The sequence below is a fragment of the Palaemon carinicauda genome, chromosome 20 (genome assembly GCF_036898095.1).
Source record: "Palaemon carinicauda isolate YSFRI2023 chromosome 20, ASM3689809v2, whole genome shotgun sequence".
NCBI classification, from domain to species: domain Eukaryota; kingdom Metazoa; phylum Arthropoda; class Malacostraca; order Decapoda; family Palaemonidae; genus Palaemon; species Palaemon carinicauda.
The window spans coordinates 24,031,895-24,161,658 of NC_090744.1; the positions used below are offsets into that span (position 1 = coordinate 24,031,895).

Sequence of the window (129,764 nt, forward strand, 5' to 3'; positions counted from 1 at the left end):
CGTTACTTTTCAGTTCGTTATTCCAGTTTATCATCTACAATATATATTCACGGCATTTCAACGTATTTGCTGAAACAGTTATTTATCACTTTTCCTTAACATTCAACCGAACTTCACTTCACTTGCGTATAAGTAAAACTGGCTTATCAAGTCTCCCATACTTACAACTTCAACAATGCACGTACTCCCTCATTCTATTATTCACTTCTTAACACAGGTGATTCATTTTATTTTTTAATCCATTCATCACCCGAAATGCCATTTAAAGTTGGAGTTATTTGTGGCTTTACCGCGTTATAGAAACGGTTGATTTTATGGCTCGATTTTTTTTTTTTTTACGGTAACTTTAACTACCCAATTTCCAAAACTCCCATATATATAAAGTTTCTGAGCGCCTTTTGGCAGAAAGGCTGAATATGTTGTTGAAGATAATTATCCGTTCCCTAGTTTGCAGTTTGGCTTTCGCAAAGGCCTTGGACCTGTACTGAAATCAGTTGACTTTGTCAGGAAGTTCGTAAAATTAGCCTTAATATTAGTGGTGCTTTTGACTGTTAAACATGATTATGAGGCTCTTGTTTTCAAGCTTAAAAAATATGAGGGTAAATTGGTTATTAACATTATTAATGAACTTTCAAGTGATAGATTGAAAAAGGTGTTGATGATCACCATAGTGAGTGTATAGGAATGTGCTATCTGGTGTTCCTCGGGGTAGTGTTCTTGGCACATTACTTTTCATATCGTGTGCTCATAACATGTGGTTTGGTATAGAAAACAAGTTCGTTGCATATACAGTACAAATTATGTTAAATTATTTGCATCAGTTCAGCCTCGTAAATGCAGTCCTGTAGCTACTGAGTCCCAAATTAGAGATCTAGTGAAAATTAGTGCATTGTGCAAGTCATTAAAAGAAAAAAAAACCTCCAAGTATGATTATAATTAGGTCGATGACAGTGGCTTCTAAACATACAGATTTTTAGCATTGACAATGTCACTTTAACTATATGCAAATTCAAAATTCCAAGTGTGATCGTTGATTATAAATTTACATTACTTTTGAGAAGAACGAATGTATTAATTCTTTCATTCTACCTTGTTTTGAGTCCTTTTCCTCTGTTTGGTCTACCACTGCTAACTCTCATTCTTTACGGGCTGCCAACACATGAGCCCGTGTCTTGCATAAGGCTATGTGATCGACTGGGGTTCGAGTCCCGCTCAAACTCATTGTCGCTGCAACCTCACCATCCTTGTGAGCTAATGATAAAGGGGTTTGGGGGAGCCTATATGTCTATCTGCTGAATCATCAGCAGCCATTGCCTGACCCTCCTTGGTCCTAGCTTGGGTGGAGAGGGGGCTTGGGAGCTGACCATATGTATATATGGTCAGTCTCTAGGGCACAGTCTTGCTTGATAGGGCAATGTCACTGTCCCTTGCCTCTGCCATTCACAAGTATCCTTCAAACCATAGTTTAGTTAGTTCTTTGTACAAGTTGCATAAGATTTTTTCATAATCCTGACCATCCTTTGCATGTAGATCTTTCCACACTGTACCATCCGGTACATAGTACTAGGTATGTATACTTAGTTTTAATAGCCTTGCTTCTCCATCAATACGCCCAATGCTATAGTCTGTAAATTTTATTCCAGCTGTGACTAGATTGTAAAATGATCTTCTGAATCAGATGGTCGAATCAGTGGAACTGCTTTTCTGTAGAGTAGGTTGACAAAAGTCTCGTTTTATATTTTATACAGTATATGATTGATCTTTTTTAACGTAGTTATTGATCATGAGATATACTAAAAATTAAAGAAAATAAAAATTATTACTCGTATGTAGATAATTCATTAGTAAGCTTTGGTTTGGCCATTGATGGCAAAGGCAAGGGACAGTGACAATGTTCTAGTAGGACAATGCCCCAGAGATTGACCATATATATATATATATATATATATATATATATATATATATATATATATATATATATATATATACTGTATATATATATACACTGTATATATATACACTGTATATATATATATACTGTATATATATATACACTGTATATATATATATATATACATATATATATATATATATATATATACTGTATATATATATATATATATATATATATATATATATATACATATATACAATGTGTGTGTATATATATACTGTATATATATGTATATATATATATATATATATATATATATATATATACTGTATATATATATACACTGTATATATATATATATATATATATATATATATATATACTATATATATATATATACATATATATATATATAATGTGTGTGTGTATATATATACTATATATATATATATATATATATATATATATATATATATATATATATATATATATGTGTGTGTGTGTGTGTGTGTGTGTGTGTGATTGGTGCCCGAGGCCCCTCTCCACCAAAGCTAGGATCAGTGAGGGCCAGGCAATGGTTGCTGTTGACTCAGCTGGCATACCTATAGGCCCCCCTTAGCTCACAAGGATGGTTAGGTTGCAGACACTACAAGAAACTGTCGAACTTGAGCGGGGCTCGAACACAAGTCCGGCAGATCGTCAGGCAGGGACGTTTTTTTTAATAAGCCATCGCAATCCTGACATGGTTCTATTAAGAAAGTTCATGGTGTGTAGGCAACTTATGTCGTTGAACGGCGTCTTCTCTTCTCACCTCCAATACTCTCTGAGCATCCCCCCCCCCCAGTTTTTTTTTTTTCGTTGAGGGGGATTCAAATTATTCCCGGTTTTTTGACAGAAAAAATAGGCCTAATGTCAACATTGCTCCTGTTTTTTTATGGTGTTTACTTACACATTAATCTTTGGGATGTGACGGTCATCTATTATCTAGAGATGGTCGGTTATTATTATCTTTTATCATTACTAGCTGAGGTACAACCCTAACTGGAAAAGCAGGTTGCTATAAGACCATATGGTTCCATGGGGAAATAACCTAGTGAGGAAAGGAAATAAAGATTGATAGGATAGTGAGCCTGAGTGTACCTTCGTGCAGATTTCTAGTCCAAGACAGTGCAGGACCATGGTACAGAGGCTATGGCACTACCCAAGATTAGAGAACATTGGTTTGGTTTTGGAGTGTCCTTCTCGGAGAGCTACTTACCAAAGATAGATGGTCTTTCCTACCGTTATCGAGAGGAAAGTAGCCACTGAATAATTACAGTGGAGTAGTTAACCCCCTGAGTGAAGATGAGGAAAGATGAGAATATAAAGAATATGCCAGCCTATTCGGTGAATGTGTGTGTATGGGAATATGGGCCGGAAGTAACTATCTGGCAACTCAAAAGACCCAATAACTCGAGCGGTAAAAAGCAACAGACTGCTCCATATTAGATATCACAACATGTAAAACTCCTTTTCACCAGTCGATCTGTCCGAACAAAAGCAGGGAATGATTCAATGGTCTCATGAGAGAGAGAGAGAGAGAGAGAGAGAGAGAGAGAGAGAGAGAGAGAGAGAGAGAGAGAGAGAGACCTTGAATTCCCTATTCATAGATGACATGACACAGATGCCTTAATGCGGGTTCCGCCACACACCAAATGATTCTGCTCTAGTCTTCCGCGGTGGAATTATTTCTTTCATCTGCGAATCAAGATGATTTCCTGCTGATTATCTTTATTTCCTCGTTATTGCTGAGAGAGAGAGAGAGAGAGAGAGAGAGAGAGAGAGAGAGAGAGAGAGAGAGAGAGAGAGATGAAGTAAACTGTTTATCTGACAATCACTCTCTTATACCACAATTTTGCAACTTCTTCTACTCTCTTTTTTTCCGATTCTGTACACCACTCCATTCATAAAAATATTGAATAACCGTGCAAACTTAAGACACCCTAAATTCAACACAATTTTTACCCCAAAACCAGTCAATCCTGCCCCTAGAAATTCTTCTAGTATCTTCTACTAAGCGAATATTGGCTCTTTTACCGTTGTTTTCTAATGAGCCGTACGGCCTGTTGCAATCTTGTCGTCGTAAAGACCGTCTTGTTATTTACATGGATGAACGAAGACAACATGACATCTTATAAATGAGATAAGGCTATAGATTATTACGAATGTCAACGACTTTCTGCTGATAAGAGTTGTGAATGTCATCGCTACCGGAAGTCACGTGATGAAAATAAACATTGCGAAGATTATATATATATATATATATATATATATATATATATATATATATGTATATATATATATATATATATATATATATATATATATATATATATATATATATGTGTGTGTGTGTGTATGTTTATATATATATATATATATATATATATATATATATATATACATATATATATATATATATATATATATATATATATATAGCCTATATATATATATATATATATATATATATATATATATATATATATCTAAATATATATATATATATATATATATATATATATATATATATATCACATGTATATGTATGTATGCATATATATATATATATATATATATATATATATATATATATATATATATATATATGTATATATACATATATATATGTATATATACATATACATATATATATATGTATATATACATATACATATATATATGTATATATACATATACATATATATATATATATATATATATATATATATATATATATATATATATATATATATATATATATATATATATATATATATATATAGATAGATAGATAGATAGATAGATAGACACAGGCTCTGTCTTTGTGTGTTTGTGATTCGCACAACTCAAAAACTAATAGACCGAATCTCGTGAAATTTTGGTAGGATGATTGGCCATGATCTAAGCACAATTGGATTAGATTTTGGGAGTGATTGGGTCAAAAGGTCAAGGCCACGAAGAGGTAAAATATGTTTTTGCCATATCGTGGTCATTTTTTTTACTGATTTGCATGAAGCTAGTTCCAAAATGTGCATAATTCAATTGCCTATATTGTTATATACAGCATGATATAGGTGAAGTTATGTACTCTACCGAATGCCTATTATTATTATTATTATTATTATTATTATTATTATTATTATTATTATTATTATTATTATTATTATTATTATTATTATTATTATAAAACAAGTTACAACCTCATTAACTTGGAAAAGCAGAATTCTATGAAAAGCAGCAGAATATGGCATTCCTCTTTGTAAGGGTAGAAGAGAGTCTTTAGCTATGGTGAGCAGCTCTTCTAGGAGAGGGACACTCCAGGGTCAGGCCATTGTTCTCTAGTCTTGGATAGTGCCATAGCCTCTGTACCATGGTCTTCTACTGTCTTGGGTTAGAGTTCTCTTGCTTTAGGGTACACCCAGGCACACTATTTTATCTAATTTATCTTCCTCTTGTTTTGTTAAAGTTTTTATAGTTTATATACGAAATGTTTATTTTAAAGTTATTACTGTTCTTAATATTTTATTTTTCCTTGTTTCCTTTCCTCACTGGGCTATTTTCCTTGTTGGAGACCCTGGGTTTATAGCATCCTGCTTTTCCAACTAGAGTTGTAGCTTAGCAAATAATAATAATAATAATAATAATAATAATAATAATAATAATAATAATAATAATAATAGTGGCAGTAGCATAATAGCAGTAGAAATATGAGCAATGTTAGCAGTGTAATAGCAGTTACATTACAATGTTTATCAGCATAAAAAAACAACAAATATAAATGAAGTTGCAATTGTTAACGAACTGATAATACTTGCACCAATAACAAACGTTACATCATCATCATCAGAATGTGGTTTACTTTAATAATCCACTGGCGCTCATCTTGCTGATTCCTTCGTTAATCTGTTTGTTTGGGTCTTTTCCTTAGATCAAAGCCATTCCTCGAATTCAAACCTTATTCTTTTTTCTTTTTATTCTCAAGTATCCCTCATGGCGTCATCATTTTGCTCAGCCAAATAAAAATACCCGGGGAAAGTTTGGGGGGAGGGGGGTGAGCTAGTCTCATTATCTGCGCTTCATTTGTGTTCCTCTTTTGTTTGGTACAGAAAAACGGAAGAAGAAGAAAAGGTAATGTTTATTTATCTATTTATTTATATGTTTCGATTCTAATGCAAATATTTATTTTCAATCATCCCATAATCATAAAAAAGAGGAACACAATTTATTTGATATATTATGGGTGGAGGAGCGGGAGACGGAGCTAGTCTAATTATCTGCCTTTCATTTCTGTTTCTCTTGTTTAGTACGGAAAAATGAAGAAGAAAATGTAATATTTATATATCTATTTATTAATATGTTTCCATTATAATTCAAATATTTAATTTTAACCATTCTATAATCTTCAAAAAGAGTAACATAATGCATGTGATTAATTATGGGTTGAATGTAAAGTACCTAATTACTTACATATCATCATTTTGGGAAGGACGAGTGCCAAAGCGTATATAGTAAAATTTAATTTTGATTTCTATTATCAGAGACAAAGCAAATATGTCATTCCAACGTCAATATTCTAGCTGCACTTATAGAACCTATAGATTTTTAGCCGCTGGAGGACACATGCAAAAGAGACTCACCAAAAGCACGTTGAACCCCGGGACATATAACCTCTGGTCCAAAATCCCTTCTCCGGAAAAAAAAAAATCTGGACAATCTTCTGAAATGAACGTTTAACCCCCATTTCCATGTAGCCTATCACGCATTTTGTCCTAATGTTATTATTAGTAGTAACAGAGGTACAAACCTAATCGGAAAAGCAGAAGGTTATACTGTAAGCCTAAGGACTCCAACATGGAGAGCAGCCCAGTGTTAAAATTAAATAGAAAAATAATGTTTGAACTTCTCCCGGTTCAGATTCATCCTATTTTACATTATTATTATTATTATTATTATTATTATTATTATTATTATTATTATTATTATTATTATTATTATTATTATTATTATTGTTGTTGTTGTTGTTGTTGTTGTTGTTATAATAATAATAATAATAATAATAATAATAATAATAATAATAATAATAATTATTATTATTATTCTTGTTGTTAGCTAAATTACAACCTCCGTTGGAAATGCAGGATGCTATTAGCCCAAAGGATTGATTCTAACAAGGAAAAATAGCCTGGCGAGGAAAGGAAACGAGGAAATGAATAAACTATATGAAAAATCATGAATAAAATATGTTAAATATCTTGAGATCAGTAGCAATGTTAAAGTAAATCTGTCTAAATCAGATTCTATCCTTAAATCTGTTCTTCACCATCTCCCTTTGTGTAGAATCCACCTTCATACCTTGATTTCAAACTGTTACACATTCTAGCACTTTTGATATGAAGGATGGATCCGAAATAGGTCTATATGAACTTGATTCCTTATAGGCCTAATCGAGAACAATTTCAGAAACGGTGTAACTATACCACTTTCTCAGATTTAGTCCGAAATAGGTCTATATGAACTTGATTCCTTACAGGCCTAATCTAGAACAATTTCAGAAACGGTGTAACCATACCACTTTCTCAGATTTAGAAAGCTTACAGATGGTTTCAAATTATTGGAACCAAAATATAGGTCTACTGTAGGTTCTAGAACTTTCAAATATGCGGGCAAAGGCTGTACAATAAGCTCCTACTAGACATTCGAAAGACTGAAGATATTAAGGCTTTCAAGAGGAAACTGAAGACTTTCTTGTTTTCTAAGTGCTTCAATAATGTAGATTTGACATTATTATTATTATTATTATTATTATTATTATTATTATTATTATTATTATTATTATTATTATTATCACTAAGCTACAACCCTAGTTGGAAAAGCAGGATGCTATAAGCTCAGGGGCTCCAACAGGGAAAATAGCCCAGTGAGGAAATAAAACAAGGAAAAATTATATATTTTAAGAACAGTAACATTAAAATATATCTATCTTATATAAACTATAAAAACTTCAACAAAACAGGAAGATGAGAAATAAGATAGAATAATGTGCCCGAGTGTCCCCTCAAGCAAGAGAACTCTAACCTAAGACAGTGGAAGACCATGATAAAGAGGCTATTGCACAACCCAAGACTAGAGAACAATGGTTCGATTTTGGAGTGTCCTCCTACAAGAGCTGCTTACCAGAGCTAAAGTCTCTTCTACCCTTAACAAGAGGAAATTGGCCACTGAACAATTACAGTGCAGTTACCCCTTGGGTGAAGAAAATTGTTTGGTAATCTCAGTGTTTTCAGGTGTATGAGGACAGAGGAGAATATGTAAAGAATAGGCCAGGCTTTTCGGTGTCTGTGTAGGCAAAGGTAAACCAACCGTAACCAGAGAGAAGGATCCAATGTAGTACTGTCTGTCAGTCAAATGACCCCTCATAACTCTCTAGCGGTAGTATCTCAATCTGCGTAGTAAAATGCTGAATGCCTTGGAATGAATACGATAAAATGATTGTGAATGTCCTGTAGAGAGTAGGGTGTCCCTGCAGTATAGGACAAAAAAAAAAAAAAAAAAAAAAAAAAAAAAAAAAAAAAAAAAAAAAAAAGGCCTTATGTCGGCAACACCAGAAATCTTTTATACCCCAATTAGTTATGATATTGGCACCGTTTCAATCGTACAATTTGCTTTCTTTGGCCCCTTGATAATCCTGATGACTCCATCCTTTATTTTTATTATAAAATCTCGTTAATTTTATCTGTGTATCTGGTGTAGAAACCTACTACTCAGATATGGAATATTTGTAAAAAATCCAACTATATTTTCTGTTTTGTTTTTGAAGAATTCTAAAAATTTATTAGCCAAGTTTTGATCGTTATACAAACCTGGGATTTTTTTTATCTAAGTTTCCTATTACATCATTTAGGCCTTACTAAATAAAGCTTCAGCACATAAGCTAGTTATAACTTGGAGAGCTATGGAAAGAATAATGATGGGGATAATACTAAGAGACAGAAAAAGAACAACATGGATGGATACGAGAGCAAAATAAAGTAGAGGATAATCTAACATATGAGAAAAGGAAATGGACGTGGTCAGTACATATAGTGAGAATGGTAGACAATAGATAGACATTAAGAATATCAGAATGGGTTCCTAGAGATTACAAACGAAACGTGGATTGACGAACTAGAAAGTTTGCGGGCGTGGACTGGCATAGAAAGACCGTAAACAGACGCAAGCGGAAGGACATGTCTGAGGCCTTTTGCTGCAGTAGACTAGTAACGGCTGATGAGTATGATAACGACAACTTATTCCTCTCTGCTGTTACTTTGTGGATATTTTTCTCATAGAGTTCATTGAAAACTCTAAAAAGGGGAATCTGATATATTCCATCAGCATATAGAGAAATATAATTTAGCCACGAATATAAAGTCACAAACAGTGAATAAAAAGTTAATACAATTTGGCAATGATGCTTAGGTTATGAAAATTTTCACTCTACTTTTCTTTGGATATAGGCTACTGTATAAGAATATATCCTACTATTGATAAAGATAATTGAGACATTTAATACGGTAGTAGCCTACATATTGATTATTCAAGCCCTGAAATTTATCAAAAGGTTTTATGGTCAAGGTAAATAAAATTAATTGTCCACATATGAGATTACTTTTTTTATTACAACCCATTAATAAAAAAAAAACGTAAATAAATACTTTGATATAGTTCTGAGAATAAGATGGGAAATTCTTAAGAAAGTTAATCGTAGATATTCATAGCTAACTGTCTTAAAATCTCTTTAAAGTGATTGGTTCACATTTTAAAATTATCACACGTTTGTAATATAAAAGTATGAGTAGAAAATAGCAGTTTATCCTTAAAAATATCTGAATACAGTTTTCTATGATTGTAGTTGTCAACAATACCTAGATATTATTGCAAGTGGAATATTGTACAACCCAGTATGATTTCTGTTATTTTGTATTAATGTATTATATATAAAAATATCATATTTTTTTATAAGATAGGTATATGATATTTTCTAATTATTTAGAGTATACTAAAATTGTATAACATACCGTGATGTGTGGTACTTTTTCATCTTGATAGTATTGCGTATTTACGTAGACTGTAAACACGATAGACGATACCCATACTATAAGTCTGTGCAAGGACTTATATTTTTGAGTGAATTACTACTTGTAATGTGGTAATCATATTGATTGCATTGATTAAATCTATTCAGCATACCACATAGGCCCACAGGTGAGAAAGACCCATATAATAACTGAATATATATTTGATTTTATGATATAGCTTTATAGAATATTCTCGGCTTATTGTAGGACAAGGTCAGGATGCCCTGAATTATGTTAATCATATTCTTTATATATATATATATATATATATATATATATATATATATATATATATATATATATATATATATATATATATATATATATATATATATATATGTTCGAAATCTCACCCTGTAATACAATAAAAAATTACCATATATATATATATATATATATATATATATATATATATATATATGTATACATATATATACACACATATGTGTATATATATGTATATATATAAATATATATATGTATATATATAAATATATATATGTATATATATAATATATATAATATATATATATATATATATTATATATATATATATATATATATATATATATATATATATATATATATATATATATACATATATATATATATATATATATATATTATATAAATTTATAGCCAAATACACGAACCATATATTTTTCAATATTAAACTTACCCGATAATCATGTAGCTGTCAACTCCGTTGCCCGACAGAATTCTATGGAGGGATACGCCAGCTATCACAATACTAGAAGGGGGTGTACTTACCAGCGCCACCTGTGGCCAGGTACTATAGTACTTCTTGTTGACACCTCCTCAATTTTTCCTCTGTCGTGCTTCCGGCAAGACGTTCTGGGATACGCTTATGATCTTCGAGTATTTTCACGGCTTTTGGTGAAGTATTCTCTCAGATTTCGGCTGTCGCTTTACTGGAAAACTTCTATATTAGCTTAGATAGCTATTATTTAGTCCTGATTAACGGTTAACGATCTTTTGCTTGATTTTGAAACCCCACTTGGCTAACTCTTTTGATTCAAGATGTCTGACATTTCACAAGCCCCCACCCATAGACGATGTAGGTCTTGTAATAGGCGTATTCCGAAGGCCTCGGTAGATCCTCACACCGCTTGTTCTGACTGTAGGGAAAGGCCCTGTCAGTTAGAAGATCGATGTGAGGAATGCGCCGGACTTTCGGAACTTGATTTTGTCCGTCTTCTTAAGTACTCAACCAAGTTAGAGAGAGAGAGAGTTAGGAGGAGTTCTTCTCACTCTTCACTTTTTTCCTCACCTCATGATCCCCTACCTTTTCCTACCCCTGTAGTGGCTACCCCCGAACCTACTATTTGCCCTCAGCCTGATATGTCTGTTGTTTTGCGTGCCATTCAGGCCTTAGGCGATAAAGTAGAGTCAGTGGTTAGTGATCATAAGTCTCTTATGGCCGAAGTCAAGGAACTTAAGGTCAAGAGTGCAGTGGGTGGAATTAGTGCCAGTGCTGTGACGAGTGCTAGTGTCAGTGCAGTGCCAAGTGCTAGTGTCAGTGTCAGTGTGGTGCGTGAGGATACTTCTGTGCGTGCCAGTCGTCCTCCCAGTCCGGGACCTCTTGCAAGCTCCCAAGCCCAGGGGAGAAGCAATGTCGAAGGGCAAAAGGGTTCGGCAGGCCTTGATCGGCGCACAGAAGTATCCTCGGTGGTTGCGGACGTGTCTTCCAGAGACCGTCACTCCCACCTGCAGACGATTGAGCCCGTCTTTTACTCGTCTGCTGAGCAATTGTCAGGGAAGAAACGCTGGACTCAGGTCTCGAGACCACTCAAACGCAGAGTCCAGACCTCAAGAACTCAACCGGGCTGCAGTCATTGGATCAGCTCTGACTCGCCGCAGTCATCAGTTGAATGCACTCCGCCTAAGAGGAGTAAGGTTCTGCCACAACAGATCTCTGCTGTTAAGGCTTTACCTCAGCAGACCTTAGTGTCTGCCGACCCCAAGTTGACTCTACTGCAGTCCATGCAGTCACAACTTGCGGTCTTGATGCGTGAGTGTCAGGCTGAGCAGGTTACACCTCCTCCTGCGATCGCTCCGCCTGACCGCAGTACTGCCTGCCAGGCGTACGATGTTGAGGCTCCTCAGAATACCTTAGCACGTTCTGAGTTTACTGTTTCCAGTGGTGTGCAGCTCCCTCCGCCTTCCTTAAGGCAACCTCAGCAATGGGAACAGGAAGATTATACCTTACTTCCTCCGCTTCCACTTGCAGTTCCACCAGTGAGGCAACACTCTCTTGAGGTACAACAACCTCTCCGAACCATGAGTCAGTCTCCTCAGCTCTCGCTGCAGCGAGCTCAACCCTCCTCAAGGCAACCACAACACCTTAGCCTTGCGCCTCAGGAGCCTCAACTCGCGAGACAATTACTGTGTTCTGCGCAGCCACTACCTCATCGCTCACAGCTCACACCTCAGGAACCTCAACTCGTTCCTCAGGAACTTGCTATTGCGCATCCGCCAACCACTCAGCAAGCGCAACCCTTGAGTTCAGTCACTCATGCTAGGAGTCAGCCACCTCCACCCATGCGCCTACCTTCTGCTACTTCTTTTGATCAGCCTTTGCAGTCTGAGCCTCAGGTGTTCCCTCAACAGAGTCTTGAAGAGGAAACCACTAATATTGTTGTTCCAGCTCGTGCTGACTCTGCTGTTCAGCATACCTTACCGATCTCTTCGCTACACTCTGGTGATGAGGCGTCTGATGATGAGGCGGCACACCTGGATCCCTCATCAGACGTGGATGAATCCAAGTCTTCTCCACCTTCTATTGACTTTCGTAAGGTCTTGGCTCTGTTTAGGGAGGTATACCCAGACCACTTTGTCTCTGCTATTCCCCGCTCTCCGCCATCTGAGTTTTCGCTGGGCATGCAGCCAGCTAAGTCTACTTATACTAAGCTAGTCCTAGCAAGGTCCTCTAAGAGAGCGTTAAGGATCTTAGGGGAGTGGTTGCAGACTAAGCAACACCTTGGAAAGACTTCGTTCATGTTTCCTCCGACTAAGCTCACTTCTAAAGCGGGCGTTTGGTATGCCACAGGAGAGGAACCAGGCTTGGGAGTACCTGCCTCTGCCCAGGCTGACTTCTCAAGTCTGGTAGACTCGCCTCGTAGAACAGCAATGAGGCGCTCTAAGGTTTGCTGGACCTTCTCAGACCTTGATCACTTCCTGAAGGGTGTTTTTAGGGCATTTGAGATGTTCAACTTCCTAGACTGGTGCCTGGGAGCCCTCAGCAAGAAGACCTCCCCTGCGGACAAGGATTCTGCCATGCTATTAATGTCCTGCATGGATAAGGCCATTAGAGATGGATCTGGCGAGCTTGCGTCGATGTTTGTGTCAGGGGTTCTTAAGAAAAGGGAACAGCTATGTACCTTCCTTTCCTCCAGCATCACACCTTGTCAAAGGTCTCAACTCCTTTTCGCTCCGCTCTCGAAGTTCCTCTTCCCCGAAGAGCTGGTTAAGGACTTGTCTGCTGCCCTGATACAAAAGGACACACATGATCTTGTAGCCTCATCGGCGCGTAAGACTAAGGTTGCTACCTCAGTCCCCAGGACTTATCGCACCCCAGTGGCTGATACTCCTGCTACGAGGTTCATACCGCCCTTTCGTGGTAGAGCCCCCATCCGAGGAAGCTCCCGTCCAGACTCTTCCAGGAGCAAGTCTAGGAAAAGTTCCAAGGCTTCTAAAGGAAAAAACTGACTCTCCGCATCTCCAGACAGCAGTAGGAGCCAGACTCAAGATCTTCTGGCAAGCCTGGGAAAAGAGAGGTGCAGACGCCCAGTCTGTCAGTTGGCTGAGGGAGGGTTACAGGATTCCATTCTGCCGCAAACCCCCTCTGACCACATCTCCCATCAACCTCTCTCCCAACTACAAAGAAGAGGACAAGAGGCTAGCGTTGCACCAGGAGGTGTCGCTACTTGTGCAGAAGAAGGCAGTGGTTATAGTCCGGGACCATCAATCCCCGGGCTTCTACAACCGTCTCTTTCTGGTGGCCAAGAAGACAGGAGGTTGGAGACCGGTGCTGGACGTCAGCGCGCTCAATGCGTATGTCACCAAGCAGACGTTCACGATGGAGACGACGAAGTCGGTCCTAGCAGCGGTCAGGCAGGAGGACTGGATGGTCTCGTTGGACCTGAAAGATGCCTACTTTCACGTTCCTATTCATCCAGACTCCCAACCTTTCCTGAGATTCGTTTTTGGAAAGGTTGTCTACCAATTCCAAGCCCTGTGTTTTGGCCTAAGCACAGCTCCTATGGTGTTTACGCATCTGATGAGGAATATAGCAAAATTCCTCCACTTATCGGACATCAGAGCCTCCCTTTACTTAGACGACTGGCTGTTGAGAGCCTCCACGAGTCGTCGCTGTCTGGAGAGTCTCAACTGGACTTTGGACTTAATCAGAGAACTGGGTCTGTTAGTCAACATAGAAAAGTCTCAGCTCATTCCCTCCCAATCCATTGTGTACCTGGGAATGGAGATTCGGAGTCAGGATTTTCGGGCTTTTCCATCGGCCCCAAGGATAAGCCAAGCCCTAGATTGCATCATGAGCATGCTGAAGAGGAGCAGTTGCTCGGTGAGACAGTGGATGAGTCTCACAGGGACCCTTTCATCGCTGGCCCTGTTCGTCGAGCTAGGGAGACTCCACCTCCGCCCTCTTCAATTCCATCTTGCAGCTCATTGGGACAAGGGTTTGACTCTCGAAGCAGTCTCTATCCCAGTCACCAAAGAGATGAAGACCACTCTCTTGTGGTGGAAGACCAATCTCCTTCTCAGGGAGGGCCTATCGTTGGCTATTCAGACCCCCAATCTTCATCTCTTCTCAGATGCATCGGACTCGGGCTGGGGTGCGACCTTGAACGGACGGGAATGCTCGGGAACGTGGAACGAGGAACAGGGAACGCTCCACATCAACTGCAAGGAGCTACTAGCAGTTCATTTAGCCCTGCTGAACTTCAAGTCCCTCCTGCTAGGCAAGGTGGTGGAGGTGAACTCAGACAACACCACAGCCTTGGCTTACATCTCCAAGCAAGGAGGGACCCATTCGAGGAGCCTATACGAGATCGCAAGGGACCTCCTCATTTGGTCAAGAAGTCAAAACCTCACTTTAGTCACGAGGTTCATTCAGGGCAACATGAACGTCTCAGCAGATCGCCTAAGCAGAAGGAATCAGGTCATTCCCACGGAATGGACCCTCCACAAGAGTGTGTGCAACAGACTTTGGACCTTGTGGGGTCAACCTACCATAGATCTGTTTGCCACCTCCATGACCAAGAGACTTCCGCTGTACTGTTCCCCAGTTCCAGACCCTGCAGCAGTTCATGTGGATGCTTTTCTGCTGAACTGGTCCCATCTCGACCTTTACGCATTCCCACCGTTCAAGATAATAAACAAAGTCCTGCAGAAGTTCATCTCGCACGAAGGGACACGGCTGACGCTGGTTGCTCCCCTTTGGCCTGCAAGAGAATGGTTCACAGAGGTACTTCAATGGCTAGTCGACATCCCCAGGACTCTACCTCTAAGAGTGGACCTTCTACGTCAACCTCACGTAGACAGGTTGCACCCAAACCTCCACGCTCTTCGGCTGACTGCCTTCAGACTGTCGAAAGATTCGCTAGAGCTAGAGGCTTTTCGAAGGAGGCAGCCAGTGCGATTGCCAGAGCAAGAAGGGTTTCCACTCGTAGAGTCTACCAATCTAAGTGGGAAGTCTTCCGGAGCTGGTGTAGAGCCAATGCAGTATCCTCTACCAATACCTCTGTGACCCAAATAGCTGACTTCCTATTACATCTTAGGAATGAGAGATCCCTTTCAGCCCCTACGATTAAAGGGTACAGGAGTATGTTGGCTTCAGTTCTCCGCCACAGAGGTTTGGACCTTTCTTCCAACAAGGACCTTCAAGACATCCTTAAGTCTTTTGAGACTTCTAAAGAGCGTCGTCTATCCACTCCAGGCTGGAACCTAGACGTAGTCTTAAGGTTCCTTATGTCACCTAGGTTCGAACCTCTCCAGTCAGCTTCCTTCAAGGACCTTACCCTCAAGACTCTTTTTCTCGTCTGCCTTGCAACAGCTAAGAGAGTCAGTGAGGTTCATGCCTTCAGCAAGAACATTGGTTTCACGACCGAATCTGCAACATGTTCTTTTCAGCTCGGATTCTTAGCAAAGAACGAACTTCCTTCTCGTCCTTGGCCTAGATCGTTTGAAATACCTAGCCTCTCCAACATGGTAGGTAACGAACTAGAGAGAGTTCTTTGCCCTGTCAGAGCTCTCAAGTATTATCTTAATAGGTCTAAACCTATTCGAGGACAGTCAGAAGCCTTATGGTGTGCCATCAAGAAACCTTCGAGGCCCATGTCCAAGAACGGGGTTTCGTATTATGTAAGGCTTCTGATTAGAGAAGCCCATTCTCACTTAAAGGAGGAAGACCTTGCGTTGCTGAAGGTAAGGACCCACGAAGTAAGAGCCGTAGCTACTTCGATGGCCTTTAATAAAAACCGTTCTCTGCAGAGCATAATGGATGCAACCTATTGGAGGAGCAAGTCAGTGTTTGCATCATTTTATCTTAAAGATGTCCAGTCTCTTTACGAGAACTGCTACACCCTGGGACCATTCGTAGCAGCGAGTGCAGTAGTAGGTGAGGGCTCAGCCACTACATTCCCTTAATCCCATAACCTTTTTTAACCTTTCTCTTGAATGCTTTTATTGTTGTTTTTATGGTTGTTACGGTAGGCTAAGAAGCCTTCCGCATCCTTTTGATTTGGCGGGTGGTCAATTCATTCTTGAGAAGCGCCTGGGTTAGAGGTTGTGTAGAGGTCCTTTAGTAGGGGTTGCAGCCCTATATACTTTAGCACCTTTGAGTTGATTCAGCCTCCAAGAGGAACGCTGCGCTCAGTAAGGAAGACGAACTTAAAAAAGAGGCAGAGTAACGGTTCAATTCGACTTCCTTACCAGGTACTTATTATTTCATTGTTATTTGAGATAACTGTTATATGAAATATGGGATACTTAGCTATCCTTTAATCTTGTACACTGGTTTTCACCCACCCCCCTGGGTGTGAATCAGCTACATGATTATCGGGTAAGTTTAATATTGAAAAATGTTATTTTTATTAGTAAAATAAATTTTTGAATATACTTACCCGATAATCATGATTTAATTGACCCTCCCTTCCTCCCCATAGAGAACCAGTGGACCGAGGAAAAATTGAGGAGGTGTCAACAAGAAGTACTATAGTACCTGGCCACAGGTGGCGCTGGTAAGTACACCCCCTTCTAGTATTGTGATAGCTGGCGTATCCCTCCATAGAATTCTGTCGGGCAACGGAGTTGACAGCTACATGATTATCGGGTAAGTATATTCAAAAATTTATTTTACTAATAAAAATAACATTTTTCCTACTCGCTATCTTCTATTTTATGCATTTATGACCATGATTATTGGGGCAAATCACCTGTTCATGAGTTTTTGGACACCCTTATATGAAGACAATTATGGGGAACCCCGGTGGGAAACCGGTGTTTTTTGGGTTTGGAAATGTCATAAATGAGTGATTTTCAGTAATAATAACTGTCAGAAATGCAAAATAGGCACAAACTAACCAGTTGGAAAAATATATGGTTCATTTAAGTTTCTAAAAACAAGGCAAAACCCACCTAACCTAACCTAGTAGTTCCTAGTCTGAAGAGGAATTTGAGAGTTATTAAGTTGAGGGACTGTTTTTTTCAGGCAGGTGAAATTTAATTTTGATTTTTAAACCACTTCTAGACTCAGCACCGCATATATTTATATATCAAACGAAAACTTGGACTGGTAAATGTGTAGGAGAGCTCCGCGGAAGATCTTGAAGAATTCAAACACCTACAATTCACTATTATATCATATAGAACGCTTATATAATAGTCAATATATGAGCAGCTTCTATTTAACGAAGATATTCGTGTGTATAGTTATGTTTCACTTGGATTTTTTCTAAGCGTTTGTTTTTGTTTACTGTGTGATGTCTTGGCTAAAATGAGCTGTTTCACCGCCTTACTGCGTATGGCAGACTAGTTCTCAATGCTATTCTAACCAATAACAGGTGTTTTCTTGACGTCACACTGTTTGAAAACCAATCATGGCGGTTTTTACAAATCTAGCCAATGCTGACACTTATTACTTCACTTATCCCTGCTATTTTTCCACCAGTTACCACAGTTTACGTGAAGTTCCGCGGAGGAATATTTTTGCACGTCTCGGATCTCCCTTCAAACTGAAAAGCTCATTTTGCCGTGAAGTATGGAGCAATTAGCAGGACCTTCATCCCGTTCCGACTGTGTCACTTGTGACAATTGCTTTATTTCTTATGGGGATTTTTGTGTACATTATTCAGGGAAAGTTGATTTGCTAATTGCATTTGCTCAACGTCATGGTTTGATTTTGGCAGAGAAAAAGTGCCCTAATTGTGAAAATGTGTGCCGTATAGATTACAACAAATTAGCATTCCGGTGTGATCGTAGTGTGGTTACTCGTGGGAAAAGGAAGAGACAGTAAGGTATGTGGTAGTTTGCAGTTTACGTTAACGTTGTGTAACCTCATTAATAGTCGAAATATCGACGATCAAACTCACGCTACTCTTGTCTTCCCTGAATTTTCTAAGTCTGTTGTTATTGTTGACTGTGTCTTATTTTTCAATATTAAACTTACCCGATAATCATGTAGCTGTCAACTCCGTTGCCCGACAGAATTCTATGGAGGGATACGCCAGCTATCACAATACTAGAAGGGGGTGTACTTACCAGCGCCACCTGTGGCCAGGTACTCAATCATTTGTTGTTGACACCTCCTCAATTATTCCTCTGTCGTGCTTCCGGCTAGACGTTCTGGGATACGCTTATGGTCTTCGAGTTTATTCACGGATATTTGGTGAAGTATTCTCTCAGATTAACGGCTGTCGCTTTACTGGAATCCTTCTTATATTAGCTAGATAGCTTTTATATAATACTGATATAACGGTTAACGAATTTTGCTTGTTTTTGGATCACCCTTTGGCTAACTCTTTGAAACAAGATGTCTGACGTTTCGCAAGCCCCCTCCCATAGACGATGTAGGTCTTGCAATAGGCGTATTCCGAAGGCCTCGGTAGATCCTCACACCGCTTGTTCTGACTGTAGGGACAGGCCCTGTCTATTAGAAAATCGATGTGAGGAATGCGCCGGACTTTCGGAATTGGAATTTGTCCGTCTTTTAAAATATTCATCTAAGTTAGAGAGAGGTAGAGTTAGGAGAAGTTCTTCTCACTCTTCTATGTTTTCCTCACCTCATGATCCCCTACCTTTTCCTACCCCTGTAGTGGCTACCCCCGAACCTACTGTGTGCCCTCCGCCTGATATGTCAGTTGTTTTGCGTGCTATTCAGGCTTTAGGCGATAAAGTAGAATCAGTGGTAAGTGACCATAAGTCTCTGATGGCCGAAGTTAAAGAACTGAAGGTCAAGAGTGCAGTGGGTGGAATTAGTGCCAGTGCTGTGACGAGTGCTAGTGTCGGTGCAGTGCCAAGTGCTAGTGGTGCCAGTGTGGTGCGTGAGGATTTTTCTGTGCGAGCCAGTTGTCCTCCCAGTCCGGGACCTCTTGCAAGCTCCCATGCCCAGGGGAGAAGCAATGTCGAAGGGCTTAAGGGTTCGACAGGCCTTGTTAGGCGCACAGAACTATCCTCGGTGGTTGCGGGCGTGTCTTCCTTAGACCGTCACTCCCACCTGCAGACGATTGAGCCCGTCTTATTCTCGTCCGCTGATCAACTAGCAGGGAAGAAACGTTGGTCTCAGGTCTCGAGACCGCTTAAACGTAGAGTCCAGTCCGCGAGTGCTCAGCCAGGTTGCAGTCATTGGCTCAGCTCTGACTCGCCTCAGTCATCTGTCGACTGTACTCCGCCCAAGAGGAGTAAGGTTCTGCCAAAACAGAGCCCGACTGTGACTTTACCTCAGTCTGTTATCGTTTCTGCCGATCCCAAGTGGACCCTGCTTCAGTCCATGCAAGCTCAGCTTTCGGACTTGATGCGTGAGTGTCGGGCTGAGAGTGTTGCACCTCCTCCTCCGCCTACACTCCCTCCGCCTGTTCTCGCTCCGCCTGTGCTCGCCCCGCCTGCACTTGCTCCGCCTGGTCGCAGCACCATCTGCCAGGCGTACGATGTTGAGCCACTTTCGGAGTTCGCTGTTCCCAGTGGTGTTCAGCCTCAGCCTTCTTTAAGGCAACCCTTGCTTTGGGATCAGGAGAGTTATTCCACTCTTCCTCCGCCTCCCCTTGCTGCTCCACCAGTGGTGCAACTCTCGGTTGGGGTACAACAACCTCTCCCCTCCGTGAGTCTGTCTGCTCAGCCATCGCTGCAGCGAGCTCAACCCTCCTCAAGGCAAGCTCCTCTACACCCTGGACTTGCACCTCAGGAGCCTCAGCTTGCGAGAACTTTACCTTGTTCTGCGCAGCCTCAACCTCATCATGCTCCGCTCATCTCACAGGAACAGGAACGGACTACTCCGCCTCCGTCCTCCGCTCAGCTTGTGCAATCCTTGGGTTCAACCTCTCTTGCTAGGAGTCAACCTCCTTCACCCATGCGCCTGCCTTCTGCTTCGTCTGTTGTTCAGCCTTTGCAGTCTGAGCCTCAGGTTTTCCCTCAACAGTTACTGGAAGAGGAAACCACTGTTATTGTTCCTACCCGTTCTGACTCTGCGGTTCAGCATTCTGGTCCGATCGCTTCGCTACCCTCTGCTGATGAGGTGTCGGATGATGAGGAGGCACACCTTGATCCCTCATCAGACGTGGACGAATCTAAGCTTTCTCCATTGTCGATTGATTTTCGTAAGGTCTTGGCTCTACTCAGGGAGATTTACCCAGACCACTTCGTCTCTGCTATTCCCCGCTCTCCACCATCTGAGTTTTCGCTGGGCGTACAACAAGCTAAGTCCAACTATACTAAGCTTGTCCTAGCTAGATCCTCCAAGAGGGCTTTAAGGATCTTAGGGGAGTGGCTGCAGTCTAAACAACACCTTGGCAAGACTTCCTTCATGTTCCCTCCAACGAAGCTCGCTTCGAAAGGTTGCGTTTGTTATGCCACAGGGGAAGCACCAGGCTTAGGAGTACCTGCCTCTGCCCAGGCTGACTTCTCAAGTCTGGTGGACTCGCCTCGGAGAACTGCTATGAGACGCTCGAAGGTTTGTTGGACCTTCTCAGACCTGGATCATTTTCTGAAAGGGTTGTTCAGAGCATTTGAAATGTTCAACTTTCTCGACTGGTGCCTGGGAGCCCTCAGCAAGAAAACCTCTCCTGCGGACAAAGATTCTGCCATGCTAATAATGTCCTGCATGGATAAGGCCATCAGAGATGGATCGGGTGAGCTAGCGTCGTTATTTGTATCAGGGGTGTTGAAGAAAAGGGAACAACTGTGTACCTTCCTTTCCGCCAGCATTACACCTTGCCAACGGTCACAACTTCTTTTTGCTCCACTCTCAAAGTTCCTCTTTCCCGAGGAGCTAGTTAAGGACTTGTCGGCTGCCCTGATACAAAAGGACACGCACGATCTTGTAGCCTCATCGGCTCGTAAGTCTAAGGTTGCCACCTCAGTCCCCAAGACTTATCGCTCCCCAGTGGCTGATACCCCGGCTACGAGGTTCATACCGCCCTTTCGTGGTAGAGCCCCCAGCCGAGGAAGCTCCCGTCCAGACTCTCACAGGAGCAAGTCTAGGAAAGGATCCAGGACATCTAAGGGAAAGAACTGACTCTCAGATTCTCCAGACAACAGTAGGAGCCAGACTCAAGATCTTCTGGCGAGCCTGGGAGAAGAGAGGTGCAGACGCACAGTCTGTCAGTTGGCTGAGGTACGGTTACAGGATTCCATTCTGCCTCAAACCACCTCTGACCACATCGCCCATCAACCTCTCTCCCAACTACAAAGAAGAGGACAAGAGGCTAGCATTGCAACAGGAGGTGTCGCTACTTGTGCAGAAGAAGGCAGTGGTTATAGTCCGGGACCATCAATCCCCGGGCTTCTACAACCGTCTCTTTCTTGTGGCCAAGAAGACAGGAGGTTGGAGACCGGTGCTGGACGTCAGCTCTCTCAACGAGTATGTCACCAAGCAGACGTTCACGATGGAGACGACCAAGTCGGTCTTAGCAGCGGTCAGACAGGAGGACTGGATGGTCTCTTTGGACTTGAAAGATGCATACTTTCACGTTCCCATTCATCCAGACTCCCAACCTTTCCTGAGATTCGTTTTCGGAAAGGTTGTCTATCAGTTCCAAGCCCTGTGTTTTGGCCTAAGCACAGCTCCTATAGTCTTTACTCATCTGATGAGGAATGTAGCGAAATTCCTACACTTATCGAACATCAGAGCCTCCCTCTACCTAGACGACTGGCTGTTGAGAGCCTCCACGAGTCGTCGTTGTCTGGAGAACCTCAATTGGACTTTAGACTTAATCAGAGACCTAGGTCTATTAGTCAATATAGAGAAATCTCAACTCATTCCCTCCCAATCCATTGTGTACCTGGGAATGGAGATTCAGAGTCAGGATTTTCGGGCTTTTCCATCGGCCCCCAGGATAAACCAAGCCCTAGAGTGCATCATGAGCATGCTGAAGAGGAGCAATTGCTCAGTGAGACAGTGGATGAGTCTCACAGGGACCCTCTCATCACTGGCCCTGTTTGTCGAGCTAGGAAGACTCCACCTCCGCCCTCTTCAATTCCATCTTGCTGCTCATTGGGACAAGGGCTCGACTCTAGAAGCAGTCTCTATCCCTATCAACCAAGAGATGAAGACCACTCTCCTGTGGTGGAAGCACAATCTCCTTCTCAAGGAGGGTCTATCATTGGCCATCCAGACCCCCAATCTTCATCTCTTCTCAGATGCATCGGACTCGGGCTGGGGTGCGACCTTGGACGGACGGGAATGCTCAGGAGTATGGAACAAGGAACAAGGATTACTCCACATCAACTGCAAGGAACTGTTAGCAGTTCATCTAGCCCTGTTGAACTTCAAGTCCCTCCTGCTAGGCAAAGTGGTGGAGGTGAATTCAGACAACACCACAGCCTTGGCTTACATCTCCAAGCAAGGAGGGACCCATTCGAGGAGCCTTTACGAGATCGCAAGGGACCTCCTCATTTGGTCAAGAGGTCTAAACCTCACTCTGGTCACGAGGTTCATCCAGGGCGATATGAATGTTTCAGCGGATCGCCTCAGCAGAAGGAATCAGGTCATTCCCACGGAATGGACCCTCCACAAGAGTGTGTGCAACAGACTTTGGACCTTGTGGGGTCAACCTACCATAGATCTGTTTGCCACCTCCATAACCAAGAGACTTCCGCTTTATTGTTCCCCTGTTCCAGACCCTGCAGCGGTTCATGTGGATGCTTTTCTTCTGAACTGGTCCCATCTCGACCTGTACGCATTCCCTCCGTTCAAGATAATAAACAAAGTTCTGCAGAAATTCGTCTCGCACGAAGGGACACGGCTGACGCTGGTTGCTCCCCTTTGGCCTGCAAGAGAATGGTACACAGAGGTACTTCAATGGCTAGTCGACTTCCCCAGGACTCTACCTCTAAGAGTGGACCTTCTACGTCAACCACATGTAGACAGGTTGCATCCAAACCTCCACGCTCTTCGGCTGACTGCCTTCAGACTGTCGAAAGATTCGCTAGAGCTAGAGGCTTTTCGAAGGAGGCAGCCAGTGCGATTGCCAGAGCTAGAAGAGTTTCCACTCGTAGAGTCTACCAGTCTAAGTGGGAGGTCTTCCGAAGCTGGTGTAGAGCCAATTCAATATCCTCTACCAATACCTCTGTGATCCAAATAGCTGACTTCCTTCTACATCTTAGGAATGAGAGATCCCTTTCAACACCTACGATTAAAGGATATAGGAGCATGTTGGCCTCAGTTCTCCGCCACAGGGGTTTGGACCTGTCTTCCAACAAGGACCTTCAAGACATTCTCAAGTCTTTTGAGACGTCTAAAGAACGTCGTCTTTCCACTCCAGGCTGGAATCTAGACGTAGTCTTAAGGTTCCTTATGACATCTAGGTTCGAACCTCTCCAGTCAGCTTCCTTCAAGGATCTTACCCTCAAGACTGCTTTTCTCGTTTGCCTTGCAACAGCTAAGAGAGTCAGTGAGGTTCATGCCTTCAGCAAGAACATTGGTTTCACAACCGAATCTGCAACATGTTCTTTTCAGCTTGGATTCCTAGCAAAGAACGAGCTTCCTTCACGTCCTTGGCCTAGATCGTTCGAAATACCTAGCCTCTCCAACATGGTAGGTAACGAACTAGAGAGAGTTCTTTGCCCTGTCAGAGCTCTCAAATATTATCTGAAGAGGTCTAAACCTATTCGAGGACAGTCAGAAGCCTTATGGTGTGCCATCAAGAAACCCTCGAGACCCATGTCCAAGAATGGGCTTTCGTACTATATAAGGCTTCTGATCAGAGAAGCACATTCTCACTTAAAGGAGGAAGACCTTGCATTGCTGAAGGTAAGGACCCACGAAGTAAGAGCTGTAGCTACTTCGTTGGCCTTTAATAAAAACCGTTCTCTGCAGAGCATAATGGATGCAACCTATTGGAGGAGCAAGTCAGTGTTTGCATCATTTTATCTGAAAGATGTCCAGTCTCTTTACGAGAACTGCTACACCCTGGGACCATTCGTAGCAGCGAGTGCAGTAGTAGGTGAGGGCTCAGCCACTACATTCCCTTAATCCCATAACCTTTTTTAACCTTTCTCTTGAATACTTTTATTGTTGTTTTTTATGGTTGTTACGGTAGGCTAAGAAGCCTTCCGCATCCTTGGATTTGGCGGGTGGTCTATTCATTCTTGAGAAGCGCCTGGGTTAAAGGTTTGGTAGAGGTCCTTTAGTAGGGGTTGCAACCCCGTGTACTTTGGCACCTTTGGGTTGATTCAGCCTCCAAGAGGAACGCTGCGCTCAGTAAGGAAGACGAACTTTAAATAAAGAGGCAGAGTAACGGTTCTATTCGACTTCCTTACCAGGTACTTATTATTTCATTGTTATTTGAGATAACTGTTATATGAAATATGGGATACTTAGCTATCCTTTAATCTTGTACACTGGTTTTCACCCACCTCCCTGGGTGTGAATCAGCTACATGATTATCGGGTAAGTTTAATATTGAAAAATGTTATTTTTATTAATAAAATAAATTTTTGAATATACTTACCCAATAATCATGATTTAATCGACCCTCCCTTTCCTCCCCAGAGAGAACCAGTGGACCGAGGAATAATTGAGGAGGTGTCAACAACAAATGATTGAGTACCTGGCCACAGGTGGCGCTGGTAAGTACACCCCCTTCTAGTATTGTGATAGCTGGCGTATCCCTCCATAGAATTTTGTCGGGCAACGGAGTTGACAGCTACATGATTATCGGGTAAGTATATTCAAAAATTTATTTTATTAATAAAAATAACATTTTTGCTCAAATGAGCCCTGTAACCACTATAATCCGCAGACAAACTAGTGCACTATGACGCCCCCCCCCCCGGTAGGCCTAGGTAGGGGTACAGGGCCCCATAGGCTAGGTTAGGTGGGTGTCTTAGGTTCAGTGGTGCCCTGAAAATTACTGTGGCCTTAAGGGGGGGTCGCAGGGGGGGCGGAGCCCCCCCCCCAGTAGGCCTAGGTAGGGGTACAGGGCCCCATAGGCTAGGTTAGGTGGGTGTCTTAGGTTCGGTGGTGCCCTGAAAATTACTGTGGCCTTAAGGGGGGGTCGCAGGGGGGGCGGAGCCCCCCCTGGTAGGCCTAGGTAGGGGTACATGGCCCCCAGGGTAGGGTAGGTAGTTGTATTAGTTTCGGTAGTGCCCCGAAAAATCACTTTTCTCCTCCTCCCCCCACCCAAAAACCCCGCTTCCCACTGGGGTCCCCCATAATTGTAGTAGTAGGTTTATGCTTACATTTTCTGTGTAAGAGTTAGGTGGTTGTAGGAGGATTATCTCACAGTTTCAAGGTAACTGTAGCTCTAATTTACTGTTTTCAATATTAAACTTACCCGATAATCATGTAGCTGTCAACTCCGTTGCCCGACAGAATTCTATGGAGGGATACGCCAGCTATCACAATACTAGAAGGGGGTGTATTTACCAGCGCCACCTGTGGCCAGGTACTCAAGTACTTCTTGTTGACACCTCCTCAATTATTCCTCTGTCGTGCTTCCGGCAAGACGTTCTGGGATACGCTTATGTTCTTGGAGTATTTTCACGACTTTGGTGAAGTATTTCTCTTTGATTTCGGCTGTCGCTTTACTGGAAACTTCTATATTAGCTTAGTTAGCTTTTGGAATTAATTTGATTAATTATGGTGACGAGAGAGTATGAACTCTCGTTCACTTTTCAATGGCCGACCCTTCCCTTAGACGGAAGTGTTGGTGTCTAAGAGAGTATAGACTCTCTTTCTTAATTTTGCTTAACAAAAGTTATAGATTTATTTTATATCTCTCCGCCTCTTATAGGCCTCTTCGATTAACTTCCTTTTATTATAAACTCATTAAAATTAATTTTTATTTTTGTTTATATTCGACCTTCCTAATAGTAGGCGGTCTTTTACCGAAGTTAATAAACTTTGAGCCCGTCATTTCGGTTTTACCTGTTAACATATTATGCTATTTCCGCCACAGAGTTTGAAAGAATTTCTTTGATAGTCTCGTACTATTTTCAAAGTTGAACTAACTTTTTGTTTTGTCTCTGCAGTTGTTGACGTTCAGAACGTTCAACTTGCACTCTATCGTTACGATAGAGAAAGAATGTTCACGGTTTCACGTTGCAGTAAGAGTAACCGTGTCTAGCGTTTTGTTCATTCTTTCTTAACTTAATGGTTTTGATCCTAATAAAGGAACTTTTCAGTTTTTTCCTTTAACAATAATATGTTTTAACGATATATATGATTGGGCTCTTCTCTCAGGTTCTAAGTCAAGAGAGAGAGAGAGAGAGAGAGATAGAGACGGAGGGAGAAAGAGGATAAACGTTTCATTCAAGCCTGCCAGGCGTACGAGTAACGTAGTTATCGTTTTTGCTCTTCTCCCTAGTCTCTTTAGGGGAAGAAACTAAACGTTTCTCGAGTGATCTAGTGTTTAGTCTCTTTCCAGCCACTGAATTATCTTTCATTAGATTTTTCTGTTACATTGTAATTCTGTTTTCGCAATTTCTAACTTTGAGAAAGGATAGAATTGCGTATTTCAGGTACAAACCACTTAAAGTTTCGAGTTCAGTGAAATAAGTGCAAACAGAAATCAAAGTGATAAGTGATTAGTGCGTGAGGGTACTTTTGTGCGCGCCAGTCGTCCTCCCAGTCCGGGACCTCTTGCAAGCTCCCAAGCCCAGGGGAGAAGCAATGTCGAAGGGCATAAGGGTTCAGCAGGCCTTGATCGGCGCACAGAAGTATCCTCGGTGGTTGTGGGCGTGTCTTACCGAGACCGTCACTCCCACCCGCAGACGATTGAGCCCTTATTTTGCTCGTCTGCAGAAGAGATTAGGGGAGAAAATAAAGGCAGAGTAACGCTGGTCTCAGGTCTCAAGACCTCTTAAACGTTAAGTCCAGACCTATGCCAGACGTACGAAGTTAAAGTTCACAACCCGAATGCAGTCATTGGGTTAGCTCTGACTCTCCTCAGTCATCAGTTGATTACACTCCGCCTAAGAGGAGTAAGGTTCTGCCGCAACAGATCTCTGCTGTTAAGGCTTTACCTCAGCAGACCTTAGTGTCTGCCGACCCCAAGTTGACTCTACTGCAGTCCATACAGTCACAACTTTCGGTCTTGATGCGTGAGTGTCGGGCTGAGAGTGTTGCGCCTCCGCCTACACTCCCCCCCGCCTACACTCCCCCCCGCCTATGATCGCTCCGCCTGATCGCAGTACCACCTGCCAGGCGTACGATGTTGTGAACTCTACTACAGTCCATGCAAGCACAGCTTTCGGACTTGATGCGTGAGTGTCGGGCTGAGAGTGTTGCTCCTCCGCCTCCGCCTACACTCCCTCCACCTACACTCGCTCCGCCTGATCGCAGTACCATCTGCCAGGCGTACGATGTTGTGGACTCTACTACAGTCCATGCAAGCACAGCTTTCGGACTTGATGCGTGAGTGTCGGGCTGAGAGTGTTGCTCCTCCGCCTCCGCCTACACTCCCTCCACCTACACTCGCTCCGCCTGATCGCAGTACCGCCTGCCAGGCGTACGATGTTGTGGACTCTACTACAGTCCATGCAAGCACAGCTTTCGGACTTATGCGTGAGTGTCGGGCTGAGAGTGTTACTCCTCCGCCTCCGCCTACACTCCCTCCGCCTACGCTCGCTCCGCCTGATCGCAGTACCACCTGCCAGGCGTACGATGTTGAGCCACGTGCTGAGTTTGCTGTTCCCTGTGGTGTTCAGCCTCCGCCTTCCTTAAGGCAACCTTTACAATGGGATCAGGAGGATTATACCTCTCTTCCTCCGCCTCCACTTGCTGCTCCACCAGTGATGCAACACTCGGTTGAGGTACAACAACCTCTCCCGTCCATGAGTCAGTCTCCTCAGCTCTCGCTGCAGCGAGCTCAACCCTCCACAAGGCAAGCACCACAACACCTTAGCCTTGCGCCTCAGGAGCCTCAGCTTGCGAGACATTTACCTTGTTCTGCGCAGCCTCTTCCTCATCGCGCTCCGCTCACACCACAGGAACTGGAACTTGCTACTCCGCTTCCGCCAACCGCTCAGCAAGCGCAACCCTTGGGTTCAACCACTCATGCTAGGAGTCAGCCTCCTCCACCCATGCGCCTTCCTTCTGCTTGTCTTTTATTCAGCCTTTGCAGACTGAGCCTCAGGTGTTCCCTCAACGGAGTCTTGAAGAGGAAACCACAACTATTGTTGTTCCAGCTCGTTCTGACTCTGCTGTTCAGCATACCTTACCTCCATTTTCATACCATGGTTTAAACCCCATGCAAGCATGCATAAAGCACTCTAGCACTGGTCATGGAATTTCTGAGAAATGTTAAACGCCATGCACACGCTCTGCTTTCCTTACAGCAGGCTCTGCTTACAGCAGGCTCTGCTTTCTACATGCTCAGCATACAGCATGCTCTGCATTCAGCATGCTCTGCATACAACATGCTCTGCATTCAGGCATGCTCTGCATACAGCATACTCTGCATACATCATGCTCTGCATACCTTACCGCATGCTTCTCAACACATCTGGGGTTGTTGCCAACTCACTAGACTGTCAAGCAGTTTCATAACGTTGCCTTCTAGTCTGCTGCTTTGGCACCAGTGAACCCTCACTCAGAGAACTTAGCTTTTCTAGGATAAGGTCCCTGTAGATGAGTAAGTTCTTTTCTCCCTCCTTCTGATATTCCCTTGAGGACTCTGTCATTTGGAGGGAGCCTTTAGCTGCATAACCTCTTATGGACTTTTATTTAAGCATAACATGCTTACAGGGAAGGTAATGGTTCCACTTCAGTCGCTAATCCCGTCTGTTACCACACCTTCTCCCATAGACCTTGAGCTGTGTTGCATGACATGCAGTCCAAGCTTAGTCCTTGTTAGAGGATTTTTTGTTTACGGAGTCAATGTGTCACGGGGAAGACGTTCAACAACCAACAGAAGTGACTTGTTGTGACGCAGTGCGGCAACCTCAGCAACCCGTTAAGGAGTTGTCTGTACGACCCAGACAGTCTAGACAGATTCGGGTTGTCACTGTACTTCCTCGCTTGCCCATGATTGACAGTTTACAGACTGTGCAGCAGTATCATGATCTTGTGTCCGGCTCCGTCAGACGACTGGCTTTTAAGAGCTCCCACAAGTCGTCGCTGTCTGGAGATTTTCAAATGGACTATGGATCTGACCAAGGAACTGGGCCTCCTGGTCAATTTTGAGGAGTCTCAGCTCGTTCCATCCCAGACCATTGTCTCCTTGGGTATGGATCTTCAGAGTCGAGCTTTTCGGACTTGTCCGTCGGCCCCAAGGATCTTCCAAGCCCTAGAATGCATCCAGAGCATGCTGAGAAGGAACCGATGCTTAGTCAGGCAGTGGATGAGTCTAACAGGGACACTTTCATCGCTGGCCCTGTTCATCGAGTTAGGGAGACTCCACCTCCGCCCCCTTCAGTATCATCTAGCTGCTCACTGGATAAAGGACATGACGCTAGAGACGGTCTCAGTTCCTGTTTCCGAAGAGATGAGGTCTACTCTAACGTGGTGGAAGAACAGCATTCTTCTCAAGGAAGGTCTACCATTGGCTGTTCAGACCCCCGACCACCGTCTCTTCTCGGACGCATCGGACACGGGCTGGGGTGCGACACTGGACGGACAGGAATGCTCGGGAACATGGAATCAGGAGCAAAGGACACTTCACATCTATTGCAAGGAGTTGTTGGCAGTTCATCTGGCCTTGATAAACTTCAAGTCCCTCCAGCTAAACAAGGTGGTGGAGGTGAACTCCGACAACACCACAGCCTTGGCTTACATCTCCAAGCAGGGAGGGACTCATTCGAGGAAGTTGTTCGAGATCGCTAGGGACCTCCTCATTTGGTCAAAAGATCGAAAGCTCACGCTGGTAACGAGGCTCATTCAGGGCGATATGAATGTCATGGCAGATCGCCTCAGCCGGAAGGGTCAGGTCTTCCCCACAGAGTGGACCCTTCACAAGAATGTTTGCAGCAGACTTTGGGCCCTGTGGGGTCAGCCAACCATAGATCTATTCGCTACCTCGATGACCAAGAGGCTCCTCTTGTATTGTTCTCCGATTCCAGACCCAGCAGCAGTTCGCGTGGATGCCTTTCTGCTGGATTGGTCCCATCTCGACCTGTATGCATTCCCGCCGTTCAAGATTGTCAACAGGGTACTTCAGAAGTTCGCCTCTCACAAAGGGACACGGCTGACGTTGGTTGCTCCCCTCTGGCCCGCGAGAGAATGGTTCACCGAGGTACTGCAATGGCTGGTCGACGTTCCCAGGACTCTTCCTCTAAGAGTGGACCTTCTGCGTCAACCTCACGTAAAGAAGGTACACCCAAACCTCCACGCTCTTCGTCTGACTGCCTTCAGACTATCGAAAGACTCTCAAGAGCTAGAGGCTTTTCGAAGGAGGCAGCCAGAGCGATTGCCAGAGCAAGGACGACATCCACTCTCAGAGTCTATCAGTCTAAATGGGAAGTCTTCCGAAGCTGGTGCAAGGCCAATGCAGTTTCCTCAACCAGTACCACTGTAACCCAGATTGCTGACTTCCTGTTACATCTAAGGAACGTAAGATCCCTATCAGCTCCTACGATCAAGGGTTACAGAAGTATGTTGGCAGCGGTTTTCCGCCACAGAGGCTTGGATCTTTCCTCCAACAAAGATCTACAGGACCTCCTTAGGTCTTTTGAGACCTCAAAGGAACGTCGGTTGTCCACTCCAGGCTGGAATCTAGACGTGGTCCTAAGGTTCCTAATGTCATCAGGATTTGAACCGCTCCAATCAGCCTCTTTTAAGGACCTCACATTAAAAACTCTTTTCCTCGTGTGCTTAGCAACAGGTAAAAGAGTAAGTGAGATCCACGCCTTCAGCAGGAACATAGGTTTCACATCTGAAACGGCTTCATGTTCCTTGCAGCTCGGTTTTTTGGCTAAAAACGAGCTTCCTTCCCGTCCTTGGCCTAAGTCGTTCGAGATCCCAAGCCTGTCCAACATGGTGGGGAACGAACTGGAGAGAGTACTTTGCCCAGTTAGAGCTCTTAAGTACTATCTAAGAAGGTCAAAACCATTACGAGGACAATCAGAAGCCTTATGGTGTGCTATCAAGAAGCCTTCTCTACCAATGTCTAAGAACGCAGTTTCTTACTACATCAGGCTTCTGATTAGAGAAGCAAATTCTCATCTGAAGGAAGAAGACCTTGCTTTGCTGAAGGTAAGGACACATGAAGTGAGAGCTGTGGCTACTTCAGTGGCCTTCAAACAGAACCGTTCTCTGCAGAGTGTTATGGATGCAACCTATTGGAGAAGCAAGTCAGTGTTCGCATCATTCTATCTCAAAGATGTCCAGTCTCTTTACGAGTACTGCTACACCCTGGGACCATTCGTAGCAACGAATGCAGTAGTAGGCGAGGGCTCAGCCACTACATTCCCATAATCCCATAACTTTTTAACCTTTCTCTTGAATACTTTTTATGGGTTGTACGGTCGGCTAAGAAGCCTTCCACATCCTTGTTGATTTGGCGGGTGGTCAATTCTTTCTTGAGAAGCGCCGAGGTTAAAGGTTGTGATGAGGTCCTTTAGTATGGGTTGCAGCCCTGTATACTTTAGCACCTTTGAGTTGATTCAGCCTCCCAAGAGGAACGCTGCGCTCAGTAAGGAAGACGATCTTATTAAAGGCAGAGTAACGGTTCAAGTCGACTTCCTTACCAGGTACTTATTATTTCATTGTTATTGTGGATAACTGATTATATGAAATACGGGATACTTAGCTATCCTTTAGTCTTGTACACTGGTTTTTCACCCACCCCCCTGGGTGTGAATCAGCTACATGATTATCGGGTAAGTTTAATATTGAAAAATGTTATTTTTATTAATAAAATAAATTTTTGAATATACTTACCCGATAATCATGATTTAATCGACCCTCCCTTCCTCCCCATAGAGAACCAGTGGACCGAGGAATAATTGAGGAGGTGTCAACAAGAAGTACCTGAGTACCTGGCCACAGGTGGCGCTGGTAAATACACCCCCTTCTAGTATTGTGATAGCTGGCGTATCCCTCCATAGAATTCTGTCGGGCAACGGAGTTGACAGCTACATGATTATCGGGTAAGTATATTCAAAAATTTATTTTATTAATAAAAATAACATTTTTCTTTCGTTTTCTACTTTTAGAAACTTTTAAATCGAGCGCGGAGGTCTACTACACAATTACCCTTGGACTTCCCTCTTTTTAGTGAAAGTACTTAAATTTGATAACTTAGACTGCTGTGGCCTTACTACCTACGGGGGAGGTAGTAAGTCTCAATCCTCTGGTTCGCTTCATTCCTCACAAGGTAACACTAAATTATGTTATTTCGTAAGGCGTAAAACTAGCTTCTCATTAAAGTATTTCAGACCAAGAATTACATCATTATTAAACAATTTCACCGCTCCTCTGTTTTGGCAAACCGTACATGGATGTTTTGGGCATGCCATGCCCGTGGGTCAATATTAAAGTATCATAAGTAGACATATCTCAAGTAGTCCTTACCTCAAGTTTTGGAGGACGAAGGGTGGTGGTTCTTTGTTGATGGTTGGAGCTCTGGGACTGTCCCTGTCTTCACTCAAGGTGTTTACTACTGTACTATAATTGTTCAGAGGCTATTTTCCTCTTGGTTAGGGTAGAAGAGACTCTTAAGCTATGGTCAGCAGCTCTTCTATGAGAAAGACACTCCATAGTCTCTGTACCATGTCTTCCACTGTCTTGGATTAGAGTTTTCTTGCTTGAAGGTACACTCAGGCACACTGTTCTATCTTATTTATCTTCCTCTTGTTTTGTTAAAGTTTTTATAGTGTATATGGAAGATATTTATTTTTAATGTTACTCTTAGAATATTTTATTTTTCCATGTTTCCTTTTCTCACTGGGCTATTTTCCCCGTTGGAGCCCCCGGGCTTATAGCATCCTGCTTTTTAAACTAGAGTTGTAGCTTAGCAAGTAATAATAATAATAATAATAATAATAATAATAATAATAATAATAATAATAATAATAATCATGTGTCTAGCTTTGGTAACCAGCATTTTGCAGGTGAATAGATTCATATAACCTTGAATCTTCATCACTTGTTAATATATATGGAGTACTGTATAGAGTATGATCATTATTCTTCATCACATGTCATTATGTATACTGTACAGTAATTAACAATATCTTTATAAAGGAAATTAGGATCTCTTAAGGTTGTGTTGTGGTCTGTTATTTATTTTATTTCCATGTTTAAAGAATAGATATTCTCCATTTTCCTCTCGTGTACTTGGTAGTTCACACCACTCAGCCCCTTTTATAATTAGTAATGTAACACTCATTTCAATGCTCTGATTCGCCCTTAAGGTGTTATTAACAGTTGGATTTTTATTTTGGAAAAAGTTGTTGCTTTTAAAAGTTTATATTTTTATTATAATTTGATATTTATTAATTAAAATTATTTCATAAGCAGGTTTGCAGGTCTTGTTTAATTATTTTTACTGTTATTATGACATCATTTTCATGTTGGAAGGATTTGTTATTAAATGGTAGCTAAATGAGATTAGTTTAAAGAAAATGAATAAGGAGTACAAAGAAATTATGAGAACTGGGTCCAAAGATAAGATATGTTAAGAGCTTTTTCAGTACTCTCTGTGATACATTGAGACACAGTAAGTGGTAATCTATGCATGGTTCAGTAATAGTTGCCAAAGGTTGATTACCTTTAATGCACATTTTATCTCTGTGTGTGATATATCATAAATCTAGAGCTACTTACTTAACCCTTTTACCTCCAAAGGACGTACTGGTACGTTTCACAAAACCCATCCCTTTACCCCCATGGACGTACCGGTACGTCCTTGCAATAAAATGCTATAAAAATTATTTTTTTCATATTTTTATAATTTTTTGAAAAAATTCAGGCATTTTCCAAGAGAATGAGACCAACCTGACCTCTCTATGACAAAAATTAAGGCTGTTAGAGCAATTTAAAAAAAATATACTGCAAAATGTGCTGGGAAAAAAATAACCCCTTTGGGGTTAAGGGTTGGAAATTTCCAAAGAGCCTGGGGGTAAAAGGGTTAAGAAGATTCTTTTATTTTGTGATGTTAGTAGAGTGGTGTACATAAGGACTTGTAAGAGTAAACTGCAGTAAAAATAACCAAAGGTAAATAGGCCATAAGAAATTTAGGAATATACTTTAGTGATTGATTATTGTAAAGATTTTACAGTACAGTATTGTATATTTGTCCCTTTCAGATGCCTTTTCTTCAAGTAAGAACAAGTTTGATGTATATAAACCAATTTATGAAAATCACATTACAGTAGTACAGTACCTCGGTTTATGAGTGTCTGAATACGAGCATTTTATTGGTCTGCAAACAATTATTTCCCTCCTTAAACGCATTCGTTGCAGACGAGCACTAACGAAACTAGCGTGTGATATGCAGAAAGCAGTCTCCGAAGTACTCATGCAGTGTTCACATGACTTTTACTCTACTGTATTTTGTTTCACCATAACTCACTCCCTCCCTTGCTCAGACCTTAACTCCTTCACTCTCCGAGAACCAATCATATCAGCCTCATCTAGAGTTATCTTGCAAGGGTCTTTGGAAGTGTTCTTTGTAAAGTTGTGACCGTCATATTCTTTATAAAATTGTGATTGGTATTGTTCACTGTCAGGTTAACAGTAACATTACAGTACAGCATTTAGACAATGGCTCCCAAGATTATTAAGAAAAATAGTAAGAGAAAGTCAATGATTACTGTGGAGGTAAAAAAAAAGATCATAGAGAAGCATGAACAAGGTATGCGTGTGGCACACCTGGCAAAAATGTACAATCGTAGAACATCCACCATTTGTACAATTCTGAAGAAAAAAGAAGAAATCAAAGGAGTCGATGTAGCAAAAGGGGTGATGACGTTGACGAAACAACGACCTCGTGTTCTTGATAATGTAGAAAATTTGCTTCTCAGCTGGATCAATGAGAAGCAGTTAGCAGGAGATATGATTACTGAGAATATTATTTGTGAAAAAGCAAAGGTATTGTATGCTGACCTTGTTCAAAAGGAACCTGGTAGATCAGCAGATCTAGAAAAAGAAACATTCAAAGCGAGTCGTGGGTGGTTTGAAAATTTTAAGAAAAGAACTGGCATCCATAATGTTGTGCATCAAAATGGGGCTACAAGTTCTGATGTCAAGGAGCCAAAAGCATTCGTTTCAGAGTTTCAAAGGTTTGTGAATTCTGGGTCTTACCTGCCACAGCAAGTGTTCAACTGCAAGGAGACCGGGCTTTTTTGGAAGAAGATGCCCAGGAGGACGTTCATTACTGCAGAAGAAAAGACAGTTCCCGGTCACAAGCCCATGAAAGACCGTTTAACCCTCTTGTTGTGTGCTAATGCCAGTGGGGATTGTAAAATCAAACCTCTCCTGGTGTATCACTCGGAGAATCCCCGAACCTTTAAAAAGTATAAGGTGCAGAAGCAGCAGCTGAATGTTATGTGGAGGTCAAACAACAAGGCTGTGGTGACTCGCATTTTATTTGTGGAATGGGTCAATGAGGTTTTTGGTCCTGAGGTAAAAAAGTACCTCATGGAGAAGAACCTCCCACTCCAAGCCTCCTTGCTTATGGAAAATGCTCCTTCCCATCCTCCAGCCTTTGAAGACGACTTGATGGAGGAATTCAAATTCATCCGAATAAAGTTTCTACCTCCCGATGTCAGTCCAGTACTCCAACCCATGGATCAGCAGGTGATCATGAACTTCAAAAAGCTTTATACAAAGGCAATGTTCCAGCGGTGCTTCGAGGTCTTGTCCTTCCTCACCCTCCGAGAGTTTTGGAAAGACCATTTCCACATAGTGAGTTGCCTCAAAATGATTGATAAAGCCTGGGAAGGAGTCACCAATAGAACCCTCAATTCTGCATGGAGGAAACTGTGGCCAGAATGTGTTGCTGAATACAATTTAGAGGGATTGAAATCCATACAGGAGGAGGCAGTTGATGATGAAATTGTGTCCTTGGGTAAGATAATGGGATTGGAGATAGATAAGGATGACATTCATGATCTTCTCGATGAGCATAGCAAGCAGCTAACAACTGAAGAGCTGGTGGAATTGCATAAGAAGCAGCAGCAAGAGGTTGCTGAGGAAAATTCATCCAAGGAGGAGGAGGAACAGAGTGACAAACCTCTTGTCTCAAGTGAAATTAAGGAGATGTTAAGACTGTGGGAAACCCTACAAAATTTTGTAGTAAAACACCACCAAGATGAGGCTTTGGCTGGGCAAGCAGTGAATCTATTTACCGACAACGCGATGTCGCATTTCCATACAATTTTAAAGAAAAAAGAAAACCAGCCATCTCTAGATGGGTTCCTTATAAAAGATAAATGTAAGAGTGTAAACGAATATGACAAGGTGTCCAAAAAGCATAAATTAAGTGATTCGTTTGATGATGGTGAATGCCGTTCAAGAGAAAGAACTTCTGATGTTATACCAGAAGTTCTTGTGGAGGGAGATTCTCCCACCAAGCACTAACCCCCCTCCTCCTCTTCTCATCTCCCCGTGCCAGCTATGACTCTCCTCAAAGGTAAATTGTGTGAGTTAATATGTCAATCTATTTGTTTTTATTGTGAATTATTAATTTGTATTCATTTCTGATGTTAGAGGTTGTAATTTGTTCCCTAAATCATATTACTGTACAAATATTTAGAAATAAATGTATTTGTGAATTTATGAATATGTGGAATGTTTCAAGTATATTTCCTTTATTTCTTATGGGAATTTTTTTTTGGATTACAAACATACTAGGTAGCGTGCTCGCTCCAAGAGCTGATCAAATTCATAAACTACGGTACCGCTGTATTTGATTTTTATCTTTATTTTGCAGGTTTGTGTAAATCATGCTGGTGATATTTGCTGTAGGATGGTTAATGCTGTTTACAGTGTCAACTCAGGTTAGTTTGTAATTTTTTTTTTTTTTTTTTGCCTTGTAGTGATTAAGATTGCATCACATTCAAACTTGCTGGATATGCTGCATAAAGAACATTGATTCTATAGTGATGATATTCAGGAAGGAGAACAGTTTGTTCAGACACGTGATATAAGCCTTAGACCTTTGATAGGAGTATATCATCATCATCATCATCATCATCATTGTCATCATTATCATGACTTGAAGTAAAGCTGGAATGTCCGTATAAACTTTAAGACAAGGTAGTAGTATTGTAGGTTATTCAATGACCACCTACAAATTTGTGGTGGCCTATTGGAAATGTCCCTACCTGGTGATCTGCCGGACTAGGTTTCGAGACCCGCTCAAGTTCGATAGTTTCTTGTAGTGTGTGCAACCTCACCATCCTTGTGAGCTAAGGTCTATTTGCCGAGGCATCAGCAGACGTTGACTGGCCCTCCCTGGCCCTAGCTTGGGTGCTAATCATATGTATATATGGTCAGTCTTTATGACATTGTCCTGCTAGCTAGGGCATTGTCACTGTCCTTACCTATGGCATTCACGAGTAACCTTTAAACATAGCCTAATGTCAATGACATCTTCATGCTCAGGTTGTTGTAAGGTTGACATGAATCATCAGTAAACCAGCCAGATTGGATTTAGAGACTTTCTCCCTCTTTAGGATGAGTCTCCTATTATGGATCAAAGGTTTGTATTAGACGAAGGAACAAATTACAGACTTTTTAATCAATTTGTGTTTTTAAATATTAAACTTAGCCGGTGAATATATAATAGCTGCAACTCTGCGGCTCGACAGACAACATACTAAAAAAACTCGCGAGCGATCGCTATGCAGGTTGCGGGTGTGCCCACCAGCGCCAACTGTCGGCCAGATACCACTCTTGAATGTAAACAAAACCTTCAATTCTTCTCTGTCGACGTTGACGACAAGACGTACTTATACTCGCTGTAGAACCTGGAGTTTTCCCATCATATTTGGTGAAGTACTTTATTTTGGTTTGAGCTTTCGCAGTACAGGTGTTTTTCCTCAACATAAACTCTTGAACTCTTTATTGAATCGGATTATTTGTTGATGACTTGGATTGTTTTTGGAATTTTCTTTGACTAATTCAAAATGGCTGACCCTTCTCAAGTACCTAGTTTTCGAAAGTGTAATGCTAGGGACTGTAATAGGCGTCTTCCAAAGGCTTCTCTCGACCCTCATACTGTTTGTTCCAATTGTCGGGGTAAAACCTGTCAATTGGGAGATCGGTGTGAGGAATGCGTGGGCCTTTCGGAATTCGATTTTATCGAATATGATAAATATACACGCAGACTAGAGAGAGATAGGGTAAGGAGAAGTTCTTCTAGGTCCGTAGATTTTTCCTCTCCACATGCCCCTGAACCTAATCCTTCCCCTGTAGTGGTTGTTCCTAACCCCCCTTCTAGCACTCAGGAACCGTCGATGCAAGACATGTTACGTGCTATCCATGCCTTGGGGGAGAGGGTTGAAGCGTTAGCAAGTGACCGTAATCAACTCATGGCTGACGTGAAGGAACTTAAGTGCCACAGTGCCACAGTGCCACGGCGGAAAGTGGGAAAGTGATTAGTGCGCAAAGTGTTGTGAACAGTGTTGCGACCGAGGGTTCGTCTGTTCGTGCCTGTCGTTCACCTAGTCCGGGACCTCTTGCAAGCTCCCAAGCCCAGGGGAGAAGCAATGTCGTACGACTTATGGGTTCGAGAGGCCTTGATCAGCGAACAGACGTTCCCTCTTTGGTATCAGGCGTATCTCGTCAAGATCGCCCCTACCATAAGACGAGAGAGCCCATTTTTACCTCGTCTTCCGAAGGCGTTTCACGCAAGAAACCATGGAGCAAGGTTTCTAGGCCTTTGAAACGCAAGTCGGTCCCTTCAGGACAGGTCCAACGTCCCAGATGTAGTCACTGGGACAGTTCGGACCCGTTGCTGTCATCGGATGACTGCTCGCCGCCTAAGCAAGGCAAAGTTGTGCCGTCTCAGACGCTAACCCCGGCTGTTACCGCACCCGTTACCGTAGACCCTAAATGGGTTATACTGCAGGACATGCAGTCTAAGCTTGTGTCCCTTATGGAAGATTACAACGCAGAGAAGGTTTCCGTTGAACCTAGCCGTTTATCTCATGGAGATCCTGGCCGTCAGCCACCCAAGCGTTCTGTTGTGCGTCCTGTTGACGTTGGTGTTGCCAGTTCACGTCAACCAGTTGGGGTTGTACCACACCCGATGCGGTCTCGTGTGGACTTTCAACCTAATGTGGACGTTAAGCAACTCACTGATGCGCCTGGTGACGTTCAGGACGTTCGCCAACCATCAGAGTTGACTTGTTTTGACGCGGTGCGTCAACCTCCGCAACCTAGAGTTGTTTTGACTGCACAACCCAGGCGGTCTAAGCAGTCTCGGGTGGACGCTGTGCGTCCTCACGCACCTGTTGTTGTTGTTAACAGTTCCCAGACTGTTCAGCAGTTTCAAGACGCTGCGTCCTGCTCCGTCACTTATGCACCAGTGCGGGCGGACGCTGCGTGTCAAGCATTGCCTACCCCTTTGCTTGTTTCTCATCAGTTATCTGATGAGGAACTTTCGGATGAGGACGTTGCTGACCCTCAGCCTGAGGATCATCCTTCAGATATTGATGAGCCTAGAGCAGTTCCGCCATCTATGGACTTTAAGAAAGTCATGCTCATCTTTAAAGAGTTGTTCCCTGAACACTTTGTCTCTGTGGCTCCTCGTTCGCCGCCGTCTGAGTTTGTTTTAGGCGTTCCTGCTGCCATGCCAGCCTTTACAAAACTCGTTCTCTCTCGCTCATCCAAGAGAGCTTTACGGCTGTTAGGCGATTGGTTAGAAACCAAGAGGAGTTTAGGGAAGACGGCCTTTGCCTTCCCCCCAACTAAACTCTCGTCTAGATCGAGCGTCTGGTATGCCACGGGAGAAGTTCTCGGCTTGGGAGTTCCTGCCTCTGCCCAGGGCGACTTCTCAAGTCTTGTAGACTCTCCCCGCCGCCTAGCCATGAGACGCTCGAAGATTAGTTGGTCATCCTCAGACCTGGACCATCTACTTAAGGGCATCTTTAGGGCTTTTGAAGTTTTTAACTTCCTTGACTGGTGTTTGGGAGCCCTGAGTAGGAAAATCTCATCAGCCGATAGAGATGTCTCCTTACTCATTATGTCCTGCATGGATAAGGCCATCCGCGATGGATCCAACGAGCTCTCCGCCTCGTTTACGTCTGGAGTCCTAAAGAAACGAGAGTCTCTGTGCTCTTTTCTGTCAGCAGGAGTGACGCCCTGTCAACGATCTGAGCTACTCTTTGCCCCTTTATCTAAGTTCTTGTTTCCTGAACTTTTAGTTAAAGAAGTATCGTTGTCCCTTGTGCAGAAGGACACCCATGACTTGGTTGCGTCCTCGGCTCGCAAAGGGACCCCTTCGTCTGCCTTGTCTGCTAGACCTAGGATAGACACTCCAGCGTCCAGGTTTATTCCGCCCTTTCGTGGCAGAGCCCCCAGCAGGGGAAGTACTCGTGCCGAAGGGAAGAGAGGAAAGAGGAAAGGAGCCAAGTCCTCGCGAGGCAGAGTCTGACTGCCCGCAGCTTCAGACAGCAGTAGGTGCCAGACTCAAGAACTTCTGGCAAGCCTGGGAGAAGAGAGGCGCAGATCAACAGTCTGTGAGGTTGCTCAGAGAGGGGTACAAAATCCCATTTGTACGCAAACCTCCTCTAGCGACGTCCCCCATCGATCTCTCTCCCAGGTACCGAGAGGAAGCAAAGAGACAAGCCCTGAAACTAGAAGTGTCTCTTTTGCTAGAGAAGGGAGCGGTGGTCAAAGTCTCGGACCTTCAATCACCGGGGTTTTACAACCGTCTCTTCCTAGTACCGAAGAAGACAGGAGGTTGGAGACCGGTGCTAGACGTCAGTGCTCTGAATGTCTTTGTCACAAAGACAAAGGTCACCATGGAGACCACGAAGTCAGTTTTAGCAGCGGTCAGAAAGGGAGACTGGATGGTCTCTCTCGACCTAAGAGACGCTTACTTCCACATCCCCATTCACTCAGATTCCCAACCTTTTCTGAGATTTGTGTTCGACAATGTGGTGTACCAGTTTCGGGCCCTATGCTTTGGCCTAAGTCCTGCTCCTCTCGTGTTTACGAGGCTTATGAGGAATGTGGCAAAATTCCTTCATTTATCGGGTATCCGAGCCTCCCTTTATTTGGACGACTGGCTTCTCAGAGCCTCGTCCAGTCATCGCTGTCTGAAGGATCTCAATTGGACTTTAGATCTGACCAAGGAATTGGGACTTCTGGTCAACTTGGAAAAGTCCCAGCTGATCCCATCCCAAACTATTCTGTATTTAGGGATGGAGATTCGCAGTCCAGTTTTTCGGGCTTTTCCGTCGGCCCCCAGAATAGATCAAGCCCTGCTCGTAATCCAAAAGATGTTGAAGAGAGAACGTTGCTCAGTCAGGAATTGGATGAGTCTGATAGGAACTCTATCATCCCTGGAGCAGTTTGTCTCGCTAGGAAGGCTACACCTCCAACCTCTACAATTCCATCTAGCTTTTCACTGGAAAAAGGACAAGACGCTAGAGGCGGTCTCGATCCCAATTTCCGAAACAGTAAAGACTTGCCTGAATTGGTGGAAAGACAATATCAGTCTACGAGAGGGACTTCCCCTAGCAGTTCAGAAACCAAACCACGTTCTCTTCTCAGACGCATCGGATTTGGGTTGGGGTGCGACACTGGACGGTCGGGAATGCTCAGGTCTGTGGACCTCAAGTCAGAGGAGCATGCATATCAACGGCAAGGAGCTTTTGGCAGTTCACCTGGCCTTGATAAACTTCGAGAGTCTCCTTCTAGACAAAGTGGTGGAGGTCAACTCGGACAACACCATAGCCTTGGCGTACATTTCCAAACAAGGAGGTACCCACTCTCTGACACTGTACGAGATCGCAAGGGACCTGCTCATCTGGTCAAGAGATCGAGGCATCTCCCTAGTGACGAGGTTTATCCAGGGCGACTTGAACGTTCTAGCAGACTGTCTCAGTCGGAAAGGTCAGGTAATTCCAACCGAATGGACCCTCCACAAGGATGTGTGCAAGAGGCTTTGGGCGACTTGGGGTCAACCCACCATAGACCTCTTTGCAACCTCGATGACCAAGAGGCTTCCAATCTATTGCTCTCCAGTCCCAGACCCAGCAGCAATACATATAGATGCCTTTCTCCTAGACTGGTCTCACCTAGACCTATACGCATTCCCACCATTCAAGATTGTCAACAAGGTACTGCAGAAGTTCGCCTCTCACGAAGGGACAAGGTTGACGTTAGTTGCTCCCCTCTGGCCCGCGAGAGAATGGTTCACCGAGGTACTTCGATGGCTGGTAGACTTTCCAAGAAGTCTTCCTCTAAGAGTAGACCTATTACGTCAGCCACACGTAAAGAAGTACACCAAAGCCTCCACGCTCTTCGTCTGACTGGCTTCAGACTATCGAAAGACTCTCGAGAGCTAGAGGCTTTTCGAAGGAGGCAGCCAGTGCGATTGCAAGAGCGAGGAGAGCTTCTACCATTAGAGTTTACCAATCGAAGTGGGAAATCTTCCGAGACTGGTGCAAGTCAGTATCTGTATCCTCGTCCAGTACCTCTGTAGCCCAAATCGCGGACTTTCTCTTATATCTGAGAAGAGTTCGCTCCCTTTCAGCTCCCACGATCAAGGGCTACAGGAGCATGTTGGCTTCGGTCTTCCGGCATAGAGGCTTAGATCTTTCCAACAATAAAGATCTACAAGATCTCCTTAAGTCTTTTGAGACCTCTAAGGAACGTCGTTTGGCTACACCTGGATGGAATTTAGACGTGGTCCTAAGATTCCTCATGTCAGACAGGTTCGAGCCTTTACATTCAGCCTCCCTGAAGGATCTCACTCTTAAGACTCTTTTCCTGGTGTGCTTGGCCTCAGCTAAAAGAGTCAGTGAGCATCATGCCTTCAGCAAGAACATCGGTTTTTCGACAGAAAAAGCCTCTTGTTCTCTTCAACTTGGTTTCCTAGCCAAGAATGAACTGCCTTCTCGTCCTTGGCCTAAATCTTTTGATATTCCTAGCTTATCAAAGATCGCAGGCAACGAGTTAGAGAGAGTATTATGCCCCGTTAGAGCTCTTAAGTTCTATTTAGCTCGTACTAAGCCTTTAAGAGGTAAATCTGAAGCGTTATGGTGTTCGGTTAAGAAACCATCCTTACCTATGTCAAAGAATGCTTTGTCATATTTTATCAGATTGTTAATACGAGAAGCTCATTCACACTTGAGTGAGGAAGACCGATCTTTGCTTAAGGTTAAGACGCACGAAATTAGAGCTATAGCAACTTCCGTGGCCTTTAAGCAAAATAGATCTCTGCAAAGTATCATGGACGCGACCTTTTGGAGAAGCAAGTCAGTGTTCGCGTCATTTTACTTGAAAGATGTCCAGACTCTTTACGAGGACTGCTACACACTGGGTCCATTCGTAGCAGCGAGTGCAGTAGTGGGTGAGGGCTCAACCACTACACTTCCCTAATTTCATATCCTTTTAATCTGTCTCTTGAAATGTTTTTAATATTGTTTTTTTGGGTTGTACGGAAGGCTAAGAAGCCTTTCGCATCCTGGTTGATTTGGCGGGTGGTCAAAGTCATTTCTTGAGAGCGCCCAGATTAGGGGTTTGATGAGGTCCTGTTGTATGGGTTGCAGCCCTTGATACTTCAGCTCCTGGGAGTCTGTCGGCATCCTAAGAGGATCGCTGGGCTCCGTGAGGAAGACAGACTTACAAGGCAGAGTAATCGTCTAAGTCGACTTCCTTACCAGGTACCTATTTATTTTGGTTTTGTTATATTGATAACTGTCAAAATGAAAAAACTCTTAGCTTATACGCTGTAAACATATTAACTCTGGTCTCTACCCACCTCCTTGGGTGTGAATCAGCTATTATATATTCACCGGCTAAGTTTAATATTTAAAAATGATATTTTAATTATAAAATAAATTTTTGAATATACTTACCCGGTGAATATATAAATTAAATGACCCTCCCTTCCTCCCCAATAGAGACGCAGCGGGACGAGAAGAATTGAAGGTTTTGTTTACATTTAAGAGTGGTATCTGGCCGACAGTTGGCGCTGGTGGGCACACCCGCAACCTGCATAGCGATCGCTCGCGAGTTTTTTGAGTATGTTGTCTGTCGAGCCGCAGAGTTGCAGCTATTATATATTCACCGGGTAAGTATATTCAAAAATTTATTTTATAATTAAAATATCATTTTCCTAATTATACAAACTGAACTCGGTTGAGTCCCTTGTTAGGCTGGAGGAACGTAGAGAGTAGAGGTCCCCTTTTTGTTTTTGTTTCATTTGTTGATGTCGGCTACCCCCCAAAGTTGGGGGAAGTGCCTTGGTATATGTATGTATGTACAAACCTCATACCTTTAAAGTTATATTGCCCGCCTCAACCACCACACAAGTCCTAGGTTAAGGTCAGTGTAAATGTTATGCTACCTGTTGGGTGGGTGGGACTCTGCTCGATCTGTCACTTGCCGTCTACTACTACTTCATTTAAAGTTTCAATGGCTGCTTCAGTCATACTTCTGTTATGGGTCTCTAATTTTTATAGTTAAGAAAAATACAAATCGATGTGATGTTTCAGTAATAGTTGAGTGAAATGCCTGAAACATTTGACTTTTGACATCATTGTTTTACATACGATTCCTAGTTTTCTGAATGGATAAAATTGCATATTGCATTTTAAAATTTTAAAAGTTGTGAAATTTATAAAAGGTCTTGTGGATCAGGAGTACATTAGAAAACTGATTAATTAAGTCCTAGTTAAGCTGAAGTTCACCCTGTTATCTAACTGTTTACTCCACTTACCAATGTGCTTCAGACTTATGTTATACAGTATCTAGCTCAATATAATTTTTCAAAAACCAGTAACTGCAACAGACATTTTATGGTTTGCTTCTTAAAATACTGCTTTATATACTCTAAAAATCATGTTGCAGATATTGATGTAAATAATTTAAAGATGCGAATAAGTACTCTTAGTAACTCCACACAAGTTTTTTATTGGATCTCAGAAGGCACCATGAACAATGAATTTCTTTTTCTGTGGGACTTAATTACCCTAACTCAGCAGTCTGATTAATCTGCTTTACCTAATAATGATTATATGGTCAATTAAAAAATAAATGAGTTTAGATACTGTACATCTAACACTATAGTTGAGTTGTTCTTGTTTGTGTATATAAACTTACTGTCATTTAAAATAGGGATATGTCAGTAGTGGCGTTGCAACGATCATTGAGTTCGGGTATAACTTGTTGGGAGGGAACTACCTGATTTGGACTGTCGCCTGTGCCTATATAGCAAAAATTATTTGTTTGCCAGGCACACCTGTTGCCGATAGTGTTCCTTGAATGGTGATCCCTGTATAGTGGAGTATATGTATCAGTAAGTGTTCCCAGTTCTACCCATGTATCAAAACCCCCAGAGTAGTGGTTAGTGTTGTGGCAAAGGAAGCTCTTGTAGCTTCTTTCTCAGAGGCACTGTAGTCATTATTGATTGATCCAACCATGACTCCTCTGTGAGAGCAAGGAAGAATGCTGGGTAAGGGGAATGAAAGTGCTTCTCTTCCTCCACCAATCTTCTCTCCCTCCTCCATTCCCTTCGTCAGAAATTTCTTCCTCTAGAAGGAGAAGATAGTCATGTGGAAAGGCCATTCGCTAAGATTTCCTTGGGACTTACAGAGTTTCTTTTCCTCCTTTGGGAGGGAGTGAAAATACTCACAAGCTAAATGATACCTTCGAGAACAGTCAAGCGAGGGTACGACCTTCTCCAGTTCTCTCTTGTCGGCTCTTCATGAATCTTCATAGGAACAGATCACAAATCCATTCTCTTAACAATGGACCTGGTACTTGTCAGGCTGTGATCACCTGTAAATTTTGCTCAATATTCAGCATTCAGAGAGAAAGACTTTATGCTTTTGAGGACTCAAGGAACTTATACTGCATGCAGGCCTTAAGTCTTTCTGAAAGCGCTTCTTTCGTTCTTCAAGTGTTTACACTTTGGTGCCCATCTGAGTGTTAAGCTATGGCCTCTTGGAGGGACCTCTTTAGAGTCTTCTCAGAACGAAATTGAGATTACTCCTAGCTCTCATGGGAACTGAGGGTAGTGATCAAAGAAAGTCTAATCTCATGCCCAGTCTAGCGAAGAATACCTGGGATTACTGTTCAAATGGGTATTTTTCCTTGTACTCACATCAGTAAACTTAGAAAGATAGCACAACTGTTCCTGTTCTGTAGGAACTGCTGAAATACTCATGGTAGTAAGAAAGAACTGTTGGTAAGGGGAGAAGAGTGAGTTTGCTTCTCTTCTTTTCCTCTACCATCTCCTTCCCCCTCCTATTCTCTTCTTCAGACTCTTGTTCTGAGGAGTCTCAGTAGTATTTGTGCAGGAGACCTCTTAAAAAGAAGAGTTCCTTGGGATTTCTAGCATATGCTCTTCTCCTTCCAGGGGGATTGAGACATCTCATCGGCTGACTCTTACCTTAATGTTTGGTAAGGTAGATCCGTATGCCAGGTGAGGGTGAGCACTTCTCCATCTTTTTCATTCCTGTTGTATTATGGGAATGCACTGGCCCTCAGGAAGTTGTTATCCTCTTCTAGAGGAAGTATCAACTCCCATCCTTCGAATGGTATCTTCTGGGTTTGGTCAGACGGGTGTGAGGCTGATGTGATGGCTTTCTCTTTGGATCAGATGCAGGTGAACAATTCTGGACAGGATCCAATATTGATTCAATGGGCCAGGTGAAGGTGAGACTTTGTACACCTTAAATTATTCTTGCCATGAATAGGGGGTGTGTCCTTTGCCTTAAAGAGCCACTTTCCTCATCTTGAGGGAGTAATGGAGCCCACCCACTGATCTATTTCTTTAGTTCTGTCAGGCGGAGCTACTGCTGTGCTACAAGTTGCAGGTGAGGGGTCCCACACACACCAATCACCAGCACCCTATGCCAGGTAAGGGTAGGGTATACGCTGCCCTGGAACCCACCCTACTCTTCCAAGGAGTGACGGAGATTTCCCTACAACCGTTTCCCCAGGACTCGGTTAGCCATGCCATGAGCCTGGTGCAGTGTACAGGTTGAGTGAAACATGTTCGTCCACCTCCCTGGTTCCTTCTGTGGCACACTCTGAGGTGGCCCTCACGTCGAGTGATATCCCGTTCGGCAAGGCCGTCCTGAGACAGACACTACAATAAGTGTTAGAGAACTGTTTTTTTCTGGCTAAAGCACTTAATAGATCACAAACTTCCTTGCCTGCCTCAGACAAAGAACCTCCTTGGTAACATTTGGATCTCTCCTCCTCCGGTGATGGTCCATGCTCCAAGGGAGCTTCAAGTAGTCTTGCCTTTCCCTTGATGGGATGTTCCTTGTCCTCATGGAACTGGCACACATGCCTCCTGCTAACTTAGGAGGGCATCATAAGGATCTTTCCCTCAACACTAACTATCTCTTCTCTGCATTGGCAAGAGGGTAGAAGAGTTTCAGGCACTAAATCATGACAAACTTTTAACTTTTGAGGGATGGAACTTTTGTTGCCATTGTTGTATCAGGCTGTGACAAAGTTATAGTACTTGTCGATCTTGAATAACAACTCAGAACTTCTTTATCCCATCACTCTGTGTAAGTGTACTGTATGTGAAGATACCTGGTGTCTTGTCATGCACTACAGTGCTACTTGAGGAGGATCTGAAACCTTGCATACGAGCGTTGCAACCTTCTCATTAGCCCCAGCATGAACAAGAAGGAAGTGTCCAGACACTTATCCTTCTGGCTTGGTGAATCTGCTTACTTGCAAATGCAACTTTTTTCAGTTCATGCAAGCTACCATCTCAAGGCAGAACTCACAAGCCCAGTCCTGTCAATTGCCCTCCATTTTACCTGTTAGAATACAGTACTGTACTTGGAGCTGGTGGTTGGACCTAATGATGACGGATCAACTTTGCTTCTTTTTACTGTACGGACATTGTCCACAGGCCCTTAGACCCTTTTTCTTGGGTTCTGGCCCATTGAGCAATGAGAACTATCCTTATCTTACGATTTTCCATGCACATGATTACCGTGATTGTCACACACATGATTAACCCATGCATGATAGTCACCTGCTTATCCTCAGCACTTGGCTAGTTCATATTTCATTCCATTTTTTAGATTTTTATTGAATCGTTTCTTAGATAATCACTTTATGCTTAGTACAATACTGTACTACTGTACAGAATTTTTTGAAGACTGTTTATTGATTTTTACCTTTTAACCTACTCTACTGTGTAGTATGTGATTATTATGTGTTTTAACCTTAGGAATTCTTTCTCTTGGTTACAGGCCAGTATTCAGCCGTCGGAAGACAAGGAAAGTCAGCAGGATATTTGCAATGAAATTTCTGAAACAAACACCGAAGGACTAAAGGTTAGATGACTTAGTAATTACTCTAAGGTGTAAGAAATTGAATATTATATGCTAAGAATAATTTCGGCAAATATTTCACATAGATTAAAGTCAATACAATTTATTATTCAATTTTACTTTCAGTACGGTACTTTTTGTAGTTCTAAAGTGACTTGTGCTGTGAAATATTTTATTTAGTTGGATAAAGGGGAGCTAAAAAGAAATTGATCTGAAGTCCTTGTGAGATTTCCTGAGAATTTACTTTATGAATGAATTTTTATGATAGATGAAAACCATAGTTTTCAATATTAATCTTACCCGATAATCATGTAGCTGTCAACTCCGTTGCCCGACAGAATTCTACGGAAGGGATACGCCAGCGATCGCTATACAAGAGGGGGGTGTACTCACCAGCGCCACCTGTGGCCAGGTACTGCAGTACTTCTTGTTGACACCACCTCAATTTTTCCTCTGTCGTGCCTCCGGCTAGACCTACATAGATACGCTGTTGATTCTGGAGTTTTTGCTCACGATTTGGTGATGTATTTGCTCTAGAGTTTAGCTTTCGCTATTCAGGAAGTTTTATCATTAGCTTAGCTAGCTTTTGGAATTAATTTGATTAATTATGGTGACGAAGAGAGTATGAACTCTCTTTCACTTTTAATGGCCGACCCTTCCCTTAGACGGAAGTGTTGGTGTCTAAGAGAGTATAGACTCTCTTTCTTAATTTTGCTTAACAAAAGTTATAGATTTATTTTATATCTCTCCGCCTTTTATAGGCCTCTTCGATTAACTTCCTTTTATTATAAACTTATTAAAATTAATTTTTATATTTGTTTATATTCGACCTTTCCTAATAGTAGGCGGTCTTTTCTTGGTACCGAAGTTAATTAACATTGAGCCCGTCATTTCGGTTTTACCTGTTAACATATTATGCTATTTTAATGTTTTTGAAAGAATTTCTTTGATAGTCTCGTACTGTTTTCAAAGTTGAACTAACGTTTTGTTTTGTCTCTGCAGTTGTTGACGTTCAGAACGTTCAACTTGCGCTCTATCGTTACGATAGAGAGAGAATTTTCACGGTGTCACGTTGCAGTAAGAGTAAACCGATTCTAGCGTTTTGTTCATTCTTTCTTAGCTTAATGGTTTTAATTCTAATAAAGGAACTTTTTATTTGGGAAATCTTTCAGTTTTTTTTCCTTTAACAATAATATGTTTTAACGATATATATGATTGGGCTCTTCTCTTCTCTCAGGTTCTAAGTCAAGAGAGAGAGAGAGAGAGAGATAGAGACGGAGGGAGAGAGAGGAGGATAAACGTTTCGTTCAAGCGAGTAACGTTGTTATCGTTTTTGCTCTTCTCCCTAGTCTCTTTAGGGGAAGAAGGTAAACGTTTATAGAGTTTTATTCTTGTTCTCAAGCTTTATGCGGTGAGAGATTTTAAACGTAGTTTATTTGATCTAGTGTTTAGTCTCTTTCCAGCCACTGAATTATTTATCTTTCATTAGATTTTTCTGTTACATTGTAATTCTGTTTTCGCAATTACTAACTTTTAAGGAAGGATAGAATTGCGTGTTTCAGGTACAAACCACTTAAAGTTTCGAGTTCAGTGAAATAAGTGCAAACAGAAAATCAAAAGTGATAAGTGATAAGCGCAAAGTGTTACAGTGTTGCGTTCGAGGGTTCGTCTGTTCGTGCCAGTTGTTCGCCTAGTCTGGGACCTCTTACAAGCTCCCAAGCCCAGGGGAGAAGTAATGTCGAAGGACTTATGGGTTCAGCGGGCCTTGATCGACGAACAGACGTTTTCCCTCCGTGGTTTCGGGTGTATCTACACACGTTGCCGACGTGATCACCCCACCCACACAAAGACGAGAGAGCCCTTTTATTCCTCGTCTTCGGAAGAGGTTTCTCGCAGAAACCATGGACCAAATCTTGCAGCTTTTAAGTGCAAGTCGGTCCCTTCCACACAAGTCCAACTCCTAGGTGTAGCCATTAGCCCTGGGTCAGTTCGGACTTGCTGCAGTACGACAACTGCACACCTCCCAGAGAGGCAAGGTGGTATCGCAACAGGCAGTAGCTCCGTCTGTTGCCGCACCAGCTGTTTTAGACCCTCAGTCTCAACGGACAGTAGCTCCGTTTGTTGTTGTCTTTCTTAAACTCTAGTGGTCTATGCTGCAGACAATGCAGTCTCAGCTTGCGGTGTTGATGCAGGAGTTTCAGGCAGAGAAGGTTAATACACCTCCTCCTGCGAACGCTCCTCCTCCTCTGCGCAGTACAATCTGCCAGACGTATGAGGTTGAGGTTCCTCAAGCTACCTCCATGCGTGAGCTGCCGCGTTGGGAGTTGCCAGATACCAGCGCTGTGCAGCAACCTCCACTTTCCTTGAGGCAGGAGCCTCTTACCACGCAGCAACCTCCTCAACAATGGGGGCAGGAGCCTTATGCCTTACAACCTCCTCTACCCTTGAGGCAGGAGTATCTTGCATTACAACCACCCTCGAGGCAGCAACCTCTTGAGGTACGACAACCTCTACCATCCTTGAGGCAGCCACCTCAACTCTCGCAGCAACCACCTCCACTTTCCTTGAGGCGAGAACCTCAACTCTCGAGGCAAGCACCTCAAGAACCTCAACTCGTGAGTCAAGAGCCTCTCTCTGCGCAGCCATCTCAACCCTTGAGGCAAGCGCAACTCTTGAGGCAGGAACCTCATGCTATGAGTCAGCCACCTCAACGCATGCATCTGCCACTTTCTCCTCAGCTTGAGCCTCTTCCCATTCAACTTGAACCGCAGTCTATGCAGCATGAGCCTCTCTCTGCGCAGCTACCCCCTCAACCCTTGAGGCAGACGCAACTCTTGAGGCAGGAACCTCACAGGAGCCTCATGCTATGCGGCATCCTCCTCAAACCATGAGGCAGGAGCCTCATGCTATGCGGCATCCTCCTCAACCCATGAGGCAGGAGCCTCATGCTATGCGACATCCTATGGGCTCTCGTGGCATGGTTGGTTTCGACCTGGCCTTTCATTAGAAGGGGCTAGTGTTCGATCCCAAGTATGAGGTAGAAATTTATTTCTATTTGAACACGATGTTGTGTTGATATTTATCCATATTGACTCATTAGAGGTAATTTGAATGAATTACTACCAATTGTGTCACGTGGTGGCCCGGGGAAATCTGGTAAAACTCTCTGGTAAAGAGACTGATGTCTCACCAGGTAAATCCTCGGACAGCTAGATTAGTGTCAGGTTCAGATTTCTTTTAAGCAGCATGAGCCTCATCCCATGCAGCATGAGCCTCATCCCATGCAGCATAAGCCACATGCCATGCAACATGCTCTGCTTACCTTACAGCATGCTCTACATACAGCATGCTCTGCATACAGCATGCTCTGCATACCTTACCGCATGCTTCTCAGTCACACATCTTTGGTTGTTGCCAACTCACTAGACTGTCAAGCAGTTTCATAACGTTGCCTTCTAGTCTGCTGCTTTTGCACCAGTGAAACCCTCACTGAGAGAACTTAGCTTTTCTCGGATATGGTTCCTGTAGATGAGAAAGTGCTATTCTCCCTCCTTCTGATATTCCCTTGAGGACTCTGTCATTTGGAGAGGAGCCTTTAGCTGCGTAGCCTCCTATGGACTTTTATTTAAGCATAACATGCTTCCAGGGAAGGTAATGGTTCCACTTCAGTCGCTAACCCCGTCTGTTACCACACCTGCTCCCATAGACCTTGAGCTGTGTTGCAAGACATGCAGTCCAAGCTTAGTCCTTGTTAGAGGATTTTTTGTTTACGGAGTCAGTGTGTCACTGGGAAGACGTTCAACAACCAGCAGAAGTGACTTGTTGTGACGCAGTGCGGCAACCTCAGCAACCCGATAAGGAGTTGTCTGTACGACCCAGACAGTCTAGACAGCTTCGGGTTGTCACTGTACTTCCTCGCTTCCCCATGGTTGACAGTTCACAGACTGTGCAGCAGTACCATGATCTTGTGTCCGGCTCCGTCAGACGACTGGCTTTTAAGAGCTCCCACAAGTCGTCGCTGTCTGGAGATTCTCAGATGGACTATGGATCTGACCAAGGAACTGGGCCTCCTGGTCAATTTTGAGGAGTCCCAGCTCGTCCCATCCCAGACCATTGTCTACCTGGGTATGGATCTTCAGAGTCGAGCTTTTCGGGCTTTTCCGTCGGCCCCAAGGATCTTCCAAGCCCTAGAATGCATCCAGAGCATGCTGAGAAGGAACCGATGCTCAGTCAGGTAGTGGATGAGTCTAACAGGGACACTTTCATCGCTGGCCCTGTTCATCGTGTTAGGGAGACTCCACCTCCGCCCCCTTCAGTATCATCTAGCTGCTCACTGGATAAAGGACATGACGCTAGAGACGGTCTCAGTTCCTGTTTCCGAAGAGAGGAGGTCTACTCTCGCGTGGTGTAAGAACAGCTTTCTTCTCAAGGAAGTCTACCTTTGGCTGTTCAGAAACCCGACCGCCGTCTCCTCTCGGACGCATCAGACACGGGCTGGGGTGCGACTTTGGACGGACAGGAATGCTCGGGAACATGGAATCAGGAGCAAAGGACACTTCACATCAATTGCAAGGAGTTGTTGGCGGTTCATCTGGCCTTGATAAACTTCAAGTCCCTCCAGCTTAACAAGGTGGTGGAGGTGGACTCTGACAACACCACAGCCTTGGCTTACATCTCCAAGCAGGGAGGGACTCATTCGTGGAAGTTGTTCTAGATCGCAAGGGACCTCCTCATCTGGTCAAAAGATCGAAAGCTCACGCTGGTAACGAGGTTCATTCAGGGCGATATGAATGTCATGGCAGATCGCCTCAGCCGGAAGGGTCAGGTCATCCCCACAGAGTGGACCCTTCACAAGAATGTTTGCAGCAGACTTTGGGCCCTGTGGGGTCAGCCAACCATAGATCTGTTCGCTACCTCGATAACCTAGAGACTCCCGTTGTATTGTTCTCCGATTCCAGACCCAGCAGCAGTTCACGTGGATGCTTTTCTGCTGGATTGGTCCCATCTCGACCTGTATGCATTCCCGCCGTTCAAGATTGTCAACAGGGTACTTCAGAAGTTCTCCTCTCGCAAAGGGACACGGCTGACGTTAGTTGGCTCCGCTCTGGCCCGCGAGAGAATGGTTCATAGAGGTACTGCAATGGCTGGTCGACATTCCCAGGACTCTTCCTCTAGGAGTGAACCTTCTACGTCAACCTCACGTAAAGAAGGTACACCCAAACCTCCACGCTCTTCGTCTGACTGCCTTCAGACTTTCGAAAGACTCTCAAGAACTAGGGGCTTTTCGAAGGAGGCAGCCAGAGCGATTGCCAGAGCAAGGAGAACATCCACTCTCAGAGTCTATCAGTCTCAAGGGGAAGTCTTCCGAAGCTGGTACAAGGCCAATGCAGTTTCCTCAACCAGTACCACTGTAACCCAGATTGCTGACTTCCTGTTACATCTAAGGAACGTAAGATCCCTTTCAGCTCCTACGATCAAGGGTTACAGAAGTATGTTGGCAGCGGTTTTCCGCCACAGAGGCTTGGATCTTTCCACCAACAAAGATCTACAGGACCTCCCTAGGTCTTTTGAGACCTCAAAGGAACGTCGGTTGTCCACTCCAGGCTGGAATCTAGACGTGGTCCTAAGGTTCCTTATGTCATCAAGATTTGAACCTCTCCAATCAGCCTCTTTTTAGGACCTCACATTAAAAACTCTTTTCCTCGTGTGCTTGACAACAGCTAAAAGAGTAAGTGAGATCCACGCCTTCAGCAGGAACATAGTTTTCACATCTGAAACGGCTACATGTTCCTTGCAGCTCGGTTTTTGCTAAAACGAGCTTCCTTCACGTCCTTGGCCTAAGTCGTTCGAGATCCCAAGCCTGTCCAACTTGGTGGGGAATGAACTGGAGAGAGTACTTTGCCCAGTTAGAGCTCTTAGGTACTATCTAAAAAGGTCTTAACCTTTACGAGGACAATCAGAAGCCTTATGGTGTGCTATCAAGAAGCCTTCTTTTCCAAGGTCTAAGAACTCAGTTTCTTACTATTCAGGCTTCTGATTAGGGAAGCACATTCTCATCTGAAGGAAGAAGACCTTGCTTTGCTGAAGGTAAGGACACATGAAGTGAGAGCTGTGGCTACTTCAGTGGCCTTCAAACAGAACCGTTCTCTGCAGAGTGTTATGGATGCAACCTATTGGAGAAGCAAGTCAGTGTTCGCATCATTCTATCTCAAAGATGTCCAGTCTCTTTACGAGTACTGCTACACCCTGGGACCATTCGTAGCAACGAATGCAGTAGTAGGCGGGGGCTCAGCCACTACATTCCCATAATCCCATAACCTTTTAACCTTTCTCTTGAATACTTTTTATGGGTTGTACGGTCGGCTAAGAAGCCTTCCACATCCTTGTTGATTTGGCGGGTGGTCAATTCTTTCATGAGAAGCGCCGAGGTTAAAGGTTGTGATGAGGTCCTTTAGTATGGGTTGCAGCCCTTGATACTTCAGCACCTTAGAGTTGTTCAGCCTCCTAAGAGGAACGCTGCGCTCAGTAAGGAAGACGAACTTATTAAAGGCAGAGTAATGGTTCAAGTCGACTTCCTTACCAGGTACTTATAATTTCATTGTTATTTTGAATAACTGATAATATGAAATACGGGATACTTAGCTTCTTGATATACATGTACACTGGTTTTCACCCACCTCCCTGGGTGTGAATCAGCTACATGATTATCGGGTAAGATTAATATTGAAAAATGTTATTTTCATTAGTAAAATAACTTTTTGAATATACTTACCCGATAATCATGATTTAATTGACCCACCCTTCCTCCCCATAGAGAACCAGTGGACCGAGGAAAAATTGAGGTGGTGTCAACAAGAAGTACTGCAGTACCTGGCCACAGGTGGCGCTGGTGAGTACACCCCCCTCTTGTATAGCGATCGCTGGCGTATCCCTTCCGTAGAATTCTGTCGGGCAACGGAGTTGACAGCTACATGATTATCGGGTAAGTATATTCAAAAATTTATTTTACTAATGAAAATAACATATTACAAATTTTTCAATATTAAACTTAGCCGGTGATTATATAAGCTGCAGCTCTGCTGCCCGACAGAAAAACTCTACGTTCAAAATACGCCAGCGATCGCTATGCAGGTAGGGGGTGTACATCAACAGCGCCATCTGTCGAGCAGGTACTCAGTACTCAATGTAAACACAGAACCAATTTTCTCTCTGTCGTGCCACCGGCAAGACCTACTAAATTCGCTGTTGCTTACTGGATTGGTTTTCACATATTTTGGTGAAGTACACATTTCTAGTTATTAGCTTTCGCTTTGCAGACGTTATCTTCAATACATCCTTGCATTCTTTTATTGATTTTGGATTATTTGTTGACGACTTTGGATAGATTTTGAATTCCCCTTTGACTAATTCAAGATGGCTGACCCTTCTCAAGTCCCTAAATTCAGGAAATGTAATGCTAGGGACTGTTCAAGGCGTCTTCTGAAGGCCTCTATCGATCCTCACACCGTTTGTTCCAATTGTCGGGATAAGACCTGTCAATTGGAAGATCGATGTGAGGAATGCGTTGGGCTTTCGGAATTCGATTTCATCGAATTCCAGAAATACACACGTAGGCTAGAGAGAGATAGAGTCAGGAGAAGTTCATCTCGTTCCGTTGATTTTTCCTCTCCTCATGCCCCACAACCTATTCCTTCCCCTGTAGTGGTTGCTCCTGATCCCCCTTCTAGCACTCAACAACCTTCGATGGCAGATATGATGCGTGCCATCCAGGCTCTGGGTGAGAGAGTCGAGTCATTGGCGAGTGACCGTAACCAACTCATGGCAGACGTCAAGGAGTTGAAGTGTAAGAGTGCAGTGGGTAGTGACAAAGTGAGTGGTAGTGTTGTGGAAAGTGTTGTAGATAGTGTTGCGCTTGAGGGTTCGTCTGTTCGTGCCTGTTGTCCTCCCAGTCCGGGACCTCTTGCAAGCTCCCAAGCCCAGGGGAGAAGCAATGTCGTACGACCAAAGGGTTCGAGAGGCTTTAATCAGCGAACAGACGTTCCCTCCGTGGTTTCGGACGTATCTAACCAAGATCGCCCCACCCACATGAAGACGAGAGAGCCCATTTATTCCTCGTCTGCGGAAGAGGTTTCTCGAAAGAAACCATGGACCAAGGTCTCGCGGCCTCTTAAACGCAAGTCGGTCCCTTCCGCGCAAGTCCAACGGCCCAGTTGTAGCCACTGGGTCAGTTCGGACTCGCTGCAGTCTTCCGATGACTGCACACCTCCTAAGAGAGGCAAAGCGGTACCGCATCAGGCAGTAACACCGTCTGTTGCCGCACCTGCTACTGTAGACCCTAAGTGGTCTTTGCTGCAGACCATGCAGACACAGTTAACGTCATTAATGCAGGACTTTCGTGCGGAGAAGGTTGACGCTGCACCAACCGCTAGCCTACAACCACCCACGGTTGTGCGTCCAGTGGACGCTGAGGCTACCTTCTCCCGCACTCCAGCTGTGAGAGTCCCGCCACCCATGCGTTCCAGTGTACCCTGCCAGCCGCATGTTGACGTTCAGCGACGCACGGAACCTTCCGTTGACGTTCGCGAGTTACAACAACAACCTAAGTTGTTTTGTTTTGACGCGGTGCGTCAACCTCCGCAACCCAGTGTGGTTACCACTACTCGCCCACAGCAGACTAGACAGTCTGGAGTAGACGCTTTGCGCCCCCGCGCTGCTATGGTTGTTGCCAGCTCACAGACTGGGCAACAGTTCCATGACGTTGCGTCCGGTTCAGTCACGCATGCACCCGTGCTGCCGGACTCAGCTGACCAGCCAATTCCTACTCCTTTGCCGCTTCCTCCTCAGTATTCAGATGATGGACTCTCTGATGATGACGACGCTGCACACATTGACGACCCGCATACGGACATCGACGAACCCAAGACCACGCAACCCTCCTTGGACTTTAGGAAAGTTCTTGCACTGTTCAGGGAGATGTATCCTGATCAATTTGTTTCTGCGGCCCCACGCTCTCCTCCATCTGAGTTCGCTTTAGGCACGCAGTCATCCGCGCCTGCATTTACGAAGCTCGTCCTCGCCCGCTCGTCTAAGAGAGCTTTACGAGTGTTGGGAGAATGGATGCAGTCCAAAAAGCACCTTGGGAAGACAGCATTCACGTTTCCCCCTGCGAGACACTCTTCCAGATCGAGCGTCTGGTATGCCACGGGAGAAGTTCTCGGCTTGGGAGTTCCTGCCTCTGCCCAGGGCGACTTCTCAAGTCTAGTAGACTCTCCCCGCAGGCTAGCCATGAGACGCTCCAAGATTTGTTGGTCTCCTTCAGACTTAGACCGTCTGTTGAAAGGAGTGTTCAGAGCCTTCGAGGTTTTTAACTTTTTGGATTGGTGTTTGGGAGCGTTGAGCAGGAAGATCTCCCCTTCTGACAAGGAAACTTCCATGCTCATTATGTCCTGCATGGACAAGGCCATACGTGACGGTTCCAGTGAGCTTGCGGCTTCGTTCGTTTCCGGGGTCCTCAAGAAACGGGAAAACCTTTGCTCCTTCTTGTCAGCTGGAGTAACACAGTGTCAGAGATCGGAACTTATGTTTGCTCCTCTCTCAAAGTGCATTTTCCCAGAGGAGTTGATAAAGGAGATTGCTGCCTCCTTGATTCAAAAAGACACTCATGACCTGGTTGCGTCCTCTGCCCGCAAAGCCACCCCTTTGCCTACATTGTCTAGACCCAGGATGGACACTCCAGCGTCCAGATTCATCCCGCCCTTTCGTGGCAGAGCCTCCAGCAGAGGAGGTGCTCGTGCCGAAGGGAGACGTGGGAAGAAGAAAGGTACCAAGTCCTTTAAAGGCAGAGTCTGACTGCCTCCTTCTTCAGACAGCAGTGGGAGCCAGACTCAAGAACTTCTGGGAGAAAAGGGGCGCAGATGCACAATCTGTGAAGTTGCTCAGAGAAGGGTACAAGATCCCGTTTGTACGCAAAACCCCTCTAGCAACGTCTCCCATCGATCTCTCTCCCAGGTACAGAGAGGAGGACAAGAGACTAGCTTTGAAGCAAGAGGTGTCTCTCTTACTAGAAAAGGGAGCGGTAGTCAAAGTCCGGGACCATCAATCCCCGGGCTTCTACAACCGTCTCTTCTTAGTGGTAAAGAAGACAGGAGGTTGGAGACCGGTGCTAGACGTCAGTGCGCTGAATGTCTTTGTCACCAAGCAGACGTTCGCCATGGAGACCACAAAGTCTGTTCTAGCAGCGGTCAGGAAGGAAGACTGGATGGTCTCTTTTGACCTAAGGGACGCTTACTTTCACGTTCCCATCCACCCAGAATCCCAACCTTTTCTGAGGTTCGTTTACGAAAAGGTTGTCTACCAATTTCAAGCCCTGTGCTTTGGCCTAAGCACGGCTCCTCTTGTCTTTACGAAACTGATGAGGAATATTGCCAAATTCCTGCATTTAGCGGATATCAGAGCCTCCCTCTATTTGGACGACTGGCTTCTAAGAGCTTCTTCCAGTCGTCGCTGTCTGGAGAATCTAAAGTGGACTCTAGATCTGACCAAGGAATTGGGTCTCCTGGTCAATATGGAAAAGTCCCAACTGGTCCCATCCCAAACTATAGTGTACTTAGGGATGGAGATTCACAGTCAAGCTTTTCGGGCTTTTCCGTCGGCCCCCAGAACAAGTCAAGCCCAAGGATGCATCCAGAACATGCTAAAGAAGGACCGATGTTCAGTCAGACAGTGGATGAGTCTGATAGGGACGCTTTCATCCCTAGAACAGTTCATTTCGTTAGGGAGACTGCACCTCCGTCCCCTTCAATTTCACCTAGCTGTTCACTGGAAAAAGGACAAGACGCTAGAAGTGGTCTCGATCCCCATTTCCGAGAAGATGAAGTCATCGCTGACTTGGTGGAAGGACAACATCAACCTCAGAGAGGGTCTGCCCCTGGCTGTTCAGACCCCCAACCACGTTCTCTTCTCGGACGCATCGGACACGGGCTGGGGTGCGACATTAGACGGTCGGGAATGCTCGGGAACTTGGAACTCGAATCAAAGAACGTTACATATCAACTGCAAGGAGCTACTGGCAGTTCATCTGGCCTTGAAAAGCTTCAAGTCCCTCCTTCTAGGCAAGGTGGTGGAGGTGAATTCAGACAACACCACGGCCTTGGCGTACATCTCCAAGCAAGGAGGGACCCATTCTATGACGTTGTACGAGATCGCAAGGGACCTCCTCACCTGGTCAAGAGATCTAAACTTTTCTCTAGTAACGAGGTTCATTCAAGGCAACATGAATGTCATGGCGGATTGCCTCAGTCGGAAGGGTCAAATCATTCCAACAGAATGGACCCTGCACAAGGATGTGTGCAAGAGACTATGGGCCACATGGGGCCAACCTACCATAGATCTCTTTGCAACCTCGATGACCAAGAGGCTCCCAATTTATTGCTCGCCAATCCCGGACCCAGCAGCAGTTCATATAGATGCTTTTCTACTGGATTGGTCCCATCTAGACCTTTATGCATTCCCCCCGTTCAAGATTGTCAACAAGGTACTGCAGAAGTTCGCCTCTCACGAAGGGACAAGGTTGACGTTAGTTGCTCCCCTCTGGCCCGCGACAGAATGGTTCACCGAGGTACTTCAATGGCTGGTGGACGTTCCCAGAACTCTTCCTCTAAGAGTGGACCTTCTACGTCAGCCACACGTAAAGAAGGTACACCCAGGCCTCCACGCTCTTCGTCTGACTGCCTTCAGACTATCGAAAGACTCTCGAGAGCTAGAGGCTTTTCGAAGGAGGCAGCCAGGGCGATTGCTAGAGCAAGGAGGACATCCACTCTTAGAGTCTACCAGTCGAAGTGGGAAGTCTTCCGAAACTGGTGCAAGTCAGTATCTGTATCCTCAACCAGTACCTCTGTAACCCAAATAGCTGACTTCCTATTATACCTGAGGAAGGTAAGATCTCTTTCAGCTCCCACGATCAAAGGTTACAGAAGCATGTTGGCAGCAGTCTTCCGTCACAGAGGCTTAGATCTTTCTAACAACAAAGATCTACAGGACCTCCTTAAGTCTTTTGAGACCTCGAAGAAGCGTCGTTTGGCTACACCGGGTTGGAATTTAGATGTGGTACTAAGATTCCTTATGTCAGAAAGGTTCGAGCCACTACAATCAGCCTCCTTTAAAGATCTCACTTTAAAGACTCTTTTCCTCGTTTGCTTAGCAACAGCTAAAAGAGTCAGTGAGATACACGCCTTCAGCAGGAACATCGGATTTTCATCTGAAACGGCTACATGTTCTTTACAGCTTGGTTTTCTAGCCAAAAACGAGCTACCTTCTCGTCCTTGGCCGAAATCGTTCGATATTCCAAGCCTTTCAAATTTGGTTGGAAATGAACTAGAAAGAGTCTTATGCCCTGTTAGAGCTCTTAAGTTCTATTTAAGACGAACTAAACCTTTACGAGGACAGTCAGAAGCTTTATGGTGTGCTATTAAGAAACCTTCTTTACCTATGTCAAAGAATGCAGTTTCCTATTATATCAGACTGTTGATACGAGAAGCTCATTCCCATCTGAATGAGGAAGACCATGCTTTGCTGAAGGTAAGGACACATGAAGTTAGAGCTGTCGCAACTTCAGTGGCCTTTAAACAAAATAGATCTCTGCAAAGTATAATGGACGCAACCTATTGGAGAAGCAAGTCAGTGTTCGCGTCTTTTTATCTTAAAGATGTCCAGTCTCTTTACGAGAACTGCTACACCCTGGGACCATTCGTAGCAGCGAGTGCAGTAGTGGGTGAGGGCTCAACCACTACATTCCCCTAATTCCATAACCTTTTTTAATCTTTCTCTTGAAATGTTTTTTATTGTTGTTTTTTGGGTTGTCCGGAAGGCTAAGAAGCCTTTCGCATCCTGGTTGATTTGGCGGGTGGTCAAATTCTTTTCTTGAGAAGCGCCTAGATTAGAGGTTTTGATGAGGTCCTTTAGTATGGGTTGCAACCCTTCATACTTCAGCTCCTAGGAGTCGCTCAGCATCCTAAGAGGATCGCGAGGCTCAGTAAGGAAGACGTACTTAAAAAAGGCAGAGTAATTGTTCAAGTCGACTTCCTTACCAGGTACTTATTTATTTTATGTTTGTTATTTTGAATAACTACTAAAATGAAATACAAAATACTTAGCTCATAATAATGTAAACAATTAATGCTGGTCTCTACCCACCCCCCTGGGTGTGAATCAGCTTATATAATCACCGGCTAAGTTTAATATTGAAAAATGTTATTTTTATTAATAAAATAAATTTTTGAATATACTTACCCGGTGATTATATATTAAAGGACCCTCCCTTCCTCCCCAATAGAGACCCAGTGGACCGAGGAGAAAATTGGTTCTGTGTTTACATTGAGTACTGAGTACCTGCTCGACAGATGGCGCTGTTGATGTACACCCAATACCTGCATAGCGATCGCTGGCGTATTTTGAACGTAGAGTTTTTCTGTCGGGCAGCAGAGCTGCAGCTTATATAATCACCGGGTAAGTATATTAAAAAATTTATTTTATTAATAAAAATAACATTTTATTCACGAACCACCATCTGTAAGTTTTTCCTACACAATGTACAAACCCTCGTCCTTTTATTAGGGAGATTATTTTAGTGTGAGCTAGTGACTGTCATTAAAACTTGGATAACGAGTGGTTAGCCAGGGTATGGATAAGGAGCCCTGCCCCCTTCCCCAGCCGGAATAGCTTCACTTTTGATTCGTCAGCTGTTGATTACTCATGTACTCCTAATGCCTTACCAAACTTTTTCATTTTCTTTTCTATTACAGAAAGTGAATATGTTGTTGAACTTGATTTTTGATGTAAAGCAAAATATTCATACTTGCTGGGAAAGGGTGGCCGCAGTCTTTCGTGCGTCTTGTAGGGCACAAGATTGTTCACAATCACCCCCATACTTTGAATATAGGTTGTGGCCTCCTGTGCAGTAACAGACATTTTCCCGAAAGCAAAAGAAGCGAGCTCAACTTTCATAGGGGTCTGTTTTGGCAATGTCCAAGAAGACACCAAAGAAGTGTTTTCCTGCTTTAGTCTTCCTATGGGGTGTAATGGCTCTTGCACCCCTTGTGCATACATACATCCCTGTCTCGGTCCCCAAGGGGTATGCGTCAGGAGATAGGTGACCATCTGCAAGATTTTGAGGTTTTGGTAGTGTGTAGGGTACCCTTAGTGTTCACTGCACCTCTTCGGAACCTGGAAGCTCTTCACTGCACCTCTTCGGAACCTGGAAGCTCTTCACCTGTTACTGTGTAGACTGCTGACGACAGGTTTGAACTAAGGAAGTCTTGGGCTTCCTTAGGTCTTTCAGGTAGGCCCTCTATAACTTTATTGAGGGAGCTAGTAGCTATGACTACTTGTTCCCTGGTTCTCCCATTGTCATCTGTGTTCTCGATGACATCAATGGTACAGTGGTACCCCTAGTGTTGGGGACAATACAATGAAGAAAGGAGAATATATTCAGTTCTACTGAGAAGCTCAATGACTCTCTACCTAAATTGAGAAGTCATCTGAACTTCAAATAGGAAGCAGATCGGAAGGCTTCACTGACATGAAACTTGATTGGTTTTTCAGAGGTTAACTCGCACAGTCAACCTGAAGAACTTGCAAAATGTATGGTGTACTACCTGTGAGTTTGTTACATGCACCTTTACCCTAAAATAAACACCTCTACCATCTTCATTTAAAATAGCCGGTATCTCCCCACCCCATATCTGACTAGAAATGCTAGCAAAAACTGAAAAGAATAAACAAATTAATGACCCTAGGCATCCACTCCACAATCTCCAGGAAACAAGGCAAAGACTGAAATCCCGCAAAAGATTCGCAATACCAGATGGACTAGAACCAATCCGGGCAGTTGCTCACAGGCTAGATAAATGACGGGAAAGTGACCAATGACCATCCAATGAGGCGCTGCTCAGCCCAAACGAAGGTCTGCCCATCAGAACAACCCTCACCTGGAATGACTGGGTTACCGTAAATAGAGCAAGGGTGAAAGTGGCCAAACTAGAGTTGACTACCATAGGGTTGTGGTGGCCTGGTGGTAGTGTCCTTGCCTGGTGATTGCCAAACTGAGGTTCGAGTAACGTTTAAACTTTTTAGTTCCTTTGGTCGCTGCAACCTCACCATCCTTGTGAACTAAGGATTGGGGGTTTTTGGGAGCATATAGGTCTATCTGCTGATTCATCAGCAGCCATTGCATGGCCATCCTTGGTCCTAGCTTGGGTGGAGAGGGGGTTTGGTCACTGATCATATGTAATATGGTCAGTCTCCAGGACATTTTTCTGCTTGATAGGGCAATGTCACTGCCCCTTGCCTCTGCCATTCGTGAGCGGCCTTTAAACCTTTAAAATGGGAAATAGCCACCAACCCTGACCACCCATGTGGGGCAACACTACAAACAATGGAACACATCAGACGAGGGTGCGCACTGGACTCTCATTGCTCAGATCAAGACCTTAGAGAGGCAAATGACAATGTCTCCCTGTGGATTCAACTGGCATGATAAGATATGATGATGATACATGCAGATAACTGTCATGTATTGCTGTATCACTGAGTACCAGAAATGTATTCGTTGATAAGCCATTTAGGAGGTTTTGTAATTGGTGCTAATACAGAATATAACTAAAGCTTTTCTCTTATAAATGAAATTCTTTTTGTTAGCCAGTTACAGCACAAGGACAAACCATTAAGGTTAATCTAGGAAATATGTTTGTGTTTATAAAACTGGGAGCCATTTGAAAATTTTGTATACTTGTTTTGTATGTTTTTTTCTATCTGTTGTCATATACACAACAATGAGGAGTTTTATTGGAATAGTTTTTATACTACTTTGAACAATAATATTGAACTACTCTACTGTATACATAGTAGACAAGCATGTTTCACAATTTTTTTTGTTTTTGTTTTTAAGGTTGTTTGCAGTTCTGTAAGGTCCCTGGATGATGTTATGGTTCATATCGCCCCAGAGAAGTTGAAGAAAATCACGTCGATTACTTATACGCAGTCCAATTTTACCTCCTTCACTTTGGATAGCCTTGCTGATTTACCATCTCTTGAAAGTCTCAGTTTTAATCAAAGGTATTGTAAACTGTATTTAGTATCTTTAATTAGAGTGAAAAAGAAATACAGTGAATCCTCTAGATACAAAAGTTTTTGTATACTTTTCATATACAGAAACTTTCATTTTCCTAAATGATATACATTGCTAAGATTTTTTTTGCCTCATATTACGAAAAATACTCAGGTTATGAAACTAAATTCACTGAAAATTTTAAAATCATGTTACATGTTAAACGGGACTCATTATACAAAAAAATCATGTTAAGAAAGCCACTCCGGAACTAATTAATTTCCTATCTTAACCCTTTTACCCCCAGGCTATTTGGAAATTTCCAACCCTTAACCCCCAGGGGGTTATTTTTTTCCCAGCACATTTTGCAGTATGTTTTTTTTAAATATCTCTAACAGCCTTAATTTTTGTCATAGAGAGGTCAGGTTGGTCTCAATCTCTTGGAAAATGCCTGAATTTTCTCAAAAAATTATCAAAATATGAAAAAAAAAAAAAATTTATAGCATTTTTTTGCAAGGACGTACCGGTACGTCCATGGGGGTAAAGGGATGAGTTTTGTGAAACGTACCAGTACGTCCTTTGGAGGTTAAAGGGTTAATTTCCTATCTTAAGGTATTGTTATAAGGAAAATTATTGAAGGTTCACATACTGTAGGCAATAGATAAGGTGCAGATATACCGTAGTGTATAAATTTTTGTTTTACAGGACACATAAAGAAGGTTTGGTTCTAGAGTTTTTATATTACTCTAGAGATTGATATTTAGTACTGTGAGTTTTGCTGGAAAATTATTGGATTATATGCTATTGCAGGGTATATGAAATGGTAGATATATTGTTAATATAAATGACTGAGTCGAAAGGAAGTGTTGTGGAGGAGGAATTCAAATGCTCACATAGATGTAAGAGGGACTTCCATCAAAATAAAGTTAGAGTAGCTTCATAGAGCTAAGCTATTAGCTGCTGGAGAGATTAAAAGGTTCAAAGATTATATCTAAGGACAGCAGTATTTGTGCATACAAGCAAACATAGGGAGGAGGAATGAAAGAAATGGAAGACAAGATAGCACGCTGGGTTAGATATTCCTGTAGAATACCATGATGAGTGACAAAGGCATAGATGTATGTTCCTGTAGCGGTTAATGCTGTCAGTACCCTTCAACTGAAGTACTGTAGGCATTACTAAGCATCATCCCTTTCTGCGTAGCCTCTTTTAACTTTACCTTTATTATACACCTCAGTTCTGAATGGATTCCCTAGTACCTACAGTGGGCCATATGACCCAAATTCTGAGGCAAAATTATAGATGTTTGTCAGTAATATTTTACCCTAGTTTATTTTAATGATTGTAGGAAAAAGCATTGGAAAGGAAAACGCTGCACTTTTCATATTCTTATAAATTTTATTCTGCAATATATTATTGAATGCAAAAGTTTTATTCAAAAGTGTCTACATTACTGATTTTTTCTCTCGGATCTTGTCACTGATGAATGGGCAAATTGTCTAACATCTAAGTCACGTAAAGTTACTAAAGATATTGTATGAACAGTGTTTAAATTTTATCACTATATCAGTTTTGATTTAATATTGAAATAATGATAACAGTAAACAATTAATCACTGGGAATGAAGGTGCTCATAACAAAGAGTTGATAGAATTGTTGCTCCCGAGGTTACAGGGACTCATCTTCTCATGACTTTTGTATGGTACAAGTTTCAGCTGACTCAAAAGTCCTTACTCATTCATTATTGACTTCTCTTTTAAAACTTTTGAATAAATTTTATTTGCATGCATAATGAAAAATGAAACTTATTATGTATATAGTTGGCCCTCGTTATCCACAAGTATTTCATTTCAGCCCTCCAATGGATAAGGAATACTGTGTATAATAGGAGACCCTAAACACTAAGGGTGTTATTTTGTTGTTATTGCAGTTCTTTTAAATATACCATTTAGGGCTGTAACTGCATGTGACATGTACTGTATACTACTTTCAAAAAGGCAATTTTAAATATTAAACTTAGCCGGTGAATATATAATAGCTGACGTCTCCGGCGGCTCGACAGAAAAACACAAAAACTCGCGAACGATCGCCATGAAGGTTGCGGGTGTGCCCACCAGCGCCAACTATCGGCCAGATACCGCATATACATGTAAACAGCTCCAGTTCTTCTCTGTCGGTCTTGTCGACAAGTTGATTCCATTACTCGCTGTTAACCTGGAGTTTTTCGTCAGTCTTGGTGAAGTACTTCTTTTTGGTTTTGAGCTTTCGCAGTGCAGGTGTTTTTATCTTCAATTTAAACTCTTGAATTCTTTTTTGGATAGATTTAATTGTTGATGACTTTGGATTGTTTTTTGGACTTTCTTTGACTTTTCAAAATGGCTGACCCTTCTCCAATTCCTAAATTTCGTAAATGTAATGCTAGGGATTGTAACAAACGTCTTCCAAAGGCCTCTCTCGACACACATACTGTGTGTTCTAATTGTCGGGGTAAAACCTGTCAATTAGGAGATCGGTGTGATGAGTGCGTGGTACTTTCGGAATTCGACTGGCTAGAGTTTGATAAGTATTCTCGTAAGCTAGAGAGAGATAGGGTGAGGAGAAGTTCCTCTAGATCATTAGAATTTTCCTCCTCCCATGCCCCTGAACCTAATCCTTCCCCAGTAGTAGTTGTGCCTGAACCTTCTACTAGCACTCATGAACCATCAATGCGGGATATGTTACGTGCCATTCAAGCTTTGGGCGAGAGAGTTGAATCTTTAGCTACGGACCGTAATCAACTCATGGCGGATGTAAAAGAGTTAAAGTGTCAGAGTGCCACATTAGAAAATCGTGGGGATAAAGTGATTAGTGTGCAAAGTGTTATCATTGTTGCGACCGAGGGTTCGTCTTTTCGTGCCTGTCGTTCGCCTAGTCCGAGACCTCTTGCAAGCTCCCATGCACCAGGGAGAAGTAATGTCGTAGGACTTATGGGGACGAGAGGCTTTAACCAACGAACAGACGTTCCTTCTATGGTTTCGGGCGTGTCTCGTCAAGACCGCCCCTACCATAAGACGAGCGAGGCGGTTTTCTCCTCGTCATCCGAAGGCTTCTCGCGCAAGAAACCGTGGAGCAAGGTTTCGAGACCCTTAAAGCAGAAGTCAGTCCCTTCAGGACAGGTCCAGCATCCTGGTTGTAGCCATTGGGACAGCTCTGACCCTGTGCAGTCATCGGAAGACTGCTCGCCGCCTAAACAGAAGCGTAACACAGGCTCCGAGAGTCTTAGTGTAGGCAATGTTTTGCAGTCACAGACGTTACCCTCGTCTCGTACCGCACCCACTCCCGTTGATCCTAAATGGGTTGTACTGCAAGATATGCAGAATAAGCTTGCCTCTCTTATGGAGGAGTATACTGCTGAGCAGGTTCACGATGATCCTCGCCGTTTAGCTGATCGAGATCCTGGCCGTCAGCCGCCCAAACGAGCCTTTGCTCGTCCTGTTGACGTTGACGTTACAAAGTCACGTCAGTCACGTGACGTAGAGCCTCACTCGATGCAGTCCCGTGTTGACTTTCAGTCGCTTGTGGACGTTCAGCCGCTGCCGCATGCTCGTGTTGACGTTCAGGACGTTCGCCAACCAGCTAAGTTGACTTGTTTTGACGTTGAGCGTCAAGCACCGCAGTCAAGAGTTGTTTTAACTGCTCAATCTAGGCAGTCAAGGCAGTCTCGAGTTGACGTCGAGCGTCCTCCCGCTCCTGTTGTTGTTGCTAGTCAGTCCGTTAAGCAGTTACATGACGTAGCGTCCTGGACTGCTACTGATGCTCCTGTGCGTGTGGACTCTGCTTGTCAAGCATTGCCACCAAGGCAGGTCTCTCCCTTGCTTGAGACTCGTCAGTTGTCGGACGAGGTTCCTTCAGATGAGGACGTTGCTGACCCTCATCCTAATGATAATCCTTTGGACGTTTTGTCAGATGTAGAAGAACCTAAGGCTGTTCAACCTTCGATGGATTTTAAGAAGATCATGATGATTTTCAAGGATCTTTTTCCAGATCATTTTGTTGCTGTTGCTCCTCGTTCGCCTCCGTCTGAGTTTGCTCTAGGCTTAGCTGCTACCAAGCCTGCCTTTACTAAGCTAGTGCTTTCTCGCTCTTCTAAGAGGGCTTTACGTCTTCTAGGCGACTGGTTGGATACAAGGAGGAGTTTGGGGAAGACGGCCTTTGCCTTCCCACCTTTTAAGCTTGCTTCTAGATCGAGCGTCTGGTATGACACGGGAGAAGTTCTCGGCTTGGGAGTCCCTGCCTCTGCCCAGGGTGACTTCTCAAGCCTCGTAGACTCTCCCCGTCGCCTGGCCATGAGACGCTCGAAGATTTGTTGGTCCTCCTCGGACCTTGACCATCTACTTAAAGGCGTATACAGGGCCTTTGAAGTTTTTAACTTTCTTGATTGGTCTTTAGGAGCTTTAAGTAGGAAGATCTCGTCTGCTGACCAAGATGTATCCTTACTTATCATGTCCTGTATGGACAAAGCCATCTGCGATGGCTCCAATGAGCTCGCCTCCACCTTTACGTCGAGAGTCTTGAAGAAGAGAGAAACCCTTTGCTCTTTCCTTTCAGCAGGAGTTACTCCCTGTCAGAGATCGGAACTGCTTTTTGCTCCCTTATCGGCTGCCTTGTTTCCACAACAGCTGATTAAGGACACAGCTGCTTCGCTTGTGCAGAAGGACACACATGACCTGATGGCGTCCTCTGCTCGCAAGGGTGCTCCTTCTTCATCCTTTGTTGTGAGACCCAGAATCGAGACTCCTGCGTCTAGATTTATCCCGCCCTTTCGTGGCAGAGCTCCCAGCAGGGGAGGCTCTCGTGCCGAGGGAAAGAGAGGTAAGAAGAGAGGAGCCAAGTCCTCCCGTGGCAGAGTCTGACTGCCCACGGCCTCAGATAGCGGTAGGGGCCAGATTGAACAGCTTCTGGCAGGCCTGGGAGAAGAGGGGTGCAGACCAAGAGTCTGTTCTGTTGCTCAAAGAGGGGTACAAAATACCGTTTGTATGCAAACCTCCTCTAGTAACAACTCCCATAGACCTCTCTCCCAGGTATCGAGAGGAGTCAAAGAGACAAGCCCTACATCAAGAAGTGTCTCTGTTGCTAGAGAAGGGAGCGGTGGTGAAAGTCTCGGACCTTCAATCACCGGGGTTTTACAACCGTCTCTTCCTAGTCCCAAAGCATACAGGAGGTTGGAGGCCAGTGCTAGACGTCAGTGCGCTCAACGTTTTTGTTACGAAAACAAAATTTACGATGGAGACCACGAAGTCCGTCTTAGCAGCGGTCAGAGAGGGAGACTGGATGGTCTCTCTCGACCTGCGAGATGCGTACTTCCACATTCCTATACACCCGGATCCCCAACCGTTTCTGAGGTTTGTTTACAGGAATGTGGTGTACCAGTTTCGAGCACTGTGCTTCGGCCTCAGTCCTGCTCCTCTCGTGTTTACGAGGCTCATGAGGAATGTGGCAAAATTCCTTCATCTATCGGGAATCCGAGCCTCCCTGTACTTGGACGACTGGCTTCTCAGAGCATCGTCCAGTCATCGCTGTCTGCAGGATCTACATTGGACGTTGGGTCTGGCCAAGGAGTTGGGACTTTTGGTCAACTTAGAAAAGTCCCAACTGATCCCATCCCAGACTATTCTATATTTGGGGATGGAGATTCGCAGTCTAGTTTTTCGGGCTTTTCCGTCTGCCACCCGAATAGAACAAGCCCTGCTCAAAGTCCAACTAATGCTGAAAAGAGAACGTTGTTCAGTAAGGAGTTGGATGAGTCTCGTAGGGACTCTCTCATCCCTGGAGCAGTTTGTCTCACTAGGGAGACTGCACCTTCGGCCTCTCCAGTTCCATTTAGCCTCTCACTGGAACAAGGGCAAGACTTTAGAGACGGTATCAATCCCGGTCTCCGAACCAGTAAAAGCATGCCTGAACTGGTGGGACAGCAATATCAGTCTGAGAGAGGGCCTGTCCCTAGCAGTCAAGAACCCAAACCACGTGTTGTTCTCAGACGCGTCGGATTTGGGTTGGGGTGCGACCCTGGACGGTCGGGAATGCTCGGGTCTGTGGACCTCAGTTCAGAAGAGCATGCACATCAACGGCAAGGAGCTATTAGCAGTCCACTTGGCCTTGATGAATTTCGAGAGCATTCTTCGAAACAAAGTGGTAGAGGTCAATTCAGACAACACCACAGCTTTGGCGTACATCTCCAAGCAAGGAGGCACTCACTCCCACACGCTGTACGTGATCGCAAGGGACCTCCTCATATGGTCAAAAAATCGAGGCATCTCCCTGTTGACAAGATTCATCCAGGGGGACTTGAACGTCTTGGCAGACTGTCTCAGTCGGAGGGGTCAGGTGATACCCACGGAATGGACCCTCCACAAGGACGTGTGCAAGAGTCTTTGGGCGACTTGGGGTCAACCCACCATAGACCTCTTTGCCACCTCGTTGACCAAAAGGCTCCCAATCTATTGCTCACCAGTCCCAGATCCAGAGGCGATCCACATAGACGCGTTTCTACTGGACTGGTCTCACCTGGACTTGTATGCATTCCCACCATTCAAGATAGTCAACAAGGTACTGCAGAAGTTCACCTCTCACGAAGGGACAAGGTTGACGTTGGTTGCTCCCCTCTGGCCCGCGAGAGAGTGGTTCACCGAGGTACTTCAATGGCTGGTAGACATTCCAAGGAGTCTTCCTCTAAGGGTAGATCTCTTACGTCAGCCCCACGTAAAGGATGTTCATCAAAGCCTCCCCGCGCTTCGTCTGACTGCCTTCAGACTATCGAAAGACTCTCAAGAGCTCGAGGCTTTTCGAAGGAGGCAGCCAGTGCGATTGCGAGAGCTAGGAGAGCTTCTACCATCAAAGTATACCAGTTGAAGTGGGAAGTCTTTCGAGACTGGTGCAAGTCAGCATCTGTGTCCTCTTCCAGTACCTCTGTAGCCCAAATCGCAGATTTTCTATTACATCTGAGAAATGTTCGCTCCCTCTCAGCACCCACTATTAAGGGCTACAGGAGCATGTTGGCTTCGGTCTTTCGACATAGAGGCTTAGATCTTTCCGACAATAAAGATCTCCAAGATCTCCTTAAGTCTTTCGAGACCTCTAAGGAACGTCGTATGGCAACTCCTGGAGGGAACTTAGACGTGGTCCTAAGGTTCCTGATGTCAGACAGGTTTGAGCCATTACATTCAGCCTCCCTGAAGGATCTCACCCTCAAGACGCTTTTCCTAGTGTGCTTGGCTTCGGCTAAAAGGGTCAGTGAAATTCATGCCTTCAGTAAGAACATCGGCTTTTCCACATAAAGCCACATGTTCACTTCAACTTGGTTTCCTGGCCAAAAATGAACTGCCTTCTCGTCCTTAGCCTAAGTCATTTGATATACCTTACCTGTCAGAGATCGTAGGCAACGAACTTGAAAGAGTACTGTGTCCAGTTAGAGCTCTTAAGTTCTACTTAGCTCGTACTAAGTCCTTACGAGGTGGATCTGAGGCCTTATGGTGCTCAGTTAAGAAGCCATCATTACCTATGTCAAAGAATGCTTGGTCATATTTTATCAGATTTTTAATCCGAGAGGCTCATTCTCACTTGAATGAAACAGACCGATGCTTGCTTAAAGTTAAGACACACGAAGTAAGAGCTATAGCAACTTCCGTGGCCTTTAAGCAAAATAGATCTCTGCGAAGTATTATGGACGCGACCTTTTGGAGAAGCAAGTCGGTATTCGCGTCATTTTACTTAAAAGATGTCCAGACTCTTTATGAGGACTGCTACACACTGGGTCCATTCGTTGCAGCGAGTGCAGTAGTGGGTGAGGGTTCTACCACTACATTCCCTTAATTCCAATATCCTTTTAATCTGTCTCTTGAAATGTTTTTAATCTTGTTTTTGGGTTGTACGGAAGGCTAAGAAGCCTTTCGCATCCTGGTTGATTTGGCGGGTGGTCAAATGTCATTTCTTGAGAGCGCCCAGATTAGGGGTTTGATGAGGTCCTGTTGTATGGGTTGCCGCCCTTGATACTTCAGCTCCTGGGAGTCTTTCAGCATCCTAAGAGGATGGCTGGGCTTCGTGAGGAAGACAGACTAACAAGGCAGAGTAATCATCAAAGTCAACTTCCTTACCAGGTACCTATACATATTTGGGTTTTGTTATGATATAACTGTCAAAAACTCTAAGCATATACGCCGTAAACTGTATTAATACTGGTCTCTACCCACCACCATGGGTGTGAATCAGCTATTATATATTCACCGGCTAAGTTTAATATTTAAAAATGATATTTTGATTATAAAATAAATTTTTGAATATACTTACCCGGTGAATATATAAATTAAAGGCCCCCCCTTCCTCCCCGATAGAGACCCAGCAGGATGAGAAGAACTGGAGCTGTTTACATGTATATGCGGTATCTGGCCGATAGTTGGCGCTGGTGGGCACACCCGCAACCTTCATGGCGATCGCTCGCGAGTTTTTGTGTTTTTCTGTCGAGCCGCCGGAGATGTCAGCTATTATATATTCACCGGGTAAATATATTCAAAAATTTATTTTATAATCAAAATATCATTGTACAGTACTGTATTAATACAGTAATACAAAATAGTACAGTCAGACCTCGATTATCGCGATGGTTAGATAATTTTTTACCACAGAAAATGGATACAACTGTACAGAGAGTTAGGATAGTGGCGCTGAGCGCTCCCAGTGTAAAGGAGCGCGGGCTATTTGAAATCATTGCCCAGCTTGAATTTTATTGCAATTTGTATGAGCATTTTTATTTATTAGGTATTGCATTGTTCTTGGCCATCCCAATGCTGATCCCAATTATTAGAAATCAAATTCTTAATGTTGGGTAAACAATAACCCAATTTTTTTTTTTTTATTTTTTTTTTTTTTTTTTTTTTTTTTCCCGTTAGGCCGCGAAAAACCAAAACCACAAAGTAAGAAACCCCGATTAATGAGGTCTGACTGTATATACATTTAAAGTTTAATACATTACTAACAATCTCTCTCTCTCTCTCTCTCTCTCTCTCTCTCTCTCTCTCTCTCTCTCTCTCTCTCTCTCTCTCTCTCTCTCTCTCTCTCTCTCTCTCTCTCAGTTGTGCTATATATATAAGAATTTGAATTTCCATTTCAGCTTTGTTGCAGAATGGCTGCCGCCCAAAGCCCCTTCTGTACCCAAAGTGACATCTTTGATTCTTATTGATTGCTGGAATGACTATGATCTACTCAGCCCAAAGAGAAATCCGTCGTTAAGATTTAAAAATGACGTGAGTTTAATTTTCATTTGTTCAGCATTTGAATATATTGTATAAGTAACTTGAAATTACTTTTACCATTTTTGTATTCCAACTTTTGGTACTTGATTAATCAACTAAATATGAACAAAACTGGTAGTTACGTTGCAGTTTTTGTATAGTTCTACTGGAGAAAACTATTCTTTTCATGTGCTCAATGCTTTATTTATATAAAGATTATATATATAATTCTGGACATCCTATTTTTAAATATTTAACTTAGCCGGTGAATATATAATAGCTGCAACTCTGCGGCTCGACAGAAAACACACTCAAAAAACTCGCGAGCGATCGCTATGAAGGTTGCGGGTGTGCCCACCAGCGCCAACTGTTGGCCAGATACCACTCTTGCATGTAAACAAACCCTTCAATTCTTCTCTGTCGACGTTGACGACAAGACGTATCAATACTCGCTGTAGAACCTGGAGTTTTCTCAACATATTTGGTGAAGTACTTCATTTTGGTTTGAGCTTTCGCAGTGCAGGTGTTTTATCTTCATCTTAAATCTTGAACTCGTTTTTGGATAGATTTAATTTTTGATGACAAGAGAGAGTATGGACTTTCTTTGACTTTTAAATGGCCGACCCTTCCCTTAGACGGAAGTGTGTTTTAGGCTTTTAGCAATTATCTTATCACGTTATAAATTAATTATAGATTTTCCTCTATATATTTTATATCTCAACCGCCTTTATTAGGCCTCTTCGATTAGCTTTCCATTTATAATAAACATCAAAATAAATTTTAATGATTTGTTTATATGCGACCTTTCCTGAGAGTAGGCGGTCCTAACTTGGAAACCGAAGTTAAACAACGTTGAGCCCTTTTCAATCGTAAATAACTTTTACAGATACTACCGCTAGAGAGTTATGGGGTCTTTTGACTGGCCAGATAGTACTACATTGGATCCTTCTCTCTGGTTACGGTTCATTTTCCCTTTGCCTACATACACACTGAATAGTCTGGCATATTCTTTACATATTCTCCTCTATCCTCATACACCTGACAACACAGATTACCAAACAATTCTTCATCACCCAAGGGGTTACTGCACTGTAATTGTTCAGTGCCACTTTCCTCTTGGTAAGGGTAGAAGAGACTCTTTAGCTATGGTAAGCAGCTCTTCTAGGAGAAGGACACTCCAAAATCAAACCACTGTTCACTAGTCTTGGGTAGTGCCATAGCCTCTGTACCATGGCCTTTCACTGTCTTGGGTTAGAGTTCTCTTGCTTGAGGGTACACTCGAGCACACTCTCCTATCTTATTTCTCTTCCTCTTGTTTTGTTAAAGTTTTTATAGTTTATATAGGAGATATTTATTGTTGTTACTCTTCTTAGAATATTTTATTTTCCTTTTTTCCTTTCCGCACTGAGCTATTTTCCCTGTTGGAGCCCCTGGGCTTATAGCATACTGCTTTTCCAACTAGGGTTGTAGCTTAGTAAGTAATAATAATAATAATAATAATACAGAGCTAATGATTTAAAACTTATTAAATGAAATATTTTTAGTAAATATTTTATGATAGTTTTTTTTTTCTTTGAATAGTCTTCGTACTGTTTCAAAGATGAACTAACGTTTAGTTTATTTATGCTACGCAGTTTGCGTTCTATCGTTACGATAGAGAGAGAGAGTATCACGGTTTCACTTTGCAGAAAGAGTAAATCGATTCTGACGTTTTGTTCTTTTTTCTTTCAAAGCTTAAATGTTTTAAAGACGATTTTAAAGGAACTTTTAATTGAAAGACCTTTCAGTTTTTTTCCTTTGGTCAAATAACCTGTTTATTGACGAAAGGTAAGTGGGCTCTTCTCTTCGGTGCGAAATCAAGAGAGAGAGAGAGAGAGAGATAGAGACGGAGAGAGAGAGAGAGAGATAGAGACGGAGAGAGAGAGAGGAGAGAGAACGTTCCGATCTTTATCTCGTCCCAAGCGAGTAACGTTGTTCTCGAGTTACTCTCGTCCCTAGTCTCTGTACGGGGAGAAAGGATAAAACGTTTTTAGTTTTTATTCTCGTCCCAAGGCACTGTACGGTGAGAGATTGAAAACGTAGTTTTGAATGAACTAGTGTTTAGTCTCTTCCCCAGCCACTGATTTTTTTATCTTAAAATATGTTTACTGTTTTTTGCTGGTATTAATGTGCTTACATTATACGACTGATTTCGCAATTACAACCTTTTGATGAGGGTAGAATTGCGTGCTTCAGGTAGAAATCAGTTTTATTCATACCTAATGTGAATTGTTAAAAAATTCGATTTCAGTGAAATAAGTGCAAAACAGAAAATCGTAGTGATAAAGTGATATTGCGCAAAGTGTTGCGACCGAGGGTTCGTCTGTTCGTGCCTGTCGTTCGCCTAGTCCGGGACCTCTTGCAAGCTCCCAAGCCCAGGGGAGAAGTAATGTCGTACGACTTACGGGTTCGAGAGGCCTTGATCAGCGAACAGACGTTCCCTCTATGGTATCAGGCATATCTTACCAAGATCACCCCTACCATAAGGCGAGAGAGACGATTTTCTCCTCGTCATCCGAAGGCTTTTCGCATAAGAAACCGTGGAACAAGGTTTCGAGGCCCTTTAAGAGAAAGTCAGTCCTTTCAGGACAGGTCCAGCGTCCTGGTTTTAACTATTAGGACAGCTCTGACCCTATGCAGTCATCGGAAGACTGCTCGCCGCCTAACAAAAGCGTAACACAGACTCCGAGAGTCTTTTTGTAGGCAAGGTTTTGCGGTCACAGACGTTACCCTCGTCTCTTACCGCAACCATTCCCGTTGATCCTAAATGGGTTGTACGGCAAGACATGCAAAATAAGCTTGCCTCCCTTATGGAAAACTATTCTGCCGATAAGTCCGTTGAGCCTAGCCGTTTATCTCATCGAGATCCTGGCCTTCAGCCACCCTAACGTTCCTTTGTGCGTCCTGTTGACGTTGGCGTAGCCAAGTCACGTCAGTCAGGTTGTTTAGAACCACACTCGATGCGGTCTCGTGTGGATTTTCAGCCACATTTGGACGTTAGGCCACTTGCTGATGCTCCTGTTGACGTTCAGGACGTTCGCCAACAATCGGAGTTGACTTGTTTTGACGCTGAGCGTCAACCTCCGCATTCTAGAGTTGTTTTGACTGCTCAGTCTAGGCGGTCAAAGCAGTCACGAGTGGACGCTGTGCGTCCTCACGCACCTGTTGTTGTTGACAGTTCACAGACTGTCAAGCAGTTACATGACGTTGCGTCCTTGTCCGCTACTAATGCACCAGTGCGTGTGGACTCTGCTTGTAAAGCATTGCCACCGCGGTAGGTCTCTCCCTTGCTTGAGACTCGGCTATTATCGGACAAGGTTCCTTCAGATGAGGAAGTTGCTGTTCCCCCTCCTACTGATATTCCCTTGAGGACTCTGTCAGACGGAGAGGAGCCTAAAGCTGCTTAGCCCTCTATGGACTTTAAATAAATCATGCTGATTTTTAAGGATCTTTGTCCGGATCTTTTTGTAACTGCTGCTCCTCGTTCGCCTAAACGTCAGAGCTTACACTAGGCCTAGCTACTTCGAAGCCGTTGTTTTATAAGCTAGTGCTCTCTCGCCCTTCTAAGAGAGCTTTACGTTTGCTAGGCGACTGGTTTATCACCAGGAGGAGTTTGGGGGAGACAGCCTTTGCTTTCCCTTCTTTTAAACTGGCTTATAGAGCGAGAGTCTGATATGACACGAGAGAAGTTCTCGGCTTGGGAGTTCCTGGCTCTGCCCAGATAGACTTCTCAAACCTCATAGACTCTCCCTGGCGCCTGGCCATGAGACGCTCCAAGATTTTACAGGTCGACTTCACAGCTATTTTCGAGCCTTTGAAGTTTTGCTGTACAATTATGTCATGCATAAACAAGGCTTTCAGGGATGGCTCCAATGATCTGACAGCCACGTTCTCTGCAGGAACAAGTCCCTCAGGGATGGCTCCAATGATTTGGCAGCCATGTTCACTGCAGGAGTACGTAAGAGGCAAGTGCGCTCAATGTGTTCATTGTCAAGACAAACTTCACGATGAAGTCTACCAGGCTGTCTTGACAGCATTTATGGAAGGCGACTGGATGGTCTCTCTCGACCTTCAGGAGGCATACTTCCACATTCCTATACACCCGGATTCCCAACCGTTTCTGAGGTTTGTTTACAGGAATGTGGGGTACCAGTTTCAAGCCCTGTGCTTTGGCCTCAGTCCTGCTCCTCTCGTGTTTACGAGGCTCATGAGGAATGTGGCAAAATCCCTCCATCTATCGGGGATCCGAGCCTCCCTGTACTTGGACGACTGGCTTCTCAGAGCATCGTCCAGTCTTCGCTGTCTGCAGGATCTACATTGGACGTTGAGTTTGGCCAGGGAGTTGGGACTTTTGGTCAACCTAAAAGTCCCAACTGATCCCATCCCAGATTATTCTATATTTGGGGATGGAGATTTGCAGTCAAGCCCTGCTCGAAGTCCAACTAATGCTGAAACGAAACGTTTATTCAGTCAGGAGTTGGAACAGTCTCGTAGGGACTCTCTCATCCCTGGAGCAGTTTGTCTCACTAGTGAGACTACACCTTCTGCCTCTCCGGTTCCATCTAGCCTCTCACTGGAACTAGGACAAGACATTAGAGACGGTATCATTCCCAGTCTCCGAACCAGTAAAGGCATGCCTGAAATGGTGAGACAGCAATATCAGTCTGAGAGAGGGACTATCCCTAGCAGTCAAGAACCCAAACCACGTGTTGTCCTCAGATGCGTCGGATTTGGGTTGGGGTGCGACCCTGGACGGTCGGGAATGCTCGGGTCTGTGGACCTCAAGTCAGAAGAGCAGGCACATCAACGGCAAGGAGCTATTAGCAGTCCACTTGGCCTTGATGATATTAGAAAGCTTCTTCGAAACTTAGTGGTAGAGGCAACTCAGACAACACCACAACTTTGGCGTACATCTCCAAGCAAGGAGGCACACACTCCCACACGCTGCTCGAGATCGCAAGGGACCTTCTCTTATGGTCAAGAATTCGAGGCATCTCCCTGTTGACGAGATTCATCCAGGGGGACTTGAACGTCTTGGCAGACTGTCTCAGTCGGAGGGGTCAGGTGATACCCACGGAATGGACCCTCCACAAGGACGTGGGCAAGAGTCTTTGGGCTACTTGGGGTCAACCCACCATAGACCTCTTTGCCTCCTCGTTGACCAAAAGGTTACCAATCTATTGCTCTCCAGTCCTAGATACAGAAGCAATCTACATAGACGCGTTTCTACTGGATTGGTCTTTTCTGGACTTATATGCATTCCCACCATTCAAGATAGTCAACAAGGTACTGCAGAAGTTCGCCTCTCACGAAGGGACAAGGTTGACGTTGGTTGCTACCCTCTGGCCCGCGAGAGAGTGGTGCACCGAGGTACTTCAATGGCTGGTAGACTTTCCAAGAAGTCTTCCTCTAACGGTAGATCTGTTACGTCAGCCCCACGTAAAGAATGTCCATCAAAGCCTCCCCGCTCTTCGTCTGACTTCCTTCAGAAGATCGAAAGACTCTCAAGAGCTAGAGGCTTTTCGAAGGAGGCAGCCAGTGCGATTGCAAGAGCTAGGAGAGCTTCTACCATTAGAGTATACCAGTCGAAGTGGGAAGTCTTTCGAGACTGGTGCAAGGTGCAAGTCAGCATCTGTGTCCTCGTCCAGTACCTCTGTAGCCCAAATCGCAGATTTTCTTTTACATCTGAGAAAGGTTCACTCCCTTTCAGCTCCCACGATTAAGGGCTACAGAAGCATGTTGGCTTCAGTCTTTCGACATAGAGGCTTAGATCTTTCCAACAATAAAGATCTCCAAGATCTCCTTAAGTCTTTCGAGACCTCTAAGGAACGTCGTTTGGCAACTCCTGGATGGAACTTAGACGTGGTCCTAAGGTTCCTCATGTCAGACAGGTTTGAGCCATTACATTCAGCCTCCCTGAAGGATCTCACCCTCAAGACACTTTTCCTAGTGTGCTTGGCTTCGGCTAAAAGGGTCAGTGAACTTCATGCCTTCAGTAAGAACATCGGCTTTTCTACAGAAAAAAGCCCCTTGTTCACTTCAACTTGGTTTCCTGGCCAAAAATGAACTGCCTTCTCGTCCTTGGCCTAAATCTTTTGATATTCCTTGCTTATCAGAGATCGTAGGCAACGAACTGGAAAGAGTATTATGTCCTGTTAGAGCTCTTAAGTTCGATTTAGCTCGTACTAAGTCATTACTAGGGAAATCTGAGGCATTATGGTGCTCAGTTAAGAAACCTTCATTGCCTATGTCAAAGAATGCTTTGTCATATTTTATCAGATTTTTTTAATACGAGAAGCTCATTCTCACTTGAATGAGAAAGACCGATGTTTGCTTAAGGTTAAGACGCACGAAGTTAGAGATATAGCAACCTCCGTGGCCTTCAAGCAAAATAAATCTCTGCAAAGTATTATGGACGCGACTTTTTGGGGAAGCAAGTCAGTGTTCGCCTCATTTTACTTAAAAGATGTCCAGACTCTTTACGAGGACTGCTACACACTGGGTCCATTCGTTGCAGCGAGTGCAGTAGTGGGTGAGGGTTCTACCACTACACTTCCCTAATTCCAATATCCTTTTAATCTGTCTCTTGAAATGTTTTTAATATTGTTTTATGGGTTGTTCGGAAGGCTAAGAAGCCTTTCGCATCCTGGTTGATTTGGCGGGTGGTCAAAGTCATTTCTTGAGAGCGCCCAGATTAGGGGTTTGATGAGGTCCTGTTGTATGGGTTGCAACCCTTGATACTTCAGCTCCTGGGAGTCTTTCAGCATCCTAAGAGGATGGCTGGGCTCCGTGAGGAAGACAGACTTACAAGGCAGAGTAATCGTCTAAGTCAACTTCCTTACCAGGTACCTATATATTTTGGTTTTGTTATATTGATAACTGTCAAAATGAAAAAACTCTTAGCTTATACTCTGTAAACTTAATTAACTCTGGTCTCTACCCACCGCCTTGGGTGTGAATCAGCTATTATATATTCACCGGCTAAGTTAAATATTTAAAAATGATATTTTAATTATAAAATAAATTTTTGAATATACTTACCCGGTGAATATATAAATTAAATGACCCTCCCTTCCTCCCTAATAGAGACGCAGCGGGACGAGAAGAATTGAAGGGTTTGTTTACATGCAAGAGTGGTATCTAGCCGACAGTTGGCGCTGGTGGGCACACCCGCAACCTTCATAGCGATCGCTCGCGAGTTTTTTGAGTGTGTTTTCTGTCGAGCCGCAGAGTTGCAGCTATTATATATTCACCGGGTAAGTATATTCAAAAATTTATTTTATAATTAAAATATCATGTTTCTTGCAATAAAACACAAAACACGCAAGGTTTAAGTTTAAAGGTCGCTCATGAATAGCATAGGCAAGGGATAGTGACAATGCTCTAGCAGGACAATGCCCTAGAGACTGACCTGTATATACAGTCAAGCCTCATCATTCGCAATAGTTAGGTTACAGACACAGTCGCGATAAGCGAAAGTCGCGAATAAATATTACAGTAGGGTGGGCTAGCTCCTAACCTAAACAGTCACTGCCCCCCTTGCCACAAGCGGGTGCGCAAGCTGATGATTAACACAGCAAATACTACCTAATAGTTTTAATTTGGTTTCTACAACAGTTTATAATCATATGTACAGTGTAAAGAACATTTGCACTCGGGTACACTACGTACTGGACACAGTAAGGTTACAGTACAGTAATGTGCTAAGGTAAAGTTTACTGAGTCTTCATCATCCCCTTACTGTTCTGTATAGCAAAACTTGTTCCTATCTAGTAATACTGTACAGTAATCCAATACTCACTGATGCTGTAGTGTATATTACTGTAATGAATTATATGTACAATAATATTACTACAGTACAGCTTAGCTGTACTTGCTGTAAATGTTTGGTGTTTTCGTTCAAACGACTGGACTAGCCAACGCTGCTAGCATGACTCAACTTCTTATGTGTTTTGTCTCCTGCGCAGTATGTTACTGTAGATCTATACTTTCTGAAAGAGAAATAAATTTTGTTTTATGAACTAAAACCTTAAATATCCCGATAATAATTGTTTCTTTTAAATAATTAAACAAAATCTGTGCATTCGATTACTTTTCAACAGCTGATCTCTCTCTCTCTCTCTCTCTCTCTCTCTCTCTCTCTCTCTCTCTCTCTCTCTCTCTCTCTCTCTCTCTCTCTCCACACTTGTTAGGCTATTACTCTGATGGGTTACTGGTGACTGCACTAGTGTTGGAGTTTTTACGGCTCAAATATCAGCTGTAATGTTTTTTTGTTTGTTTTGTTTCCAAACTAATATTCAACATTCTTATTTGTTTTTATTTTGCAGATGTTTGATGGTTTGCAGTCTTTGGAACATCTGTACTTAGTCAATTGTTATGTCTCTAATATGACAGCGGAGCCTTTTGTTAATTTGACATCCCTAGAGAAACTTCACATAACCGGTGGTATGTCATCAATTAGATCCCAGTAATTTTTAGTTAAGCTCTTTCTCAATTTCCATCTTTAAAGTGTATAAACGAAACCAAGTGAAGTTTGCACTGTATCATAGATTTTTCTGCAATTTGTTTCTCTTTAGCTTTTTGGTTTTGTCAGCAATACAGTTTTGTTGATTAAGTGGAAAACATTGTTAGATTTTTTCACCTGGAAAATTATTAAAGGACGAAACATCATGTGCATTTAGTTCCCTTTTTCATGTATGTACTAATTAGACATACCTTGGTTTTTATCTCTATAAATGGAAAATTTGTTTGAAGGTAGTGGTATCGGATGTGAACAGGAGATGGAATGGGTTATCAATTGGATGGAAGCAGGCAAGGCAGAAGTATCAAATGACACCATATGTTTTGTTGCTCGGGACCGGAGACAAGGCGGCAGAGGATTACTAGTTATGTCAATGTCTTACAGTTTTAAGGATCACCCATTTCTGTTGATTATGGGTCATCGAAAGGTGCGTAGAACAAATTTAATAGGATTTTAATAGGAGAAATATGCTGTATATGACTTTAGTTCAGATGATATAGGATCTTTTTATATTTTGCATCATATTATAAGATGGGTTGTATGAATCAGATTTTTACAGTTAGGCAGATATGCGAGAAATATTTAGCAAAAGGTAAGGAGGTGTATGTTGCGTTTATGGATCTGGAGAAAGCGTATGATAGAGTTGATAGGGAAGCAATGTGGAATGTGATGAGGTTATATGGAGTTGGTGGAAGGTTGTTGCAAGCAGTGAAAAGTTTCTACAGAGCTAGTAAAGCATGTGTTAGGATAGGAAATGAAGTGAGTTATTGGTTTCCGGTGAGAGTGGGGCTGAGACAGGGATGTGTGATGTCGCCTTGGTTGTTTAGCTTGTATGTTGATGGAGTGGTGAGAGGGGTGAATACTCGAGTGCTTGGACGAGGATTAAAACTGGTAGACGAGAATGACCATGAATGGGAGGTAAATCAGTTGTTATTTGCGGATGATACTGTACTGGTTGCAGACACAGAAGAGAAGCTTGGACGATTAGTGACAGAATTTGGAAGAGTGTGTGAGAGAAGGAAGTTGAGAGTTAATGTGGGTAAGAGTAAGGTTATGAGATGTACGAGAAGGGAAGGTGGTGCAAGGTTGAATGTCATGTTGAATGGAGAGTTACTTGAGGAGGTGGATCAGTTTAAGTACTTGGGGTCTGTTGTTGCAGCAAATGGTGGAGTGGAAGCAGATGTACGTCAGAGAGTGAATGAAGGTTGCTAAGTGTTGGGGGCAGTTAAGGGAGTAGTAAAAAATAGAGGGTTGGGCATGAATGTAAAGAGAGTTCTATATGAGAAAGTGATTGTACCAACTGTGATGTATGGATCGGAGTTGTGGGGAATGAAAGTGATGGAGAGACAGAAATTGAATGTGTTTGAGATGAAGTGTCTAAGGAGTATGGCTGGTGTATCTCGAGTAGATAGGGTTAGGAACGAAGTGGTGAGAGTGAGAACGGGTGTAAGAAATGAGTTAGCAGCTAGAGTGGATATGAATGTGTTGAGGTGGTTTGGCCATGTTGAGAGAATGGAAAATGGATGTCTGCTAAAGAAGGTGATGAATGCAAGAGTTGATGGGAGAAGTACTAGAGGAAGGCCAAGGTTTGGGTGGATGGATGGAGTGAAGGAAGCTCTGGGTGATAGGAGGATAGATGTGAGCGAGGCAAGAGAGCGTGCTAGAAATAGGAATGAATGGCGAGCGATTGTGACGCAGTTCCGGTAGGACCTGCTGCTTCCTCCGATGCCTTAGATGACCGCGGAGGTAGCAGCAGTAGGGGATTCAGCATTATGAAGCTTCATCTGTGGTGCATAATGTGGGAGGGTGGGCTGTGACACCCTAGCAGTACCAGCTGAACTCGGTTGAGTCCCTTGTTAGGCTGGGAGGAACGTAGAGAGTAGAGGTCCCCTTTTTGTTTTTGTTTCTTTGTTGATGGCGGCTACCCCCCAAAATTGGGGGAAGTGCCATGGTATATGTATGTATGTATTATAAGATAAAATATAGTTTTATTAATTACTAGATTCTAAGTGTAAAATAGGCATATAAAATTAAAAAGATAACAATAACATGTTATTCTTACACGTATACAAACCTCGTCTTTTATAGGAGTGCTGTATAATTTCAATATATAGTAGCTGGTAATTCTTGAAGGTAGCAGGGGAACCCCCCAGAACACTGAATAGTAGCTAGAAAAAAAAAACCTTCAAACTATTAACCCTTTCAACACAATGATGTACATTTCACATCAAAACATGCCAGGTAAAAGGTTGGATGACTTACATAAAATGTCATTTACGAATGTAGACCATATGGAAGTTGAAGTCATATTAGTTTATCCTTTCAAAGATTACACCTAAGGGATATTTTTTCCCATACTAACAAACATTCCGTTATTTATTTGGATTATCTTTCGGCAAAGTTGGAAGGTAGCCATTAGGTTTAAAGTGCGAGGTGGCAACCCTGGTTAAATGCTAGAGCGGGTAGGCTGGGGGTGGCTGGGGGGTACCCAACCCCCCTCTATACATTATTTACTCTCAAAGCTGTGAGGTACGTCACTTTTTCTTTTGGCTCGGTAGAGATCGGACGTGTCCTCTCTCTCCCCAAACTGTCATTTGACTTTTTGATATTCTTTTTCTTTTCAGGTGTGCGTGTTTTCTCTTTGATCGCCTTCATGCGAACTTATGCATGGCGCGAGGGTGCGGCATGCGGTACCTTCATGTCATTGTTGGAGACCGACCCGCACTCTCTGTGTCCTTTTGCAGAGGATATCGCTGCGAGCAGGGTTCGCCCTGGGCAGAGTGTAGGGAGTGGCCCTTTCTCCCTATCGGGGAAATTTGGACGGCATAGGAAGAAGAAGGCCTAGCACGATTTTTCTCCCTCAAGGGTGAGGAAAGCTTGGTCTTCTTCATCCCGCACCACCAAATCTCTTTCAAAATCTCCTTCTCACTTGCGATCTTCCGAAGGATGATCGAGTAGGAGCGCAGACCGACTAACTCCTTGGCAAACCTGGAGTACTGGGGGTTTGTTGCTTCCAGCTGCCGCAGAGCTATTTTCTCTTTCAGATGTTCTGCTGGTGTGGCCAACCTTAGGGATTTCGGGACACCCATCGAAGGAAGAACTTCTGCATCTCCTTCAGCGCAGTTCTAGGAAGGACCCTTCTCCAGAGCTGTCAACATCTCACGCTCTGGAGCTGTGCGGAAGTTCATCTGTCGCCTTTTGCTGGACCTTCCATGTGTGGACGAGGTGATCGCTCACGTTCGCCTCTCCAATGGCCTCCTGCTGATGACGACCTCACTCGCCATCCTGGGACCCGTCGTCCTGTAGCCTCCAACCCTTTGTTTCTTCCTACAGGAACCCGCTGGTTGCAGGTGTTGATCTTCCGGGGACCAGCGTCTTGCCACCAGCAGCACGAAAGGACAAGCATCGCCGTCGCCTCACCCTTCTGGACATTCTTCCCCTGATTGCCATTCGCGATGATCAGAAGATCTGATGGATCGTAGGTCATCACGATCTGAACGCTCTTTTTCTGGGAGGCGTTCACGCTCTAGAGCTTCGTGCTCACGAAACCTCCAGTCTCAACTCTCTACTCGAAGGCGTTCCTGTTCACAAAGAAAAGTCTCGCGATCGCGCTCTGCACGATCACAAGCACAGTCTAGACCTAGGTCCAGACCCTCGCGTCCTAGACCTCTACTATCTAGATCACGAGAATGGCGCTCGCGAGGACGACGCTCCTGTTCATGAGGTAGAGGTAGGGGTTCGCGCAGTCCATCAGCGTGTACCCCCTCAATCCGACATTCTCAAAAACGACCTCGGACCTAACCTGATCATGAGAATGACTAACCCTCAGACAGGCATCCGGCTAAACCCCCAGTGCCTTTCACCGCCTGGGGAGTATTAGCAGTGTTCGCCTAAGTGACGTTTGGAAACACATCCTGCTGTGATGCGTTCTACAACGCTCAGGGTTGTTCCTACTCAGAGGCCTTCCCTGCCGACTTCGTGGGACGTACGTGCTTCTCTGCAGCAGCAGAAAGGCGTTAGACCTTCCTCTTCTTGTGTGGCTCCTAGTGCTCCTGTTGCGAGCACTTTTGGTCGTGAATCGCGTCCGTTGACGCGTGAAACTCGCGAATCTCGCGATTACACGAGCAAATCGACAATTTTCGCAAGCAATTCATGAGCAGATATGCCAGAACTGCGAGCAAGTGTGGTACCAACACTTTTGCCTTCACCTCTAGTTTCTACCACCTCTAGCGGCAGGCCGATACCCTTTCCAGAGCCTTCTAATAGGTTCGCAGGCGTTCTTATTAGTCCGGAACGTCCTCGTCAAGCGAAGGAATGTGTTCCTCTGCCACAGCAGCTCTCCCCTGCATCGACTAAGGTTCCTTCTAGAGATCCCCATAGTGGATTTTCTCCTCCTAGACCTCCAAGGGAAGCCCATGACTTACCTAGAGGTGCCGAGCTTCCTGCAAGGGTGAGTACTTTTCCATCCACCCTGCACCACCACAACCTCTGACTGCTCCAGTCAAGCGAATCCTCGTTGAGTTCATCCATTGGGAGTTTAGATCCTAGAAGGAGATCAATGTCAGACAAGGCTTGCAGATCACCTCCATCCTGATCGCGTGTTAAAGGTCCTTGATCGTCTGATTCTTACATGGCCAACCAACCCTTTACCCTTCCCAGGGTGATAACCATCCATCCCTTCAATCCTCAAAAGATTGAGGTAGTGCCTCCTGACCAGCGTCCAATTTCCTTACCTCCTCCAGCGGAGGAGCCTTCAGCTCCTACTGCCAAAGCTTTGCCGGGTTCCTCGAAAACCTCACAAGTTCCCGCTTCTAAGACCGTGGAGGAACGTCCTGTGCGTAGGGAGTCGAAGAACACCAAGACGAAACCCAAGAACATTGCGGCAATGGAAGCTCGTATGGCTGAGGCACTGAGAAGGTCCCCTGTGGCAGGTTCCTCTATCAACATTGTTGATGACCCTGACCTACCCCAGGTTCTGGACAGGAGCCTGGAGGTGGACGACCCCTTGGATTCTGATGATGAATATCTTCCAAAGGTGACTAGTCCGAACTACTAATCTGAGCAAGAGAGACATGAATCGGAGCACACCTTTTGGCTCATCCTCGCTTGCATGGAGGTCAATAGGCTGTGTTTATACAAGGTGTTTATTGCGCAGGCCGCTATTATACTCACTTTGTATGTATTAGCAAGGTGTTAAAGTTTTCCCTAGACCACAGTCATATACTGTACTAGGTAAAACTGGGTCAATGTCCATGCTGGACCCAGGAATTCCTCCCACCTAAGAGTGAGTCATCCTAATAAATAACGGAAGGTTTGTTAGTATGGGAACAAATGACAAATTCGGAGATAATTTCTATTTTTCCCTAACTACTGTAATACAAACCTGGAGTTATTTATATAAATTGGCCCGCCATCACCTGTCCCCCATAAGTCCTGCCTGCAATCAAAAGTGACGTCTCACAGCGGTGAGAGTATATATAGAGGTGGCTGGGTACCCCCCAGCCACCCCCAGCCTACCCACTCAAGCGGTTAGGCAAGGTTGCCACCTCGCACTTTAGGTCTAATGGTTACCTTCCAGTTTTGTCGAAAGATAATCCAAATAAGTGACTCCAGGGTTGGATTAGTTAGGGAAAAATACAAATTATCTCCTAATTTGTCATTTTACTAAAAATGGCCCCTCTCCTTGATTCTAGCTCCACCCACTTCATTTCTTCGTTTTAAGTGGATGTTGAAAGCCTAAGGTTAAAAATGATGGGAAAGTACCTATAAATACAGTACTAAATAACAAAGTGAAAATACCAAGTAGCATTGGAAATATTTGATGTTCTCATTTTTATCACGGGCTCCATCCTATGTTGAAATAGCCTCATTTGAAAGACTATCTACAATTTTACATTAACAAATAATGAAATTATGTAAAATTTGTACAGCTTTCTAACTTTATTTTGTAAATTAAGTTGAGAAACTGATCACATACATAAACAGTATAGTATGGGTGGTTATGAAAATGTGTTTTTTTTTGCTGTCCTTGGCCACTTGCTATAGTTTAGTCACTTATTAAAATTGAATTTTTAATTTCTTGATATTATAAGAGTTTTTTCTTCTACAGGAAACAAATGAGCACTGTCCAAAAGAGTGTACTTGTGTCGTTGAAGGTTATAATTTCAAGAGAAACGGCCTTCGTACAAAAAATCCCATCATCAACATATATTGCGATAACGCCAGTCTGACTGCTTTACCAGATATTCCACCTCGGTCAACTCGAGCCAGTTTTTCCGGAAACAATGTGAGTAATAATTGGAATTGCATGGTACACTATAGGATTACTGTACTTTACCTATACAGTTGGCCCTTTTTATCTGTGAATTCATTATCCACGGGGTCACTTGCCCCCAGCTAACTAAATAGGACCTGTGTAAAACACCTTCCACAACATTTTACTGTACTATACTACTTTACTTTACTTTGATTGCTGCTTTTCTGGTCCCATACAGCAGGGGAACCCCACTCTCTACAGGACCTCCACTGTCGTTTTACCTTGTTCGTTCAGAGTATTTAACGTTTCATATCACGTATTGTTCATTTACTGTTCAATCGTCACTGTCAAAAGATTCATGAAATAAGAGTCTTCAGTCTCCTCTTGAAAGCCTTAATGTCTTAATCATTCAAATGTTTCATGGGAGCTTATATATTCTCGGGGCTGCATATTTAAAGGCTCTGGAGCCTAAAGTAGACATAAATCTAGGTTCCAACAGTTTCCCACTTGCCATTGTGGGAAAAGAAAAAGAAACTTTTAGAAAGACATAGGTTATCATCCATTCTCCCTTAATCAAAGGAAACTCTCGGAAGTCGTATCAGGTTTTAATGCAAGAGAAAAGTATCTTTAAAGTCTTTTATGCAAATGAAAAAGAAAATGGGGGTTAGAGTTTGGCATATCTAATGTTTATCATTTTATCTCAAATACTTAGAGTTTTCTTCGAGACAGAATGTGATTTCATGTAAGCAAATAAGAAAGAGATCAAATTACCAGAAATTTCTTATCTTAACCTGTTTATTTCTTTACTTAAAATTGCTAATCATGAATTAAGTACATAAAAACCTTGACCTTGCACAACCTTGACCAAAATTGTGTTCATTTGTGATCATTAGAAATTCTCTCTCTCTCTCTCTCTCTCTCTCTCTCTCTCTCCTCTCTCTCTCTCTCTCTCTCTCTCTCTCTCTCTCTCTCTCTCTCTCTCTCTCTCTCTCTCTCATAAAACTTTGCAATGTACAGTATATTTAGTTTTGTTTTACTTTTCGTATTTCATTTGTTTATGATCTTGGAACCGTAAAGTAAATAAGTACAAGATATAACATCATGCAAAAGGTTTTCATCACTGCAGTTTCTTTATTTGGATTCTATTAGAATCTCACTGTATCAATAGAATGTTATTAGTGTTGGATGAAATGTAGCCATGTTGAAAATATTTTCTCTCTCTTCGGAATCTCAAAACAATTACAGATATTTTGAGAGATGAATTAATACTCTAAAATCTTTATTTTCCTTGTACAGTGTTTTGTGATAAATTGTATTGTTGTTTATTATTTATTCCAGATAACTGACATAACTAAGGTATTTACAAGCGAGAACTATCGTATGATCTCTTCAGTGCTGCTACAACACAATCAGATCTCGCACTTAGATAGCGATCTCTTCGTCAAGTTCTTGAATGGTCGATCACAGGACTTTCATATCAATTTAAGCCACAACAATTTCAGTACTGTAAGTTGGTTCTGTTCTTCCTTACAGATAAGAATACAGTAAGTCCCCTACATAAGAACTTTTAAAGATGATAAAGGGCAAAACAATATAGATTAATTACTTTAACTTCTATTATATGTTTTATATTATGTAGTAATAGCTGTAGGAATTAGTTATGCCCATTTGAAATAACTCACTATTGTTAGCAAGATCAGCTGACTAAAGGGAATAGAGTAGGGGGTTTGGAAGTAATGAGTTGGGTACCTAAGTTAATCAAGCTGGACTTAAAAGTGTTTAACCTGAGAACCCACTCTTGGAACACGTCTCGTTCTTATGTAGGGGAGTTATGGTGTGCATCTCTCTTTACCCTCAAACTGTTTCATTGTTAAAGTAAATCGAGTAATCTTCAGATTTTTTCCATTCATCTTAGCCTAGTGTACCGCATTTTTTTCCATATATATATGGTTTTGGAGCTTTCTCATGTTACCTTTTATGTGAAGTTTATATTTTCAACCCTATATTATATACTAACATAGGTTTTCTGTATTCTTCTCATATGCTCGGGTCTTTTTTTTATGTTTCAGTTATCAGCCAGACAGCTGCTTAGTTTGTACAAGGGCGTTGACAGTAAAAATTCATATCACAAACCCTTAATCGATCTCCAGTTTAATCCATGGGACTGTAGCGACTGTAGTTTTATACCAGCTTTCCAGGTAATGTGAATCTAATAATGATGTTTTTAGTCATTAATATCTTTGTTTTTAACTGCTTTTGGTGTGGAGATGTCTAGGCAATTCTGTGTTAAGAACTTGATGAAAAGTATAGTAAAAGTTGTCTGATTTGGGCATTTTTTTTCTCCAATGCCAAAATCTAACCGAGACCCTTTGCGTCAATAGCCGTGGGAGGAGATGATAATAATGATGATGATTTTGGAGTGTATGGCAGTTTAGGTAATGAGAAACCTTTTACAAGGACCATTTCCTCTACAAGGCACTTGGAAGAGGATTTCCTTAGGCAAGTCACACAGGGAGATACAACTAGAGACCAAACCTCCCGAAAGGAGAGCTATTGTCATAGGACAAGGTCCCAATGTGTTCTTCTCCTTCAGATAGCCTGCGGACACTGAAGAAAAGACATTAAGATACAGAGGGAGAACAGTGATCAGTCACCTTAAGATTCTAACCCTTCAAGACTGTCCCCAAATGAGAGATCTCCTCTGAGCATCCCAGAATGGCATCACCACTGATCAGCAGACAGTCCAAGGACTCATTAGTCCGTAGATCATCCCAGAGTGAGTGTGCGAGCCCTTGAGTGGTACAAGCTTCAGTTTCATCACCCAAGACAACCACAAGAATAAAGGGAACTTCTAGATCTTCTACATGAGGTACTGGTCAAGACGAATCCCTGGAATATCGACCATGTATGGTATTAGGACCGGAAAGAAGATTGAGACCTCATTGAAGATTGAGACCTCATTGAAGATTGAGACCTCATTGATCTTTCCCAGTCTATTAATAATTATTCTCTCCACAGAGAAATGAATAGTTATTGGAAATAACCTATCCTCCTACATTGGCTTGGGCGGGGTGGGCACTTCAGCAGAAGCGAAAAAGAGACAGAATCAGAGTTAGCATTCCAAAGTGCCGAAGAAAGGCAACAAGACGCCCATTGAAAAACTTTACAGGACACTACAAGAGGCTAGAACACCTTTAGAACTTCCTCGGTCAAATCTAGACTAGGAAGCAATTAACAATGCTGACTTCAAATCTCTGGCAGAAAGAACTTGGTTAGGGCTAACCATGCCAGAAAATCTCAAATCAATCAATTAGGGCTAACCACTCAAATAAAAGCTTGTCTCTGACCCACTGGAGGCAAAGGTGTTCCCAGGGAGAGGGAGCCATCCTTTACAATTCATTTCGTAGAAGGAATTCTTTTCTTGAGGAGATTGAGAATTTCTTCATTTTTCTTACCGATAGAAGTTCCTCTCCGTCACTGCTGTCAAGGTAAACTGCTCAGACTTGAGCATGGTCTTTCGATGGAGGGGGATAGTCCACCCCTTCTTTTAAGAGTTGCCTATGCTTATGAGCACCTTCAAACAGTTTTGCTGATTACAATTTGTGGAGGGGTACATGTCCCTCATTCTCAAGGCTCCCACTTGTACCCGTCTGAGAATTTGAAAGCCCCATTCAGAGCTCTGCTCTCAAAACTGACTCTGCTGCCCTAGTATTGGCGAAGAGTTTAGGTGAATTACATGGTTTCTCTACATTAGTCTTCCTTGCTGAGAGAGGGAAGGAGCTCTTTAGTTTGGTCCCAGGTCGCATAGCCAAACTTTGAACCTGCCACAGCACGACCCCAGATTCAAGTCGTTCTCCATCCCCTCTCTATGTAAAGCTTAGAGTGGAATGGAGAGATGCTTTGGCATCCCATGAGGGCTCTGTGGTGCTATCTGAAGAAGACTCGACACTTCAAATCTGAGTGTCAACGACTTTTCTTTATTTGTCTGTTAGCAAAAAGAGGTTCTTTTGGCACATGTTGATTAATTGGTAATGTTACTCCATTGGGTAAATGTGTTTGCTGTAGTTCTAGCCCTTCTTATTACTGCCCAATTTCCATAACTCCCATATTATCAAAATTTTTTAACATTTATAAGCAAAGCGTCAAAATATATTAAGTATACTCAAGGTAATCATCTATTCCCGTTTTTGCAATTTGGCTTTCACAAAGGCCTTGGAGCATGTGATGCTCCTCTTACAATATCCAACACTGTATATAAATCTCTTAATTTTGGTCAGGCAATTCTTATGATAGGCCTTGATTTTAGTGCTGCCTTTGACTATGTTAATCATGAGGCCCTTGTTTTCAAACTCAAACAGTTGGGATTTGGTTGGTCATTTCTTAGCATTAATATTGAATTTTTAAGTAATAGAGTGCATAAAGTTGTTGTTGATGGGCACCGTAGTGTGTATAGGATTGTGATATCTGGTGTTCCTTAAGGTAGTGTTCTTGGACCATTACTTTTCATACTATATACATGTTATATTGGGGTTGACATAGAAAACAAGCTTGTTGCAAATGCAGAAGTTACTACTCTCTCTGCCTCAATTCCATCTTTTGAGTGTAGGTCTGGGGTTGCTTTATCCCATAATAGAGATCTAGCTAAAATTAGTGCTTGGTGCATGAAGTTAAACCCTAAAAAACCTGAAGAATGATTGGAAGCATGTCTAAGACAGCAGCTCCTCAACATCCAGATGTATTAATTGATAATGTTTTTTTAAAGTCTATATGACTCGTTTAAAATCTTAGGTGTGATTCTTGATTGCAGATTTACTTTTGAGAATCACATCCTGTCTGCTACTTCTTCAATTGCATAAAAAATTGGCTTATTTAAGAGTCATTTAAGATGTTTGGTGATTAGGCTATTCTGAAGAAGTGTTTTAATAATCTCATTCTACCTTGTTTTGAGTATTGTTCTTCTGTCTGGTCTTCAGCTGCTGAATCTTATCTTAATTTATTGGACAAGAACTTGAGGTCTGTTAAATTTCTCATTCTTGATCTAGATATTAATTTCTGGCACTGCCGTTCTGTTCTTTCTCCATGCATGTTTCATAAGATTTTTTCTCCATGCGTGTTTCATAAGATTTTTTATAATTCTGACCATCCTTTGCATTCAGATCTTCGCAGACTTTACCACTCTCTACACAGTACTAGGTATGCAGTTGATTCTAACAGTCATGCCGTTTCCAACATAAGGCTCAATACTACACATTATTCTAAAAATTTTATTCCAGCTGCGACTTCAGAAGTTCAAACTTACACTGAGTATTTTTATATTGAAGTGGCTGACAAAGTCTCTCTTCATAGTTTATACAGTTTATGACAGATCTATTTTAACATTGTTACTGATTTTAGAATATTTTATGTTAATTATTCAATAATTCTCATGTAATTTATTTATTTACTAATCCCCCTTTCCTCAATGGACTATTTTTCCCTGTTAGAGCATTTTGGCTTATAGCATCCTGCTTTTCTATCTAGAGTTGTAGCTAAGCTAATAAAGATAATAATACTGACAGAACCAAGAAGGTGGTTTCTAGAGCATGATCTCTTTCAGACATTGTGAGTCAATCCGTAATGCATACTCTTTGACTGCTGAGGTCGAGATACCAGTTAGTACTGGAACTGTCAAACTCAGGGGCTAGGCTCCACCATTGCCTTCAAGAGGAATTTTGCAGTTGTCGAGGTGTTAAAGGTTGGGGTGTGTATGCACCATACCCCCTTCTTTCCCTTTTTGCATGGTCTTTTGGTGGCTGCTCAAGTATATGTGTGGCAAGTCCATCTCCCATGCATGACGGTAAGCATCTTGTCTGTGGTAATGAATAGATTTAAGTCTGGAATGAAAATAGAATTACTGTACTGTTCTTCTCCATTCTTTCTGGCCCTCTCTTCGCAACATAGCTGTCAAAGAGTTACTTGCTGGATCTGGCTTGATGCTGGTAAACTACACTTCTTAGTTCCATTCTTTAGACCTTAGAGAAGTACTCTCCCCTGCGGGAAGGATGGTGGAATATACAGTATCCCAACCCTTTGATCATCGTAGGCTAGGTGTATTATTCCTGATTCCTATCCTCTTTGAGGAAAGGGATCCCTTCTTTGACCACGTACTAATCTTCTTGTACAGGCCAGGCCCTATCGGCCTATTCATCCCAATGATTGACTTTCAGAAGGTTACTGGAGTTATCTCCTTTGCCCGTGTACGGGACCAGGCAGATTGACATTTAGGGAAGAAAAAGAAACTACCAGTTCTGTTCTAGGTAGACTGCCAATCTACCAAGCAGTGAGTCTCCCTACTTAAAGGATGTTGTTTTGTATTTCGCACAGAAACAAATCAGAAATTTTTAAAATAATTCAAGTAATTTTTAGGTTGAATTTCCATCCTCAACCACCACCACTCAATCCTGAGCCAAAGAGTCATAAGTGAAGTGCTTTTAATAGGTGGGGTTGGGGTGTGGGGAGGCTCCTTGTCCATGCCCTTTCTCCCAACTGTTGCTTATCTGTTCATTAAATGACTGAACAGCTGTTCAGCTCACACCAAAAACATATTCCTTACTTTAAAGACTCAGGTTTGTATAACTAGGAAAAATAAATTACTCTAAGAATTTGTGATATTCATTTGAAAAAATATATGTAATTTATATGATATACTTCAAAAGTCATGGCAGTGCAGTATTTGATACAGATTTAATAGATCTCTTAAGTATTTTCAAATGCCATACTTGTATTATTTGTGTTCTTATTCTTCACTTTCCTTCTGGAATTAGTAAGTCATTGAGGTTCCTATATAGTACTGTACTGCACTTCACATTCAGAAATGTGTATGTGGTTTATATGTTTTCATACTCAACTCTCTTTCAGGAATTGGTATATCATCAGTTTTATTACAGAGAAAAGGGTCCCAAGTTTTACGACAACATTCGTTGCACGGAAGGAAACCATTACTTTTCCGGTCAGATGATTGTGAAATTAGATGTGGAATCACTATGTGCACCAGATCCTCCTGTATTACAGACCATTGACATCATTAATATTTTGTTAGGTCTCATTATTATTCTTTTTGTGGCTAATTTTGCTCACAATGTCTACCAGTATAGACAGAATAGCAAATTGCCATGGATCATAACTAAAGTACCATGTTGCTGAAAAACATTAATCTAGCTTTGGTTATTTAGAGGCAGGGCGAGATAAAGTCATTCATTCGATGGTGGAAACTTGTGGCTCCTGTTAAAACTGATGGGTTTGGAAGACCTTGGTATTTTAGCTCATGAAAAGTCTACTGGTTCATTTCATCAACACTGCTCTGATCAGTGAAAATTATAGCTTCTTTTTTTTCTCTTTTAGCTGAATTATAGAAGACTGTTACTGCATTTTTTCCATGTACTTAATAGAATTTCTCAATAAAAGGATTTTGACGTAGGAAAAATCTATTTCTGGGCGAAGGACCTGTGCCGCCCAGTGAATAAGCTCCATTTAGCACTTATTCTTAGGTAATTTACTGCTAAATATACCAGAGAAAAAATGTAAAGGAGTGCTAGGTTAACTAGCTCGCTCACCTATTGGTGTCGGTATAAAATTGGGCGTATATTCCAGAGGTCCCGCACTATTTAGATTAATCCACGACAGAAAATCCCAATAGAGGAGAGCCGTTCAACCTCACTCGGTACTACTAACAATGCATCCGCTCAGAACCCAACTCCTTAGCACCCAAAGTTTGGGGACTCCAAGGGAGAGGAGCTGGGAGGGTTCACTGGGCGGCACAGGTCCTTCGCCCAGAAATAGATTTTTCCTACGTCAAAATCCCTTTTCTGGGCTCGAACCTGTGCCGCCCAGTGAATCTATACAAGAGAAAAATGTCACCAAACTTGCAAAATAAAGGAAAAAACATAAGCGTAAGGGAAATACAGGATGCTTTTAATCAGAGATGAGTACCAAAAAACAATTATAAGGGTATCTTAAATATGAACATAAATCCAATAAGGTAGGTATAATAATGCCGTGAGTGATAATATATACAGATACTCAGGAGCATAAAATTTACAAAAATAATAACAGTATTCAGGTGCGAGACCAACGAATACAATAGGGTATAAATGAGGCAGGTAAGAGGGAGAGATAAAGAGTCAAGGCATTAACCTGTGAGTTACTTGGGAGTAACTACGCTCCCTGCGGCTACTGTAGAAAATTTTAGGGCTTCCAAATGTTTAAGGTAGTGTTTCTTGAACACTGACGGTGATTTCCACCCTGTATACCTGGAAAGGTCTGTAAAATTCATGTGGTGAAAGAAGTTCACCGAGGTAGCAACCGCCCTGATATCATGTGCAAGAGGAAAAGAGTCAGGGTTAGCTTGTTTAATAAAATACAAAATTTGTTGCCTGATCCCTTTAATAGTAATGGTACCGCCTTGTTCTCTAACTAATAGAGGCCCCGAGGAGTTAGAGGAGGTCCGGGATAAATAAGACCTAAGAGTAGTAACAGGGCACAGAGACGGATCTTGCGTGAGGGGAACAATTTTCCAGGAGGTCCATCTGTTTTGAGGGTCTTCATTCTTAGCCAAAAAGAATTTGTTAGGAGAAAGAAGGACCTCTCCTGAAGGCAGAAAGTCAATATGACCCGGGTCTCTCGACAAGACTGCCAATTCAGAAATTCTTGCCCCGGAAGCCAAGCTCACCAGGAAAAGTGTTTTCCTGAGAAGGGGCATGTAATCACAAGAACTGTTAATGGTATCAGAAGCCAATTTGAGTACGTCATTAAGGAACCAGGTCACCGGGGTAGGACGAGTAACCGGTTTCAGTCTGGCACAAGCTTTCGGAATTGAAGCTAACAAAGAGTCGGTTAAGTCTATGTTAAAACCCACTAGGAAGATCTTTTTCAGAGCCGATTTAATAGTGGTGATAGTATTGGCTGCCAGACCTGATTCTAATAAAGATCTAAAGAAAGTGACTGTAAGGTTCAAGTTCATACAGTTCACGTCTGAGTCTATTAAAAATTTTGCCAACTTTTTAACTGCAGAGTCATACTGGCGGATGGTGGAATCCCGTTTATCCGATTCTAGGAACAAGGTGTTTTGAGGATCAATATTGGCACCATGCATAGCCGCAAACTTCATAAAGTCCATAAAGTTAGGGCGCTCTGAATGTTTGAGAAAGCGTACACAACGCGTGTTTGTACTATCTGAGACAGAACCGGATTGGGTATCAGGTGAGGGTATAGTCTCAACTCCCGCAGGAGAGGATACCAGTTGCTCTTGGGCCAGTTGGGTGCGACCAAGGCTACTTGTCCCTTGAAGGATCTCAGTTTGTCTAGAACTTTCAGCAAAAGATTCACCGGGGGAAAGAGATAAATCTTTTCCCAGTTGTCCCAATTCTGTGACATGGTGTCTGTGGCGTAAGCCTGAGGGTCTAGATTGGGAGCCACATATACTCTCAATTTGTGGTTGGATTCCGTGGCGAAGAGGTCCACTTGGAGACCGGGAACCTGAGAGAGAATCCACCGAAATGACTTTAGATCGAGTGACCATTCCGATTCTAGAGGGGAGGTCCGGGACAGGGCGTCTGCCACTACATTCCGGACTCCCGCCAGGTGGACAGCTGAAAGATGCCAACGGTTCGAGGCTGCTAGGGAGAATATGGCTACTAGAACATGGTTCAGAGGCCCTGACTTTGACCCGCCTCTGTTGAGGCAGCGGACCACCACTTCGCTGTCGAGGACCAGACGAAGGTGTTGTTTCTTGGGAAGAGCGAGACGTTTCAGGGTTAGAAGAACTGCCATGGCCTCTAGCACATTGATGTGAAAATGGCGGAACAAGGGAGTCCAAAGACCTTGAACTTTCTTGAGCTGAGAATAGCCGCCCCAACCTGATAAGGATGCGTCTGTGTGAATGATTAATTCCGGAGGCGGAAATCGAAGGGGAACTGACTTTGACAGACTGTTTGCTCTTGTCCAAGGAAGAAGTCTTTCCCGTAGAATGGGAGGAAGGCGGACTTTCCTGTCCCGGAGCTTCCGGTTCGCCCTCGAACGCCAGACACGATTGATATCTTTCAATTTTGCCTTCAGAAGAAGATCCGTCACTGAGGCAAACTGAAGGGACCCCAGAATCCTCTCTTGGAGTCGTCTGGAACTTACTTTGTCTTTGAGAAAGCGTTTGGTGTTCCTTGCAATCTCTAACCTCTTGGGTCTGGGAAGACACAGAGTATGAGATATAAGATCCCATTGCAGGCCGAGCCATTGGAACTTCGATTTTGGAAGAAGACGGGACTTCTTGAAGTTGATCTGGAAGCCTAGAGATTGAAGATAATGGATGACTTTGTGAGTGGCTTTTAGGCAATTTTGGGAGGTGTCTGACCAAATGAGCCAGTCGTCCAGATAGGCAACTACTTGAATCCCTTGATTCCTGAGTTCCTGAACAGCGACTTCTGCTAGCTTTGTGAAGATCCTTGGGGCGATGTTGAGCCCGAAAGGCATCACCTTGAAGGAGTAACTTTTGTCCCCTAAGCGAAAGCCTAGGTACGGACGGAAGTGTCTCGCTATCGGGACGTGATAGTAGGCGTCTGTAAGATCGATAGAGGTGGTGACGGCCCCACGGGGAAGTAAGGTCCGCACCTGCGAGACGGTAAGCATTCGAAACTTGTCGCATTGAATGGACAAGTTGAGAAGGGATAGATCTAGAATCACTCTTCTCTTGTCTGAATCCTTCTTCGGGACACTGAACAGCCGACCTTGAAACTTCAGATGTTTCGTTTCTTGTATGGCGTTCTTTTGTAAAAGATCCTGGACAAATTCGACCAGGTCCGGAGTGGAATGTTGACGAAATTTGTTCGGAGGAGGAGGTCCTTGAATCCAACTCCACCCCAGTCCCTTGGAGATGATACTGAACGCCCAGGGACTGAACCTCCATTTGTTGCGGAAGGCATAGAGCCTCCCCCCTACCTGCTGCACCTCAGTATTGGTTTGAGGAGTTGCCTCCACGTCCGCCTCGGAAGTTCTTTCCTCTGCGAAAGGCTCTTCCCCTTCCTTTGTTCTGGTTAGAGCCACGGTGGTAGCCTCTACCTCTACCATAACTCTGGGAAGAGCTATGAGCCTCGTAAGACTGGTTAAAGGCAGGGGAAGTGGCGGAGGCACCAGAAAGCTGGCTCTTAGGTAGCAGAACGGTGACATAGTCATCCGAAGGAGCCTGAGAGGTGGAAGGCTGTGCAGGGACAACAGAAGATGGAGGAAGAGGCAGCCGGAAGTTGGATGAAGCACTCTGCTGTTGCCTGAACTGGGTGGAGGTATATGGTCTAAGCTTCTTCCTACCCCGGGCTTGATAATTTGCGGGGTCATACTTGCGTTTAGGGGTCAAACCCCAACGGGCTTTAAGGCTCTGATTAACCCTAGTGGCCTCTGCCAAGACTTCCTCTACGAGATCCTCGGGGAAAAGATTTGAACCCCAACAGGAGGACCGGATGAGTTTATTAGGTTCATGCCTAATCGTCGCCTCAGCTAGGACATGCTTGCGACATCTGCGTTTAGCAGTAGCGAAGTCATACAAGTCATAATATAAAGACTGTAACGTAGCCTTGTTGAGAGACTTAAAAATACTCTCCGTATCGTAAGTCAAGGCTATCGACTCCGTGGATGTGGCCAGGTTTAGAGTACGGCCCACACGTAGGCGGGAATCATATTCCTGTTTAATGAGGGATTCCGGGAGACGGGGAAGCTTCTCACTAAACAAGACTGAGGCACAGTCTGCTGCAAGCTTGCCGGAGGTAAAGGTGGTATGGACGTTGTCCCAACACTCAATACCTGAGGGAAGAAGGAGGGAGATTGGATCCACCCCTCTGATGGGAGGCAAGGGCTTCTCCTCCAGAGCATATTGAAAAGCAAGCTCTGCCACCTTATTGACGCATGGAGTCAAGGTGTTCTTGTCCATTAAGAACATCGTAAAGGAGCTTTTATGAGGCGTCAGCATGGTGTTAGTGCAGCCGATGTCATTCAAAAATCTGGCCCAAACAGATTGGGCTTGCTCCTTCGGGAAGATGACCGTCTCTTTGGGGACCTTGTCTAATCGAACTAAAGCTTCCTCGGTAAGCCTGGCATAACCATGAAATGGAAATGCCAGACCAGGAGGAAAGAATTCAAAGTCCTCTAGAGGACGAGTGCCAAGGCCCTCCAGAGTCAACATTCCGTCTGAGAACGGGGAATGAAGAGCCATCCGCCAGGGGTTGTTCTTGGCAAACGGCGGGAGCTTAGAGGCATCCGGGATGAGAGAGCTTTGGACTCTCTCCGGAGCTCCTTGCTCTAAAGCCCCAATTCTCTGACCGAAGTTAGAGAACATCGTGTCCATCCTCGACTGCATCTCCGAAACCAACTTTGCCTGCATCTCCGACACGATGCGAAGCATGGCTGATTCGGAAAGGCCCGGGCTAGCAGCAGGAGGGGCGGAAGGAACTCCCGGGTCGTGAGACTTAGAGGAGGAACCAGCGGTCTTTGAAGACGGGTTCGTACAATGTTTAGAGCCATGAGAAGTCTTGTGAGGCTTGCGAGCTTTGGGTAAGGTCCTTGAAGTAGACTTATCCTTAGGGGGAACCGGGTATGATCGTTGAGACGAATCACGGTCCCCAGAAAATCCAAGAAAAGAAGAGCGATCAGAAGAAGAAGAAAGAGCGGGGCTGAGGATAGGAATCTCAGCGCCGGACACACCTGCCTCACTTACCACCCTACCTGTATCCGGCTCGTCTAGTAACATTGGTTCGACGTCCAGGTTCATGGAGGCAACATTGTCCTCCAGACCTCCGGGGGCGTCCGATGGATCTTGCTCTGGGTCGATGAGACCCGTTATAGTGGCATCAATGTGGGCAATGATGGGAGCTGCCACATGCCTAGCCACAGCAGCTGAAGACTTGGCGTTGGGGTAAACCATGGTGCAGTAGTCCTCAGATAGGACGTACGGCCGCTTAGACTTCACATTCCGGGCAAACCCACCAACCCACACCTTCAGTGTGGCCCGAGCCGCAGACTTTTGCTCCGGGGATGCCTGAAATAATAGTGGGAATTATAAAAGGGAGGCTCCCAATGGTCCTTCAAGACCATAGATATCTTACTAATAGTAAATTAAATAAGAAGGCAATATAGCCAACGGGACTCACCGAGTCAGATCCAAGGGTAGTGATGAGGTCGAAGCAAATCACACAGTTATCCGGGTGCCATACCACAACGTCTTCCAGTTGAACCCCACAAGGGGCGTGAGATCGGCAGACGGAGTGGCCACAAGGCTGGTGCAGGACAGCTGCACAGGCCGGCGTCAGACAATGCACCATCTATAAAAAGAATAGTATATGAGAAACTGTAATTCTCTTAAGTAGGGGCGGGTCCGGAGGACCCGGGCCTAACATAGGTCTAACACAAGATTAGAGCTTAACTGTACTATTCTTTAAGTAGGGGCGGGTCCGGAGGACCCGGGCCTAACATAGGTCTAACACAAGAATAGAGCTTAACTGTAATATTCTTAGGTAGGGGCGGGTCCGGAGGACCCGGGCCTAACATAGGTCTAACGCAAGGTTAGAGCTTAACTGTAATATTCTTACATAGGGGCGGGACCGGAGGACCCGGGCCTAAACATAAGTCTAACTTGAAACTAAAGTATAGCAATCCATTCCGGTCAAGCCGGGAGCATAAAAAAGGATGCAATAACAAGGAATTAAGACACATGGTGTCTGATTTCCCGGGGCGGGGTAGACCCCGGGCCGGGAAATAAAAGTATATCCAATACCAATTCATTTAGGGACTCCGGGGTAGTGATCTGTCATATATAATCATCATAGGAAATGTTATAGAATAATAGGGGGGCGGAACTGTAGCTAAGAACCGCCAATCGAACCCGGAGGGTTTCGTATAACATAAGCCAGAATGAAAAGTGAATATAAAATAGGGTGCACCGGGATCCAACTCTGTTGACCGGTGGCCAACCAGATTAGTCAGAGACGAACCCGCCGGGCCACCCGGAGGACAAAGTCCATAAACACTGAACTACCCCCTCTAAAAGGAGGGAAGGCAACGGTCCCTTAGTGGAGGGGGGAGAAGCCTAGCCACCCACCTAGCTAGAGGGGGAGCGTGGGGGAGGATCACGTGATACGAGGCAGCAGGGCTACCAACTGACGATCCCCAACCAGACAGATCAAACGGAGTAATGGCACAAATATTCATTATAATAATAATAATAGCGTTAAATTATATGAATAAACACATAGAAAATTTTTGGGCAAGGCATGCAACATAATAATTAAATCACAAAAGACACACCTGATGGCTAAAAATAACATTGCCGCCTAGCACGAGGGTCGGCAGCCATAACGATACGTAAATGATATCGGCCCAAAAATTGAACCACGAGGATTCTAAACGCTAAATAATGAATATTCACAATAACAAATAATATTTGATAATAAAAATAATACACATAGTAACACCGCAAGTGAAACTTAAAAGCTCTCAAAAACAGGAGTACCAACTGTAGTGAAATCAAGCAAGATCGGTATGAACGAAGAGAATAAACTCCTATAATATAAATATTAAACGATCTAGGTTGCTCAAAACACAGTAAAACCCAGCTTGGTACTTAACTTAGACGGTGTCTCCTGGGAAACCGACGAAGAAGCCATAATTAAATGGAAAATAACCAAAATCGAGAGCACAACAAAAATGCGGGTTACTTTCCTCGTCGTGCTAAAAGGAGTTGGGTTCTGAGCGGATGCATTGTTAGTAGTACCGAGTGAGGTTGAACGGCTCTCCTCTATTGGGGTTTTCTGTCGTGGATTAATCTAAATAGTGCGGGACCTCTGGAATATACGCCCAATTTTATACCGACACCAATAGGTGAGCGAGCTAGTTAACCTAGCACTCCTTTACATTTTTTCTCTGGTATATTTAGCAGTAAATTACCTAAGAATAAGTGCTAAATGGAGTAAATTACCTAAGAATAAGTGCTAAATGGAGCTTATTCACTGGGCGGCACAGGTTCGAGCCCAGAAATTAGTATTTGATTTATAACTTTTATTGAATATGTTACCACTTTATGAATTGTTAATACTTATCATAGGTTGAAGCCGGTCATATCACTGAAGTTCTTTTCAGCCCAAATTACATTGGCTTATTCATCCGTCCAACTTGAAAGAATAGTACCACTGTACAAGAATTCGTAGATTCAGGAAAAATAATTGAATTACATTGTCTCTAGAAGTAAACTACATTAAAGAGCCTTATGATATTCCAAAGTCTATTTATGTACTGCCGATATTACATTTCAGTATATTGGGTCATACCTACTGTAGGTAGATATGCCCTCAAATATTAATTTTGTTTGTGGAAATTAAAGAATATTTGACTAAACTTTATATTCTTTATAGTCACAGAAGTCATAGGTGGTTTAATACTTTTTGTATTGTATTACAGAACAACTTGTAATTGCCCCGATATTAGTTGTACTGAAATGGAGAATGGGGATGATAGCAGGTTTTGGAAAGTTTTTGATGGATTTAAAATGCAACAGTGAATCAAATATCAAAAGTTATGTAAGGTGCAAAGAATGAAGGGAAATTAAGTATTGCAAGCAGGATGTTTCTGCTTTTTATACATACTGTAGTTGCTACAAACAGCATGTATAAGGAAGTATAAGTACTGGGTTGTTTTTAGCCACTTTATTTCATATTCTATACAATTACGGCTGTCACTGATATAGATTTTAAAAATATTTTTATTATTTCAATCAGTATCAGTATTGCAGTGTCTGTTAAAAGGTTTCTGTCTCACGCTATCACAATACTATAAAGAGGCTGTCAATTTGAAGGATAATTTATAGTAACTACAGTAAAATTATAATAAGGCAAATATTTGTACAATAGATCCTCAAAGATCAAAATTAAAATTGATGGTGGATAGAATTGTTATTTATGAAAAATGGGTAAGAAAATATATATATATATGGAAAGTGAAATTTTAGCCTATAAGTAATTCCACATATGTTTGTTAAAGTTTCATTAGGAATTTTATGTATTAGTGCTTGAATCATGAAAACAAAATATTAACTTGGGTTTTAACAGAAATTATAGATGGTAAACAGTTGCCTGTTGTGTTTTATCTTATGATTACTGTGTATCATAGGATTTCAACCTCTTATCTCGCATCCACTTTTCCTCTCCTATTATTTTTTAAATTTAGTTTTAAATGAAAATTTGTTTTTATGGCTTTTTCATTCATTTCACGAGAATTTATTATGTCATTGGGATAGGGCAAATGAATATTGTCTACCCTAGTTGTGGGGCACAGGATAACCTATTTTAAAACTTTGCAAAGACTTGGAAAAATTTACCCTCATTTGGATATTATTTTAATGACTGAATTTAAAGACTGCTGTACAACATTCCCCCGTTTGGATATTAAGTTTAGTAAAGGAATTTATACACTTATTTGTACAGTACTGTACTGTATATGTAATATGAAACTTAAATTTGCAAGAATGAGCCCACTTTAGTTTTGAAATACTTTTGCTGACCATTTTCAGGTGAAGAATAAAAATCAAACTGCTTTCTTATTTTTCGTAAAATATCAGAGTAGGTCTTCAAGTCTTCCAGAAAATTGTAGCTTTCACATGAAAATATATGGAATCACACCATTATAATGGCAAGTTTAGCACAGTTAACTCCCTGTTAACACGCGTACTGTTAATCCGATTTCAGAGTTACAAGAGTTAGAATTTACTGAGATATATTATGTTAACATGAAATGTCCGATGTTATACGAGTTGAAATTCCCACCTAAGACCAAAAGCGAAAGCAAGAAGTTAACAAGAAGTTAATAAATTTTAGTCTGGGGGCCCCTGGGCTTATAGCATCCTGCTTTTCCAACTAGGGTTGTAGCTTAGCATTTAATAATAATAATAATAATAATAATATAGGTACTTGGTTTTATTGTAAGGGATTCTATGGTGCAAAATTTATCAGAGAGAGATCTGAAATTCCATTGATGTAAGCACAGAGGCATAGACTATTTTTTTATATTTTGAGGAACTACAGTACATTATATAGAAATCATTAATGAATAAAAATAGGAATTCTTGTAAATTTGATGAGTCAATACTGAAATAATTTTAATAACTAAAAAAAAAAATTTTTGTTAGTGACAACCCTATGCACAATTTTTTTTGAAGAAGTGAAGTTGAAAAAGGTAAAGTAATGAATCCCTTTTTTGTTTTTTCATAAATACACAAAATACTGGATGTAAAAGACTTTTATAAATATTTTTGATTGATGAAAATGATGTAAGTGGTGAATCAAACTTGGGTTGTATTTTAATTGATAGAATGAATCAGTATTAGAAGACATGGCTTTATTTTTTTATGTATAATAATGCAATTGTTTTTAATTGGTTTTAAAGACTTATTTTTTCTCTTCCAAAGTCATTTAAAGATCCTTTCCTTTTTTTCAAACCAGCCAATCATGTTATTTAGGCATTATTTGTTCTCTTCCTGTAATTCATCTCCTTGCGTTTCCTACCAGTTAACCCTTTTACCCCCGGGGTATTTGGAAATTTCCAACCCTTAACCCCCAAGGGGTTATTTTTTTCCCAGCACATTTTGCAGTATATTTTTTTTTAAATTGCTCTAACAGCCTTAATTTTTGTCATAGAGAGGTCAGGTTGGTCTCATTCTCTTGGAAAATGCCTGAATTTTCTCAAAAAATTATCAAAAAATATGAAAAAAAAAATTTTTATAGCATTTTTTTGCAAGGACGTACCGGTACGTCCATGGGGGTAAAGGGATGGCTTTTGTGAAACGTACCAGTACGTCCTTTTGGGGGTAAAAGGGTTAACGTCTTGTGAACATTGGAAGTATTTGCAATAGTTAGTAGAAAATTTTAGTGAAACTTTAAAAGAGGATTTGAAAATTTATAAAATCTTTAATGGACTTATTGGGTATGTTCAGGAACCTCATGCAAATTCTGTTGGTGACAAATACTTTCATTCATGGTGCACTAAATAGGCTAAATACTTTGCTTTTCAAATGCCATATTTTTGTCCTTCCCTGGCAAATCAGAATAGCTTTTGAATTACAAAATGCTCTGTAGGTTGCTTCTACTTCACACAAGGTTTCCAGAAAAATTTCTTGATGGTTGTCTTTATCTGATGTGTTTTATTCTTCTTTGTATAATCTAAAGGTATGGTACCTTCTTGCCATTTATTTCATCAAATATTTTATATCTATTTTGGCCTAATGTAATTGCTTTTTTCATGAAGAGGTTATACAAAAGCAAGATGGAACTAAACTTAACCAGTCATATTCTTTGAATATATGGACTAAGTAAAACACCTTTGTTTTTACATTGTAAGAAATTTAGTCTGACTTTTAAAGAGCAATAGATTATAGGTCAAGATTTTCCTGCCATTTATCATTACTAACCTCTGGCTTTGTCTTCTTGAGGATGTTGTGTCTTCTTTTCTTTAGTAGTGTTCAGTACAAGATATTTCAATTTTGTTGGTTAATGATTGTGTTCTTTCTTTGTTACTTTTTACATAATAATTCTTATATTATTTGCTCAAATGCAGGTGCAGTAATAGATCACGGATATTTAATTAATTTTTTTCTTGTCTCATGAACACAACTCGTTGACATCTATGGCTCATGTAAAGTCTTGTGACAGTAGCTTGGGAGCCTCTTTCCCCTCGATCATCCAGTTCTTATTTGACATGTATTGCTGTTAGGCTATGAGCAGTTCAGTTTTCAATTCTGGCTACATCGTGACTATTCTTGAAGATGTTTAGTATCTAGATCTTAATACTGTCTCCTTTTATTTGCTCACTTGGAGGGTTCAGTAATGAATGAAGAGATATCCACAAAGTATGCTGAAGAGCTGATTTAGTTGCCCGTTTGAACTATATCCTAATACCGTATTATGTAAACTATGTAGCCACCAGGGAAGTAGCTATATCAAACCTCAGTCGTCAGTCACCTTTCGGCTAAACAGCTCTTATCATTTTGAAAGTGATGGTTGAAATCTTTTGAAATTGTTTCTTTCCTTTTAGATGAAAACCATTACCAATTAGCTGCTAGAAGTAACCTTAGATTGCTGATGTAGATACTAAATGAATTTCATTGCATTAACCCAGCCTTCCTCTTGCCTCATGTAACCTACTGGACTGCATGCTAGCTATCGCTTGTTTTGGCATTTTGGAATAATTTTATTTATCCTCTGAGATAATAAAAAGGGCATTTGTCATGCAGCATTATTTCTATTAAACATACAGTAAAACAAAATTGTGGAAACTACCTAGCTTTTGTATATGAAGAGTATGCACAATTTTATTGAGGATTTTATCTATTTCAACAAAAGGATTTAGAAAAAGAATTAAACAAATGATGTATTTGAAATAACCTTTGGTGCTACTATGTCAGATACAGTAGCAGTTTATCATCCCACTGATTTTTTCATATGAATCAGACATTATTGTTTATGTTCACATGTATATCATTCCCCTACCTTCATAAGAGCAATTATATGTACACATAAACAGAAATTGCATACTGTATTTTAATAAAATTATATATGTTAGGATTGGAGGATAGAGGGAATTTTAATAGTGTTATTTCCTTTTTGTTTAATTCTTGTAAGATGTTAGATTTTCTGTTGTATAAAGAATGAGTTGTACATATATTAGAGAATATATCTTAGGATTCCTTATATGTTTCAGAACAAGGTACTGATATTTTATGATTTTATCTTTAGTGTAGACTTGGTATGTCAGGACTTCAACATTTTCTTGTATATTTTGTCCAATCTTGTTCGATGTATTCAGGCTCTTTGCCCTTCGAGTGCCATTGAATGTATTTTACATCCAGTTATTACCGGTTTTTCCTCTTCTATTATTTACATATAAGAAAGTTTTCTAAAATATTTAGCTGTGTATTAATCAAAAGTAAATCTATTCAGCTATACTATAAGAAAATTTGTAAAGTCCTATTTTGTATAACTTTTCATGCTGAGATGAGTAAGTAAAGTGTCCTAAAAGGGGCCTGGAGCTTGAGATCCAAATTATTTGGTTCAAAAGGTTCATATATTATCCTTGCTACTTTTGTGAGAGTGAGTAGGAGGTCCATATTCAATAAGAGGTGGATATATGTTGTAGAGTAAATTTCCAAAGTACGGATCATTATTTTAGATAATGTAATGTAGTTGAAATGGCTTTTTTCTCTTCAATGGTTTAATTGACCGCAAAGGATTAAGAAATTTCTTTTTTCCTCGTTTGTTGACTTTGTAAAATTCTATAATGAATAATATAGTAACTATTTCATGTCGAAGTGCAAGCTTTTGTTATGTCAAAGTTCATTAAAGTTTACTTTATACAATGTGCCATAGTTATAGATTTATAGCTGAGCCATATACATGTAATAGTTATCTGATCTTGACCTTTCTTGTCATTAGTTGTGGCTGAAAATTAATGAATCATGTTGGTATGATGAATCATACTAAAACTTTTGTCTTTCATACAATCAAGGATTGTTTTGTTACCAAAATTTACTCAAAGTAATCTTTAAATCTCTAGTTGTTTTGTGTTTTTATTTTTGTTTGAGGACTTAAAAAAATCAAAACCACAAATGTTTTCACGACACGCTGTTAGTAAATGTTCAAGATTTACATTTTGCATACTACAGTTTTGAAAATGGCACATTTTGAATATGGCGGTAGAAATAAGTTCTACTTACCATTCCTGTGTATTGGAGGTGACAGTTCTGTAAGGTCTGTAATTTATCACAATTTATTTTTTGTATCTGGATGGCTGGCAAGGATGGCATGACTCCATTGCCAGTTATGCAGTTAGAAAGATCAGATATCCCAGCCTTAATCAATATCTTCTATTACTTCTTGTCATGTATAGTTTGCCTATTCTTTTATCAATTAAGTGTTGTGAAAACAAAAGATTGCTTCAACTTGGCTACTTTCTGTAAGAAAGCTTGAACAAAAATACTTGACACTCAAAAGTAAGAATAATAAATTCATATATCAATATTTTATGTAAGTAGCTCTCTCTCTCTCTCTCTCTCTCTCTCTCTCTCTCTCTCTCTCTCTCTCTCTCTCTCTCTCTCTCTCTCTCTCTCTCTCTCTCTCTCTCTCTCTCTCTCTCATTCATATATATATATATATATATATATATATATATATATATATATATATATATATATATATATATATATATATATAATTTGTGGTCTTAGGCTTTCAAGTCAGTCAGATTTAATAAGTAGCCTAATACCCCTCTGCGTTGATTCAACATAGTCGATTCAAACTTATGACACATCCTTAGACATAAATACAAAAATAATATCCACTTTACATTGTTTTACCCGACCGTATATCAGTCTCTTTGTCATACAATAACGATGAAGTACAGTACTGTATCTCACATGGAAGCTTATTAATGTGGGTCAACTATCAGATTTTTATAAATATGTAACATGTTCTAAGTACTTCGTCTTGTTCATTACATGTATAGGGAACACGAAAGTATTTTTCTCTTGATTACGTGTATAGGGAACATGTAAATACTTTTTCATGTTCATTACAAGTATAGGGAACATTTAAGTACATTTTCCTGTTCATTACAAGTATAGGGAACATTTAAGTACTTTTTCCTGTTCATTACAAGTATAGGGAACATTTAAGTACTTTTTCATGTTCATTACATAAATAGAGAACATGAAAGTCACTTTATAGGGTGAAAATCTGATGTCGTGGTGTCTTGGAACTAGGTAATTGACGATGTAGGGCGGGTATTACTGTGCACTACTACACAGCATTATTGTCTAGTCTTAAGTAATCATATTGATGTAGGGAGTTGTTGAAAGCTTTTGATGCTTTGTGAAGTATATTGTATAATGGTATTAGTGTAAGAAGCAACTACATTATAGTCGTCTAGAAGCCTATGGCAACTCTGGCTAGCATGAACAAGTGGATGAAAATGCTGAAATATATGTGGAGTGATAATTTGGAAAACTCCATACACATACCGTACGCATTCATCGCTGCTAACACGAAACAAATCAAGTATTTTTATATAGTATTTTTCCAGTGTAGGTATTTTCCTATGAGATGTAGTTACTATTTTGAGTATTTTATTTTTCTGATTTTATTTTCTGAAGTGAAATATAGTTTTAACAACTGATTAGGTTGGTGGTGGCTTTGTGGAAACATCCTTTCCTGGCAATTTGTTGGATGGGAGTTTGAGACCCGCTCAAGCTCGGTAATTTCTATAGTCCATTTCTTTTAGCGATGCATATTTGCACCGACTCGCGGCGGTTCCCTTTTAGCTTGGAAAAGTTTCCTGATCGCTGATTGGTTAGAATTATCTTGTCCAACCAATCAGCGATCCGGAAACTTTTCCGAGCTAAAAGGGCACCGCTGCGAGTCGGTGCAAATATGCATCGCTAAAAGAAATGGACCATAGTACAATAATGCATACCAGGCTTCTGCGCTAGGCATTTGGGGAGCCTATAGGTCTACCTGCTGAGTCTTCAGCAGCTATTGCCTGGCCCTTCCTGGTCGTAGCTTGAGGGAGAGAAGTCTTTGCTGGTGATCATATGTATGTATAGTCAATCCTTAGGACACTGACTGGTCCTTTGCATCTGCCAATTATGAGCAAAGCTTTAAAAATTAACCTGAAGCTTTTGGAAAGGAGAATTTGACCTATTTATGGGTGTTAACTTCGGAAACAGCTGATTAGTGAGCAGCTCAAGGTGCAGCTTTGCGTCATTATTGTTTTTTTTAATTCTGTGGAAACAAATAGTTGCAGCTTTGCATCATCTGCTCTTTTATTTTACTCTGTAAATCCAAATACAGTAGATCGTAAATCCAGTAGATGAAGAAATATGAAATTGTTATGATGCCTGTACTCATTAGCTTATGAAATTTGATTTTTTTTTTTATTATTATTAATGGAGTAGTAATTATTCCCCAATCGCAAAGATGTAAACTACATTAGTACACTACATGTACTTACTACTGCCATTACTTTAGCTTGCTTACTTTATGTGAACTGTACCATTGCTTTCCTTACTGTGTTCCATCTTCTGTTTATATTACTGAGTGCTTCGATGGTATTTTTCTATTATTTCTGCCATCCTTAAGATGGAAATTTACAAAAATGTTTTTGTCAATAGGTTGTGTATGCTTACTTACCATAAGCTTTTATTTAGTGCTGTCATGCAAGCTCAAGTCTAGAATGTGTTGTTATTTTTTTAATCAACTGAAACCAAAAATTTAGGATTGGAGCACCCAAACAATTTTATTTTATAATTCTGGCCTTTTAAAGAAAGTTGCTGGCAAACATTTGTGACTACTGTACAGTATTGTAAGGTAATGTTTAAGTTAATGTTTGAACGAGTCTTTTGGTACAAAAAGCAAAATAGTAGATACGTATTTGGGTATTAAAAATCCACAATTATATGCGTTGTATATTTTTGAAAATAGCAGGAGCTTTCGCGCTCTTTTCTAAAAGAGGCACGTTGAAAAAAGCGTGAAAACTCCTGCTATTTTTAAAAATATACAACGCATATAAATGTGGCATTTTAATACCCAAGATCTTCAGACACGGCATGGTGTTTTATTCAAGTTAGATACGTGTGTTAATATTCTGTCAGATATTAGAATAAATATATTTAAAGATTAATTTAGTTGAATAGCTAGAGACTGTTATTGCAGTGATCTCATGACAAAGGTTAAAGTTCAAGTCTTAAACATTATTTTATTCTTTCGTGAAATATTGATACTGTAATGAGCTTCGTTGACCTTGTGAAAGACTCGAGTGAAAACCACTTTTGTTCCTATTGAGTCTAAGACCTTTTTTTCATTTTACAGTTTTTTACATATGAATGAAAAATTGTTGCCTGTAACAATACAATATGATTTGAGAGGCTTTTAAAATTATAATCCCATAAGTGTAGTCAACTTTCAATGAGAATTACATGTTTGGTGCTTGAGCAATCAGTTATACATAGGATTATGTATAGTATAACTGAAGGGTATTACCCAGGTATGCTTCTTGCCAGAAATATCTTTACAATTCAGAATAGCAGTGGCTGTTTTGTGTCATATTAAAGTCATGTACAGAGTATGTTTTGTATAACAAACCTCTGGACGATAGCGTATTTGCATTACTTTTAGGCAAAATCTTGCTATATATAGTGCCTTAGGAGTGAAGGAACATAATTTTTAATACAAGTGTTGAGGTTTAGCAGTGTAATAATGTTTTTTATTAAAACTTTTGATAATTGGACATACACTTGCTTATTAAAACTGGAACACTATCATCCTAAAATTGAGATGATTTTACTGCTAGCATATCACCTATAAATGTGGGATACCAGACGTTTGTTATAATATTCTCTGTAGTAAAATTCATGTTCTGTATTATTAATAAACTGCTTTTTTGTAAAAATGCATCATTCAGTACAATTATGTAAAAATTTCACGGCCAATTGAAGATGTTTACTCCGCTAAATACGTCACAATAAAGAAATGTGGACGGGTTTTGTGCAAGTGTTTTAATTGCCTTTCGCCATTCTTGGTCTTCCTCTGTTAATGGTTAACGATTTAAAGTTTCCTTATGGAGTTGTAGAACAAAAGAACAAGGGAACCCCAGGCAATTGCAGCTGAAGACTTTACATGCTCACATACGAGGTTCCTTAAACTTGTAAGGGGTTGGTACTGTCAGTGTTCCTCACACCGTGTACTGTAGGTGTTACTTGGTCATTTCCTCGCTGGTCCCAGTTCTGGGCGTATGTCCCACAATCCTAAATCTAATCCAATCCTAAGCTTTCCATCTGTTGCGCACAAGGACGGGTAAACTCTTACTGTACAGTAAAGAAGTTTTTGAAGCTATTAACACCGTTTGATCCCAGAGACCATGGATTGTAAATTGTCTAAGACAGTGGTTCCCACCCTTTTTCCTGTCATTTCCCTCCTGCACCCAGTGCAACCCTCCAGATTTCCCCCTTCGTGTGTATGAGGGAAAGAGTAGTTGAAACACACTGTGACGACTTACTAATTTATTTTTCCATTATACAAATATACTGATGAACAAATAGTTACAGAGTAAAATGTATAGAGAGCGGTTAGTAACAACTAACCGCATAGCCATAGAGCTATGAGGTTAGTTGTTACTAACCACTCTCTATCCATTTTACTCTAACTATTTGTTTATCAGTATATGGAGAGCGGCTAGTAGCAAAATAAAAGGACTTTTGTTTATTCTTCTACTTCAAAATTGAATTAGTAAGAAGGTTGAGGTTGCTTCTTGTGCACCAGTGTATCAATATCAGGGCTAGCTTTGTCACTTGATATTTTTTTTTAGTTAGTAGGTAGTGTAATCATTTCCCCCCTGGTAACTTCAAATTTCCCCCAGGGGGAAATTTCTCCCAGGTTGGGAACCACTGGTCTAAGAGCTATAATGTTTGAAATGCTTTCAGAAGGCTCAAATCAGCTACAGATTTTTCCTCATACATCCTCTGCAACGTTTACATCAGGCTAAAATCACTGGCTAATATACCACATGTAATTCTTAAGCCCAATTTTAATTATAGGTTACACAAACCTACATTAACTGCATATTTATGTACCTCAACGTTAAACTGCTAAAGCCTAAGTAGGCAATTACATCAGAAAATAGAAAGAGGAATAACTAAGGAAAAGTCATGCAAAGGATGAATAAGAGTTCTTAAATGGAGAGAGTAACCAAAATTTAGCATATAAAAGTTAAATGAAAGTAGGAAAGGGTAAAGTGTTAAAAGGGTTGCTAAAAGGAGCAAGAGAAAGGGAAAATTGTAACTAAAGTAAGCTATGAAAGACATAGAAATAGAAATATAAAGGCTACATCTTAACAACACTGACCCATAGACTATCATAATAATTTAGTTCCAATTACAATATTGAAAACTATTTCACATGAAATTTCAAATAAAAGCAATATTCAAGAAGTTTGATTAGATAGGATAGTGATACTATACTTTTCCTAATACTAAGTTATTGCAAATATTCTCTCAAACTTTAGTTTATAAAGCTAATCTTCACAATGCTATCAACCTACATTACATAAGTAGGAGAGAAAATAAATTTATAAAATAAATAATTAATTCAACCCACCACTGGTAAAGATTACTTTACTGCCGAGATGTTCCAGAATTGGTTGGTAATAAGATATATTCTGCAAAATGATATAAGGATAATAGAAGTATCAATAGCAGTTTTCAATATGTAATTAATTATATAATTGAAAGAGGCTTAATATCTTTTAGTTATCCACATTAGAATGGTTCAGTTCAATTGTTGGGCGGAGGGATTTGCTTTCCATCGATACCTCCTTCATTTTCTTATTTATTCTAATTCTTTTATTTTATTCTCTCTTTTTTCAACATCTGATAAATATATTCTTTTCTCTATTCCTTCTTTCTATGGTGCTCAAGTTTCTAAATTCTAAGCTCCACAATTTAGTTTGTTGTATAGCCTCCAGGGCGGCGCTATTTAGTTACATTGATATTTTTCAGTGTGCAGATTCTGCAGAAAACTTTATAAAAGTTCCTTCTAGTTTTCAAACAATTAAAATGAATATGACCCATTATGCAACATACTGTTAAGTATATGGACACACGAACTCCTCAAGAAGGTGTGGGATTATATTTCATAGGTAAGCAAAGGATAGTAATTTTTATTCCGAATTTTCTGTAATGAATCTGCTTGGTGACGGTAGATTCGGGTTTTATCCCATCTTATATCTGATCATATCAGCCTATATGGATAAATAATTGATGTGGCTATTTAAATTTAAAGATTTAGACAGTTCTATGATCTTACATGTACTGCATTTTGTGAGATAAATTTTCTGGTCTAACATTTCGTATATGTGATTAGGTTAAGCCTGTAGGCAACATTTCTTGTCAACACCATGTTTTCAACATTACAATACAAGAACACACCAGTTATATAAATATAATTAGTTATTCCTATTAATATATCAATCCCTATTGTTTCTAACAAAGGATACGTGTGGAGAGAAAGTATGGGGTTGAATAGAATAATTATAAAGTTATTTATTGGACTGAGATTTCCGCATCTTTTACCAGCAAAACCTTTCTCTTAACTAACTACCGTAAATATTTGGATAATTTCGTTCTTTCTGTGAAATTTTCTATGGAAAAGTAGTTTTTTTCCTAGGTTACATTGCTCTGTAATACACTACAATAATACCCTTTTTTCTGGTCTTATAAAAGAACCCTACTCTATATTACCTTCACAATCATTTTATCAAATACATTCCAAGGTATTCAGTATTTCACACCGCATATTGCTTGCTTTTTTTATACCTGATTTTTTTTTCTTATTCGGTACCCGTTCTTAGAATATTTTATTTTAATTTTCCATTAGTTCTCATATAGTTTATTTATTTCCTTTTCTCACCGAGTTTTTTTTGTCCTGTTGGAGCCCTTGGTATTATAGCATTCTGTTTTTCCTCCTAGGGTTGTAGTTTAGCTAATAGTACTAGTAGTAGTAGTAGTAGTAATAATAATAATAATAATAATAATAATAATAATAACAATAATAATCAGTTGCTCATTTCCCATAACAAGCTTGCTTTATATATATATATATATATATATATATATATATATATATATATATATATATATATATATATATATATATATATATATATATATATATATATTAAGACCTAATTTACTTCAATGGGAATTAATCTACAAGATATATATATATATATATATATATATATATATATATATATATATATATATATATATATATATATATATATATATATATACCCAGCAAACTCATCCCTGCAATCTCATCCCCACAAACTCATCACCGCAATCTCATCCCCACAAACTCATCCCCAAAATCTCATCCCCACAAACTCATCCCCACAAACTCATCCCCAAAATCTCATCCCCACAAACTCATCCCCAAAATCTCATCCCCACAAACTCATCCCCAAAATCTCATCCCTGCAAAGTCATCCCCACAAACTCATCCCCGCAATCTCATCCCCACAATCTCATCCCCACAAACTCATCCTCAAAATCTCATCCCCAAAATCTCATCCCTACAAACTCATCCCCGCAATCTCATCCCCACAAACTCATCCCCAAAATCTCATCCCCACAAACTCATCCCCAAAATCTCATCCCCACAAACTCATCCCCAAAATCTCATCCCCACAAACTCATCCCCAAAATCTCATCCCCACAAACTCATCCCCAAAATCTCATCCCTGCAAAGTCATCCCCACAAACTCATCCCCGCAATCTCATCCCCACAATCTCATCCCCACAAACTCATCCTCAAAATCTCATCCCCACAAACTCATCCCCAAAATCTCATCCCTGCAAAGTCATCCCCACAAACTCATCCCCGCAATCTCATCCCCACAAACTCATCCCCAAAATCGTATCCCCACAAACTCATCCCCACAATCTCATCCCCAAAATCTCATCCCTACAAACTCATCCCCGCAATCTCATCCCCACAAACTTATCCCCAAAATCTCATCCCCACAAACTCATCCCCAAAATCGTATCCCCACAAACTCATCCCCACAATCTCATCCCCAAAATCTCATCCCTACAAACTCATCCCCGCAATCTCATCCCCACAAACTCATCCCCAAAATCTCATCCCCACAAACTCATCCCCAAAATCTCATCCCCACAAACTCATCCCCAAAATCGTATCCCCACAAACTCATCCCCACAATCTCATCCCCAAAATCTCATCCCTACAAACTCGTCCCCGCAATCTCATCCCCACAAACTCATCCCCAAAATCTCATCCCCACAAACTCATCCCCAAAATCGTATCCCCACAAACTCATCCCCACAATCTCATCCCCAAAATCTCATCCCTACAAACTCATCCCCGCAATCTCATCCCCACAAACTCATCCCCAAAATCTCATCCCCACAAACTCATCCCCAAAATCTCATCCCTGCAAGGTCATCCCCACAAACTCATCCCCGCAATCTCATCACCACAAACTCATCCTCAAAATCTCATCCCCACAAACTCATCCCCAAAATCTCATCCCTGCAAAGTCATCCCCACAAAGTCATCCCCGCAATCTCATCCCCACAAACTCATCCCCGCAATCTCATCCCCACAAACTCATCCCCACAATCTCATCCGCACAAACTCATCCCCAAAATCTCATCCCCACAAACTCATCCCCAAAATCTCATCCCTGCAAAGTCATCCCCACAAAGTCATCCCCGCAATCTCATCCCCACAAACTCATCCCCAAAATCGTATCCCCACAAACTCATCCCCGCAATCTCATCCCCAAAATCTCATCCCTACAAACTCATCCCCGCAATCTCATCCCCAAAATCTCATCCCTTCAAACTCATCCCCGCAATCTCATCCCCAAAATCTCATCCCTAAAAACTCATCCCCGCAATCTCATTCCCAAAATCTCATCCCTTCAAACTCATCCCCGCAATCTCATCCCCAAAATCTCATCCCCGCAATCTCATCCCCAAAATCTCATCCCCACAAACTCATCCCCAAAATCTCATCCCTGCAAAGTCATCCCCACAAACTCATCCCCGCAATCTCATCCCCACAAACTCATCCCCAAAATCGTATCCCCACAAACTCATCCCCAAAATCTCATCCCTGCAAACTCATCCCCGCAATCTCATCCCCGTAATCTCATCCCCAAAATCTCATCCCTACAAACTCATCCCTGCAATCTCATCCCCAAAATCTCATCCCTACAAACTCATCCCCGCAATCTCATCCCCACAAACTCATCCCCAAAATCGTATCCCCACAAACTCATCCCCAAAATCTCATCCCTGCAAACTCATCCCCGCAATCTCATCCCCGCAATCTCATCCCCAAAATCTCATCCCTACAAACTCATCCCTGCAATCTCATCCCCAAAATCTCATCCCTACAAACTCATCCCCGCAATCTCATCCCCAAAATCTCATCCCTTCAAACTCAACCCCGCAATCTCATCCCCAAAATCTCATCCCTTCAAACTCATCCCCGCAATCTCATCCCCAAAATCTCATCCCTTCAAACTCATCCCCGCAATCTCATCCCCAAAATTTCATCCCTTCAAACTCATCCCCGCAATCTCATCCCCAAAATCTCATCCCTTCAAACTCATCCCCACAAACTCATCCCCAAAATCTCATCCCTGCAAACTCATTCCCGCAATCTCATCCCCAAAATCTCATCCCTACAAACTCATCCCCGCAATCTCATCCCCAAAATCTCATCCCTTCAAACCCATCCCCTCAATCTCATCCCCAAAATCTCATCCCTTCAAACTCATCCCCGCAATCTCATCCCCACAATCTCATTCCCACAAACTCATCCCCAAAATCTCATCCCTGCAAACTCATCCCCGCAATCTCATCCCCAAAATCTCATCCCTTCAAACTCATCCCCGCAATCTCATCCCCACAATCTCATCCCCACAAACTCATCCCTAAAATCTCATCCCTGCAAACTCATCCCCGCAATCTCATCCCCAAAATCTCATCCCTACAAACTCATCCCCGCAATCTCATCCCCAAAATCTCATCCCTTCAAACTCATCCCCTCAATCTCATCCCCAAAATCTCATCCCTGCAAACTCATCCCCGCAATCTCATCCCCAAAATCTCATCCCTACAAACTCATCCCCGCAATCTCATCCCCAAAATCTCATCCCTTCAAACTCATCCCCTCAATCTCATCCCCAAAATCTCATCCCTTCAAACTCATCCCCGCAATCTCATCCCCACAATCTCATCCCCACAAACTCATCCCCAAAATCTCATCCCTGCAAACTCATCCCCGCAATCTCATCCCCAAAATCTCATCCCTTCAAACTCATCCCCGCAATCTCATCCCCACAATCTCATCCCCACAAACTCATCCCCAAAATCTTATCCCTGCAAACTCATCCCCGCAATCTCATCCCCAAAATCTCATCCCTTCAAACTCATCCCCGCAATCTCATCCCCGCAATCTCATCCCCACAAACTCATCCCCAAAATCTCATCCCTGCAAACTCATCCCCGCAATCTCATCCCCAAAATCTCATCCCTTCAAACTCATCCCCGCAATCTCATCCCCAAAATCTCATCCCTACAAACTCATCCCCGCAATCTCATCCCCAAAATCTCATCCCTTCAAACTCATCCCCTCAATCTCATCCCCAAAATCTCATCCCTTCAAACTCATCCCCGCAATCTCATCCCCACAATCTCATTCCCACAAACTCATCCCCAAAATCTCATCCCTGCAAACTCATCCCCGCAATCTCATCCCCAAAATCTCATCCCTTCAAACTCATCCCCGCAATCTCATCCCCACAATCTCATCCCCACAAACTCATCCCCAAAATCTCATCCCTGCAAACTCATCCCCGCAATCTCATCCCCAAAATCTCATCCCTACAAACTCATCCCCGCAATCTCATCCCCAAAATCTCATCCCTTCAAACTCATCCCCTCAATCTCATCCCTGCAAACTCATCCCCGCAATCTCATCCCCAAAATCTCATCCCTACAAACTCATCCCCGCAATCTCATCCCCAAAATCTCATCCCTTCAAACTCAACCCCGCAATCTCATCCCCAAAATCTCATCCCTTCAAACTCATCCCCGCAATCTCATCCCCAAAATCTCATCCCTTCAAACTCATCCCCAAAATTTCATCCCTTCAAACTCATCCCCGCAATCTCATCCCCAAAATCTCATCCCTTCAAACTCATCCCCGCAATCTCATCCCCAAAATCTCATCCCTGCAAACTCATTCCCGCAATCTCATCCCCAAAATCTCATCCCTACAAACTCATCCCCGCAATCTCATCCCCAAAATCTCATCCCTTCAAACTCATCCCCTCAATCTCATCCCCAAAATCTCATCCCTTCAAACTCATCCCCGCAATCTCATCCCCACAATCTCATTCCCACAAACTCATCCCCAAAATCTCATCCCTACAAACTCATCCCCGCAATCTCATCCCCAAAATCTCATCCCTTCAAACTCATCCCCGCAATCTCATCCCCACAATCTCATCCCCACAAACTCATCCCCAAAATCTCATCCCTGCAAACTCATCCCCGCAATCTCATCCCCAAAATCTCATCCCTACAAACTCATCCCCGCAATCTCATCCCCAAAATCTCATCCCTTCAAACTCATCCCCTCAATCTCATCCCCAAAATCTCATCCCTGCAAACTCATCCCCGCAATCTCATCCACAAAATCTCATCCCTACAAACTCATCCCCGCAATCTCATCCCCAAAATCTCATCCCTTCAAACTCATCCCCTCAATCTCATCCCCAAAATCTCATCCCTTCAAACTCATCCCCGCAATCTCATCCCCACAATCTCATCCCCACAAACTCATCCCCAAAATCTCATCCCTGCAAACTCATCCCCGCAATCTCATCCCCAAAATCTCATCCCTTCAAACTCATCCCCGCAATCTCATACCCACAATCTCATCCCCACAAACTCATCCCCAAAATCTCATCCCTGCAAACTCATCCCCGCAATCTCATCCCCAAAATCTCATCCCTTCAAACTCATCCCCGCAATCTCATCCCCGCAATCTCATCCCCACAGACTCATCCCCAAAATCTCATCCCTGCAAACTCATCCCCGCAATCTCATCCCCAAAATCTCATCCCTTCAAACTCATCCCCGCAATCTCATCCCCAAAATCTCATCCCTACAAACTCATCCCCGCAATCTCATCCCCAAAATCTCATCCCTTCAAACTCATCCCCTCAATCTCATCCCCAAAATCTCATCCCTTCAAACTCATCCCCGCAATCTCATCCCCACAATCTCATTCCCACAAACTCATCCCCAAAATCTCATCCCTGCAAACTCATCCCCGCAATCTCATCCCCAAAATCTCATCCCTTCAAACTCATCCCCGCAATCTCATCCCCACAATCTCATCCCCACAAACTCATCCCCAAAATCTCATCCCTGCAAACTCATCCCCGCAATCTCATCCCCAAAATCTCATCCCTACAAACTCATCCCCGCAATCTCATCCCCAAAATCTCATCCCTTCAAACTCATCCCCTCAATCTCATCCCCAAAATCTCATCCCTGCAAACTCATCCCCGCAATCTCATCCCCAAAATCTCATCCCTACAAACTCATCCCCGCAATCTCATCCCCAAAATCTCATCCCTTCAAACTCATCCCCTCAATCTCATCCCCAAAATCTCATCCCTTCAAACTCATCCCCGCAATCTCATCCCCACAATCTCATCCCCACAAACTCATCCCCAAAATCTCATCCCTGCAAACTCATCCCCGCAATCTCATCCCCAAAATCTCATCCCTTCAAACTCATCCCCTCAATCTCATCCCCACAATCTCATCCCCACAAACTCATCCCCAAAATCTCATCCCTGCAAACTCATCCCCGCAATCTCATCCCCAAAATCTCATCCCTTCAAACTCATCCCCGCAATCTCATCCCCAAAATCTCATCCCTACAAACTCATCCCCGCAATCTCATCCCCAAAATCTCATCCCTTCAAGCTCATCCCCTCAATCTCATCCCCGAAATCTCATCCCTTCAAACTCATCCCCGCAATCTCATCCCCACAATCTCATTCCCACAAACTCATCCCCAAAATCTGATCCCTGCAAACTCATCCCCGCAATCTCATCCCCAAAATCTCATTTCTTCAAACTCATCCCCTCAATCTCATCCCCAAAATCTCATCCCTTCAAACTCATCCCCGCAATCTCATCCCCACAATCTCATCCCCACAAACTCATCCCCAAAATCTCATCCCTGCAAACTCATCCCCGCAATCTCATCCCCAAAATCTCATCCCTTCAAACTCATCCCCGCAATCTCATCCCCACAATCTCATCCCCACAAACTCATCCCCAAAATCTCATCCCTGCAAACTCATCCCCGCAATCTCATCCCCAAAATCTCATCCCTTCAAACTCATCCCCGCAATCTCATCCCCGCAATCTCATCCCCACAAACTCATCCCCAAAATCTCATCCCTGCAAACTCATCCCCGCAATCTCATCCCCAAAATCTCATCCCTTCAAACTCATCCCCGCAATCTCATCCCCAAAATCTCATCCCTACAAACTCATCCCCGCAATCTCATCCCCAAAATCTCATCCCTTCAAACTCATCCCCGCAATCTCATCCCCAAAATCTCATCCCTGCAAAGTCATCCCCACAAACTCATCCCCGCAATCTCATCCCCACAATCTCATCCCCACAAACTCATCCTCAAAATCTCATCCCCACAAACTCATCCCCAAAATCTCATCCCTGCAAAGTCATCCCCACAAACTCATCCCCGCAATCTCATCCCCACAAACTCATCCCCAAAATCGTATCCCCACAAACTCATCCCCACAATCTCATCCCCAAAATCTCATCCCTACAAACTCATCCCCGCAATCTCATCCCCACAAACTCATCCCCAAAATCTCATCCCCACAAACTCATCCCCAAAATCGTATCCCCACAAACTCATCCCCACAATCTCATCCCCAAAATCTCATCCCTACAAACTCATCCCCGCAATCTCATCCCCACAAACTCATCCCCAAAATCTCATCCCCACAAACTCATCCCCAAAATCTCATCCCCACAAACTCATCCCCAAAATCTCATCCCCACAAACTCATCCCCAAAATCTCATCCCCACAAACTCATCCCCAAAATCTCATCCCTGCAAAGTCATCCCCACAAACTCATCCCCGCAATCTCATCCCCACAATCTCATCCCCACAAACTCATCCTCAAAATCTCATCCCCACAAACTCATCCCCAAAATCTCATCCCTGCAAAGTCATCCCCACAAACTCATCCCCGCAATCTCATCCCCAAAAACTCATCCCCAAAATCGTATCCCCACAAACTCATCCCCGCAATCTCATCCCCACAATCTCATCCCCACAAACTCATCCTCAAAATCTCATCCCCACAAACTCATCCCCAAAATCTCATCCCTGCAAAGTCATCCCCACAAACTCATCCCCGCAATCTCATCCCCACAAACTCATCCCCAAAATCGTATCCCCACAAACTCATCCCCACAATCTCATCCCCAAAATCTCATCCCTACAAACTCATCCCCGCAATCTCATCCCCACAAACTCATCCCCAAAATCTCATCCCCACAAACTCATCCCCAAAATCGTATCCCCACAAACTCATCCCCACAATCTCATCCCCAAAATCTCATCCCTACAAACTCATCCCCGCAATCTCATCCCCACAAACTCATCCCCAAAATCTCATCCCCACAAACTCATCCCCAAAATCTCATCCCCACAAACTCATCCCCAAAATCTCATCCCCACAAACTCATCCCCAAAATCTCATCCCCACAAACTCATCCCCAAATCTCATCCCTGCAAAGTCATCCCCACAAACTCATCCCCGCAATCTCATCCCCACAATCTCATCCCCACAAACTCATCCTCAAAATCTCATCCCCACAAACTCATCCCCAAAATCTCATCCCTGCAAAGTCATCCCCACAAACTCATCCCCGCAATCTCATCCCCAAAAACTCATCCCCAAAATCGTATCCCCACAAACTCATCCCCACAATCTCATCCCCAAAATCTCATCCCTACAAACTCATCCCCGCAATCTCATCCCCACAAACTTATCCCCAAAATCTCATCCCCACAAACTCATCCCCAAAATCGTATCCCCACAAACTCATCCCCACAATCTCATCCCCAAAATCTCATCCCTACAAACTCATCCCCGCAATCTCATCCCCACAAACTCATCCCCAAAATCTCATCCCCACAAACTCATCCCCAAAATCTCATCCCCACAAACTCATCCCCAAAATCGTATCCCCACAAACTCATCCCCACAATCTCATCCCCAAAATCTCATCCCTACAAACTCGTCCCCGCAATCTCATCCCCACAAACTCATCCCCAAAATCTCATCCCCACAAACTCATCCCCAAAATCGTATCCCCACAAACTCATCCCCACAATCTCATCCCCAAAATCTCATCCCTACAAACTCATCCCCGCAATCTCATCCCCACAAACTCATCCCCGCAATCTCATCCCCACAAACTCATCCCAAAATCTCATCCCCACAAACTCATCCCCAAAATCTCATCCCTGCAAAGTCATCCCCACAAACTCATCCCCGCAATCTCATCCCCACAAACTCATCCTCAAAATCTCATCCCCACAAACTCATCCCCAAAATCTCATCCCTGCAAAGTCATCCCCACAAACTCATCCCCGCAATCTCATCCCCACAAACTCATCCCCACAATCTCATCCGCACAAACTCATCCCCAAAATCTCATCCCCACAAACTCATCCCCAAAATCTCATCCCTGCAAAGTCATCCCCACAAAGTCATCCCCGCAATCTCATCCCCACAAACTCATCCCCAAAATCGTATCCCCACAAACTCATCCCCGCAATCTCATCCCCAAAATCTCATCCCTACAAACTCATCCCCGCAATCTCATCCCCAAAATCTCATCCCTTCAAACTCATCCCCGCAATCTCATCCCCAAAATCTCATCCCTAAAAACTCATCCCCGCAATCTCATTCCCAAAATCTCATCCCTTCAAACTCATCCCCGCAATCTCATCCCCAAAATCTCATCCCCGCAATCTCATCCCCAAAATCTCATCCCCACAAACTCATCCCCAAAATCTCATCCCTGCAAAGTCATCCCCACAAACTCATCCCCGCAATCTCATCCCCACAAACTCATCCCCAAAATCGTATCCCCACAAACTCATCCCCAAAATCTCATCCCTGCAAACTCATCCCCGCAATCTCATCCCCGTAATCTCATCCCCAAAATCTCATCCCTACAAACTCATCCCTGCAATCTCATCCCCAAAATCTCATCCCTACAAACTCATCCCCGCAATCTCATCCCCACAAACTCATCCCCAAAATCGTATCCCCACAAACTCATCCCCAAAATCTCATCCCTGCAAACTCATCCCCGCAATCTCATCCCCGCAATCTCATCCCCAAAATCTCATCCCTACAAACTCATCCCTGCAATCTCATCCCCAAAATCTCATCCCTACAAACTCATCCCCGCAATCTCATCCCCAAAATCTCATCCCTTCAAACTCAACCCCGCAATCTCATCCCCAAAATCTCATCCCTTCAAACTCATCCCCGCAATCTCATCCCCAAAATCTCATCCCTTCAAACTCATCCCCGCAATCTCATCCCCAAAATTTCATCCCTTCAAACTCATCCCCGCAATCTCATCCCCAAAATCTCATCCCTTCAAACTCATCCCCGCAATCTCATCCCCAAAATCTCATCCCTGCAAACTCATTCCCGCAATCTCATCCCCAAAATCTCATCCCTACAAACTCATCCCCGCAATCTCATCCCCAAAATCTCATCCCTTCAAACTCATCCCCTCAATCTCATCCCCAAAATCTCATCCCTTCAAACTCATCCCCGCAATCTCATCCCCACAATCTCATTCCCACAAACTCATCCCCAAAATCTCATCCCTGCAAACTCATCCCCGCAATCTCATCCCCAAAATCTCATCCCTTCAAACTCATCCCCGCAATCTCATCCCCACAATCTCATCCCCACAAACTCATCCCTAAAATCTCATCCCTGCAAACTCATCCCCGCAATCTCATCCCCAAAATCTCATCCCTACAAACTCATCCCCGCAATCTCATCCCCAAAATCTCATCCCTTCAAACTCATCCCCTCAATCTCATCCCCAAAATCTCATCCCTGCAAACTCATCCCCGCAATCTCATCCCCAAAATCTCATCCCTACAAACTCATCCCCGCAATCTCATCCCCAAAATCTCATCCCTTCAAACTCATCCCCTCAATCTCATCCCCAAAATCTCATCCCTTCAAACTCATCCCCGCAATCTCATCCCCACAATCTCATCCCCACAAACTCATCCCCAAAATCTCATCCCTGCAAACTCATCCCCGCAATCTCATCCCCAAAATCTCATCCCTTCAAACTCATCCCCGCAATCTCATCCCCACAATCTCATCCCCACAAACTCATCCCCAAAATCTCATCCCTGCAAACTCATCCCCGCAATCTCATCCCCAAAATCTCATCCCTTCAAACTCATCCCCGCAATCTCATCCCCGCAATCTCATCCCCACAAACTCATCCCCAAAATCTCATCCCTGCAAACTCATCCCCGCAATCTCATCCCCAAAATCTCATCCCTTCAAACTCATCCCCGCAATCTCATCCCCAAAATCTCATCCCTACAAACTCATCCCCGCAATCTCATCCCCAAAATCTCATCCCTTCAAACTCATCCCCTCAATCTCATCCCCAAAATCTCATCTCTTCAAACTCATCCCGCAATCTCATCCCCACAATCTCATTCCCACAAACTCATCCCCAAAATCTCATCCCTGCAAACTCATCCCCGCAATCTCATCCCCAAAATCTCATCCCTTCAAACTCATCCCCGCAATCTCATCCCCACAATCTCATCCCCACAAACTCATCCCCAAAATCTCATCCCTGCAAACTCATCCCCGCAATCTCATCCCCAAAATCTCATCCCTACAAACTCATCCCCGCAATCTCATCCCCAAAATCTCATCCCTTCAAACTCATCCCCTCAATCTCATCCCTGCAAACTCATCCCCGCAATCTCATCCCCAAAATCTCATCCCTACAAACTCATCCCCGCAATCTCATCCCCAAAATCTCATCCCTTCAAACTCAACCCCGCAATCTCATCCCCAAAATTTCATCCCTTCAAACTCATCCCCGCAATCTCATCCCCAAAATCTCATCCCTTCAAACTCATCCCCGCAATCTCATCCCCAAAATTTCATCCCTTCAAACTCATCCCCGCAATCTCATCCCCAAAATCTCATCCCTTCAAACTCATCCCCGCAATCTCATCCCCAAAATCTCATCCCTGCAAACTCATTCCCGCAATCTCATCCCCAAAATCTCATCCCTACAAACTCATCCCCGCAATCTCATCCCCAAAATCTCATCCCTTCAAACTCATCCCCTCAATCTCATCCCCAAAATCTCATCCCTTCAAACTCATCCCCGCAATCTCATCCCCACAATCTCATTCCCACAAACTCATCCCCAAAATCTCATCCCTACAAACTCATCCCCGCAATCTCATCCCCAAAATCTCATCCCTTCAAACTCATCCCCGCAATCTCATCCCCACAATCTCATCCCCACAAACTCATCCCCAAAATCTCATCCCTGCAAACTCATCCCCGCAATCTCATCCCCAAAATCTCATCCCTACAAACTCATCCCCGCAATCTCATCCCCAAAATCTCATCCCTTCAAACTCATCCCCTCAATCTCATCCCCAAAATCTCATCCCTGCAAACTCATCCCCGCAATCTCATCCCCAAAATCTCATCCCTACAAACTCATCCCCGCAATCTCATCCCCAAAATCTCATCCCTTCAAACTCATCCCCTCAATCTCATCCCCAAAATCTCATCCCTTCAAACTCATCCCCGCAATCTCATCCCCACAATCTCATCCCCACAAACTCATCCCCAAAATCTCATCCCTGCAAACTCATCCCCGCAATCTCATCCCCAAAATCTCATCCCTTCAAACTCATCCCCGCAATCTCATCCCCACAATCTCATCCCCACAACTCATCCCCAAAATCTCATCCCTGCAAACTCATCCCCGCAATCTCATCCCCAAAATCTCATCCCTTCAAACTCATCCCCGCAATCTCATCCCCGCAATCTCATCCCCACAAACTCATCCCCAAAATCTCATCCCTGCAAACTCATCCCCGCAATCTCATCCCCAAAATCTCATCCTTCAAACTCATCCCCGCAATCTCATCCCCAAAATCTCATCCCTACAAACTCATCCCCGCAATCTCATCCCCAAAATCTCATCCCTTCAAACTCATCCCCTCAATCTCATCCCCAAAATCTCATCCCTTCAAACTCATCCCCGCAATCTCATCCCCACAATCTCATTCCCACAAACTCATCCCCAAAATCTCATCCCTGCAAACTCATCCCCGCAATCTCATCCCCAAAATCTCATCCCTTCAAACTCATCCCCGCAATCTCATCCCCACAATCTCATCCCCACAAACTCATCCCCAAAATCTCATCCCTGCAACTCATCCCCGCAATCTCATCCCCAAAATCTCATCCTACAAACTCATCCCCGCAATCTCATCCCCAAATCTCATCCCTTCAAACTCATCCCCTCAATCTCATCCCCAAAATCTCATCCCTGCAACTCATCCCTGCAATCTCATCCCCAAAATCTCATCCC

The 129,764-nt window shown here is 42.8% G+C and overlaps 1 protein-coding gene across 3 annotated transcripts; it reads left to right on the forward strand.

Annotated features, from left to right (window-relative positions):
* The first annotated feature begins 10,038 nt into the window (after positions 1-10,038).
* On the forward strand, positions 10,039-96,794 carry LOC137659466 (protein singed wings 2-like). 3 transcript variants are annotated; one of them, XM_068394356.1, is made up of 11 exons: positions 10,039-10,180; positions 37,623-37,689; positions 49,099-49,182; positions 65,123-65,289; positions 74,424-74,556; positions 82,911-83,028; positions 83,338-83,531; positions 89,214-89,390; positions 90,699-90,866; positions 91,430-91,558; positions 96,258-96,794. In XM_068394356.1, the coding sequence occupies exons 2-11, from the start codon at positions 37,636-37,638 to the stop codon at positions 96,540-96,542; spliced, it is 1,509 nt and encodes a 502-aa protein (XP_068250457.1). In that variant the 5' UTR covers positions 10,039-10,180; positions 37,623-37,635; the 3' UTR covers positions 96,543-96,794. The 3 variants fall into 3 exon arrangements, 2 of the variants coding, with proteins under 2 accessions (XP_068250457.1, XP_068250458.1); XM_068394357.1 differs by lacking the exon at positions 10,039-10,180 and adding an exon at positions 37,302-37,322; XR_011047549.1 differs by lacking the exons at positions 10,039-10,180; positions 65,123-65,289; positions 74,424-74,556; ... (4 more) ...; positions 91,430-91,558; positions 96,258-96,794 and adding an exon at positions 34,999-37,322 and having other exon boundaries at positions 49,099-49,130.
* The last annotated feature ends 32,970 nt before the right edge of the window (positions 96,795-129,764 follow it).

Coding starts and splice junctions, on each gene's coding strand:
- LOC137659466 (XM_068394356.1), top strand. CDS start 37,636: ATGCTGGTGATATTTGCTGTAGGATGGTTAATGCTGTTTACAGTGTCA. Junction 83,532..89,213: donor TGATTATGGGTCATCGAAAG/GTGCGTAGAACA, acceptor TTTCTTCTACAG/GAAACAAATGAGCACTGTCC. Junction 91,559..96,257: donor GTTTTATACCAGCTTTCCAG/GTAATGTGAATC, acceptor ACTCTCTTTCAG/GAATTGGTATATCATCAGTT.